We start from the raw sequence: 135,973 nt of genomic DNA on the forward strand, positions 1-135,973 counted from the left end.
AGCAAAAGAATTGGATGAGAGGGATGCAACGCATCACCACAAGTGAAGAGAGCTCCATCAATTCGTGGACCTCTGGAACAGACTCCAATCAGTAGTCCATCTCACCACCGAACCCGACCAGATTCAGTGCGTGGCGGTTCAAAACTGATGGCTGCGTCCCGTTCGGCATATAAGCTTTAGTTCCGGGGGTCCCATCCAGATTTCAATTGGGAAACAATCTGGTGGTGGAAAATAAATGTAAATTCTTCTTATGGTTCCTACAACGGAAATTGCTGACCGCAGACAGAATCTATCATTAAACGCGGAGGTCGAGCGAACCCGGTTTGCCAACTGCGCCGAGCGAGTTCGGAATGAAACCATGCCACCACACATGGCGGCAAACTACTATTCTCAATCGGTTTGGATGCACGTTGCGCACGTAACAGGGCAGCAAAATATCTTGGCGCGAAGCACTGATTGAAAGCATGGTAGTTAAGTCTGATGTCTGACTCAAAGGAGAGAAACTAGGGGTGCAAATGGGTGACCCTAAGATGCACCTCCGACCCTCTTTAATTCAAAATTTTATACTAGTTTTTTAAATTGAGATATAATTTTAGAGAATTAGTACAAAATTTTGAACTAGAGAGGGTTGGAGGGGCACCTAATGGTTACCAATTGGCACCCTAAGAAAAACCAAATAATTACTTACACCATCTGGATTCTCGAAGGAATCAGGGCCGTCTCCAGAAATTTGGAACCCCAATGCGAAATTCAAAATGGAGCCCTCAAATAAGGCACGGTAAAGGACCTCAAATTTAGTCTGGCTAATCTAAGAGCCAGGCCTTTAAAAGATTTGGACTCTTATCTTATATAATTTTTAGCTAAAAATATATAAGAGTCAAGTTAGATCGTGAATATAGCACTGATCGCTGGAGTGTTGGTGGCTGGCTGTCGGTGCTGGTCTTGATGATTGGCTAATGGCGATTTGCGGACTGCCGTCACTAGCCGGGAAGGACGGATGGTGGAAGAGACACATATGCTATAGTAGCAGATACTGCCGGATGAGGAACAGAAAATAAATAGTGTAAACATAGTATAAACCTTGATTGTTAAAATTTGGAGGCCCTCCATTTTTTGGGGCCCTGAGCGGTCGCTAGCTACTTCCATAGTTCCACCAGAGTTGCCATGTCGATCGACATTGAATATGGGCTAGGTCATGGTGCTGAAACCTTGAAGTCTAGGGATTGTCGGCTCGTGCACGGCCGCCGTGTCCTTGTTCAGCTCCAGGGGCCGGCGCCATGGCCTAGCTCCTTACCACAGGTAGGGGTTGCTACTCGCTAGCTACGTTGTGTGGTCGGTCCAAGGGGTCGATCCAGATGTGTAAGGACCGGGGGAGCGCGAGTACCTACTTTGGCGACGGCAGTAAGCCGTTTGATTTTTTTACTTAAAAAGTAGGATCACTGCCGGATCATATAAGAAAAATGCTATCGGATCGTATAAGAAGAAAGCAAGTTCTTACAATAGTTGTGATTACATAAAAAAACTAGCACACTCAAGATCTTAGAAGAAAGATACATAATATAAAAGAATAGGTAACCTCCCGGTCCTCGCACGCTTGCCGTCGAACCTCCATTCCTTCTTTGATCAATCCGAGAACTCTTGTAGGTGTTGGGAGACCCCTTGAAAAATGTGACGATTCCATTCATTCCACACATTCCAAGCCGTGTAAATTATTACTCCCGCCACTTGACCCCTCTCTCCTATGCACTTACAGCTTGCAGCAAAGAATTCCACCAAACCTCAACCTCAACACCTGGTACTGGAATGTTGATCAAGCCATCTATCCACGTGTGCCCTAGCCACCAAACTTCCTTGGCAAAACAGCAACGCAAGCATAAATGTGCCACCGTTTCCTGTTCATGGTCACACAAACAGCAAATCGGGTTACAGTCTACTCCCTTAACCTGTAAGATATCCATTGTTTGGATCTTCAACTGTACTAGCAGCCAAGCAAAAAAAAATGATGTTTGCCTTATGTCTTTGCCTTCCAAATCGCTTGACTGTTGAACATGCAGTAGCCCCCCTAGAAACTTTTTTTTTCGAAAACGCAGGAGAACTGCGCTTCATTGTATTAGAGAGAAAAAATAGTCCCCATACAAAGCTCATCTCTCATACGGGGACCAAATATGAGAGATGAGTTCAAAAGCACAAGACTAGCCTATGCAACAAATATGACCTGACCATGACCAAGACCTAGACATCTAGAGAGCACCAGCCAATCCCAGGCCTTGAAGCCTTTTAGCTCCGGCCAGGCACCACAGGTTATGCTCATCTTTGATTTCCCTCATGATGGAGGCGACCGAAGGGGTCATCCCTTCAAACACACAGGCATTCCTGTGTTTCTATAGCATCCATTCACCCAAAATTATTAGGGAATTTACTCCTTAATTTCTTGTATTCCTTCTTCACCTTTTTCATCATTTTGCGCCACCACTCAACGAAGCTGTGATCCCTCTGCCTAGGAATGCAATCACCAAGATTCAGAGGCGCCAGCAGATTAAACCAAACCTGTCTAGCCACCACACATGAGGCCAACAAGTGTTGTACTGTCTCATTTTCTTGATCACATAGAGGGCACTGATTGGGATGAGGCAGTCCTCTCTTTTCAAGACGATCAGCTGTCCAGCACCTATTGCGAATGGCCAACCAAAGAAAGACTTTACACTTATTTGGAGCCCAAGATTTCCAAGTTTTTTCCATGGCTCAAAGGTTATAGAACCCTGAAAATAAGCCCGATATGCAGACTTAGAGGAGTAACATCCCCCAGATTCCAATCTCCAAACATGTCGATCATCCATTTCATTCAACTCGAAGTCCTGGACACAATCCCATAGCTGCAAAAATTCCCTGATCACACTCCAAGTCAGACCGCCACGTATTTCAGTAACCCATTTGTTATTGGTCAAGGCATCTGCCACTGATTGTCTTTTACGAACTCTAGGAGGTATACAAGCAAAGACAGCTGGTGCCAGGTTCTCCACTGAACATCCATGCAGCCATTTGTATCCATTTCCTACCTCTGTATTAACTGCAATGGCAAACAATGCTAGAGAGTTTTTTTTAGGGGCCCTATACTGGAGTACAAGTTGTAGTATCTGAACTCACATGTAGACGCACACCCACACGCACCCACTCACACCACACGCAACACTCCCTACAAGTAAGCTAAGATCTAGTACAACCTATCATCTGCCTGCTCATGTGCAGAAGCACGGTCGGATGATGGCCACCTGAAAATTAGGGGAAAACCCCACATGAGGCACGCGGGTGGCGATCCCAGGGATCGAACCCACGCCCGACCGCTCGCGCACCTGGCGAGCGAGCCAACTGAGCTATGATCAGTCCTCAACAATGCTAGAGAGTTAGGATGGGAGGGAAGTTGCCCCCCCCCCCCCCCCCCCTAGGAACTGGATCTCGTATGCTGACATTTAAAGAGCTGCCATTTTCAAGCGATCTCATCGAGTGACTCTAAGAACTGGACCTCGTGCACCACCTCCCACAGCAAAACAAACTCTGCCATTTCTGTTGATGTGGACATCCGTCAAAGACCTAGGTTTGGGAAAGTCTTATTTTTTATCTCCTCTCTAACTAACACCTCCAAGCCAGCTTATATAGGTTCGGCGCCATGTCTCTCGGAGCATGTCCTCTCACCCAAGATGGATCCCAGAACTGAGCTTTTCTGCCATCTCCAATTGTGACTATAGTGCTGCACCTGAATAGTTGTCGATCAGTTTCAGAACAAGGGACATCAAAACCGACCCAATGCCTATCAAGGTCTACCCCATAAGTACTATAACCAACGAAGGTGTAGAGCCCTACTGAATCTCTCCAAATCGAGCACACCCAGACCCCCTCTAAATTTTGGACGTTTTACTTTCTCCAGGCTACTAGGCACTGACCAGTGACCACCTTTTGCTTTGATGTGTCATTCCAGAAAAAAAAATCTCGTTTGATTTTATCAATCTTTTTCAGTGCCATCTCTTAAGATAAAAAAAACTATTAGGTAGTAAACTGGTATTGAGGAAAGCACCGAATTAACCAACTTGAAATGCCCCGCTTTGTTGATGAAATTTCCTTTCCAAGCTGGTAAACGGTTTGCAACCTTGTTGATTATTGGCTTAATATCAACCCATCGCAATTGACGTGTCACGTGTGCGTAGAGGCAGACCCATGTATGAGCACGGAAACTCCTTCACCAAACACTCAAAGCCTTGCATCACTTTGTCCAACCTCTTGTTTAGTTTGCAAAATTCAAAATTCAAAAAAAAAAATTGCGACACCTGAATGGAAAATTTTATTTAGATAAAAACTAATTACACAGTTTACTTGTAAATTGTGAGACGAATCTAATGAACCTAATTAGGCCGTGATTGGATATTAAATTGCTACATTAAAACTACAGTGGCATGTGCTAATGATGGATTAACTAGCCTTAATAAATTCATCTCGTAGTTTACAGACGAGTTCTGTAATTAGTTTTGTAATTAGTCTATATTTAATACTTCAAATGTACAAAGACTCCCTTTCAAAAATTTTACAAGCCGCATCTAAACGAGGACCAAGTTGGCCAAGCTGATATTTTGACAACTTATCAGAAAAACATCACATTTACTTTGATTGATGTGGAGTACAGAGGCCTGCCAAACATGCCCAGAACACATTTACTTTGATTGATGTGGAGTCCAAAGGCCTGCCCAAACATGTCCAGAATATCAGCTGCAACCTGCACTTCCTCTTTGATTGGAATATTGGATTCAGGAAAAACAGCAGCATCGTCAGCATCGTCAGCACTCGGCCGCCCCCACCCCCACCCCCAACCAACGGTGGCTTAATGATGTAGCAAAAGCGTTTGACAGTGTGCGGTGGGAATTTCCAATGGAGGTGCTTGAGCAGTTTGGTTTTCAATCAAAATGGAGAGCTTGGATCTTGATTCTGCTGGCAACCGGCTCCACTGCAGTCATCTTGAATAGTTCTGAGGGTAATTATTCGGATATTTAGGGCGTGTTTAGTTCGTGATTTTTTTTGGGTTCGACTACTGTAGCACTTTCGTTTTTATTTGTTAATTAATGTCCAATCATAAACTAATTAGGCTTAAAAGATTTATTTCATCATTTACAGCTAAACTTATCACACCCGGTTTTAAGGACAAAACCGAGTGCATAACTATATGTATGCCAGGATCAAGTTTCATACATATAGAGACATCATAAGTGAATAATCAGTAACAGTATCACGAAAAAGAGAACTAAAACAAATAAAAGACTATCAGAGTTTACAGCTTATCATGGAAACGAAGGCTCCAAACTTCACAGGCAATCGACTGGGGGTTGTGCACGCCTAGAACTCAGCATCATCTTCAGAAAACTTCATACACCTTCTCCTTCTGAGCAGCAGTAAGCAAGGGTGAGTACACTTATGGTTGGTACTCAGCAAGGCCACAAGAAATAACCAGAATGTGATTTATATCCATCTTTAAGTTTATTAATCATGTGAGGGTCCAAGCCGCTCTTGACCGTGAGCACGGCTAACCGGTTAGTTTTAACTCTGCAGAGGTTGTACACTTTCACCACAATTCGCGTAAAAGTTCCGAAGAACTTTGAACCCAACCACGCATATGTGCTGATCAGGCACAATACCACACTTCCGAGGTGTGATTGCATAGGGACGCTACGAGGCCTTTACAAAGAATCCCTATATGTATGTGTTGGTCCCTGCCGTGCGGTCCCTCAGAAGACGCAGCTTCCTTCACCCGCTCCACAACACAAACTCATAACCACCAAGCGGAACAACCCCAACACAACATATAGTTCATCTAATTACTTAGCCAAGACCAGAGCCCATTAGTATTGTGGTTGTACTGTTTTCTTGGGTGGTTCTCCATGTTCCAATTAAATCATATCATCTTGTGAATAAAGCATAGATAGAAAGATGGTTAGGGTCACTTGCCTTTCTCCAACGAAAAGCTACTCTTACAGCTCTTCAGCTCTTGCTTGCATGGAAAACTTGACCTTCAAACTTCGAACATCGATACTTCTACTCGGAGCAATCAACGAGCAACCATACAAAGCAAACAAAAAGATACAACTAAGAACAATACACCAAACAAGATAAAAGCTTTGAAAGAACGCACTAAAGGATAGGGCTCGTTGCTATGGTTACGAGAGCGCAAGAAACGCGGAAAACGGAACTAAAACGGCGATTCTTCAGAATATACGGTGCTTCAGAGATCTAGTCGCGATTAACTAAAGAGTTAAGAGCTAGCGGAAAGATTTGCAAGACACAGAAAACTGTGCTCACAGAGGATAACAAGGTCACAAAGCTATCGCACACGTTGCAAGGATCACGTGAGCGCAAGAATCGATAAAAAATGGAGCTAAAACGAAGAAGATATGGCTAAAACAAGATTCTAGGGACTTGTTTGCAATAGATTTAAACTTTCAGGGGCTAACTCTAAAGAAACTAGGGACTAAAACGATATTTAACCTAAGATACAGGGGCTAGCTTGCAAAACAACACACTAAGGATGGCAGGTTCTATTTTGGAAAAGCTCAGGGTGTTTTCCGTAAAGATTTGGACTAAAACAGAAATAGTTTTGAACTGCGATGCACGGAGGGTTGATTTTGGAAAAACGGAGGGGTTTATTTGCAAAAATGACCACGGTTGAACAGTATTTGGTTTAGTTGACTCGGGTCATATTAGATCTGGGCCGCTGGATCTAAATCGGACGGCGGGAGTGGATTGGGGTGGGCTAGCGGCGGCGCAGAGCTAGAGCGGGCGGAGCGGAGCTCGCGGCGGCGCATGGCGGATGGCGGCGACGGCGAACAAGACCGAGCGGAGCAGAGCGAGAGAGAGGGAAGAAAAGACGGAGGAAGTTGCTCACCGGAGAAGAAGGAAATCGTCGGAGTCGAGGAAGAAGGCACGGGGTCGACGGCGAAATGGCGACGACTCACGAGAAGGAAGACACCACGACGAAGAGGACAACGAGCTGAGAACTGGGGTGGCGTCGGATTTCACCGGAGATGCACGGATGCGGAGGATGGTGGGATTCTGGGGAAAAGATTATTTTAGGGATTCCCAAACAAGGAGGCTCCCTACGGGTAGTCTATATTTTTGTGTGGAGTTGCCATGAGAGGTTGGTTTAATATATAGAGAGAAAAGTCTCGCCATCCCACATCAACTAGCAATGTGGTACTAAACCTCCCTCCCATGCTAATGGGCTTTACGTGCCTTTAGCCCGTTAGGGAACACATGAATGGGCCCTTGAGGTCCATTAGGGATTTATGCACTTTTGATAGACTTAGCCCATTTAAAATTTCGGAATTAATTATTTTCGAAATTAAAATAATTCTAGAAAAATCTAGAATTCATATTTAAAGTCCGAAAAATATTCCAAATGGCCCGAAAATTCTAGGAAAAATCCTAGAAATATATTGGGACCTAACGAACTCAAATAAAATATTTGGAGCTCATGAGAAGATTTGGAAGAGCCTCTAAAAATTAGAGTTTGCTCTAGGGAAAATGGGAAAAGAATCCAGAAAAATCCGGAAAATTCCCGGGAAGAATTTTTGATGATAGAACACGTTTTGAAAGGTTTTCACACTCAACAACACTATGCATGTGACATGAATGCATCACTAGAAGAACAACATCATTTAATTTGAAAAACAACCAATATTTATTTTCTTTTACACTAAATTCTCTGTGAAGAAAAATAAATGTTGAGAAAATTTTAAAATTTTGAGAAAATTGTTGTTTTATTTTTAATTTTAATCACATCCTGAAATTCAAAAATTTCAGGGTGTGACAGAACTACCCCCCTTAAAAGGAATCTCGTCCCGAGATTCACAAAGCTAGCAAGAGACAAAGGTTTAAGTGGGTAGCATCCAACACACATTAACTGTCTTCCTGGTCTTTCATCCTTACAATGTCTCCTCAAACATAATCCTGGATTCATGGTAACTCACAAATCACTTTATGGATACTCAGTCTAACTCCATTTGTAACTACCCATTCTTTTCTTGACTTCGTTGACCCATCTGTCGAAGAGGTTCCTTCGCACCTTGATAAAGTGATTTGAATAGAGCTTGATTGCTTCTTTCTGGCTTGAGTATATGGTATCACTTCTCAAGTCCACAAACACATCTCATAACATTCAAGTAAAGTGACGAAGATAAGCCAACCATATAGTTCAGATCTTTTCATACATCCTCAGGCAGCCACTGCGTTGTAGAAACATGATTTTCTTGGTTTAGTATCTTGGCGACTCGTGGTGGCATGAGAATTGGAGACTAACGACATTCTCATTTGGCAGAGATATCCTGATCATCCGTCTTGGCAAGGGGATCAACTGATGATGTCTGACCGAGTGTATGGCTATTGGAGCTTCGGTTCTTGGGTTGATCATCATTCTCCTTTTCACCAACTCTTGGTGGTCGCAACTTAAATAAATCAAGGTAGAGGGGGGAAAGACATGGGGGTAACAAAAAGGGAAAGAGAGCATTCTTGTCTTCAGTTTCTTTCATTTGTTGATCATTGTAGACTAGTGTTGCCATGAACTTCTTTCTTGACATCCTTTAAATGATTAGGTAGAAAGATAGAAGATAACAAGGAGGTGGGAGGTACATAAGTACCCATCTAGGCTACCGATGTTATTGTAGGTAGAAGACCCACAATACACCGACAATCATTACAAAGAAACGAAACAGACAAGGTCATAAAGACAACATCATCATGCAAACACTGAATTCCACCAGTCAACATAGTCAAAACGATGCTAAACGTTGTTAATAGAGTTAGAAGGGGTACTCCTAAACTTGATTATATCTTCCAGCTTCATCATGGATGACACGTGCCTCCTTCAACTTGCCCAGCGTTGGCTTCACCATCGTGATTGCAGTAGTAGTGATAGTGTCACCATGTGGCTCAAGCTTGATTCTTTGGTAGTGCTTTGAATTTTCCATCCAACATGAGCAGGAAGGTGAGCATGTGGTATTATTTCCAATTCAACTCGACTCCTTATGATGAACTAGCAGCTCTATTCTTAAGATGACTTGGATCTCAGATGACTTGGACAGGCATTAGTATACATGGCGCGGTTCATCTAAGTATTTTTGAATCAGAAGAGGTACTTTGGAATCAGAAATTAAAGGATGATTCCAGAGCGGTATTTATTTGGAAAGAAAGGTGAGGCACTAAGCACATTGTGAATAAAGTAAAGAAAAGATAGATCCAAAAAGGTAAGTAAAAAAAATTCAAGGAGCCCCTTTCACCAGCACATCAAAAATAGGTGAGCTGGATGAAATTGGAAAATCATACCTCAAGATGGAGGTATGATCAAAATCAAGAATTGATACAGGAAAATAAATAGACAAGGATTGAAGATCTAACATTTGCAAAATAATGACATGCAAATAAAAAGAGAGTCGGGTGAGGAAGGTGAGTTATCAATGCTGATTAAGGGAAGATAATAGTTAAGGAGAGAGAATATTCAATGGAGGGGGTCAAAGAACAAGTAGGAATAGATTTGATATTAAAAGAAACCTTAGAACACGGCCATTGCTATCTAGGCTTACGTCCTACAGTCGATACAGCTCTGATACCACTTCTGTCACACCCGGTTTTAAGGACAAAACCGAGTGCATAACTATATGTATGCCAGGATCAAGTTTCATACATATAGAGACATCATAAGTGAATAATCAGTAACAGTATCACGAAAAAGAGAACTAAAACAAATAAAAGACTATCAGAGTTTATAGCTTATCATGGAAACGAAGGCTCCAAACTTCACAGGCAATCGACTGGGGGTTGTGCACGCCTAGAACTCAGCATCATCTTCAGAAAACTTCATACACCTTCTGAGAACTCAGCATCATCTTCAGAAAACTTCATACACCGTAAGAAAAATAAATGTTGAGAAAATTTTAAAATTTTGAGAAAATTGTTGTTTTATTTTTAATTTTAATCACATCCTGAAATTCAAAAATTTCAGGGTGTGACAAAACTGTACAATTGGTTATTTTTTAAAACTATATTTAATGCTCCATGTATGTGTCTAAAATTTTGATGTGACGGGAAATCTTGAAAAAAATTTAAAACTAAACATGACCTTACTTGTTCAGAAAAAAACTGGGACGCGGCTAACTTACGGCCGGCCGTAAATTGGAACGGTGGTACGGCCGCCCTGTAGTGATGTGTGCATACATGTGACATGCAAAAAAGAGAAAGAAAAAAAAAGCATGCATGCACATAATTTCAAAATAGAAATGATCATAGTTTCAACATCAAGCATCAAAATCAAAATCCGATTGCACATGTGTGTTTTTTCAATAAAATCTTCAAAACAAGATCTCACACCACTATGTTTTAATGATATAATTTTTTGAGAGAAAATATTTTTTCACGCATTCTAATTTGCTTATGATGTTTGCAAAAATTGCTTATGGGTTTACATCATGTTGCTTTTACATGTCCGAGTTCAGTTAAGTGGATATTGGTGTTCATATTTTGAAGATAGAATATTTAGTGTCAATAGTGGATAGGGGTAAACAACTTTGTTAGGTAGGTGAATGTTTATTGCATGATCAATAATAGGCAGCTTTAGCAGATCTATTGAATATTTTGACTAATTGATTTTGGCATTTTTTCATTGTACATAAAACAATTTATGTGTTTTGAAAATTATCATCGAAATACATTCAAGTGGGGTCTTATTTTGAAGATCTCGAAAGAGATACAAGTGTGTAATCGGAATTTGTATTTAGTGGATGGTTTAAGAACTACAACTTTTTTAGTTTTAAAATTGCTTACGGGTGCTACTATCCCGGGGTGGTGAAAAGTCAACTTAGACTGTTCGTACAATAGCACAAACTTACGGCCATCCTTAATAAAGTCATTAAAAAAACTGTTCAGGTGACGGGACGTGTGTTCTGTTGCTTTGCTTGGGGAAGGAACCTCAGGCGGCGACGACCATGGATCCTGGATGGACAGCGGGAAGAGAGAGAAAATCAAGGCCACTGCACGCGGGCCGGGCCGGCGCAAGTGGCCATCATTTGGATCCCGTGGGCTGGTGGGACGGGCCGTGCGGCAAGCCCAAAAATGTGGGTGCCCGGTGGAGCGTTTCCTTGTGTGTGTCCGGTCTCTGGCCACCCGGGAGGCCGGGAAGCACGCACGCGTCGCTTTCCGCCCGCGTGCGTCAGCGCTGCCATGTGAAGATCGCGGTGGAGTGGAAGTGAACCGAACGTGCGAGGAACTACCCTTCCTTGGTGGATCGATGGGACACGCTAGCGTAGCATGCCCGGCTAGGCCTGCTAATGAATTGGGTTGAAATGAGTTTTATGGGGTGGGTTTTGAAATGGAGTGTGTTTGGATGATTTAAAATGGGTTGTATTAGTTAATGGGGTGGGTCGGGGCGGGTTCTATATAAATGCGGGTTGGGGCGGATTGGGATGGGTTGAAATGGATACTTTTTACAAAATAGTATAACTATATATAAATGTGGGTCCCACGTGAGAGCTGGACTCTGAAATTAAAACCACGTGTTTATATCAGAAAATTTTATCGAAATTGACAGAATTTTGTTGGAGATGACTCAGTACGACTGGCAGCTATTTTGTGCAAAACAGTGTGGCTAGAACTACCTGTGGGCCCCACATGAAGAGCCGGACCCTGGAATTAAAACCTCGCGTTCACACTATAAAATTTTATCGAAATTGACTGAAATTTGTTGGAGATGACTCAATACGACTAGCAGCTACTCTGTGCAAAGCAGCGTGGCTAGAACTACACGTGGGCTCCACATCAAGAGCCGGACCCTAAAATTAAAACCTCGCGTTCACACTATAAAATTTTATCGAAATTGACTGAAATTTGTTGGAGATGACTCAGTACGACTAGCAGCTACTCTGTGCAAAGCAGCGTGGCTAGAACTACACGTGGGCTCCACATCAAGAGCCGGACCCTAGAATTAAAATCTCGCGTTCACACTATAAAATTTTATCGAAATTGACTGAAATTTGTTGGAGATGACTCAGTATGACTGGCAGCTACTCTGTGCAAAAATAGCGTGGCTAGAACTATACGTGGGCTCCACATCAAGAGCCGGACCCTGGAATTAAAATCTCGCGTTCACACTATAAAATTTTATCGAAATTGACTGAAATTTTTAGAGATGAGTCAATATGACTGACAGATACTCTGTACAAAATAGTGTGGCTAGACATATATGTGGTTCCCATATTAAGTGTAGAACCACTAAATTCCTCTGCATAGTAGAACCCATAGGTTTTTATGAGTTATCCGCTTATAATGGGGCGAGTTGGTTAGAGTTGAGAAATTAACTAATTGGGTTGGGTGGGGTTAGGTATCTAAATATGTTAATTTTGGGTAGAATTGGGTATGATGCGGGTTCCAACCCATTAGCAGAGCTATGCCCGGCCGGCAGGTTTCGCCGCCCCTGCAATGCAAAATGCATCACGTGTCAATCAGCAGAGCGCGTGCATCACGCGCGCCATGAGGCCCGGCCCGCGCGCGGTTTTCCAATTTTTTTTTACCCGGGCAAAGCATCGACCGGGCCGTACCCGCCGGAGGTCATGTCGTGGCCTGGCACCGGCGTTGGGAAGCACGTGCCGGACGTACCCAACTACACGTACGTACAACCGTACGTCCGATCCTCGCCGGAGGCGGCGGCCTGTCCGGCCGTCAGCTGCCTCGGCACACTCCCAGTTTTATACGGAGGAGATGCTGCCACGCGCAATACCACAATCACGCCACCACCACCACCAATGCTAGCAAGCGAGGCCCACCAGGGTATCCGGTCGCCGAATCTCCGGGCAAACCGCGCCAACGCCCCGGCCGGGGGCGCGTCGCCGCCGCGAGTCGCGACGCGCGCGCGGCCGGTCGCTCCGGCTTGGCAGTCAGCGCGCGCGGGCGGCGAACCAACCGGCCAACCAGCGCCGTGGGGGCTGGGGTGGGGTCGTCGCGGCGGCTCTCCCACCGCATGCATGCGCGCGAGGGGCCGGGGGCGGTGGGCCAGGGTGAACAATAATGGTGTCGGGGTCGACGCCGACGGCCGGACGGATGGCGACCGGCATGGCCGCCACCGCGACGCCCGAACTGAAGCCGCGCGCTACGGATCGGACTGCTCTCCGGCCGCTGTCGGTCCACCACCACGCACGCACGCGGCGCCGCGAGATTTGTTCCGACCGACGCAGGGATACGGATGGACGACCTCCTGCGCACAACGCGCGCAGCGCCACGAGCTACGACGACGCACCATGTGCAGCGCGCGCGCGTTCTGTGTGGTCGCTAGCTAACGGTCTGGAACTCGGGAGAAGATCACACCGGAGCAGCTAGCTAGCCGTACGTAGTACGTGCATCGAGAGGTCATTTGCATCGCGGGGGCGAGCAGCTACCAGCACGTAAATATTAATTTGCACTTTTGCTAGTTTTAATGTACAGTTTCATAGCACAGTTATCTAATCTGGGAGCTAGATAAGTGTACCATATAAGTTTCATGGTGATGACATCCTATGAAACATCATCCTTTTCTCTGCTTATCATGGCCATGTTTGGTTGGAGGGTAGAAAAATTTTGATGAGAGAGAAATGAAACTTTGACCACTAATTAGTGGTATTAAATAAAGTCTAATTACAAAATTACCTCCACAACTGTGGTACTGTAGCAGTTGCTCTAGCTAATGAGGCATTTGACGTACGATTGGAGGATGATTGAGCGCGGTTACTGTAGCATCACTGTAGCCAATCATGATGAAACTTGGCTCATTAGATTCGTCTCGAAAAGTTACACTCATTCCTAAAAAGGTTTTGCAAATAAACTTCGTTTAGTACTTCATGCATGCATTCGTCTTTTTGTGCAAAAGTTTTCGTGGTTTTATCCAAACATGGCCCATGACAGTAAAATTAATAATATTTAATATCATAAAATTCTCCATAGAATTCTCATGGAAATCAAATGTGTGTTCGTCGTATTTACTACCACACGTGGATGGTGCTACTAATCAGTGCCTCTTGCCCATGCCAACGGGATGTAATAATAACACAACGCCAGAACGGCCTCTCACACCAACGTTTGAGCAGGTCAAGAACCCCTTGGTCGCGAACAAAATGCATATGACCTCTCACATCATCACAAAATACAAATTGAGCGAGTCCAAAACCGTCACGGTATATTCCACAGCCAATTTGACAAGTCACAAGGAACTGACCGGTGGAAGCAACACGACAAACATATACGTACAATTAACAGTCTTATCCAAATAGAGTAAAAGAAATCAAACTCCAAATTCTCTATGATCCACACCTTTACGTTAGCAAACATATTGAAAGCAATCAAACAAAAACAAAGAGTGATACTATCTCCCCGAATCGTATTAATAATATCGACAACTTATCCTAGAAACTTTCAAGTAATTTTAACCAGTTTAATGTTGAGTGATATAGACGGTGTTCGGCTGTCCTACAATCGGCTGCTTTTGGCTGGAGCCAGCAGCAGCCATGCAGTAGCCTGCCTGCCTGCTTACAACCAGCCACTGTAGCAGCCAGCAGCAGCCAATAGCCGAATTTAGACCATCCGAACGGAGCCATACTTAGGGATTGTTCGATATTGACTATCTCCTCAAGGATTTAAGTCCCAATTCCTTTTCATCCTCTTAAATCCGCGCTGAACCGGGCAAACCCTTGAGAGGATAAGGATTATGATTCAAATGATAGCCTTTTTCTGTTTAGGCGAAGGGATGACAGTGTCAGACATGTGACCACTTGGATCTAACAGTCTTAGAACTTGAAGAGCTAGCAGTCTTCAATTTGGAGACTTGACTCCAAAAATATTACTTTATCTGCAAAAAAGAGCAATGGTTAATGAGCAATGTGGATCTCGAAAGATACTAATGCCTCATGGGGGAGAAGAACATTACACAGGTCAAATAAGCCTATATAAAACACAAATAACTCTCACATCACTGTTAGCTAGAAAACAAAAAACAATCGATAATCTATGATACACAATATTCGACAAGGAGAGATCCGACAATCGAGATACACCACAAGGTGGTGAAAGCAACATAGCAAAACAATCAGTAATCGGCAGTCTTATACAATAATAGAGTCTTGAAAGATCAAACCCTGCTAGCTCCTCTTATCCACGGTGGTGGGGAGCGGCTGGTCGAAAGCATAGCTTCTAAAATACTTAACTATATAGTTCTTGGCATCCTACGGATGATCCTTTGTTTTGCGTATTGGTCATCAGTTTTAAACACAATATGATTTAAACTCCGGATGTGATTCTAATAATTACGGACTGATGCCTCTCTTTGGAGGAATTTGAAGCCGTAACTTTTTTCCATTACGTAAGCTCATCCTATCCACGTTTTCGCATTATCTAGGAAATTGACCGATCCACAACCTCTACACTAGCGAAATAAAACCAACTTTATACACAAACTAACTCTTATAAAAGAATTACACAAACATAAAAAATGATTATGCCTCCGATCCTCCAAATCATGGAGCAGTTTGCTCATGATCCGGAGCAGTTTCCTCATAAATAAATAAGGACCCAGCTATATTACGGCCGGCCGTAAAACCAGTCTTCCGTACGGCCGCTCTATTTTTGAAAAAAGTACAACTGTCGCTTTCCTACCTGGGCCCCGCCAGGCATCCACTAACTTGTGTGCCCTGTTTCTTCCCTGCACAATGAACCTGCCCGCAAGATAAATTAGCTGGATCCCTCATACCCGTTGCCGCCAGACTGAGAAAGAAGCTTAAAAACTGCTAAATTCCATCCGCCGACAACATCAACCAAAGAAAAAAATGCTCAAGCAGATGCGAAGGAAAACGAAAACAGGGCCATAAAATTGACTGTCTACACCAGGAGTAAGTACATCTTCACCACTTTCCAAAGAGAAAAATGCTTCTACAGATCTAGTTTTTGCGTTCATCTGCAGTGATTTTAGTTTTGCTCCCCAGTCCCCAGCAACTCCCCCTTTCCCCAAGAGAAATAGAATCTCAACCAGTACAATGTTGCAACAAATAGTTGTCATCTATCCAAAATAGAACTTGCTTGATCATGCACCCATACTACACCTACAAGCTGTTGGTCCCTCTCCACCCCCAAACACCCCACCAAAAGGTCCTTTGTATTGAAGCTGCAAAATGTAGTTGGGGGAAAAACAGCATGTTACTTTTGTGGATTCTAGTAGTAATGTCGTGAAAATTGCTTACACAAAGTACTCTGTTATGCCTTTATATGAATAAATTATTGCATGAAGAAATTGCACAAGACTAACTACACAAGGTAACTCCTCTCTAGCAGACAGTAAAAAGGTTCCATGTAGTGACAACCACATAAGAGAAAAAAGAGATGTAGTAAAAAATTGCAAGATTTCACTACTGAACTCCAACATAAGTGCATGAATATGCTGAGAAAAAATGTCAATTAATTTACTTGTTTTGCTTACTGCAAATCACTGGTTTACCAATTTAATTATACAATCCCCCCCATTTTGTGATCAAATGCTAGTCTTGAATGCATTTGTTGTTTGCTAGTTACATAGCACCTATTTGCCTGCTATAGTCCCCTAATTTGCTTGCTGAATAACATTGTTTTGCTTACTAAATTGTAGGTGAAAAAATAGAATCTGAAGGGTTATGTATTTAAATGAACTCCTACTAGAATTTAACTATGATTTTCTAGGAGTCAATGTAGGAACGTATGAAGCAAAACATTTATTCTACCCTCAAACAGCCCCTATCAAGATATGACTAGCTAGTACTGTAATCCATGCATGCAGTGGAGAACACATAATGCTAGAGCTAGATGTCATAATGCATTATGAACCAAAAAAGTGACTGTCATCTAAACATATTGAAAACAAGCCTTCACGCCTCCTCTGGAACCTAGAACTAAGCAAGACTTTGAATCAGTAGGCAGGTAATTAGAACATAAAAGATGCTATATTAGAACACAAAATACTAAACTAAATGTGACTATTTACTTAAAAATTGATAAGCATATCCAAAATGGCTAAACGTCGTAATATGAAAAAAATGCTAAAGTCAGAACACACACATGCCAAAACTGAGAATAAATAAATTGCTTGTTCATTTACTGAACAGAAATCTACCTGATCTAAAATTCATCCAAAGCTAAAAAAGTCATCTTTGAATTGCTTTTAGGGGTCTAGCCTATATGATCAATTGAGATCTGTAAAAATGACCTAGGAATTTTTGTCTAGATTGTATATTAGTTGAAAGTATTGAATCTAAAACACATTATATGCATCACATGCGATTCATGGAGAATCTAAAACACATTATGTGCACCATGATCTATATCAGATACTTGTTCAGTTCAGATTTTTCATCTCCAGTACTATGCAAAAATATGATGAGCATAGATAAGTGCTCGATTTGCAAAAAAGGTATGCTCAAGGGCATTTGAGAGGGTCGGGAGGGCTATGGATGAGAAAATGGATTAAATTGTTTGTGCACCTAATAGCCATGACGGGATTGGATATGCGCCAAAGAGCTGCAATCTGTTCAACAGCGCATCGCCATCCTAAGAGCTGCAATCTGACGGGATAGAGTTACTCACCAGCCTAAGAGCTGTAATTTGCAATAGTTGAAGGAAACTAGTTGCTAACTCATCGCCATCGTGCATCAAAAATGGATAGGGGAATTAGAAACGATGCAAAGTGGGCTGTGAGAGAAATAGAGAGAGAAATGGAATGAAATTACTTGCGCACGTCATGCACTTGAAAGATCTGCACCAGCCTCCTCGATCCTTCCTTCTTTCTAGCTGGATACCAGCAAAACAATGGTTTGATTATAGAACTTACAAGTGGAAATACAATGTGGCATGAGAGATAAAAACTGCTTAAAGACTTGCATTATTATGCCTAGTCGTTAACACATTATAGCTTGAATACATATATTGAGTTGCATATCTGAAAAATCAGAAGAATTGCCCAGATAAAATACACTGAGTTTGCCATATTCTTAACCATTATTATCTGGATAAATGCACTAAGTTGCCCACTGGAAAAATGCTGAAATGCTTCTAGTAATACTAGTGAGATGTCCATTTCACTTGGAGAAATATACACATAGAAATGCTAAATCATAACACAAAAAATGCTAAACTAAAATGAATAATTTGCATGTTCATTTAGCATAGGTTGCCTACATGATATCCAATAAATGATGATGTTGCCTGCATGGAAAATGCTAGGTATGGTTATTTGAATCGCATTGGTCAGGTTATCAGGCGAATCACAAAAATATACTAAAAAAGTCTTGTCTACACCCTAGAGGTATATACAATTAAAAAAGCAACTATGAGATTTCTGCACATGCAAAATATCCAAGCTATAGTATCCCTGCTACAGCCCCTCCCCAATAAAAATCACTATTTAGCTATCGTATCCAAACTGTCTCATCATGGCTATCATTTAGTTAAGCTATCATTCTGATGATGAAACGAGGGCATGTCTAAAAATAAACATACTAGCTCCCGTCCAATCACATACTATGTGATAAATACCAATGATAGGCAGCCAACGAAAAATAAATTATAAAACTATAAATTAAATATTGCCTAATCAAGTAAACTATTTTGTATGGTACAGAATCATATTATGGCCTAATCAGAAACAGTGAAGTATATTGTTTTGGATAATACAAAACCCTTTTTAATTATTTCCTGAACAAATTCATTTTTATTGCCAACATGAGAATCATATTTGGATCCGATTTGGCTGAACTTTGCATGCTTTTTCCTCTACTAGGGAGCCTTTTGCTAACTACAAAACTTTGCACACAACATCAAAGGATCAAAACAAAAAACACTCAAAATATACTCGGTAAAAAAAGTCACAACATATGAACCCAAACATTTTGTTAACCAGAAGAGCTAATATGGTTTAAAGAGCTATACACAGTATAACATTCTTCAACAGTACAAAGCTATTTCATCATCACTATCATTCAACCCAATATATCCTCCCCCCTCCCCAACCAACCATAGACAAAAATGTAAAAAAAAACCTAAGTGCAACAATCACAAAAAGCTTGCTAAATTAAGGAGGGGGGATCCAGTTGACTCACCTTTGCGCGCTCTTTCCTGTGCAGGGAGTCCTCCGCTTGTCAACAAACTACACACACCTGATTCTGAAGAAAAAAAAACTAAGTCAAAGGGGATTAGAACCCAAAATCCTGAGGATATCCAATCCCGGTAGATGAACCCAGGAACGACACCCATTTCCAACCCAAACCCTAGAATTGAGACCAAATCAAATTGGGGGAAATTAGAGAGAGATGAGGGAGGTATATACCTCGACGCTGATGTGTGAAAGAGCAGTGCCCCATCCTCCATGTACATGGGCGCATGGTGCGCCGGTACCCGCCGCTCCTGTTCACAGCCTCATTCGTGGGTCGTGACCCTACACCTCATCGTCGGCACAAATCCACCACGCTTGTATCTGCCGTCACGGCCGCGTCGCGCCGCTGCGGATAAGCCCCACGAGACCCGAGCACGAGCGCAACCAGAGCCGCACCTAGACGCCCGGCCATGGGAGCAGATCAAGGCCGGCAAGGGGCCAACGTGTAGAGGATGGAAGGTTGGGGAGGCGATGCGGGGAGCAGATTCGCTGCGCCACATGCCCGCGCCGCTGCTACCGCCACCAGGATGTGCCGCGGCATTAGAGAGAGAGGGCTGGTGCTGTGCGGGAAGCAAAATAAAGAACGAAGGTGAGGAGATAATGTTCCGTGGTGGAGAGAGGAGAGAGAGCCGATGGGGTGGGTGAAGGAAAATAGAGCAGGTGATACATAATGTTCCCCGGGTCACGCATGCGGATGGGTGCTGTACGATCGAACGAAATTACGGCGGTTTGTAGAGAAGTCATTACCAATAAATAAAAGGGGAAAAACGAATAAATAAAATACTAGTACACGCACGCTAAAAAAAATAGTGAGAGGCGGGGCCCAGTCGCCGTCCCCTACCCGGCGGACACACAAACACACACCGGTGCCTCGCCAATCGCCATCCATCTACCGGTATAAACCCGCTCGGCTCGACGCCGCAAGCTTCCCTCCCTCCATATCCCTCCCAGCAGGAGCTAGCTCCCCAAGTCGACAAGTCCCCCTCCCCCACCTAACGTTACGCCGGCCGGTCAGCCTCCAGTCCACGGCGCGCCCGCGAGCTCGACGTCTCGACGCTTCCACTTGCCGAGGGCCGGGGGCCGCAGAGCCTCAAGTTCACCGCGCGCGCGAGAGAGCGTTTTCGAACCTCGGCTCTTCCAGCCGCCGAGAGCCGCGGGCCCGGCCGGCGGCAGCTAACTCCGGCGTCGACGCCCGTTGGTACTACGGCGGCGGGCGGGCGCAACCGGAGGGGCGCGACGGCGGGCGGCGGTGGAATGCTGATGGGGAAGTACGAGATGGGGCGGAGGCTCGGGGAGGGCCACTTCGGCAAGGTGAAGCTGGCGCGGCACGCCGAGACGGGCCGCGCCTTCGCCATCAAGATCCTCGACCGCCAGCGCATCCTCGCCATGAAGATCGACGAGCAGGTGCGTGCGTGTCCATCTGATTCTGATCGATGGCGATCGATTTCCTCTTGCTCATCAAAGGTCGATTGTTCTGGTGCTGGGATGGACGGTGCAGATAAAGAGGGAGATCGCCACGCTGAAGCTGCTCAAGCACCCCAACGTCGTCCGGCTGTACGAGGTGAAGCTCCATCGCATCTTCCTCTGCCCTCTCCAAATCCTCCTCCATTTTCCTCTCTCTCTGAATTCATGTCCGTTTCTTGATTCCATGCTGTTTCCTTTCCTGCTGAGTTGACTAAAGAAATGTTCTTGGAGGAGGACGAAGGGGATGGGTAGTTTGGGCAATTGAATTGCGTTCGTGGCTGATGGCAAGCAAGCAGCTGCCGTGCTTTCTTAAAAAAAAAACAGCTGCCTTGCCGTTGAACTTGTACGAGTTGCGTGTGGACCTCGAGGCTGCGGCCAAATAGAAAAATCAGGCTGCAGCTCAGTCCTCCACTCTTCTTTGAATTTTCTGCCCAAAAAAAATAAGCAGAGAGCCTTCTTTGAATAAGTTTAGTCTCCATAGATTTAGAATTATAAAAACAGTGTTCCTTTCAGTTTCCTTTCCTTGACTTGGACATCCTTGCAAACAACGAAACAAATTGACGCGGGACGCCCGAAAGGACCTGCTGCCTAAGTACAAAATTTCCACCCACCTGACCCAATCACCAAACCAAAAGCCCTGTTCAGTTTTCTTCAATCCCCTTCGTTCCACCCCATTCCAACCGGTTTTAAAGAAAACCAAACAGAGCCTAAGCTCAACTGCCCAACACAGACTCCGCTCCTGTTGCATTCCAAGAATGGTTTCTGTCGTTTCCAAGAAAAAAAAGAATGGTTTCTGTCCTCGTGCTTCTTATTTTTATTTCATTTCAATAATCCATTTTATTTCCCCGGCTCTGTTTCCAGTTGGTGCGGCAGACTTATAGCCGTATAATAATTCAAGGAAAAGATCCCGCAACGAAACAAACCTCCGGGATGTCACGTCTCAGATCCTCCAAATCTGCTGACGATTGGGTGCTGTCGTAGAGTGTAGACAATGAGATCATCGTGTGAGGACTCTCAACACCACGGGGGTCACGTGAGATCCCAGCCGTCAGGCCTGATGATCCGATGGCGTCTGGAATGCGTCTGCTACTCCCAGCTAGGGTTGAAAACGGTCGGGATAAACCCCGTTCCGTTCCGTTCCGATTTCTACATTTTACCGATCCGTTTTCATATTTTCGGACAAATTCGAAATCAATACGAAATACGGGATGTCAAATTCGAAAACGGGACGGAAACGGTTTGACCTATATTCCGATCATTTTCGTATTTCTCGTATTTGATCGGGATATCCCGTTTTCACTAATTCGGGATATACCGTTTTTTCAGCTTAAGCCTAACCAGTTTCAAACCCAACCCCTTAGGCCTTGATGTCCCCGCCTCCCTCCCTCGCCCGCTGCCTCTCTCCGCCTCTCCCTCCACTTACCATCGCCAGCCGCCTCTCTGGCTCTTGTCCCCTGAGGCCTCGACTCCGGTGTCCAATCGTCCTCGGTCGTCGCCAGCCCCTCCTCCGGTTGTGAGTTGTGGTTGTGACTATGTACCGTCATTTGTCTATGTATTTTTATGTACTCATGTCGAGTTTGTTGGATGACTGGGCACGATCGTACGGGTCGGTGTTTCCGTTTTACCTTTCTGTAGACCGTTCGCTTTCGACACTTATCCGTTCGAATTGGTTCGTTTTCGATATACCGTGAGTCCGTATTCGTATTCGTGTTCGACTTGTTCGTTTTCGATATCGCTTTCGTATTAAAATGTAAAAGTGAAAACGGTAACGGGGTTATCCCGACCGATTCCGACCGTTTTCAACCCTACTCCCAGCACGCCACACCGATGAACGAGATAGCGACAGAGTTGTCTTGTCTTGGGGGTTGATGCTCTTTGCCTGGTTACCTCTACGAAATCCGGAAGCCACCGAGTGGATAAAATGGCTTTTCGCTTGTAGAGGTGGCGTGCACGGTCCCAATAATTGGATGCACTGCGTCATCCAGTACTCATCCTCTCTGCATTTCTTCAGGCAGCTTTCGGTCCTGCAAGGCAAAAGAAAGGCTGCACAGCATGAGCCCACTGTTCCACATATGCATCTTCAAGGATTGTGGTTCCCACATCGCTAGGAATTTCATTCAATAATTCATAGGTGAAGTGCAAATCAGAGTAGCAAACGAATGTGTTTGGTTCACTGACTGATTTCATGTGTGGGTGATGTCCACGTCAGGCTTTTGCTTCCTGCTAGAGAAATACGTATTAAAAAACGATGCCTACCGGCTTTGGTAATTGCCTGCAGACTAAGGTGGTAGTGACTTGGCGTATATTTTAGATAGACGAAGCCCCAAAAGCTATGTAGGTTAGAAAAGGCTGTTCTAAGCAAGTCCATTGTTATAACAAGGGGGAAAGGGTAGATAAGGGCATGCTTTATTGACAAGGGTTACACCGAGCAGTGGTCTACTGGTCTATGCTAAAAATGGCACATAGGCTAAAGTATAAAGTTGTGTGAGAATATCGAACTGATCCATTCGTTTCAGAAATGGACTTAACCTTTATTTAAGATTTTCTTGTGCAGGTTTCAGCAAGCAAAACAAAAATATACATGGTCCTTGAGTATGTAAATGGAGGAGAACTATTTGATAAAATCGTAAGGATTCTGCCCCTTAACTGTAAACTAGTTACGCCACATGCTTTGTGAACCCATGAAGTAAATTCTTCAATAGCAAAGGGTTTCTGATGTAGGAGTATATCGAACTCAATGTTTGATGCATGCAGGCATTGAAGGGTAAGCTGACAGAGAAGGAAGGGAGAAAACTATTCCAGCAGCTAATGGATGCCATAGGCTATTGCCACGAGAAGGGGGTCTACCATAGGGACCTGAAGGTAATCACTAGCCTAGCTTTTGAGACTGCACATTTTCTGGTACCATGCAATGATGGAAATGGTAAACAGATTACATCACTGATACCTTTCTTCTGAACCTTCTGCAGCCTGAGAATGTCCTTGTTGATGCAAAAGGAAACATAAAGGTTTCTGATTTCGGACTAAGTGCACTTCCGCAAAATCAACGGGTACAGCATTGTCTTGGACGTCAAATCAATCTGAATCATTTTGTTTGTGCCTAAAATGAAGGCTCTTTTTCCAGAAAGATGGTTTGTTGCATACTACATGTGGCAGCCCTAACTACGTAGCCCCTGAGGTAAGCATTAAGCATTCTTTGTTCTGGTATTGAGCCTCCTAGGATGCATGGTTCAATCATTACTATCTACTTCAGTTCTGCTTGGTGCACAAGGAAGAGGGAATCCCTAACATTGTATTTTTAGGTCCTTCTGAACAAAGGTTATGATGGCTCGATGTCTGACATATGGTCCTGTGGTGTGATTCTGTACGTAATGCTTACAGGGAATCTTCCATTTGATGACCAAAACATGGTTGTCCTTTACCAGAAGGTATAAAGGAAGGAATGAAGCATTACAGAAAAATGTTTGGTTAATTTCATTTGATGCAGCCATATCTCAGTGTGATATTTATTTGTTCTCAGATTCTGAAGGGGAATGCTCACATTCCAAAATGGCTCTCACAAGGTGCCCAAGATATACTGCGGAAAATTCTGGATCCTAACCCTATTACCCGCATAGACTTGGATGGAATAAGGGCACACAATTGGTTCAAGCAAGGTTATGCTCCTGCTGTGCCATTTAATGATGATGAAGATATCAGTATGTCTGAAGGCAGCCTAAATATGACTGAGGTAACCTATGTGAGCTGTACTTACATTTTATAATAGCATGGTTTTAGGCTTTTAGCAGAATGGTAAAGTCCTGAAATATGTCTGTATTTCATGAAGCATAATGGCATTCAAGGCAACATAGCAATCAACCAAATCAATGCTTTCCAGCTCATTGGGATGTCCTCCTGCCTTGATTTATCCGGATTTTTTGAGAAAGAGGTTAGTTCAAACATTTGTTTCAATTAATTATTTAGTGTGTTCTAATTTCCCCACATGTTATAGATACTTAATTTAAACTAAGTTCAAGACCAACATACGAAGCAAATTCTAAGTTGGAAGGGTCCCAATTGAGATGGTAAAATGCTAAAGAAATGCATGGAAAAAAAATAGCATTCAGGGACCAGAAATTGACAAAGCCTACCTTCCCTTAGTTGTCTACGTGTCTTTATTGGGCATTGATACTGTTAAACTCTAAAGATGTAGATGTTTTTCATTATTGTTATGACCTTCCACTAAAGTCAGGCATGTGGCTTGCACTGCAGGATGCTTCGGAAAGGAAAATCAGATTTGCATCAAATCATTCCCCGGCTTATTTATTTGAGAAGATTGAGAGCATTGTCAGAAAAATGGGGTTGCAAGTACATAAGAGCAATGGCAAGGTAAGTGAACTCCTATAGTGTCAAGTGTCAACGGACTTCCAGCTCTATGTGTTCAGAATCAGGATGCTGAAAATCGTATATCATGTCATGCAGCTAAAAGTGATCCAAGATTGCAAGGGACCAGCAAATTCCAGAGGGCTAGAATCATTATTAGTTTCTGCAGAGGTATTTATAGTACATAACAGATTCATAATTTAGATATAAATTAATGAAGATTTATAGTGTGTTCCTATTAGACATTTCTTGTTTCTTTTTTATGATATTTCTACTTGAACTTCCTATTCTGAACATTTTGGTATTACAATTCCAGGTGTTTGAGATAAATGAATCTCTTTATGTTGTCGAGCTAAAGAAGTCATCTGGAGACTGCTCCCTGTACAGAAAGGTATTGCTCCCTCCCTTGATGATTCTGTATTTGAAAGGCTTGGTTTTGTTCCTAGTCATTTCATTTTTAGCAAATATTTGATTTATGTCTGTCATCTTGTTTCAATGATGCAGTTGTGTGAGACGCTTTCAGAGGACTTGGGAATATGCAAAAGCCAGCAACTCCTAAAGCAAGATTCTATCAAACAAGAAATAGTTAGATATAATAGTAGCTTCTAACAAAGAGCCCCTTACTAACTAGGCTGTAGACAGAAACTAACGCAAACAACAACAAAAACAACAACATAGCCTTTTTTCCCATGCACCTATTACAATATACTGAATTTTAAACAGTATATTGTCCATGCACCTATTACAAATGTGCTCTCTTACGCCTTTTTTCATGAATCTAGCCTTAAGAGGCTTAGATTACGTCAAATTGGCAACTGACATGTATGGAACTCCTCCTAAGCAATAATATGATGTAAACAAGTAAACTATACATATATGAGTTTCAGAGTTACCTGGTCTCTATTTCTCTTACATATTGATAAATGAATGTAAGATTCTTTGATTCTGAAGCCCCTGACGATTTTCACGACTCAAGAAGGAGAGTATGATATGTTGTTCTTTGAATGAAATCCTTTCAGATGCGTGTTCAACTAAAGGAACAACTCTCAAGCTCATGAATATAAGATAAAAACCCCTTTGGTACAAGTTTGCAACTTCACCAGTAGTCCTTGCATGAGCATTGTCCTTCACTGAAATGGTGGAAACGGTTACGGTCTCTAATGATCAACTTGCGATTGTATACCAAGGAAATAAGCTTAATAGCTGAATGGCAGTCTTCACAAGTTCTAAGATTCTTTGTTATTCGGAGAGTTGACCTTGCAGGGGTGGTTAGCAGACCAAAAGCAATGGCCAGCTTCTCACTATGTTCAGCCAATGCACGCTCCTTAGATTGTTCATCAATGTCTTGCAACACTAAGCCTGTCATTGGTCTATATCCAGCTTGTCTCAAGCGATCCATCATCTCTTCCAATATTTCATAGATCTCCTTGGACCTTGGATGTGATCTATCGCCAGAAACAAACTCATGAATTGTGTTCTGCCACTCAATTGAGCTTCTTCCAGGAATTCTCTGAATGTTCTCCCTTCTAAGCATCATCCTCATCTCGGCAACACCTTCCCATGAATTTGCTTGTGCATATATGTTTGACAGTAAGACGTAGTGCCCATCGGCATGAGGATCCAATAGTCGCAGTTTAGCCATAGCTTCCTCTGCAACTTCTACATTCTTATAGATGCGACAAGCCCCAAGAAGTGCCCTCCATATTACTGCATCTGGCTCAAATGGCATGTCACTGATGAGCTGCCTTGCCTCCTCAATATGACCTGATCTCCCTAAAAGATCGACCATGCATCCATAGTGCTCAACTTTTGGTGCTACACCGTGCACTACACTCATTGAGCTGAAATACTTCTTGCCATCGCTCACGAGACCAAGATGAGTGCAGGCTATAAGAACTCCAATGAAGGTAATATCATTTGGTTGCAGTCCTTGGGATATCATCCTTGAGAACAAGCTGAGAGCATCATGTCCAAGCCCATGATTGGCCAACCCGATGATCATCGAGCTCCAAGTCACCACATCCTTTGCTGGCATTGAGTGGAACACTCTCAGTGAATTCTCGATGTCACCGCACTTGGCATACATGTCGATCAGAGCAGTTCCAAGCTTGACATCCACCTCGATCCCGTTGCTCTCCACAAACTGATGCACCTCTGCACCAACGGCCAGCGCCCCCATGTGGCCGCATGCCGAGAGCACGCTCACCATGGTGATGCCGTCTGGGGAGACATGGGCCGTGCGCATCTCTTGCCACAGCTCCAACACCTCCTTGGACCTCTGGGCTTTGGCGTATGCTGACATCATCGAGCTCCAGGAGAAGGCATCTCTGTTCTCCATCCCATCGAATATCTCCCTTGCCATGGAGACCTCCCCCTTCACCGCATACCCGTGGATCATCGTGTTCCATGAGACCAAGTCTCTGTCCCGCATTCCGTCGAACACCTTTCTCGCCTCCGCAACCTCACCGCGCGCAACGTAGGCCGCGAGCATGACGTTGGTGAGGAACACGTCCCGGCGTGGCGCCTCGTCGAACGCGGCGCGCGCGAGGTCCGCGCGACCCGCCTTGGCGTAGGCCTCTACGAGCGCAGTGCGCACGAAGAGGTCAGCAGCTGCGAAGCCGGACTTGAACGCGCACGCGTGGAGGGACGCGGAGCCGAGGCCGCAGCCAAGCGTGGCGGGCTCGGAGCCAGAGACTGCGGCGGTGGCCTGCAGCGCGAGTGAGAGGGAGAAGGAGTTGCCGAGCAAGCGAGGGGCCCGCGGGAGCAGCGAGCGGAGTAGGAGGAGGGCTTGCAGCGGGAGGCACGCGCGGAGGTAGCCGCGCATCGCGGTGGTGACGAGGAACGCGTCCGGGGACGCCGACTTGACGAGGTGCGCGTGCGCGGCCAGATGCTCCGGCCGCGCCGCCGCCGCTGCGCCGCGCCGTGCGAGCATCGCGCGAGAGAGCTGGCGTCGCGAGGCGTCGAGTTTGCTGCGGCGGCGCGCTTGCTGGCTTCCTGCTGCTCAGAGTTGCAGGAAGGATTCTGGCCGTCGGATCGGCTTACGAGATCTGACGGCTGCTGAGATGCCACCGAGGCGTCCGGGGGGCAGCGAAGCACGTCGAGAGGATCTCGCCGCCCGATTCGTGCTCGTGCGCGACTCGCGAGCCTTCTCCACCGACCTGACACCTACCGGGCAGCGCCTCGCCGCCGCCGCCGCCGCCGCCGCAGGAGACGGGGTCGGCGCGGCACGATGAGGAGCAGCGAGGCCATGGAGCTCCTGGGCTTCCCTCCCTACTCCCGGCCGTCCCCTTCCGAGGTCCGCCCTTGATTCCCATGTGTCTCGCTGAGTCGCTTTTACCCCGCAAACGCGATTTAGCCTGGACTGCTCCAGGTTTCCCTAGTCGTTGCTCCGCAGCGCCAATTTCTGAGCTAATTCTGGTCAAAACGGGTAAAGGTTGAGGAGATTTTGCCTGTACGCTTCCGAATTTTTTTTCTATACACTCTTCGTCCTTCTGATGCAGGTAAAGGCTGCGTATAGAAGAATGGTCATGGAGTCTCATCCCGATCGTGTCCCAACGCATCTGAAATCTCAGGCCGAGTCAAAATTCAAGGAGGTAAGGTAAAGTTTTAGCAGAGTTTTATATCCCATGTATGTTTGTCAATTTTGCTTGTTATCGCTCATGTGGAATCCGTGTAAAGAGACTGAAATTGTTAGCTTCTTTCTCATCTGCACTTAAATTTTGGGCATTATATAGCGAGCATGGATATCAATCAACTTCTTTAAACTGACCAACACAAGGCATTTCTGATCAGAGATGAGAAGTAATCCGATAATCCACGTTCCGCATAGATATTAATTGTTAGGCTTTACTCCAATTCCTGGCTTTGCTTTTTCCTCCCCTTTAATTACAAAAATTCTGCTTCTACTTTGCAGATAGCCGAAGCATATTCTTGTCTGAAGGATGGTACGTTCTTACTCAGTTCATCACTACTTGCTTCGAAAAAACTGCTAGAAGCAGTAAGGTGCTTACTGTGGTATGACTGATGAGTTGTATCTCAATTCCCATCCAGCTTTTGCAGGAAGAAGATCAGGGAGTAGGATGGAAGGTAAACTTGATTGCATGATGAAAATTACCCACACATCTATAGCTAATGTGTAATCATACCCTGAGCAGCAAAGCTAATGAGATATATCATTGACGCAGTACATGTTATGCGGTCTGGTGTCCCAACTGGATGCGGAAGATCAAATAAAGCATTGGTTAAAGCCCCATTTATACTTATAATGTTTGCAGCAGTTTCTTTTGGTGCCTTTAGCGCCTCAAGGTAACCCACACTTATTCTTTTCCATTTTGTTATTATTTAACACTATTTTTTTACCTAATTGATGAAATCATTCTGGATGTATGAAGAGCATATCAACGGCAAAAGGAACTCTGTTCCTCTCAGAATCCCTTTCTGCCATAGAGGACGACCATTGTACTGTGTCCATATTCATAGGCGAGAAGAGTTTCATGTTATATTGTACAGATGTAAAACAACCCACCCTGAATAAAAGCACAGTTTGGTGATTTGTGACTTTGTTGTTCCAGAGCTGTAAAATCATATGGTGTTGGTTTTTAAATTTCTGTCTGGCTTTGCAGTTTCTTGTTGCGACCTTCAATGATCGACCTTTGTTTTGGAATAGCTTCATGTGCAAGCTTTCTTTATGCTTAAGCTTAACTATGGGGTATCATGGCAGCTAGACACTATGTTTGTACAGTATATACCCATACACTATTGTTGCTACCTGCAATGATCAAAGGAACGGTCAAAATGTGCCTTTAATAAAAAGCTGCTTTCAAAATTCAGACGATGGAAGGTTTTCACTAGTATCAAAATTATGATTCGCTCTGCTACAATTCATGTTGCCGTTGGATACCCTTACCCATTCTCCAAATCCACACCCGGTGAAACGGGTAGGGTATGGACACAAAATAATACACCCATTTATAGAAGGGTAGGATATGGGTATCCCCGTCAAAGAAAGGGTACGGGCAGGGTATCCCCGTCTCTACCCGTTGCTCCGTCTTCTTCAACGTTAGTCATCAGTTGGTGGCTCGTGTGCAAGAGCTTACCTGTCTCCATCGCCTCTTCCGCGCTCGTCCAATCCCACTGCGTCGCTCGCCGTGTGCACACCTGTGCAAGCAGGCAAGATCCATGCGGAGCTCAGGCAAAGCTAGGATACCTCTGCAGACATCATCATACTGCAACGGGAAATCCTAGGCTCGAGTGGATGGGATAAGGATGAGAAGCAATGGCAATAAGCACGAGAGCATGCAGATGGCAAGAGACACGAGAGCACTGAACCATTGACGAGGGAGGATTTTATAAAGAGGAACCATTGATGAGTTCACGGGTGCTCAGCGCCAATGGGTACTGATCCGTCATTCGGAGCTCTCGATGCTGCCGGCCGGCCGGAGCAGGTCGTACTTGGCAGGAAGAATGAAGAGCATCTCGATGCTCAGCGCCAATAAATGCGGCTCAGCATGAAGAGCATGGCCGCCATGGTGCCCTGCAGATACGATCGCCATGGCCACACCGTCCACTGCCGCTCGCGGCTGGCCCCCGTGGTGCCCTGCAGATACGATCGCCATGGCCACACGCCCACTGCGAGCACGCCGCGTCCGCGTCCGGCGGACGGAGCGGCGGCGGGCACTACTGCGCCGCCGGCGAGTTGGTGAAGTGCGGCGCCTCGTGCTCACGATACATCAGATGCTGGAGGCTTTAATTCATGAAAGTATATTGATGTGTTGCTGGAGGCTTTAAATTTTATCCAATTAATTATCCGTTATCCAATGAGTATGAATAATTGGATGTGGATAAATTTGGAGAGGGTATAAAATGGGTAATTAAATTCTGGATAAAGGTGTGGATAAGCGCAAGATTGCCCATACCCTCCCCAACGGCAACGCGAGCTACAATACAAGTGTATGGGATATATGAACCCAAACCTGTTAATTGCATATGCTATATTGAAGCACAGGCATAGCAACAAAATGCAGTGATGACACCATTTCTCAGAAACATAGTGATTCTGCGTTGCAGGGAGTTATTTATTGCAAAAAAGGATCATATGTGCAACAGCAGTAATATCTCCAGTAACATCGTGATCAAAGCATTACAAAAATGAGCAACCATTACACCCAAGCAACATGGCAACCAAAGCGCTGAGCAGAATCAGCAACCAGAATGAGATTTACAAGTAACACCACAGTTTTGTGAACTGTCAGCATTACAATATAGATTCCACCCAAGGTTGGAAGAAGCGAACAAAAGATGCTGAAAGGCACTCACATTTACTCCAAACCTTTCCCCAACAAAGGAAGCCACCGATAGGTATACTTCCAGCAAATAGCATGAGTGTCTTGAATGCAGTTTGTTTGCATTTCAAACTCCGCTACCATGCAGCAAAAGTAGAAATCCAGATAGGATCAATCATCCAAAGCCATCCGGATTCACTCAACTTCACATGATCCATCTATCCATGTTCGTTGCAGTGAGTATATGCAGAAAAGGGGGGCTTCAATATGATAATTCAAGACTTCATTGAGTAGCTTCATAGCAGCAGCAATGAATGTACTATGGAATATTTCCTTGAAATCAACTCAGATTTTGAGGATGCCTTCTAAACCATCTAGGTACAAAGAGAGCACATTATAACCACCAGCATCAGGCACCGATGTACTGCCTGAACAAAAGGTGATAGTCCTTCCGAACCGCTTTATAGTCGATTGCAGAATCATCTTACCACAGCAACTATCACCCATAAGACTACCTGCAACCAGGCTAACTGACAAGTTCTTTTAACAGGCCAGATGTTGTATTGACAGACTGACTCCCTCTAAGACATAACAAGTCTTAAAACTACTTACTATTTCAATCCTGCCAAGATATGTGTAGAACTACTTAATATCCCTAAACCTGGCAAAATGCAGATGTAACTTAGCTTCTGCAGACACAGTTTGCACCAACCACCAGAACCTCAAAGTGCTCATTTGATGAGCAGACAAATGTACCGATGCTATGCTTTCCCACTAGCATCTGTAGTAGCATCAGCCACTATTATGTTAAAGGACAGTGGCTGCCACCCTGAAGAATGGGGCACAAACCACTTTTTTGTATTGATAATGATATTCAGAACCTGAAGAATTTCAGCAAGGGCAAGATGTTTCAGGCATGTTTTCTTCAACATAGTAGCAGCTTGATACCTACAAGAAAACAAATATTACAATAGTAAACCACGCTCTCAAGGAATGTATCGAAAACTCGACACATATTTCTGGGTAATGGAGGCTCACCTAGATTGAGAATTCTTTATCCCAGAATAGCCATGGGCAGAAGATATGAAAGTATGAACATCATCTAGAGTTTCTTTTGGGTATTTTGCATTATCATCCATTATATTGACACATTTCCAGAGATTTTCATTCTTCCCCAGAAAGAATGGCATTTTCCCTAACTTTTTCATGACAACAGCTTGATGCTGCGTAGCAACCTGAAGAGCTTTCTTGACATCAAAATTTGGTAGATTAGTATCCCCGTAATGTATACAATCTGCTATATTTTGTTCTGTTGGGGCAATCTTCTCAGTCTTCAATACTTCCAAAGCACCTAATATATATCTAACAAGACCTTGAGGGTCCGAAGATGGCTGTGGACATCCTGGATTAGCTCCCCAATATCCAGTATTTTGCATGTTGCTAGGAATGTTAGGCTGAGTTGGAGGTCTGTAACTATAATCATTGTAACCAGGCTGAACCATATGTGGGGCACCAGGATTGGTTGGATGGTAATTGACATTCAAACCTTGGTTATTATGAATTCCTCTAGGGTATTCAGAAATATTCATCTGACTCATATCAGGATAATTGATTGGTGGTCCATAAGGTGGGCCGCCTGGCCAGGATTGCAATGGTGCAGTAGGAATACCATTATGCCCAACTGGTGCTGGACATGAGTTGCTTCTATGTGAATTTGAGCCAGATCCACCATGAGAACGATGATTCACTGGATTTTGCGGTCTTGGTTGCTGAGAGGATTGAGGTTTCTGATGCTTTGGATGACCATGGCTATTAACATCAGAAGTGCCATTTTTAGACGAAGACTCGGTTGACACACCAGGCTTCTTGCCATGATAAAAGTCATGAGGAGCACTCTTTTGATGAGAAAGAGCAGATTTTACAGGCTTTTTGGACAGGGAAGACGGTTGAATTTTTGGTGTATTCAGCTGATCCGCCTGTGTCCCATCTTGCAAATCAGAACTCGGTAATGATGATGGCATGTGAGATTGATTTGGCTGGCTAGCAGTGCTTCCTTTAGAACTATCAGATACTCCACCGACTGAGTTTTCCTCAGTCCTTGTTGGTTTAGATACATTGTCTGACTGTTTTTTCCGAGGTTGCCTCACTTTATATTGTTTTTCTCCCTTTCCGTTACCACCTTTTTGCTGATCAAACGGAATGCTATTTGGCACTTGTGTACTGTTGTGTGGGGTTGCATCTGAAGAATCTGAAAGCATGTTCTTCAATGCATCAGAATGATCCACACTACCATTTGCTATGCTACTTATGTATGGTGACTCTGTCAATGGTGGTTCCCCATCCACAAGGCTTTTCCATAGCCAAACATGTTTTGCAGCAGCAGTAAGTGCTTGAGACACATTTGGAGGTTGTGCTAGTAGAATATTGTACCGTCTCATTACTAGCTTATGAAGGGCATTCGAGAAGTCCCGGTCACCTGATACTAGCAAATAATTTGCTGGTGGAGGGTTGTCAATAGCCCAGATTAACATGTCAACTAAGATCTTCTTATCACTTGCATCTTTAATGCCTGCCATTTGTTACAAGAAAACAAAAAAATAATAATTAGACAACATTCAGTCATCACATAAATAAACAGAGAACCATATGCAAGCTATGTTAAAATTAAACTTGGAAACAGATGGCAAGAATGAAATACTTACAGATAGGAATGATAATTAAAACAGTACTTTTCATTACTCATTCATAAAGAAAGTAGCTTTCACAATAGATATAAGACTAAAAAATCGCATCACTGACAGATAGCGCACATGCTTGTAACTGTAATCAACATTTGTTCAATACTATACTAGTCCTAAGAAAATCTGGATAATAAAACAAATACACTATGAGTAAATAAAGTGAGCCAAAGCCAAAAAAAAACATGATAATTAGAAAATTCAAAACATAGCCCGTGTAAATACACTCAATAGTCAGGTCAACGAACAATAGCAAACAAACACAGCAGAGTCCACGATTGCACCAGTCATCATAAAACCTAAATCAAATCACTTTCCCAACCCAGACCCGGCAACCCCACCATTCCCAGCATAATCCACGAGTCAAGAAAATTAGATACCATCAGATAAAAACATCTCCGATAAGGAAACTTCCAAACCCTAAGCTTCCACAGTTATCCTCAAGTATCACACCAGATCCATCAAACAGACGCAGACCAAAGTGTCGAGAGTGAGTAGACCAGCAACCAGGCTGTCCAGTTCAGATGCAATCGGAACGGCTCAATCCGCATGCATTGGCCAGGGGTCAGCGGATCAACTCGCGACGAGAAGTTAGGGAACAATTGGGGGTGGTTGCCTAGTTGGGGGGTACGGGACGGCGGGGGGGGGGGGGGGGGGGGGGTCCGTACCTGCGGGGACGTGGTTGAGGGCGATGCCGGTGCTGGAGAGGGCGTGCTGGACGTGGTTTGGGACGCAGTTGGTGTCTCCGTAGGCGGAGATGGTGATGGGGCCGGTGTAGCCGGCGGCGGCGAGGGCGGAACTCATGTTCTGGGCGATGAGGTGGGGGTCGCAGCCGCGGGGGACATGGCAGTTCTCGATGTCCCACCACACCGATGTCTTCACCGCTGCGTACTCCCCCATAATCGCCGCCGCCGCCCGCCCCGGCTTCGCCGGCAGAGAGGGGGGTTGGTGGGGAGGGGGGGGGGGGGGGGGGGATTATGGTTTGCGACGGCGGCGGCGGCGGCGTCGAGGTGGCCCTGAAGGAAGGTATTGCGCTTCTCTGTTAAAAAAACGTAACAAATTTGCTGCCAAATGGAGAAGTTGCTTGTTATATGGGCACGTTAGTTTCCTCGTTTTTACATCCAAACTAAATTTATTTAAGCTTTGTGATAGGTTCCCTAACGGAAGGTTTTGTATACTAAATATCATCCTCATATCCTCAAGTTAGATGACAATTTCATTCAATTTTACCTCCCTTACAATGGTTTCAAGGCTAAATTTGTATTTCTAAATTTCTTAGGAAAGATATTTCATGGGGACTACTGTCCACTTATTAGATATAGATAAAAAATATTTATCAGTTGACGAATCTTTTTCTGAATGCCATATAATGTTTAATATAGTTCAACTCATGTAAAAAACACTAACTTAGTATCTAAATGAGGCTTACAAAAAAATATTATGGTAACACATCCGCATCCATTAAAGCAATAAATTACTGTAAAAAATGTAGCAGGAAATGTCCTTCAACGAACAAAGGCTTTGTTAAATGAGATCTACACACATCTCATTTTCATATGCAAACCTTCTCGATTTATCAATCGATGGAAGATGTTGAGGTACAGTCATGGATTTGCAAGTGGATGACTTTCCATTTAGGCAGGAACAAGTTGCGACATCTGGGGACAAGCAAAGCAAAACAAAGCCAATGCCGCCGCGTCAAAAGGCAAAACCGGTTGCGACATCTCGCTGGTTTGGTTTGCTTCGCTCGTGGTCATGGGGCTGCCATCTGCTTTCCGCGGCTGCTGGTACTGTGCCATTCCCTGCAGCTTCGATCTTCTGCAGCCTGCAAACCTCACACGGGTGGAGAACAGAATCTTCTATTTCATCCAGTGCCAGCACGTGCACATCACGTGGTTGGGACCCATTGCTCAGTGACTGACGGAACTCATCTTCTTTCCCCTTTTTTTTCCTTTTTTGTTTTGGAGATTGGTATCTGTGTCCCTTTGCCGTAATTGATTGAACAGACGGGGCAACCTTCGAGCTTAAACAAACTAAGGATCATGCTCGGTTTCAAGCTTTTCGTCTTCGTAGTTTAACAGGCAGTTGTCGAGTTCAGATGTTCAATCATCATGCAAAGAGGCGTGAGCCGGTGACACTCCGCATTTGCTTTGCTATCTGGGGAACCGAACTTTGTTCCTCCAGGCACAGGACTGATAACATTACACAGACAGCGCCGGTGCAGCAGACAGAGCATAATCTGGTGACGCAAATGTCACTGAAGTTGGTTGAGACTGAGACATCCCTGCCTACATCAGTGCGGTGCTTCTCCATCACGGGGACTTGAGCTGGGCTCAATGTAAAGACTGATCACTCGCTGCATTGCATCAGAGCAGAGCTTGATCTGTCCAGGTGGATGGTACCACACCTTGTAGAGACCTCCATGTGTCCTTGCTTGTTGATGACACTAGTACAACTTAAAATATTGCACACTGCTGAATGCAGACTCTGTACAACACGGGATGCAGGTGATGAGATTAGCTTCTACTGAGAATAAACTGCACTTTGCGATTATCAGTAACGCTCCAAGAGCCCATTTGTAATGATAATTTCTGAGAGGATGAGAGATTATAATCATACTATTTTTCTGAAACCAGGACGAGGGATCATAGGAAGTAGGAGTGCTTGTGCTCGCAATGCAGCAGAGCTAAAAGATGAAATTGAGGGGGCTAGAAGATACGGAGCAGCAACCAACTATAGCTATAGGTGGCTGGTCCATTAGAACAATATTTGCAGACCAGCACTGGATTCTATTACAAGAAGAAGGGCAGCCTAATTACAGGAAGATGGTCGTGTCAGGACATCAAATCAAGTCATCAAGGCAGGGGCTCCTCTGAATCTCCCAGACGTGACAAGTGGAGGTAAGCGTCGGTACCTACAACAACAATACCGCAGTTATATATTTGATCGACCCTCTAGTGGTTTATAATATCCGAGACTAAAAAAAATGTAGCTCATGAACTGCAGCTAAACATGGTTAATTCGTACTGAGAATATCAGTGGACCGAGTGGAGTATGAACATACCATATCCTTCCATAGAAATAATTTGCAAGTCGCCACCAAAATACCGAGCATAAAGGCGGCTGATTGGGAGCCCGAAACCATATCCGGCCATAGTTGCTCCTTCATTAGGTCCATCTAGATCAGGTGGATTTTTTGCAGTGCTATACAGATGTGTGAAAATTTTTGGGAGGCCACTTCTTGGTATCCCACCACCTTCATCACTAACCTGCATTAGCAAAGCATTCGAACTTAAACACCACATTGTGCACCCCCATATTTAGTTTTTCCATTTACAGTAATATGCCACCTTGATCCACAAACAAGATTAAGGAAACATCTGTCAAATAAAAGAGAATTATATCTAGCACTTGACTTTCTAATTGTATAAGTTACAGTTAACTTGATTGATACAATATTGCACTTTCCATCAAATTTCAGCGACAAATGTCAATCTAATTTCCATCAAATTGCTTAACTCTACAATTTTATGTCAGGTTAATTGTTAGGAATTGGATTCCTACCAAGGCGTGGGCGCAGGTTGTAGGCGTGGGAAGGAGGAGGATGATGCGCGCCTGACGGCTTCTGGGCGCCGTGGTCGCGCAAGGGGGAGGAGGCATGTGGGATTGAGAGGATTGTGGAGGAAGAAGTGACGGCTGCCGACGTGCTACAGTACCCGCTGTGCTACAGTACCGTGCGGGTACCGTCCACGAGATGGCTGCGAGGGCGAGAGAGCGGCGGCTAGGGTTGGGGGGCGCTGGGAACGCCGGCCGCGAGGCTTCGCCCACGGCCGGCAAGAGAGAAGGGATTTCCTTCTAATCTCTTGCTTGATTAGATTGATGCATCTCATCTCCTTATATAGAGAGGTTTACTTGACCCCTAAGCAAGCGACTAATTAACCCTAATGGGCTAGGGCCCAATAGGCCCTTGACTCCTTTAACACTACACCCCACCTGGACATGCAGCTCGTCCTCGAGCTGCAACCTAACGATGACGCTAACAATGACTCCACTAGACACAAACCGAAAACCTAAGAACAAGCCTTTTACATCTCGGCTTATTTTAAATAAACTGCAATTTTTTATTTTTGACTCTTGAAGATACGGCGGACACCCTCCTTGTGCTGGATCTGCACGTAAGTAGCCGCCTGGATCCCATGGAGACCATCGGAACGAGAGGGGAGGACAGGTATCGCCACCGGAAATTAGTCGCAACAGCGACCAGCGGAGACGTCCTCGTGGCGGCCGGTGACGGAACGTGATGGCGCTAGGCGATGTGCCTCCGCCGATGACAAGGAGGAAAGCGCCTCCCTTATCGCTGCTGTAGAATTGGAGTTCGCTACCTAGCGCGCGCTTGAAGACAACGGCGAGTTGGCGCGAGCGCTGGTTGCCTTCCGACGGGACAAGGTCGCGCCCCTATTTGCCGAGGTCGCGCCCCCAATTGCCGAGGTCGATCGCTGTCAAATCCGCCTCTTGCATCTCCAAGCGCATCTTCTGCAGCCGACGCCACGCTAGGAGGCCGCGTGCTGCAGCCTGCAGCCGCACCGCTGCAAACACATGGCAGGCATCCTCCCACGCAAACGCCTTCTTCTTCCCGAGCTGTGGCAAGGCTACTGCTGCAGGGACGACTGGATGCCAGCAGCACGCTGCAACCGGCAGCGGCGGCGCCGCTGCCTGGGTGCCATCTACGCCCCCGTAGAAGATGCCCTCGCCGTGCTGCTGTGGAGGCACGGGGCTTGGGGCGGTGAACGATGGGAAGGCGGCCGCAAACCTTGACTCCAACAAGGTCAGGCAGGCCTCCATGCGCGCCTCCATGTCGCCCATGCTGCTGAGCAGCTTGGTCATCAGGGCGGCCAGACCCTCCATGGTTGGCGGCGGCGGCGGTGGCTCAGACTTGTCGTCGACTGGCATATCTGATACCAGATTGTTAGGAATTGGATCCCTACCAAGGCGTGGGCGCAGGTTGTAGGCGTGGGAAGGAGGAGGACGGAGGATGATGCGCGCCCGACGGCTTCTGGGCGCCGTGGTCGCGCAAGGGGGAGGAGGCAGGTGGGATTGAGAGGATTGTGGAGGAAGAAGTGACGGCTGCCGACGCGCTATTGTACCCGCGGTGCTACAATACCCGCGGGTACTGTCCGCGAGATGGCTGCGAGGGCGAGAGAGCGACGGCTAGGGTTGGGGGCGCTGGGAACGCCGGTCGCGGGGCTTCGCCCACGGCCGGCAAGAGAGAAGGGATTTCCTTCTAATCTCTTGCTTGATTAGATTGATACATCTCCTCTCCTTATATAGAGAGATTTACTTGACCCCTAAGCAAGCGACTAATTAACCCTAATGGGCTAAGGCCCAATAGGCCCTTGACTCCTCTAACATTAATTAATATAGTACTGCAGAAAAATATTGTTAAGTTTACAAATTTTCCAGACTGCAGCTTTCATCAGTAAAATAGTTGTACCAACAGTTCATGATAGCTGGTGTACTGATGTCAGATTACTACCTTGATAGTAACATCCTCTTCTCCATCAGCAACTATAATTCTAACTGGGGGAACATCTTCATCAGAATTCATATATCGTTCTTGCACTGCACGAAGCGAGTTCTTCACCAATTCAAATAACATCAGATATAGGTGTGATGCGACATATCTGTATTCAATGAAGTCAAAGAGTAAGCTAGCATTTCATTTTATTTACTGTATTTTAAATAAAATTAGAACAAACAATCTATGTGAGCTATAACTGTAAGATGCATGACCAGAAACAATCTATACAGACGTCTTCAACAAAGAACAAGTCCAAAAAGGTAACTCATGAGAGATTATAAGACTTACGGAAATGTAAAATTTGGATCACCATAAATGTTAATATCAGGAGCTGATCCGTATGTCCTTAAACAAATAGCACGGGCATCTTCGCTAGCAGCTTGAGCCACCTGTATGGGGGACAATCTTGTATTAATGAGGCCTATGACACCAGGCTCTGGTTCAGGATCATGCAAAGCCACATGCTGCCCTGAAATTAAGCAAGGACGAATAACTCAGGCCACGTATCTAATAATAAGTTAATAACAGACATATCATTTGACTAGGACCTACACGTGAGGCCAATAATATGCAAAATTGAGTTTAGTAACAAATAAACCAGGCTGAAAAGTGTGCTCTGCTTGATAGATTTGCAGTGAACTTTTTTTTACTAGTCTCCTTTTGGGGGAAAGGTAGTATTACTGTTACTGTTAGGCGTATAACAGAAGAGAATATTTAGCATACAATGTCCAAGAAGTAAACTGGAAAAGAACAAAGTTGCCAGTAGATTTTAGCCTTCAGAAAGTAAGCTCCTGGCAAAACAGTTTCAGTTGCAAACCTATCAGCATGCGGATGCCAATCCTTGACAAGTAGAATCGATCAAGGAACTCGTGGATCTCGTCGAATCCAAAGGGAACCTTCCTTGTGCGGCACAGTTGGTTTTTCAGCTGCTGCACTCCCAAAGCCATTGTTGGAACCACATTATTGTGCCGCACCTTGACCATTTTAATCATCTGTGTGAAAGCAAGCTCGTCGTTGTGATTCCTCACTTCTGGGAAGTATCTGATGTCGCGGAACGAGTCCAAGTACCAATCCCTCACCTTAAGAAAGAAAAATGGTTGAAAGACCAAACATCAGTGCTACTCCTGCATCAGATGGTCAATTCGGCAAGAATAATCATTTGGTTAAAGAAATATCTCAATAAAACATGCATTCTTTGCTGACTTCAGATATTATAGTATTAAATCAATTTGTGGACCTCTGAGAGGTCCAGAATGAGCGCTCCTTGCGCTCCCGTCGCCCTCCCCCTTCCTCCCCGGCGCCGATGCCGTCCAGGCGGCGGCCTCCCACCTCCCTGCTACCCCCACATCACCTCTTCGTCTCCACCAATCCTTCCAACCCCTGCCTCCGTCTCTCCATGCTTTGTGCCTTTAGGAGCTACGGTTCCGCTGCCTCGGCGATGGCCGCGCTCCAACCGGCGCACCGTCAAGGGCAAGAGACCGCTGTGGCATCAGGCCCCTGCTCTGGCGCGTCCTCCTTCCGACAGCCCCGATGTCACGACCACGCCTACAAGCGCACCGGTCGAGGAGAACGACAACAACCATGCTCGTCCTCCTCTCCTGCTTCGCGTTCACCCAGGTGTGTCCTTCTGTGATCTCGTCTTGCTTCACTTCCATGAACTGGTTGTTCCTGCGGGCAAGGGGACTCCTGCGACGCCGGAAGCCACCTTCTGGATGAAGCCGGAACTGGGTTCCGTCATCCCGTCTAAGGTTCAGGTGGGGAATGCCCTAAACTTTCGTTTCTCTCGGCCACCTCATCGCTTTGAGGTCCGGAACTACGAACACGGCTATTTCTCTGCCATTGCTTCTAGTAAGAACCTCGCCTCCTTCATTGTCTCGCGTGGGCGATGCAAAGTTGGGGGGGTCTCCCTGCTCCTCTTCCCTTCTTTGCAATCCGCCATGGCCGGTGATTCTCCCAGCCTCCGTCGGCGGGAACGTGACGTCACCACGGCATTTCAAAAACCGGAAATCCCGGAACGGGCCGTGCCCTCCCAGGCTGCCTCCTCTCTTGGGCCCTCTGCGCTCGGCCCACTCGAAGCCCCCACTGTTGCTAGCGGTATTCACTGCCTCCCCAACCTCCTGTTAGAGACACCTCTGTCCGCCATTGATGTTGCGCCATATCTCTAGGATCTCTGCGCAGGCGGATCCTTCCCTGGTGCTCCTATCCGGACTTTCTGCGCCTCCGAAGTGCATTCACCCCGCAGGGATGAACCATCACCTCGCACGCCGAACGGAGGTCCTGCATCAGGCGCGCCGAACGGGTGTCACACCTCTCAGGTGGCCATCATCGCCTCGCCGCCCGTCGCTGGCTTTACTCAGCAGTCGCATCCGTGTGCGGCGCGCCCATACCTTCAGGCGTTGCTCACTCCCGCCCCCCGCGCCTATAAGAACGGCGGATGGCACCAAGCTTTGACGTGCCCGTTCCTTTCCAGCTCTCCACAACCAGTGCTTCAGGTGTCTTGCAACTGATCACCACGTCGAGGCGTACAGAGACCCGGTCCGGTGCCGCCAGTGCCTCCGCTACGGCCACCGAAGCGCGTCGTGCACGATGGCGGGACCATCCGTGTTCTGGGCGCGGGTCGCTCAGCGTGCGACGTTCTCATCCAGCGAGGACTCCGCGTCGCCACCTCGCCCAAGGGCCCCAGCGCCTCCCGGTGCGTTCCCGGCTGGGGACGCGGCGGTCTGGCGATCCCCGACCATCGATCAGCGAGGCTGGGGGACTGGGCCACTCCCTCCTTCACCAGCTACCTGCTCCAGGTCCCGTTCCCCTGCTACTGCCTGGGAGCAACACCGCCCTCATTCCGTCAGGTTTGCCGGTGTCACACCTCCTTCTGCCGCCTCAGCCGTTCACCATCCCCAACCCCGCCGCGCTTGGCGTGCCGCCACTCCTTTCCTCCCCACTCATGCTGCCTCACCTGCTGGCACTGATGTCGCCGACGGGGACGACTACGCCGAGGTCCACATGCCCCCTGTGGACATGGAACCAACTCAGCGCCTCGCCTACGCCTTCGTCGACCCTGAATGCGCTGACCCAAGGCTCTACATCCGCACTGCCTTGGAGCAACGCGACGGCGACCCTCCCGTCCGCTTGGCTCCATCCTCCCACGGGGCCATGATGGTGATGTTGTGTCACCCCTTCTTTCGGGAGGAGACGCTGCGCCGCGGGCCGCTCCACTTCGACGGGCGTGTTCTACACTTGGTCCGCCATGAGGAGGCCAACTTCAAGTTCGTCTGCCGGTACCGCCGCTTGGCGGTCCTCGCGGCGACTACCTACCCTCCGGAGCACTGGACCAAGGTGCGCATCACTCGGGCGTTCGAGGCCTTCGGGCATGTGTGCGCCGTCGACAAGGAGTGCCTGAAGAAGGTGGGTGACCGGCCCCCGGACCACGACTACGGTGCGGACATCGCTGACTACTCGGCGGTGCGCGTGCTTGTCCTCCTCGACAACACCAGGGTCGTCAAGCCGCTCCTGGTGCTGCGGAACCTTGGTGGCGGCCTCGGGGCGATCGCCAAGGTGCGCGTCGTCAAGTTCTGGGACCACCCTGACGGGGCCCCTCTCCCCACCGACCGCGACTTCTCCGACTGGGGGGGACGACGACGCTGCTGGCAACACCCCGCCGCCTCCACGCGAGCACTTCGACCCGCTGGGACGGGCGGCTTCGACGTCGCGCGGCCGCTCCGGGCTTTGTCATGCTGGTAACGCCGGGGGTCCTACCCAGCGGCCGGGCTCTTGCCGGGGGTTGGGTGCTCTGTTGTACCCATCTGTTCCTCTATGGTCGTTTGCTGCTGGTGCCATGTCGGCTCTTGGCCGCGCTCTCTCCCTTGCTGCTGTTCCGCAGGTGGTTGTACGTGACTTGCCGACCCCGGTTCGTCCTGTGACGCCGCCTACGGTCTCTCCTGATGTCGTGGAGCTTCACCGCTCACCCTCGGCCTTGCCCTTCTACGTCGCCGCAGCATCCGGCTCGCCGCCAAGGAGGATCCCTTCTACGTCGACGCCACCGCCAAGGCCCCGCGCGTCAAGGCTGCTCAGCTCGACCTTGCACATGCCTCTGCTCGCATGAAGGATGCCATCGCCAGCTCCGGGGTGCTGCACCGCCCTGCCCCGGCCAAGATCTCACTGAGCAAGCTGCGCTGCCTGGGCCGTGCTTGCGGCCTGCCGGACCTTCCTGACTCCGACGGTGATGAGGCCACTGTGGCCTGCTGTCCTGCTCGTCCTTGTACGCGTGTTGTGTCTGTCCTACTAGAGGACGTCTGTGTGCGCCACCTGGACCTGTTCTTCAGGTTTGCGTCGCTCCTCCCCCTTCTACGGAGCTGTGTTGCCTGGCCTGATGCCTTGCTCGGCCGGCGGTGTTGTTGGCCTGCATGGCCGGTTGTTGTGTTCTGTCTGCATCTTAGGCGCTCTGGGTCTGATGCTTTGCTCGACCCTTGTTGTTGTTGGGGTCCCGGCCGTGTGGCTGCCGGTGTAACTTGTGTGCCACCCTATGTGTGTAACGTGCAAATGTTATGTGTTGTTTCGTACTCCGGTGTTCCCTGTGTTCTGCATGAGTAAAACCTTGACGTTCTTCTCTTGGAACGTGCGTGGCTTGGGCCAGACTTGCCGTTGTGGCGATGTGCTCACGGAATTGCTCTCTGCTCGCCCGTCTATTGTCGCTCTTCAGGAAACCAAGCTGCAATCCCTGAATACTGTAAAGCGGAGCTCCTTCCTTCCATCTCGGCTCTCGAGCTGTGTCACTAGGGACTCTTCAGGGGCTGATGGTGGGATTCTGACTACGTGGGATGCCTCACTTTGTGACATGGTCGATGTCTCTGCTCTCCCCTTCTCCCTAGCTTCCAGCTTCACGCTGCGGGCTGATGATACTCGTTTTACACTTACTATAGTCTATGCGCCCACGGACAGGGCTGACAAGCCGCTGTTCTTCAGTGTGCTTGCTTCCATTGCGGACTCCACTACTGGAGCTTGGATGCTTATTGGCGATTTCAATCTCACTCGCTGCCCGGAGGACAAGAACACGGCTGGCTTTAACTCTTCTGAAGCTAATGACTTCAATGATCTCATCAACGCTCTTGGGCTCATTGAGATCCCCTTGACTGACCGGGCATAAACTTGGACGAGCAGACGTGAGGACCCGACCTTGGTGCGGCTTGATCGTTGCTTCATCAACCTGGATTGGGACTTGGTTTTTCCCAACACCTCTTTACGCTCGCTTACGCGCTACGCCTCTGATCATGTGCCCCTCCTCGCCACGGCCGACACGCGCGTTCCACGCAGCGCCTGTTTCCGTTTTGAGAACTCTTGGCTGCACCATCGTGCCCTCCCTCCTCTGGTCCTCTCTGCACTTAGTGAGCATGCTGCCGGGCCGATCGCGAAGAGCTTCGTTCGCCGGCTCAAACACTGCCGGAGGTTGTGCCGAAGCTAGTCCCGGCGTCTCTCACCAATTGATGTTAGGGAAAACGACACAAAAATCCTGATCACTGCTCTTGATCTGCTTGAGGAGCAGCGCGCGCTGCACCGCTCGGAAGCTGCTCTCCGGAGTCGTGCCATCCAAGGCTGCAAGACATCCATGCAGAGAAACTTGCCTTCTGGCGCCAACGCTTCCATCTTCGTCTGGCCCTCGAATGGGATGAAAACTCCCATTTTTTCCACGCCGCAACTTCGGGTCACCGCCGTCAGAACGCCATTGCCTGCTTGGAACATGATGGTGTTCCCTCCTATGCACACGACGCCAAGAGCACCATCCTCTATAATTTTTATCTAGATCTCCTTGGCCGTGCGCGGGAACCTACTTGGCTTTTTGACCTGCAAAACCTTTACTCTCACCACACCATCTCCTCGATGACTCTCTCTGAACCATTTTCACTTTCGGAGATCACTCATGCACTATTTTCCATGGACGTTCATGCCAGCCCAGGTCCTGATGGCTTCGGTCCCTCCTTTTACCGGCACTTTTGGCCGTCCCTTAAGCACGACATGACTCAGTTATTCTGTGCTTTCTATGATGGGTCGCTGGATTTGGATGGCCTCAACCGCGCGCACCTTGTTCTGCTTCCCAAGAAAGATGGCGTACGCACTGCGGATGGGTTCCGTCCAATTTCTTTGCAGAATTGTCCCATGAAACTTTTCTCCAAGGTGATGGTCAACCGGCTAAAACCCCACATTGCTGCCTTGGTGGATCCTGATCAAACCGGTTTTGTGCATGGGAGGAGCATCGCAGAAAATTTTGTGTATGCTGCTGATCTTCTGAGTTGCTGCCACAAACGTAAGGTTCCTACGGTTGTTCTAAAGCTTGATTTCAAGAAGGCTTTTGACTCCGTCGAATGGTCTAGTCTTGATGCCATCCTTCGGGTCCGTGGCTTCGATTCTCGTTGGCGCTCCTGGATTTCCAACATCGTCACCAGTGGCAAAACTGCGGTTATGCTAAACGGTGTGCCGGGGAGGTGGATCACTTGCCGTCGTGGCCTGCGCCAAGGCGACCCTCTCTCGCCCTTTCTATTCATAATTGTGGCAGACGTGCTGCAGCGCCTCATCAGACAAGCTGCGCACAACGGCGAGCTGCGACACCCGGTGGACGACTCCTTCCCTTGCCCGGTTCTACAGTATGCGGATGACACACTAATTCTAACCAAGGGAGACGTTCATTCCATGCAGGTGCTTAAGAAAATCTTGGACAATTTCTCCTTGGCCACTGGACTTGATATCAACTTTCATAAATCTACCTTTGTCCCTCTGAATGTAGACACCCACACTGCTGCGGCGATGGCTGATGTGTTGGGTTGCTCCCTGTCTTCCTTTCCACAGACCTATCTTGGGCTGCCATTGTCACCTCACAAACTGCGTGTCTCGGACTACCAACTGCTGCTCACATCCTTTGATCGCTACTTAGCTGGCTGGAAAGCGCGCCTACTTAGTTCTGGTGGCCGTTTGGTTCTAGTTAACGCGGTCCTTGGAAGCCTTCCTATTTACTACATGTCCTCGATCCTGCTCCCCAAGACTGTTCGAGATATGTTAGATGCCAAGCGGCGTGCCTTCTTCTGGACAGGAGAGGAAAAGTGCAGTGGAGCTAGCTGTTTGGTGTCCTGGGACCGTGTGTGCTTGAGTCGTGCGGCAGGCGGTCTTGGTGTCAAGAACTTAGAGGATGCAAACCACTGCTTGTTGATGAAATTTGTCCACAAGCTCCACAGTCCTGCAACCTTACCTTGGCAACGCTGGTTTCACTCCCATTCTGGCCCCAGGCTCCTAACAACTTCGGTTTGCCGTTCTGCCACTCTACAGAACCCTGACGTGACTCTAGGTGACGGCGCCTCAGTTTCCTTCTGGCATGACAGATGGTTGCTGGACTCAACTTTGGTGGATCGGTTCCCTGCCCTCCACTCCCACTCCACTGATGACATGGTTACCGTTCCCACTCCACTGATGACATGGTTACCGTTCGTGCAGTGATCACTGATGGGCTTCTGCCTTATCTGCGTCCTCGGCTCACCCGGACGGCTGCGGCTGAACATGATGTCCTGGCCAGCCACCTCTCCCATATCACCCTGACCGCTTCTCATGATGTTAGGTTGCTTGCTACCATGAACATGCAACCCTTCACTTCTAGGGGTGCTTACCATTTGCTCCATGATTCTCTGATCCCTTCTGATGTGGTGCGCATTTGGAGTACTCGTCTCCCTGCCAAGGTCAAGTTCTTTGCTTGGCTTTTGTATCATGGCCGGCTCAATACTCGTGCACATCTTTTCCACAGGAATATAAAGACCCATGATGAATCAAAATGTGAGTACTGCGTAGACACCCTAGAAACAGACGTGCACATCTTCGTTGAGTGCCCTCGGGCCCAAGCAGTCTGGTCTCGGCTTCGCTTCGTGGTGCATGAGTCCACCTTGAGACGCCCCTGGGATGTCACCCTCCCTTCTTTGCTGCCTGGCGCTGTCAAGGATGATGTTATTATTCTCATCTTCTGGCACATCTGGAAAGCTCGAAACGCCAAGATTTTCGACCATCGGGACTCCTCCCCTGCTGAAGTTCTTCGCCACATCTCTGCTGATATTGATGCCTGGAGTTGTAGATATAGAAAGCTGGCCGTGGAGCTCCATGCTTGGCACGAATGGATTGTCACTTGCTAGACACCTCTCCCTACTCTTCCTGCTCTCCTCATGTATTCTGTTTGCTCCGGATGCCGAGTACTACTTGTAACCGGACTCACAAGTTTCCAATGAAATAGTAGGTGGGGATCCCCCGATGTATTTCAAAAAAAGATATTATAGTATTGACGAGGAAAGGTAAAGGCGATGCAGAGCAGAACCCCACTCAGGCCAAAAAAAAAAAGTAAGCAAGAATCTCCCAAAAATTGCTTTTAAAAATGAGAGGAAGAATCTCCCACATTTAAAGATTCCTTCTTATCCAACAATACGAGCTGATAGTCGTCCAACAAATGCATCTATAATCTCGTATGAACAAGGAATCAGAGCTTAAATCTTCGAGTGGCAAACCAAAATGAGATATGAGAGTGCTTGTTGGGCCACGAGTGGAATAGAAAGAAACAGACCTACAAAAATAAGAAAAGGAAGCAGCATCTACCCATAAGGGAACCACGTTTCAGAATAATTTCGGAATCATAATCCTGCTAAGAATCCCCAATATCCTTAAGTGACTTCAGTTACTTGTGAACTAAACCGAAAGCCAACCACAGTGAAAGAAAGATGTTAGTCTGAAAAAAAAAATCCATCCATGAACAGAGGTACACCAAGCCTGTCAAATCACCCATAGGCTGATGGGCAACAAGGACAAACAATCTGGACAACGAAATGGCCACCCACTCAAACACCGAGTAAAAATTAGCTAAATTAATTCGGAGAGACAGAGACGGAGACAGGGAGAGGCGTGGGATGCATCGACGGACCTTGAGGATGGCGGGCTTGTTGGAGAGCCCGAAGGGCAGCGAGTCGAGCTCGAGTGCGCGGCGCGCGATGCGGATGGGGAGCTCCTTTTGCAGGAACTGCGCGGAGAGGAGCAGGTTGCGCTGGGTGGGGTTGGAGCCGAACTCCATCATGTAGCGCAGGCTGACCCCCGTCGGCTTCATGCTCCCCCACCGCACCACCTCCTCCGCCACCGCCCGCGCCACCGGCTCCGACGCCATGACGCCCCCGACCTCGCCGCCAACTTAATCAGCCAGTAACCGCCCAATCACCGGTGGGATTAGCGGAGGCAAGCGGGACGAGCAAGGACACGGGAGCCAGCCAAATGGGCGGAGCAGCTTATAAAGGCGGGCCAGAGAGCGGGTGGCGGAAGGGATCTCTGCTGGGCCCGCTTGTCAGTGGGCCGGCGTGGCCCGTATCTCGTGTGCTGGCCCAGGTGTCAGACCGTGTAACGGTTTGTGTGGCCGGTAACCGAATCGATCAGGGAGGGAATCGAATCTGAGCAAGGCTTAGCGCAGCTGGCCCAATCGCGAGCCAAGACACATGGGCTTATCCACGAGGATTTGGGAATTTAGAACCCAATGTGAACCAGGCCACCACAATCAACAGGTGAGTGAGTATCAAGTGCTTTTCATCGAACAATCTCTGAGATTTTCACCAATTCTCTTCTGCAAAATTGTCCTCGTGTTGAAACTTTAATGTCCAGGGCTCTAGGTAGAACAGAATACTGGGTGTGATTAATCTGCTTCTAACAGGGCTTTGCATACCCATTTTGCTAAAGATCGAATAATCCGTTAAGAAACGAGCGGCACATTAGTGCTAATCGGGGCATTATTTGGGATGATCAGACCTTAGAGGATTCAGTCATTGGCGTCAATGTCACCGGCGACCATGACTTCTCGGAGGAATTTCTGGTACAGGGCCACTAGCAAGTTTTTTTTTTTAAGAAGAAAGGCTGATTCATTTGAAACAACTAGTGGACAATATCCATGGTTGGATCGGCACCACAAGTCATCCCCACACATACAACAATCATAGAAATTCTCACTTAACACGTTAGAGTTTTCTGCAGTTTTGTAAGTTTTTTTTTTTGAGGATTTTGAACCTCCTCAATATTCTCCCAGGAGTCCATGGTTGAGTTGTAAGGTCGCAATTGCTGGAATCTACGAGAAAAGAAAAACGATTCCAAAGTTGTAGGTAACGATAGGGGCTGCGAAGCGAGTTCTAACCATGCATAGTGCACCTTAGCAAGTCCACATGTTTATCCGTGGAGCTCCAATTGTACCGCACAATAGAAGAAAAACCATATGTTCCATATGACTTGGGTCTTCTTCATTGCCGTTGAAATGGACAGCACAGTGCACCATGCTTTTGACTAAAAGAAATCTCTAAATGCTATGATGAGAGTAAATCAGTTGAATAGTTTTGCAAGTTATTAGAACTCCGTAGAACCATTCTTCTATAAGCAAACTCAGACTCCATGATCAGTTTACATGAGGTGAAGGAATGGAAGGTAACTCTGATCGAGGAGCCTACACGGCTCCTCATCGATGAGGTTAGAGCTTTCACCATGATGTGATTTTTTTGGTAATTACTTCAAGTGGATTATTTTAATCCTCAATCTTATCCGAAGAATCCGTGATTAAACTCATAAAGGAAGACCACAATGACTACAATCTTTGAGAAAGGGGAAATGGTGACTCGAAAGTAGTATCTAAGGCCACGGTCCATGGAGAGAGTTCCAACCATTGAGCAAAATTGGCAGGACCACATGTTCCGTGTGGTTTTGGTGAGCTCCAGCCATACTGCACCATACGTACGTTCGATTGCTGAAACATCACACTTGAGTTCACTTTGCTATCATTGAATTAAGTAGGCATAATAATTTGCCATATTGTTGGTTGTAATAATTAATAAAAAAAGAATACAACCTCCCCAAGTTACGCGTAATAGAACCAGAGCGCTCAACCGGAGATCTTTTTCCTGGTTTCGAATCCCGGTGAGTCCACACACTCGGATCCCATCGAATCCCAGTAGCAATTGGGATAAGGAGGAATTAAAAGCTGACCACGAAAGAAATGAGTGCCGAGTAGCACAGCACGGTGGAAAACATCACCTTCCTTTCCTACACGATGAAATGTGTATGAAGCAGCAGCCATTACGGAAGGAAGGAGAGCCGCAGCCATCAGACAACGAAGGCCCTGAAGCAATGCAAGCCCCGCCATCATATCGAATCCATGGCTAAGAGCAAAACCCATGGCCTCCAGTAGCTGTCAGGGTTTTTCCATCCAGGCCGCCCCAGCCATTGCTTCGGCCGGAATTATTGGGCGGGCCCAGCGTTGACGTGGAGGCCCAAGGGACACATCTCCCGGTCCAGTTGGTACGAGCCGCGGGGGCCCACCTGTCGTGCGCTCGCACAGTGGCCGCAAACGGCGGATCGGCGTCCGTGGTTCCCGATGCGTGTGAGTGACTCCCGTCGATGCTCCTGTCGCCGAGCTGAGCTGATTGGTCTGTTTGGCTCCAGGACTTTTTCTAAAAGTCCCTATCACATCAAAAGGAATCTTACTATTTTATATTATTAAATAAAATCTGTTTATAAATGTTTTTTGACAGCTGAGTGCTTTTTCGCGAGACGAATCTAATGAGCCTAATTAATCGATGATTGGCTACAGTGATGCTACATTAACCATTCGCTAATCATAGATTAAGATACATCATTAGATTCGTCTCGCAGTTTAGCCCCAGAGTTCTGCAGTTAGTTTTATAATTAATATTTATTTAATACTTCTAAATACTAAAAAGTCTAAACACCCCCTTATGCGAGCTGATCACTGATCAGTCATCACTCATCAGTGGTTGGTCTTGGTCCTATCCTGCGGCGGCGGGTATCTAATTGCGGAACATGATGATGATCATCCAGCTAAACACGCTGTGACTGTCATGAGCTGAGGTGTCTGTTTTTTTTTTTGCAGCAACAAAAAATACAAAGAAACAAAGATGCAGGGTCAGTAGTACAGTTTGCGTGCGCTGGACGCTTGGATGGAGCAGGGAGAAGGGCGACAGCAGCAGCAGGCGTGCCCCAATGCCAAAAGGATCGACCGGTCACTGTTACCAGCCACTCAGATCGACCGGCAGCTAGGCGCCACGAGGAGGGCCACATGTACACCGTGCTTTCGGCTCGGCCGGAACAACTAGTTCAGGCTTTGCACTGGATGAATATTCTTCTGTCAGGTGGATGCGTAGGGCACACGCACACAGCACAGTTACTGATAAGTTACTTGTCCCTGAGACACGGTGGATGGATAAAGCTAGCTATATAATGGGTGATTAATGATGGAGCTCTGTTTGTTTGTTTGAGCTAGCTTTTTAATACTTTTGCACTATTTAGTTCTAAAAACCAGAAGCTAAGGGTGCGTTTGGTTACATGTATCTCTCGTATCCAGGCTCAACAGATACGGCTTTGTGTTGTTTGGTTTCATGAACCAGTGCTCGGCCCAGGCTCTACCGATGCAGTCGTACAGCTCGAGCCAGGCCCGCAAGGTACGTGGAAATCGAGCATTACTCATGAGCCAGGCCCGGCCGATGCAAGATAAGATGCAAGCGTGGAGACTGAAAGGAAAAAGGCACAGAAACAAAGCAAATCAAAGCAACCAAACACCTTCGATGGACCTGGATGTTCAGATGCATGCAACCAATCAGGCTGGTGTTGCATGCAACTGGCCTGGCTTGCCCCGGCCAGGCTCTTTGGAGCAAACCAGGCTGGGGGTGTACACCATCCAATCAGGCCCTAAATAACACATGATGAGGTGCTTTTGTAGGGCACATAATCTATCTTAAAGATCCGAGAAACTAATGATCCAAAAATATAGAAACTGAAACAAACAGTCTTTGTATGTGTCCTAGATTTCAGTTGCTTGTCTCCCCCCCCCCCCCTGGCTTCTGCTGGCGCTGGCCTTCCAGTTGCACGAGCTCGCCGTGTGCTTTTTGTCGATTACTCCCTCCGTTCTTTTTTATACGACACCGTTGATTTTTTTCTTCAACTTTGACTAACATTATTTAATTAATTAGTTAGTTAAATGAAGTGAAATGAGTATCTATTTAGAACGGAGGGAGTACTTGACTCGGTAGATCAAATCAAAGCCTCCGACCCCGTCAAGGAAGAGCACCAAGAGCCTGCCTGCACTGCAGTACCACAAACATGAAATTCGTGACGTGGACTGTGGAGCATTTTCCCACACATGTTGAGAGCATCGATAGTTGGGCCGCTTCTCACTGATCTGACTGAGGCCGAGATGACCCCAATACAAATGGACCGAGATTGGATTGATTCACGACAAGGCATTCTGGTGGGTCTCTGCCGCAGTTAGAGACGACATCACGGCAGCCCACTAGGCCGGAGCGGGTGTGTCGAAACGCCGGTTTTTGACCTCCCTCCCTCCTCCCTTGTGAAGAAGGGAGGAGTGTGGGCCCATGATAGCGCTTGCCACCTTAGCCATAGCATTGCTCCTCTCTCGCATTGCTTTGTGGCAAAGAAATCAATCCTTTAGCCTTCAGGGATCCGGTTATTCGGCAGAAAAGAAACATTTATCGTGTTCGCTTGCAGGTACACTCATCAAATTCTTTTTTGTGACGAATAGGGCCCGAATTCTCTCTTGTCCTATCCCCAAAAATACAAGTGAAGTACACGGGGTCGCAACTCCGCAACACAGCTCATGCGCGTCGGATCACAGCTGGGCCCGGGCCCAGCTCACCACCCAACGGCTCGCACCAAACCCACCCCCCTCCCAGTCCCAGGCTCCGTCCTACCTCCCGACGCCAACCGCCGCCCTCCACCGGAATGCCGGGCTGACCGACGGCTGACGAGCCCGACCAGACCACGAGGAGGCGCCGCACGCCGCCGCTGCTCTTCTGCTCTGGGGGTTGGACCCCCCCCCCCCCCCCCCGAGGCGGAGCGCGGAGCCATGGCGAGCGACGTGCCCATGAGCCCCGAGCTCGAGCAGGTGGACGGCCAGATCCAGGACATCTTCCGCGCCCTCCAGTGAGTCAGATCTCCCCGCTGCAAGGCGCTTCCGGGAGATCTATTCATAGCGCGCGCGATTTCATCGCGCCGCATCGCAGAAGCCCCCGGCTCGCCCTGTTCATCGTCTTCCTCGAGCAGGGGAGGGGAGAGCGCCCGCCGGCGGGGGTTGCGAGCTAGGGGAAGGGGAGGGGTGGCCGGGGAGGGGTGGTAGGTGGGCGGAGCGGCCGCCGGCGAGGTCGCCGGCGGCCGGGGTGGTGGAGGGCGGTGGCGGCCTTATCATTTCGGGTTGTTGGGGGGCGGGGCGGCTCCATGGCCGCCGGCAATAGAGGAGGGGTCGGGGGCGGCGGCGGCCAGGCGGTGGCGGCGGATCGACCGGCGGAGGGCGCGGCGGCGCGGTAGCGCCGCCGGCCGGGCGGGGCCGGATAACCGGTGGGCGGGGCCGGCGGTGGGGGCGAGGAGAAGGCGGCGGCGCGCGGCGGCGAGCTCGGTTAGGGAAGGCGGCGGCGGAGGGCGGCGGCGGAGGCGCCGAGGGCGGCACCGGAGCCTGGGAGGCGGAGGAAGGCGGGGGAGCGGGGGGCGGAGCGTAGCTGCGACAGCTCGGCGCGAGCTCGCGCGAGCGAGGAATAGACGCCCCCAGGCGCTTCTCTCCCTGTCAATTCGGTTACTCCTGGATGCTTCAAGCTGCCGTCGGCTCGAACAAAGTGGAGTGAGCTCAGGAGGGCTTGCCCGCCACTTTGCGGCGGCGGCGGCGGATTTTGGCAGCAATTGCAGCCAGCTGCTTTGCAGTTACCCCTCGTGTGCTAACTCCGCGTGCTGCTGCTTGCTGCAGAAATGGGTTCCAGAAGATGGATAAGATCAAGGACTCCAACAGGCAGTCCAAGCAGCTGGAAGATCTCACGGGCAAGATGAGGGAGTGCAAGCGGTGAGTCTGGCCAAACTCCACCCTGTGTTCCGTCGATGCAACACCACTGCGTAAACTGAACAATCTGTTTACCTTTTCCATCTATGAGCCCTTTGTAACTTGTGGCAACTTGAATGAGCGAATTGCCAAATTTAGAATCAAGTCACGCGGATATCTTAAGCTCTGTAAGCATGCCCTGTTCTTCTGCAGCTTAATCAAGGAATTTGATCGCATACACAAAGATGAGGAGAAAAAGAACCCACCTGATGTCAACAAGCAGCTAAATGACAAGAAGCAGTTCATGGTTGGTACTGTAGTCACTTCTTCGCTAGTGTATCTTATGTAGTTTTCCTGCACAAGCATAATTTTCGTTCTTGCTTGTTATAACAGATCAAAGAGTTGAATTCCTATGTCACCTTGAGGAAAACGTAAGTGCATTCAATTCTCTCTCTTATGTTGGGATGTTTCAAATGCTTAAACTCCATGCCCCATTTGCATATTTGCAGCTGCAGTGATGTTTTGCTCCGTCACAGTTCAATTGGTTCTAAAATGTATCCACTGCAACTCTTTTTGGTCTTGCAGGTACCAAAGTAGCCTTGGTAATAAGAGGATTGAGTTATTCGATACTGGTAACGATCAAGTGGCTGAGGACACACCAGCTCAAATGGCATCAGGTGGTCATCATTAATTTTTAATATTACTAGTAAAATCTCTTGAAACATTATATGTGTTGACCTTCTCTTTAATGTGCCTGGATGATTTTACAGAAATGTCAAATCAAGAGCTCATTAGCGCTGGAAGGAAACAAATGGACCAAACTGACCAAGCTATTGAGCGTTCAAAAATGGTATGCAACTAACATACTCCTTTTCCTTTCCTTTTTTTTTAAATCAACAAGCAGAATCTCTGCTATTGCACCGAGTAGAAAGACGCCATAATCCACATACTCAGGTATCCTTTAAAAGCAGAAGAAAGAGAACAATGCATTTCTTCAGCTCTTCCATAATGAATTCCACAGGAACCTAAGGACCTTTTTCTTGTAGGTTGTAGCACAAACTGTTGAAGTTGGAGCTCAGACTGCTGCAAGTCTGGCACAGCAAGTAAGTTTTCTAGACTAGTAGAATGGTGTGTTTTCATTCCAATCATGGGCATTGTAGCCTGCTTGTTTTCCACATTTTTTTTCCATTAAGCTTTCTGCTAACCCCTACTTTGACACACTGAACATTTTTCACTTTGATATGCTACTGAATTTGTTAGAGTATATTAGGCAACTCCGGATATGGTTAGTTTAGGATTGATTGTAATCCCGGGATAACATTCTTTATCTCTAGGAGAGGCTACTTGCCCTCCAAGCCATGTACTCTATATATACCGCCCAAGGGACTCAATGCAATACATCGACCACATTCTATGTTGCCCGGATACGCGGATACGGATACGGATACCGGTACGCGATACGGGGATACTCCGATACGCTATTTTTCCAAAAACAAGGATACGGGGATACGCCAATATATATAAAAAATAAAAATAAATAAAAGATTCAGGAACTAGAATGTGAGAAAATAGAAGTTCCAGGGACTATAATGCGTCATAAACTCATATATTCATATGTTCTATAATTATTAGAAAAGGAAAGGGGCAAAGGAAAAAAGAACCAACCTTATCTTACATGTTCGTCTGTTCCACGAATGGATGTCGGTCGTCTTCTTCCCCAACCTCCAGCACTCTCTCTCTCTCTTTCTCTGTGTAGCGGCCAACTCCGGCGGCCGCGGCTCCTCCTCTCCCTCTCCGGAGGCCGCGGCTCATCCTCTCCCTCTCTAGCGGCCGCGTGGGCCGCGCGAGCCGTGCGAGGCTGCTGCGGGCCTGCGGCTGCGCGAGTGGGGATGAGAGGGTGGCACAGCTGAACAGAGGACCTTTATACGAAGCGATTGAGTGGTGTTGTTAGGATTTGAAGGTATCGGACAGGTATCCACAGGTATCTCACGTAGTATCCTGATTTATTTTTATTATTTGAAAATACCTAAATAGTCCGATACTTACGGGATACGTATCTGGGAGTATCCGTGGAGTACGGGTATCCGATACGGTATCCGATACTGGTACGTGAGTTTTGCGAAGTATCCGCGTATCATAGACCACATTATACGCATCCTACTTTCCTACATGGTATCACGAGTTAGGGTTTCGACCTAGGCTCCCGCTTCCGCTGCCATCGCGCCGCCCCCGAGGAGATCGATCTTCACTGGGGGCAGCGCCCACGTAGGATGCCCGGCGGATCCCTCTGATCCGTCGTGCCTGTCGTCGTCAAGCAGCAGAGGAACTCACCTCCGATGGTCGCTCGGATCTCGTCGGGCAGGCTCCACCGTCCCCGTCGCCCCCCTCCCGCGCGCATCTGGCCCAGCGCTGCCCCTCTCCTCCTGCACCGCCACCACAATTGCCTCGGGCGCGGTCGCACAACAGCAGATGAAGCATGTGGCGGTGCTGTGCTGCCGCGCCACCGGGGGGCATGAGGTCGAGCCACGTCGTCGCGCCGTCTTCATATGTCCGCCGCTCACGACGAGATCCACCGCTGGACGGGTCTCTGCGGGGATTCCTCGCCACACTCGTCCACCACGCCCTCGCGCCGCTCCACCGTCATCGCCGGTAGGTTGCAGCGCCGTGGGGGCCTCCGCCCTCCCCTCACCGGCCCTGTGCTCGGCGCCGTCGCCGAACAGAGGCGCCGCTCGGATTGCACCTGCAGGCTCCTTCTCTCTCCGCCCATCGGATTGGGTCTCTGCAGGCTCCTCTCTCCGCCCTTTTTTTCCGTGCACGTGGCTCACCACGCTTGGGAAGAGATTAGGAAGGGGAGGGAAACAGTATGTGCACCCAAGATTGTACCTGCGGTCCTCTGTTGCTGTTCATTTTTTTCCTGATCAGAGATCGGGTTTGCGTCGCCCTGTCGTTCGTCGCCGCTTCATCGTCGACACCCCCGAAGGACGAGGTTGTCGCTGAGCCCTTCCAGGCTGCAGCGACGACGTTCGTGATCAAGCCACCCTACCGGTGTCGTCGCCTTTTCAGGCGGTGGCGCCACTCGCCGCCGGTCTTCGTCAAGCAGGCGCTCGATCCGCCTCCGCACCTCCAGCCGTTCTCGCGCGGACATCGCCGCCAATGTTCCTGAAGGAAGACGTCGTCGCCACCCCTGATCTGAGCGCGACACTTGCTGCAACCTGCGCCGTCGCCACCCTGTCCTGAGCGTGACCTAAGTCGCAAACCGCGCCGTCTACCATCGTCATCCGCCGCACTGTCCTGCTGCTGTCTTCGGCAAGAAGCTGCTGAGTTTGTGTACTCGAGCACCTCGACGACGCTTCGACCCGCGCCCCCTCCACGGCTTCGACCACGTCCACCTCGACTTTGGCTACTACGGCACTAAAGGGCTATCATCTGCATGAGTCTCCAGTCCAAACTTTCGCACCGGCGTTCCGACTGCAGGGGGATACGTCTCCATTGTTCTCCAGTCTGACCGTTCGTGTTGCTACCGCTACGACTGCGGGGAGGGGGGGATGTTAGAGTATCTTAGGCAACTCCGGATATGGTTAGTTTAGGATTGATTGTAATCCCGGGATAATCTTCCTTATCTCTAGGAGAGGCTACTTGCCCTCCAAGCCATGTACTCTATATATACCGCCTAAGACGCTCAAGGCAATACATCGACCAAATTATACGCATCCTACTTTCCTACAGAATTGTTCTGGGCTATATGAACTCTCTTTTTTTACCTCCCTTTTTCCTCATCTGTGCTCATTTTAGACATCGATTTTGTTATGTTTTATGCTTTATTAACCTGGAATGATATCGCTTCTCTATCCTCCTGAAAGAGTCAGTCTTGAACAGTTTTTTGGGTAAATTTTAAAGAGGTGATTTGTGATACTCATTGCCAGTCTATCCTGCCAAAACCTGAAGGGCTTTAATTTCATGCTCAATAACCATCTTGTGCTACAAACCACAGTAATTTTAATGCAAGTTTGGCTCTCTCATCTGTTTGAGATAGGCACTCCTTTCTATGATCTTTTTACCATACAGCTTCAGTGAACGCTTAAAACATTGTGTTCCGTTTCTCCATTTCAAGTATGCTCATAAGACTTCTTTAGAACAAAGAGTTACATGCCTTGTACTTCCATTTTCCTCCAAGAAAGTGGTTTCAGTCAATATCCACACTTTCCAGCACAAACATTTCATTAATGAAGTGGGACGATAATACCATCATTAGATCCTTCTATATTGTAGCTTGCGTCGATGTGGATATGTTTGTAAAGGTAGAGCAGATTTTCCATTTACTTAGAATCTGATTTCTTGATGTGTTACCTGTATGACCTGTGTTTTTCAGGGCTCGCTTCAATAATTTTTAGTTTCCGGTCTAAATTTATTATCTCCTTGCTGTCTAATTCTACAGACAGAACAAATGAAGAGAATCGGCAATGAGCTTGACTCTGTTCACTTCTCCCTGAAGAAAGCTAGTCAAATGGTGAAAGAGATTGGTCGCCAGGTACTCTTTTCTGTCAGCGTGTAAGTGCATCGTTTGATATGTGAAGGGACAGTACCTGGACTGATAAAATCTGTCATTTCAGGTTGCAACTGACAAGTGCATTATGGCGTTCTTGTTTCTGATTGTTTGTGGTGTTATTGCAATAATTGTTGTTAAGGTATGTTATTTTCTTTGCAAGGTAGCATTTGATGCTTGTTTTTTGCTCTATCTAAACAGTGTTAGTTGTGCTTGGTGTTAAGGTGAGAAACTGAACCTTCATATATAAAGGGCAGTTAGAAGGCAGTACCTCTAGTAGTGCAATTCCATGTGGCCGAGTCAGTTCTAAATTATATCGTTGTGGCATCTAAGCTAACTTTCCCCATAATCCATGAAAAATTTCAGAATACCTCATCTTTTTGTTATTAATGTTAAAAAGTTTCCATTCATTAAATTTTGGGGAAGAAAGGTGGGGCAAGTTACATCTTTAGAAGCAGACGATTGCTGATTAACTCAAAACTAATCTAATGATGACCGAGAATGGTTTGAAATCTGAATGGTGATGCAACTGCCCCCCCCCCCTCTCCTGCAAACAAGCTAGCTCTTACTGCACCCAACCATACTGATTTGTCTTTATTTTGATATCCTGCTCATCTCTTTTCTGTTAACCATTTAGGCCCTTGCCGTTCTACTCCATTCTCCATAAGGTTTTCTACACTGTACAATCAATAACCAGGCCTGCCTTTCTCGCAGATTGTCAACCCGCACAACAAGAGCATCAGAGACATCCCGGGGCTGGCACCTCCTGCTATGAACAGGAAGCTGCTCTCCATCGACCCTTTCGGAGGACTCTGAACGTTGGATGGTTGCCCGTGTAGGGCAGGGGCAGCACGGTGCTCTTGTGACCCACTCGTCCACATAACACGATGTCACCATTCTTTTTTGCTTGTAAATTGTCTCGTTTGGTGTTTACATCGATCCATTCTTTCCCTATTGGTGAGTAGTAGCTCTGTGTTCCTGGTTTTCTGGTTGCCTGTGTATACGCGCGGTAGTGATGTGAGATTGTGAATGTAAGGTTTCAGGTTTGTCATGTTTCTTTGTTGCGACTGTGTGGTTTGTGAGCTTGATTGAAGGTCTCTGAGGTCTCTGTTTGCTACTCGTCTGCACTGCTTCTGCCCGGGAAAGATCCGAATTGCTTGTTAATGAATGAACATGCTCCAGAAAGACCCGAATCTGGCCACGAGGACCACCAACGTGATAAATTACATACACTCAAGTTACAAAAGGCGCCGGGGCAACAGCCAAGCAAGCTCTCTTGCATGCCCAGGGCTGACGAACCTGCGTTCTTCTGGATCACACGCACCGACGCACGTCGGGTGATTAGTGGTTGCACAAGGTTATAAATTTAAAACCTAACCCCACAGCTATTCTATCTGCCAGTTCACAGATCCGACTCCAGCTACTGCATTGGAAAGAGCTGTGCGTCCTCCTCCAATAGTAGATCACTGAAGAAGGGATCGGCGAGACAATCTCTAGCGGACTCGCACGATGCCAGGCGTTTCTTGAAAGAGCGAAGCTCCCGGTCCACTTTGGCACCAAGCGCCTAGTATAAAGTGTTCACAAAGGTTACATACAGATGCAGGTGGATTCGTAGCGTCGGCCACAGGTAAATTAGTAACTAGTGGAAAGTGAAGGGGAAAGATAAACTCACAAGGGATTTCATCTTATGCAGCACCATATCTACAAGGTAAATTAACCACACCACGTTGGTCTTTGGGAAGCTGCAATACAAGAAGTAGAGAATCAGTAACAGTTTAGCGATCATGTTTTGCAGATGGAAAATAGTTCCTGAGGCATTTCAAAATTCTTGTTCTGAGTAATTATTTTTACCAGTCTATTTATCAAGCTTGGGGAAATCTTACTTAATGTTCATGCACAATTAGCATTTTTTCATGTCACAGATTATAGTGGAAACCCAACTTGGCATGTGCAACAGAAGAGGACTGTTGAGTTACCTGCCCTCCCAGTGTTCCTGGGTAATTTCTTTCATCCTTCGATACGTTTCTGCCTGCACACACAAGATCCATATAGATTATGAAAGCACACAATGTTTTATCATACTACTCTTGGGAAGATCAGCAGCAAACCTGCTTATCTCCTTTTTTCCCTTGAAATAATGCAGGATCCGCAGACAGGTCTAGAAAGAGAATGGCAGTCCCTGGAGAATAACATTGTGAAGAACCATGAGGTCAAGGAACATAAGAGAGGCAAAATGTTACAGTGATGTACAATTTTTTTTTCAAATGACTGGTAATCACTTATGCACTAGGAAAAACTGACTTTCAAAAGGTCATTGATGCTGATTGTGTGAGGTGCAAACTTCAATAGATGTCTCATGAATCTACCTCATTGGCTCTTACCATATTATCTGAGTGCTCCCCAACTCCCTTCGCCGATTCAACTTATGAAGATGACCAAAAGTGCAGCAGAATAAGAACGAAAGTGATAGCTATCATTGAATAAACATATATTGTCTTGTCATGTTCTACAAAGCATTCTCATTTCTTCTCCATTCACCATGAAGGCCCAGAAGTTAACACACTTGTGAAGCTGGCTTATGATTGCATGGATAGGACGGGTGTGCACCCAGCAGCCCAGCCCACCAGAGCTTTAGTCCTAGATTTTGCACTGGTGCCCACGGTAAATTTCTAGCGTGTAGACACTAGACAACCCACAATTCCAGGTAATATCTGTGTTGTGTTTGTGGAGTGTCTACCTAGTGTTCTGTAAATGAAATTATATACTTAGATAATTCAGAAGGTCGTCACATCCAGGTTTAAGGGATTTCTATGATCCAATTATGGCCCCAAGTATTTGTAATTCCCTTATATCAGTTGCAGTAATTATTCATTTGAATTTCATGTGGGAACAAAAGTACTATAATTGTCAAAAAGATAAAATTAAGCACCAATATCAGAGAAAGGTTAAATAATTGTAGGATTATTGTTCTGTTTCAACATCACAGAGTGATGAAATTCAATGAAAAAAAATAAAAATAAATTATAAACTTTAGTCTGTTAATAAGCACAAAAAAATTCTGAACTAAAATTCAAAGGGGCACCTGTATTGATCCGAGAAAGAGTGAAGTCAATTATGGAGACATTCAGACCAAAAGTTCTTGCATTAATCCTCTTCCCTTGAAGAGCAAAGGTCATTGTATGATTTGTGTCTGGAGTTTCATCTTGAGCCAAAAGAATGTTACCCCTGCCAAGCCAAACACAGTGTGGTGGTAAGTAAAATATGAGAACCCTTGGTAGCGTTCTCATTAGAAATTTTCATAGCAGGTCACACGATCCGCTCCTTATATCTCCACTACCTAGAATTGGCACCAGTTCAGGCATGACTATAGTTTCTACCTACCTGCTCTATCAAGCACCACACAAACTCGTACAACTCTAATGACAAAAAAACAGTTTTGGCATTTCAAAATAGCATGGTACTGTGGAAATTAATGCATTTTCTCAATTTTATCATAAATCGAAGCTTTTTTTCATTATATATATGGAGCGACATTGGCTCTGAGAATCAAAGTTAAAGAGATGAATCAACCAAAGCTGGGGTGAGAGGACAAACCAGTGCAAATCTCGATGTTCAAATTCACAAGCACTTTCAGCTACTGCTAACGAAGCAGTTACCTACATCAACAGAAAGAAATATTAGTTATGCTTAAAAACTTTGTAGTTCGGCTCACAGATATACTCTTAGGCAATGCATGGTGCATACCTGAACCAGTAAACTGCGAGCCTCATTGTAATCAACCAGAGCAAAGCTTTCTAGATCAGTGCCACCATCAGCTAGCACAAATACTATGTAGCACTGAAACAAAATTTGCTTATGTAAGAAGTAGATAATTTATAGGCACCATACGTTTCTGATGTTCCACCACACTTACATAATGATATTTTGTTTCTCTGAAATGAGAACTTACCTGCTCACTTGTAAAATCCTTTGGATGATCATTTTCTGATCCACGTTTGGCATCATAGTCTTCCCAAGCACTAATCAGACAAGGGTCGTATGGTCCACGACAAACCCGAAAGCTGCAAGAAATAAATACTTAAGAGGCACTCAAAACAAGGGTATTTACTGTTGTGCACTACCTGTGTACAGACAAGGTCAAAACTATTGGTAACCATGCCAGGCTTTAATCATTTACCACAATTTCTAGATAATGGTGTTGCAAAAGTTTGAAAGCATACGTGTTCTTCAGATAAGCTACAAGCCTACAATTACAGTTAAGTTTTATCTAAGTATTTTCCCATTGCAAAGAGTATGAAAGGCACATACTCTTTTGTTTCAATGAAGCCATTGCACAAATCCTGTTTCTCATCATCACCCCGGTTCGATCTTAGATTATTAAGTGTTAGAGAAAGCAACACTTCCTCAAGTATTTCTTCTGACCTCTACAAAACAGCACCACATCGTGAGTACCAGAAAAATACAGACTGAAGAACACCAATTAATGAAATAAACCTTCTGGGTTTCTCCATTGACTATTAAGTCACCGTCAAAAGGAACCACTTTGCAAACAGTCCTTCCAGCCCTGTAGGCCTCCCCGTATGTTCCTTCACCTAACTTCTTGACGCTTCCTATCTCGCTATTTTCATGAACGACTTCATTAAAACAGCGAACCACAAAACCATACAGAAAATGGAACAATATTTATGTTAAAGGGTTGAAAACCTACCAATAAGCAGAGAACACTTCTGCCAGTGTAACTGGTTCAGACTGCCTGCAAACCATGAGGAGCTGCTCAAAAGCAGTCAGAGCTTCACCACTCCATGGAATGCTGGCTTCAGCAGTCTTCTCCTTAATGTTCATCTTACCAAATGATGAAACGATGTTGGTTTCTTCTGGAATACTCTTTAAACTGATATCAGTGTATTCTAGAGGGATTGCCCTTCCTCTGGTGTGTGTCCCTGACCCTGTATCTTTTTCAGGGGTTCTAAATAAACTACTAGATGTACTATTGTTACTAAGGACTGATGGTATGATCGGCGTCTCCATGACATCTAACAATTGCTCGATAGATACATGACTTGCAATCTTGGAAATTTTCCACCTCTCCAATATTGCAGGCAGATCATGATCAATGTGATTCTGCTCCATTACTCTGGTCCATGAGGCCTTGGGAGAAGGACTTTCTTCCATGAGCTCAAATGCATCAACTTCTTCAAAATATGCCTTCTCCTTCCTCAAGTCCGGAGGGCCACTTGGAGTTTTCTTCTGTAAACAGTGTTGGCAAGCTTAACAAGTAAAGTGCTACATTGTTAAATATGCCTATAGCAATATTAGACTCACCACTCGGTTGCACGGTTTGGGTGGTCGTTTTGGTGCTCTGCAGGGTTTCTGTTGATGTTGAAGATTTGCACCAGGAGCAACATATATACTTTCTCTTCCTCTGTCAAGTTTCACCAAAACATCATTAGAAGCTAAAACTTACTTGAGAGTCATATAATAACTGATACGTCAAAAATCTCCACATATGATAGGAATAAGCTAAAACACAGAAAGTATATTAGATTCTAGTACCAAAATGAAAGGGCATATCAACTTCCAGATACAAGATAATTGCTTTCCATTTTTTTATATAATACAACTAGCTATATGTCTTGAGCATAAATTTATCATGTTTTTGCAATAGGTCTCCAAACTTACTGGTTTCTTCCATTTCAATCCTCAATTACTTGAATTTGTGTTAGAGAGGTCCATGACCTTGCTGAGTTAATGCTGCTTAGGGTTTGTGAACATGCTAAAATAATGCCGCTAAACCTCATTCATTAGCTACATACTGAAATGGCATTACATGAACCTAATTATTCCAAAATTTGAATCCAAAAGCTTAGCTGCTTATGGAATAAATAAAGGTCCAAAGCATCGATAAAAACCTAAAGATCATAAATATGGGTGAATTGGCTGGCAGCCTAGCACACCATACGTGGTGAGGTAGCCAACCCGGGATTGATTTCTACCTTCTACAAAATTATCAGGAGGGATGTCTCCTCGTGTTTGTGAGGATCCAGGTTCCAACGTTACCCTAGAGCCTGGCGAAATACCTTAACTATACCAGTTTAATAAGGGCTAATCGAGTCCACCACTCCACCTCAGTACCCTATAGCAATTACAATGATTGTAGAGTGTCCTCTTGGAAATTTCTCCAAAAGAAGATAATGAAGTGTGTTACTATAAGTTAATGAATAAAATCTCTGAATACAAGCAATCCACTATGAGATAAAGCCAAATATGAGAGGTAGGACCTAACAAGGAGAGGCTTCAAATCTCCCACGGTTTTACTCAAAGTGGATTAATTTGGAGATCAAATCCTCTGCCTCCCAATCTTCTGTGACTCTTGCTCTTCCCCGAAAGATTAACCAACCTACCCAGGTTCGAGTTTGGGAGCCCTTATAAAAATGGTTTTACAAAAAAAACGCCAAATGATATCACGAACAGACATGTATCAACTAAAATGGAGCCAAAATGGTGAAACTAGCTGCCCGTTCCATGATTTTTGCGACTGAAGAAATCGAAGGTATGCCCACCTGATGGAAAGCGACCGGTCCCAGCTGGTCCTCTTCCTCGGCACGAAGCTCGGCCTTTGCTGGCCGCCGAAGCTACCCGTCCTGCGCGAACCGAAAAATGCATCACCGAATTGCACCGGAGGCAATCGCAAACGCACAAAACCTAGAACCAAACCGCCGAACGATCGGCAGCGGCCAGCGGCCCTTACACATCCATGTTCCTCCGGTGGGACGACTGCTCGACCTGGCGACGCCCGTACACGACGGCGATGTGGGGCGGCCGGAGCCCGCCGCTGGCCACGATCTCCGACCACGTGTCACCTGCACGAGGAGAGGGGCGAGCAGGTTAGTGGGCGGCGCTATATCTCCGAGGGGTCGGCGCGGCCAGGGAGTAGGGCGCGGCGTGCTCGTACCTTCTCGGGACGCCATGGGGTTCGGCAGGAGAGAGAGAGAGAGAGAGAGAGAGAGAGAGAGAGAGAGAGAGAGAGAGAGAGAGAGAGAGAGAGAGAGAGAGCGTCGGATTGGGGTGGAGGGAGGGGATGGGAGGAGTCGACGCGGTGAAGATTTGAATGAAGTCTGGACAGTGAGTGTGAATTCGAATTCGGCGGCCGCCCGTTAGGGAGGACGCCGAGGAGGGGAAGACGAGCAGGACGACTGGACATGTATGCCATTAAAAAAAAAGTTCATCGCATCGTGTATGCTATTAAAAATTAAAAAGTTGAGTGAGTTATTTGTGCCATCACGCGAATATTTTTGACATGTATGCCATTCCATTCATATTTCATTCATATTTTGTTAAAACTTAACAGAGTTAGAGCTCTTACCAGTGGGACCCACTAATACAAATGACCCTTATGCCCTGTCGGGTTGCTTCCTGTCCGCCGCCGTGCCCTCCCACCGAGTCGTGCCGCCGCCGCCAGGGAGCATGCCGCCGCCGCCAAGGAGTCGTGCGCCGCCGCCGCCAGGGAGCGCCGGCGCCGCGAGGGCGCGCCCGGGAGCGCCGGTGCCGCGAGGGCCCGCCGCCGCCGCCGGAGCGCCCCGCCGCGCGGGCCGCCAGGGAGCGCTGGCCCCGCGAGTGCGCCCCGCCGGCGCCGCGAGGGCGCGCTAGGGAGCGCCGGCGCCGAGAGGGCCCGCCGCCGCCGCCGGAGCGCCCCGCCAGGGAGCGCCGGCGCCGCGAGGGCCCGCCGCCGCCGCCGGAGCGCCCTGCCGCGCGGGCCGCCAGGGAGCGCCGGCGCAGCGAGGGCGCGCCGCCGCCGCCAGTGCGCCCCGCCGCCGCCAGGATGCCAGCGCTGCGGCGCGGTGCGGTCGGGGCCCGCGCGGCGAGCCAGGCGCGCCATCAGCGCGAGCGGGGTGCCCCTGTCCCCATCGCCGGAGACGGAGACGGCGAGCGCGAGCGCGAGGAGCGCCCACGCGAAGACGTCGTTGACCGCAGCGGCAGCCATGGCAGTCTCGCCGAGCGGCGCGAAGAGGAGGCCGAGCTCCTGAGGATGCTGGCGAGCACGGGCAGCACCGTCACCGAGAGCGCGGCGCCGACGAACACGAGCGGGAGGAACGCGGCGGGCCGAGGCCGGGACGGCGAGCCTCAGCAGCGGCGCGACCGGTGCGGCGAGGAACGGCGGCACGATGCCCGTTGCGGTGACCGCCACGCCGCGCGACGGTGTCCAGCGCCGCGGCGCTCTACGCCGGGAAGATGGCACGGCGGAAGGCGAAAGACAAATGGGAATTATGGTCATTTTGCATCTCCCTTAGTCTCCGTTAAGTCTCCATCCATCAAAAGTGGCATATATGTCAAAAGAAGTTCGCGCGATGGCACAGACTACCCGCTCAACTTTCCAATGGCATACACGGCGCGACGAACTTTCTTAATGACATACATGTCAAAAGACTCACAGGACGAATGGACGATGGGCAGGCGGTGGGGAAGGTCTCGCGGGCTCGGGGGAATTGGGCTGGGCCGGGTCCACAAGGGGTTCTGCCGGCCAAGTAGTGCGCGTCTGTTTTTTTCTTTTTGACACTCCATCGTCAAGAAGAAGGAAAATTATACAGCATGGCTGGAAGAGAAATCAGGACAGTCGGATGTGCGTGCATATAAAAAGGGATGGTCAGCTATATGGCAGCTGAAAGTTCCTTCAAAGATCAGACTGTTCCTCTGGAGACTAGCAAGATAGTCCATACCAACCGGTGATGGTCTCCATCGCCGGCACATGGCACAACAAGCAGCATGTTTGATCTGTGGTGCAGAGGACTCGTGGAAGCATTCTCTTCTAGAGTGTAATATGGCCAAATGTGTTTGGGCGCTGTCAAACTAAGAGATGGTGGAACATATTTGGAACATTCAGGATCAGAACCCAGGGATTTGGCTAGCTGAAATTATCTCCTCGCTGCCGAGGGAGGAACTCAAAAGGACAGTAGTAACTTTGAGGGCAATTTGGCATGCGAAATGCAAGGCAATCTATGAGAAGGTCTTTCAGAGTCCATTATCAACGAACATCTTTGTGGAGAGATACATGACCGATCTAGCACTGTCGGAAGCTCGCCCAGAGGAGGTGAAGAAAATACCTATTAGATCACTGCGGTGGATTTCCCCTCCACATGGTGTGGCTAAGATTAATGTTGATGCTGCTGTATCGAAAAACTCAAGGATAGCTTCGGTTGCAGCAGTAGCTAGGGATGAGGCTGGCCTTTTCCTGGAAGCATCGGCTGTGGTATCACAGGGAATCACCGATCCAGAGACCATGGAAGTGTTGACACTCAGGGAGGGACTAGCACTTGCACATGATTTAGTTCTGCACCGGGTCAGGTTGGCAAGTGACTGCACAAATGCAGTGCGAAGCATTGAACAAATCACTCGGGGAGTGTATGGCCAGATCATCAAAGAAATCAAGGAAGATGCAGTGGCTTTCCACGAGATGGAGTTCGTCCATGAAAGAAGAGAAGCAAACCATGATGCCCATGTGTTGGCGAGAAGCTCGCTATGTAGCTCTATCGATCGGCAAGTTTGGTTCTTTGATCCGCCAGATGGCGTTTGTAACTCCTATTCGATGACTTTATATAAGTGTCGAGCCTAAAAAAAACTCCATCGTCATAATTAACAGGAGCTTTGTGACGCATTGTGATTTGCGTCTCGAAGAGTCTGCATGATTCGAGAACCCGCACATCCATCCATTTCTAGAGTTCTGAACATTCCTGTTGTTGATGACCAGTAAGCTGAAATTTAGCAAAGGTTCAGAACTTCAGAGCCCTGTGATAGCCATCCGGCTTCAACTGGAGCCGTAACCCTAGGTCACAATTGTACAAGTGAGAAACGATCTAGGTGAGATCGTGTCATTTTGAGCCGGTTCATGTAGTAGGGGCATGCAATGGCAACTCTACACACAAGCAGCAACGCGTACATTGCATTATCAAATTTACAGGCGTGATGTACACGTGTAAGGTTTCTTCTAGTCAATGCCATTTGGACCTTACAGCTCTCAAAACAATCTGTACAGTCCCAGCAAGCGAGGCCGCGCCGCTGCCAATCTGCAAACACAAGCAGTGTCCGACGGCTAAGTGGCTAATGCACCAGCAATCCTTCAGCGATGTCGGCCGTGATGCGTCCTCGAGCTTCTGGTCGCGTGGCTGCGAGAGTGTTCGTGCCTCGCGTGGGAGAGGAGCATGTCCGACTTGGCTAGCCTCCTGCTGAACTCGCTGCTGCCATGATGCTGGTTATCACCCTGCAGAAAATGTTTCGGTAATCAGGACGCATAATTAACCGCCAAATGGTCAGCATTTCTGGTGAAGGTGTCTCACCATTCGTGGATTTGTATCTTGGTTCGATCCGAGTAGCAGTTCCATGGTCTCGTCCATTTCCATGATCTTCTGTTGAAGGTTATCTTTCTCCATCTACAAGAAGGCACAAGTACAGATTAGCATTAGTCAGTCTGGGAAGGCTTAACAGAGCAATATGTTGTCCACGTTTCAATCTCAAAATTTCCGATTCCCATATAACTAGCAGGTCAGTAGCAGAACGATATCGGGAAGGAAGTTCTTGAATGCAGACCTGCAACATGTCTATCTGTGCTTCCAACATTTGCTCCCGCTGCTCAAGCTGTTCAACTAGCAGTTGAGTCTCCAATAGATCTGTCTTCCTTTGGTCCATGTCATCAAGCAAGCTTGAAGCAAAAAAAAAAAAAATCCAGCATGATCACTTTATTTAGTAATTTCAGCTAAAAGCAAAAAGAATCAGATGAACAATTCAGGAGTAGAAGTTTCACCTGTCCCTTTCCATAATGAGATGACCAAGTTCTTCTTTGAGCACCTCGAGTTCTGCATCCTGCAGAGGTAAAACAGATGAAAAATGAGGAATGCCATCTCACTGTATGATGCAACTTAGTAAAACATAGATTTGTTAGTGGCCTACCTTTGCCTTTGATTGTTCAACTTGTTGCTGAGATGCTATTAACAACTTCTGCAGCTCTTCTTGGTCAAGCAAATTCTAGACATGTGAACAACAAATCTCACTAAGCAAACTGCTTAACAATAACACCTAATATCTAACAGCCTGGAGAAACTTCTGCCACTTACAGCATAGTTTGTCATGTCTAGTTTGACGCCAAGTAGTTCCCTTATAATATCATGCGTCATGGTATCCACAGCGGCCAGTCTCGATGTCAGCAAGCATATCTATGCTCAAGAAGGAAAACATATTAGCATAAGTGTTAGACGGGAATAATTCCTCTATTCATCCAACCCTAGATGGGTGGGTATATATAGATCCAATACATGGGCCTCTAGATGGGCCTCTATACACATGGGCTCAATATACTCCAACACCCCCCCGCAGTCTGAACTACCGGCGCAGCGGTGTTCAAGACTGGACAACAAGAAAGCTAACACCCCCCCGCAGTCTGAACAACCGACGCAGCGGTGTTCAAGACTGGACAAGATGAGAGTACAAGTGGAGCACAAAAGGACTAATACCCCCCGCAGCCACAACTAGCCACCGGCTACGTTGAGGCTGGATCGAAACTCCGAGAAGGTCGACGAGGGCAGCCCCTTCGTGAAGATGTCAGCAAACTGAGAGGTAGTCGGGACATGGAGTACCCGAACATCGCCGATGGCGACTCTGTCGCGCACGAAGTGTAGGTCGATCTCCACGTGCTTCGTCCGCTGATGCTGGACGGGGTTGGTGGAGAGATACACGGCGCTGACGTTGTCGCAGTAGACGAGCGTGCTCTTGGCGAGCGGGCTGTGGAGCTCCGCCAAGAGCTGTCGCAACCAGGACGCCTCCGACACGCCGTTAGCGACAGCCCGGTACTCCGCCTCGGCACTAGAGTGGGAGACAACCGGCTGCCGCTTGGACGACCAGGAGACCAGGTTGCCGCCCAGGAAGACGGCGTAGCCAGAGGTGGAGCGACGAGTGTCCGGGCAGCCAGCCCAGTCAGCGTCGGTGTAGACCACCAGCTCAGCAGAGGACGAGCGGTGAAGTACCAGGCCGAGGTCCACAGTGCCACGGACGTACCGGAGGAGACGCTTCAGCGCAGCAAGGTGTGACTCCCGGGGATCATGCATGTGGAGACAGACCTGCTGAACAGCGTAGGTGAGGTCCGGCCTGGTGAAAGTGAGGTACTGCAAAGCGCCGGCCAGACTCCGGTAGGCTGTAGGGTCAGCCACCGGATCACCCAGATCAGCAGACAGTTTCGCCTGAGTGTCGACTGGAGTGGAGCAGGGCTTGCAATCAGTCATCCCAGCCCGCTCCAGAATATCGAGGGCGTACTGCCGCTGGTGCAGAAGGAGACCAGACGGGCGAGGCTCAACAGTGACGCCCAAGAAGTGGTGGAGCTGACCAAGATCCTTCATAGCGAACTCCTGCTGCAGAGAGGAGATGACACTCTGAAGCAACTGCTGACTGGAAGCTGTGAGCACAATATCATCGACATATAGCAGCAGATATGCCGTCTCATCCCCACGGCGGTAGATGAAGAGAGACGTGTCAGACTTGGCCTCGGTGAACCCCAGTGTCAGCAAGAACGTGGCGAACCGAGAGTACCAAGCCCGTGGAGCCTGCTTCAGTCCATAGAGAGACTTGTTGAGCCGGCAGACCATATCCGGACGACTCGAGTCCACAAATCCCGCAGGCTGAGAGCAGTAAACAGTCTCTGACAAGGTGCCATGAAGAAATGCATTCTTCACGTCCAGCTGATGCACAGGCCAAGTGCGCGAGAGCGCAAGTGAGAGGACCGTACGCACCGTAGCGGGCTTCACAACCGGGCTGAAAGTCTCATCATAATCCACACCAGGCCGCTGAGTGAACCCCCGGAGAACCCAGCGAGCCTTGTAACGCTCCAGTGTGCCGTCAGCCCGACGCTTATGCGTCCAGATCCACTTGCCAGTCACCACATTGCAACCAGACGGACGCGGCACGAGGTCCCACGTCTGGTTGGCAAGAAGAGCCGCGTACTCCTCTTCCATCGCGCGACGCCAGTGAGGATCCGCCAAGGCATCGCGGACAGAGGAGGGTACCGGAGAGACCCGCAGCTCTCCCTCGGTGGCGGAGAGAGTCGCGGCCTGGGACGCCATCCGCCGAGTCACCATGGGATGGATATGCCGAGGATCCCGATGGAGGACCGGGGGGTGGTACACCTCCGCCACCGCTTCTCACAAGCTAGACGGGAATAATTCCTCTATTCATCCAACCCTAGATGGGTGGGTATATATAGATCCAATACATGGGCCTCTAGATGGGCCTCTATACACATGGGCTCAATATACTCCAACAATAAGCTTTAGGGATGTTGTTAATATTAGACATTGAGTTTTTCTGATATTGTGATTTACAATTGACCATGAAGAGATGGAGCATGGTCACTAGTATATTTTTTCTGAGAGGATCATTGAAGAAATGAGAAGTTCTCAAATTATTATCACATGCACAATATTTTGTAGTAATGTTCACATCATTAAGGCTTAAGCCTTTTTTAAGCAATGGTTTCAACCAACTAGCTTGCATGGTGACATAGATATGAAATTCAGACCAGTAAGCATAGTAAACCTCATTATAACCTTACACAACAGAAACAATGCGACAATTTGAGACGATACATTCCAATTTTAAAAATACATCACGACTGACCAGTGCTAAATAGTTCAATCCAAACTGCTCTCAATAGCAAAGGAACAAATTTACCTCTTTCTGTTTACCACTAACCAACCCTTCGAGTTCTTCAATACGTTGGCGTGCCACTGAGATTTCCTGATCCTTCTCAGAGTTCATTTGTTGAATAATGCTAGATATGCACCGGAAAGGCGAACCAGATCCTCTTGCTCTCCCCAAAGGCTTTTCAATTTTGGCATGGACAGTCTCAGAATTAGATTCATGTGGACCAAACTTCTGTCTAGAAACCATTTGCTCCAACTCATGATACTGTACAAAAAGAACTATTAGCATATCTGCAGTAACGAATAGTTATAAAATAGTATAGCAGTGTTCCATACCTTCTCCTGATACAACAAAGATTGTGCTTCTGAATGCAGGACCAACTCAGCAATATGCTCTTTGTATTGCCTAATCTGTATAAATGGAATGTAGGTATTGGTAGATTATTTAAGAGGAGACAGGGTTCAAAAACTGAAATAGTTGTGCATAAGTTCGGCATGCACCTCATCATCTTTACGTTTTGCTTCCATCATGAAACCTTCTATCTTCTTTCTAACATCTTGATGTGCAAGAATCTCAGCTTGCAATCTCCTATGTTGAAAAAGGAATCAAGTGAAACAAGCTCACAGAGAGATCTTATGCGGGCCTCACTACAAAAAAACAGTTGAATAGAATTCTTACTTTTCTAGACGACATTTCCCTTGACAAAATTCCTCAGCAGCATTACATTTTGATGCTTTTTCTACAGCAAGCATGTCATCAACAGCTTGTAATTGGTCTTCAGACTGTTTATGTAGTTGATAGTTCCTTACTTCCTCTTTAAGGTTGCATACCTTTAGTGAAAACAAGAATGTGTTATAGCTAATACTGTGCAAAAAAGTATACGAGTCAATGATTCTCCTTGTTCGCACACTAATCCATGCATGGTTACATCAGACAAGCTCTTAAGTCTAATGGAAAATAGAAACTTTGTGCTTCTAGTGTTGCTTGATTCGAATCAATGTGATATATGAATTACAATCCTATTTAGCAACCATGTATAATGTATTTCATTGTGACATGTTGTCTGATAATAAGAGAAAGCACCGAAGGAAAAAGAGAATAAAGAGCCTACCTCTTCCTCGAGTACAGTTATAGTTCCTTCAAGCTCCTCAACAGATCGTTCAAGAATCTTAACCTCCTCCTCTTTCTCTTCAGCATAGATTTTACTAGTCTCTGCAGTCTACAAAAGCATGACAAGCGAACCCATTTTCAATTAAATTCAGAGTTATGGGTGGGGCAAAAACCAAATAGAGAACACTTACTTGACGAGCTTCAATAGCAGCAGCTTCATTTTCCTCAGATAAAGCCATTGCCATCTCAAGCTTGTTCCTTAACGTAAGTATCTCTGCCTGGAGATTTTCCTTATCACTACTCATTATTTTAATGCTATTATTTAATTCTTCAATATCTGACATCAACTGCCCCACTTCGGAACAATTTAGCAGAAGTATTTGGCTCTCCAATCCCTCTATGATACCATCTTTGTCTTCCAACAGCACTTTTATTTCACTACTCTTCACAATTTCCTCGTCCAACATCACTCTCAGATCTTTGTTCTCCTTCAATAGTGCTGATGATAAACTTTGAGATTGCTCTAACTCTGATCTTAAAATTGCGAGTTCAGCACCATTTTCAGCCAGTTCTTCATCAAGTGCCTTTTGCTTTTCCAACATGTTTTCCATTGCATTAGTTTTCATATCTACTTCTCTCTGAATGTTTATAAGCGCAGTAGATATTTCATCAGCTTTATCTTTCATATCTTTCGCGTTTGAGGTATACTCTTGAAGTAGTTTTAGGTCAAAAGACAATCCCTCTGCAATATTACTCTTCCTGTCAAACTCTCTTCTGAGCGATGCATAATCTGTGCTATAATCAGATCGAGAAAAGTCAGGTTTACTGCTACCACATTGACAGTGCGACTCTACCGGTTGACATGCAGACCCACAAGCATTTGCATTGAGGTGCCAGAACTGCTTTGTATATATGCCTTTTTCTTCTATAAGTGATACCATGTCAACTATATATGACCTTGACTCACTGATACATCTCTTTAATTCTTGGCCAAAAGTAATAATCTCCGAGCAAAGAGCAAAGAGTTCTCCTGCAGAGAACCTTTGCATTTGTTGAAACGACCCCCTTATTATAGCAGCAAGCTTTGCCATCTCTACTACAAAATCATTTATCTGTTGATGCAATTTGTCATACTTCTGTGATGCACAAGAACTTGATGCTTCAAGTTCCTTCAACTCACTGATCAAAGAAGTTTTCTCAGACAATAACAGTTCCACCGCTTGCCTGCAATTATCTCTTTCAAGTTTCAATTCTTCATTGACCTTCAACAGAGCTGAAAGCACAAGTTCAGCCTCTTCCGTAGTTTCTTGAGACGCCTCAAAATTTGAAAATAAAGTGAGAACCTTATTTGACTTGTCTTCAACAAGATGTATCACACTGTCAAGCTTTGACTGCAAGTTTAACACAATGACATTCCACATTATCGATCAGATTTTCATGACCCAGAAAGAAAACATTAGCTGTGGTGTACGAAGAAAGCTGTAACTTTTCTGTGCATATAGAATTTCAAGCAAACACAATTTCTGTTACATATTTTAGTTGGTGATGCTGATGTCATCGCCCTTTTAAAACTATATGTTTACAGATGTTATGGGAGATAAAGCATTTTGTTCATCTGTAGAAGCATATTGATTATACAAATTGTTTTTTGAAGCAAGATTATACAAATTGCTATGTTTAATGAGAAACAATGCATTCTGAAAGGTTAAAGTGCATGCTGTGGTGACAATGAGGGCAGGTAGGAACTTGGATAATGGATTCAGTCAGTTTAATGAGAAACAATGCATTCTGAAAGGTTAAAGTCAATAATTGCTTGTTTTCACCAGGTTAGTTTGTCTTTGCAAATAATATCTTCGACCATTCACACAACACAACAGATGCATACTTCCAAACATTGTATGTGGCTGTTGATTAGCTTGGAGCTTACTTGATAATCTGGATCAGCTTGACTGACTGTTGGTCGATTTTGATCATCAGGATGTTCCTCAATCATGTCAACTGAACTATCAGGCAATATTGGGTCATCACAAGAATGTCCTGCTAATGTTTCTGCAGAGAGACATTTTTGTGCTTCAAAATTGTTCTTTAGTTCTTGTATTATACAATCCTTTTGGTGTGATAAACCTACTAGCTTCAGTTCTTCCTTAGAGCTTTCTTCATTATCCAACCGCTGAGCTTCAGTAATTGCAAGAGTTGCACCTCTTAAAATGTGCAACTTTTCCTTCACTTCCCTGCCAATTTTCTGTGCAGCCTGTAGTTCAATTTGAAGTTTGAAGATCATCTTTTCCTTATCAATGCTAACCTTCATAGCCTTCTCCACATGTTCACTTACAGAACTATTACTGTGAGGAAATGAGCTAATCATATTATCAATATTCTGATATGCATCATCTAGTGATCTACATCCATCTGTTAAGAAGCTTGTTAGATCAAAAATAGCAGCCTCCCAATCTTCAGACAGAGAAGCAATTTCTACATCTTTTGCAACAATAATCTCTGAAAGCCTGCTACTTTCTTCAGACATAATGACTAGCTTCTCTTTGAGCTCTTGATTTGTTCTTTTAAGGTGCTCCAACTCATCCTGTGATTGATGATTCGCTGAGTTCACTATTTCATTCTCTTGACACAATAAAGTCTCGCCATGTAAATGTATACCCATCTCTGGAGCTTTTTCATAGACATGATGTTTGTCGTCTTTCTCTAGAAAATTCACCTCATTTAGAACAGTATTTCTTTCAAGTACATTATGCGAAGATGCCATAGCAAAGTTGAAGCATGGAGACAATACACCATCATACTCTGACACTGTTGTTGGATCCCTGAAATCACATGTTTCTGGATCATGCAAATGAGAAGGTGACTCCAGATCTTCGCTATCAATTTCATAAGGTAACTCAAGTTGAAATGATTCTGAAATATTAGTCATGGTCCCTGTGTTCATGAACTGCTTGTTAACATCATTTGATGATAAATTTGAAAAATTCTGTCGAGGATCCTGTTATGAATTCAAAAAAACAGAAAAATGTAAGCCATGTGTAGACCTATGGTTATGAGTTATATACAAGAAAAGAGTAAATATCCCACATTTTGCATCGGATTAATGCTTGTGGCCACAACATTATCCTTTGCCTCAGGAGCAACCTGAAAATATGATGAAAGAATATGAGCATCCAAGCGGTGATTAATTGGAGGTTGTGAAGATGCATACTTACTTGATTTGTGCAAGGCTTCTGGTATTGTATCAGTTCACAGCTAAGCTTATTTACTTCACTGCGATCCACACGAATGGTCAATTGATTATTAGATTGTTTAGTCCCAGAAACAAGTAGACATAAGGTATGTAACAGTTAACATAAGAAGTAGTTCATGATAATAAAAAAAACTATATATGTGTAAATATACATCAAGATGTAGGATTAGATGTAAAAGTACTCACCGAGCTAACAGAACATTGTTTTCTAAGCATGCATCCAGTTCCTTCCTGCAGTTATCAAGCTCCTTGATGATCTCATCACCCTAAAGCCATCGCATCCAATTAGAAAAATAAACTTAGGCTGTTCCTCTTATGTGTTGAGGCAAACTAAGCTAACTTTCAAGTTATCCTACTTTCCCTTACATGTTATAATATCATTATATTGCTTGATAAAGTTTTAGGCTAAGCTTCTGGCTTCCTTAGCAACAGAGAACAGGAACCACGTCGATGCAAATAAGTAATGAACCAAAACCAACAAGAACGCACCTGAGTTTCTACATTTTTTGGAGCTGTTGTGTATTTCTGCTCAAGAATATGAAGGAACTACAGAAGGAGAAGTATCAGAATAGCATGTAAGATTTGAAAGAAAATGAAAGAAAAACTCTGGAAGGTTGAATATACATGATTGCGCAAGAGAGATATCTCTGTCAATAACATCTCTCTTTCCCCTTGCTTGTAGAAGTTTTGAAACCTGTATGTCAGTAAAGTAGAATAAGCTGCAACCGGTTTATTCGACAAATGCACAAAAGATCCCAAGTTACTATGTAAAATTTGTTGTCTGCAACAAAAAACACTAGGAATTCAAAACTTTACTAGTGAAACATTACATTGTAAGTTCCTCAATCAATCTCTTGTTTTCCAAAGCAAAGTGAGTCAATTGAGGATTCTCAATGATTTGTGCTTGCAACAGCTGAACTTCCTGGGACAATGCAGCATTTTCATCCATTGAGTGTAATTTTTGTTTTTCACCATGTAGTTCAAGGCTCCGCCTCAAGAGTTGTGCATCAGATTCCATCAGGTTGACCTTTCAAAACAGATAGTATCAGTATGAAAAGGCATACACTAGTCTTCCATATAAGAAGAAAGGTAGTATCAGTATGAAAACAGATAGTTCTCTTCTTTGATGCAGTTGAGATATCTTCAATAGAATGTTAGTATTACCAAACGGTTCAAATGATGTATTTCCGCTTCCAGTTTCCCAATCTTGGTCTCTGCTGATTTCTCTCTCCTGAGGCTCCCAACCAGGACATCTTCTAGATGACTAACCTGTTATTAAATGTATGAGTAGTTAGTTATATGTGTTACTATATATATAGTTATCATAATTTACCAAAAGGGCAAATCATGCACTGTGACCTTTTGCTTTAGGATATTCAGATCACAGTCTGGTTGATCATCTATTCCACACAAAGTTTTGAATTCATTTGCAAAGTCTGAATCAAGCAGCTGCAAGCCAGGTGATCCAGGACAACTTTGTTGCTTCTTCAAGCATGTCAGTTGATCCTGTTAGGATGAAGTCATGCATTATACAAAGAATCACCTCTAATTTGATAAAGGAGTTTTGCATAAACAATCTTTACCTTTAATTCCTCTATCTGCCTTTGTAAAGCCATAATATCTCCAGAAGCGTCTTCATTTACTTTTGCCTAGAATAAGTAGATGAATCCCCAATTAAGTCAACAAGGAAAAGTTCCCATATATTGAAAATTTGATATACTTGAATAGGTACATTATTTTGAATCAGCTTTGCACGTTGAGCAAACTTCAAGGTACTCAATGTCTCACTGGAAGAACTGCAATAGAGTAATTCATAGATTGGTCAAAGCGTGAAACACATTGTTAACAATACTAAATAGCAAAAATAAAAACAGGGAAGATGGATACCAAATAGATGGGCTGACATTTGCAACAATTGTTGTTTTAGAGTTCCCTCCCAAGGAATCCTGGCAAAATATGATAGTGAGCTAGAGGAAGCAAGTGTGTGCGCGCGGGGGGGGGGGGGGGGGGGGGGGGGGGGCTGCTCTTATTCTGTATTTTAACCTGGAGGAGAAATGTAAGCCTGGAATCTCTATAGGGAACATGACGATTTTTCCCATTTGCAACATCCACTAGATTCATGATAACAAGCCTGAAATAGGATATTGATGGATTATAATTGTGACATGCTGATATAATAACAAAGGTTTACAGAAATTATGAACTTCCAGGCATATGCTATTTTCTAAAAATGTAAAAAATATATTATTCACGAGTAGTCTTCATCTGGTCATGAAATAGGGCAGTTTCATGACATTTTCATGAAATAAAAAAAAGTACAGTTAACATACTAGTATTACAATATAAGCATGAAGTTTGCCTTGCTAAATACAGCATGCTCGCAGCTGGATATAACGTGCAGGTCCAAAAAGTATGATCAACACCAAAAAGTATGTAGAACATTGTCAGAGAACAAAAGGTTACCCAAGGGTTGATAATGATCTATTAATGTTTGCAGCTTCTTTCAAGCGTTCTCCTTCAGCACCTGAGCTTTTCTGCCTAGTTTGAACACAGTCAATAGTGTGAAACAAGAAAAGTTTGCTACACTATCATGTGACTCACCTCTCAGAACCAGCAAGATCAACCAAATTCAACCTCCCAAAACGGAGGTGTGTCATTGAATCACTTTCCCAACGGCTCTCAATTACACATGTAAAGACACTATGAGAGCGGCTGCTCTCGCTATTCATATTTGTTGCAGCCATTTTCCTGTTTGCAACCCCCTAGAAAAATATTTTAGGAACTTCATTGAAGTAAGCTATCAATTAACAATTACAACACCTAGATATTCAGATCCAAAAGATGGACAATAAAGAAGTAAACATTCTATCACCTGTAGCAATAGCAACATAACATCTTTAACAGAAGACACATAACATTCCATAAGATTTTCAACATATACGCCTTTCTTCATATCTTCACGGATCTACAGAGAAAAATAGATGTCAGATTTCATATTCAGTCCATACAAGACAAAGCAATTCCCACTCGTAATTAGCTCACCTGAAGATTGGTTGATGATGGTTCAAGTAGATCGGTTATCTGTTCATTGTAAATCTCCAGAAAAGAGCACTTGCAGATATATTTAAGCTTTTCTTCTCTCTGGCGCTCTTCTTCCTTAAAAAATGTTACATTTAAGTTTATTAATCAACAATAATTCAGTAAACTATTCACCTGGCATACAGACGCCTTACTTCATTTATCCGTGCAAACAGATATTCAAAGATGCGAGGTGTCAAGCCAGCATCCTTGCTAAGCTCACTGCCCAACTTGGCAAGTTCTCCCATCATTGTGTAAGTTTTTCCACTTCCCGTCTATAAAAACACAGTTATCAAACCACATATATTTCAGATGAATTCTTCTGCAAGCACATAATAGTGCAATTTTGCCTTACCTGACCATAGGCAAACAAACAGCCATTGTATCCAGACATGCAGTTCTCCACCATTGGCAGACCCACAACTCTGAATAGTTTTTCCTAAATGTTGTTGACAAAAAACATTGTTTAGGCTAAAGGGACACTGATCCAGAAAGGAATAGAAAACAGTGCTAGCACACTAGACACCTGTGATATTGTTTCACATGCAACATGATCAAAGGTGAACAATGTTTCAGGAGGTCCTGTCCAGCTCAATGTCTTTGAGCTATCCTGCAGCAAGCATCTTTTGTGACCATGAGAGGCATTCTCAGAATCACTAATTGGTCTTATCCGTATCAACACCTGTAGAAACCACATCAAAAGTCTAAGCATTCACTGTATTAGCTTCAGAAACCGAGTGTTTGGTATGTTTATCCAGTTGGCCAAATATTTAATCACAATTGGCGTGATGCAACCTCCCTGTAAATGGAATGTTAGAACTCAACGAGCATGACTCGGCATTACATGATGGTTAGATATGATTATATGATGTTTGCAATTTTCCAGTTAAGCCAATACAAGGATTACTAGATCGTCGTTTGGACCATTAATCCATTATTATATTATTAGGCATTTAGGGGGCACGATTGCCAATCTAGTTGACACAGGATGATTATGTACTTTCTGTATTGCTTCTACTGGAAAACATCACGGAGGGCAAAGGATCAAGCAATAGACACCCAGACCTGCACATTGCGATCCTTCCAGAACGCGGGATCCTCGTCGAGCTCGAAGTGCGGCACCTCCAGTGGCACCTCCGGCGCCACGACATCCCTGAGATCGAACACCCTCCTCGCCGTCTCAATCGACGAGGTCCGGTCCCTGGCCCCAGTGCCCGCCGCGCAGGCCCTGGGCGTGCCGGCCAACGACTTCGGTGTCACCGGCGCGGACCGCGGGTTCCGCCCGGGATCCGCGATGGCCGCGAGCGGCGACCTCGGGGGCAGCGAGAAATGCGGGACTGAGGCGGCGGGGTGTGCCAACGCGGAGGAAGAGGAGGGCGCGGCGGCGAGGTCGTCGTTCTCGTTGGACTCCACCGCCGCTGCGGAGGCGCGGCGGGGGCGCGAGGCGGAGGCGCGCCGGCCGCCGGCGCTGGCGCCGGGCGCGGCCATGGCGGAGGCGGGCGGGGCAGTGATGCGGCGGAATGAGGTGGCGAGAGAGTGAGTGGGGAGCGGGGCGGTCGGCGGCGGCGACCAGTAATTGCCGATGGAGTCTGCCTGGTCTTCGGGCCCTCCTCCGCTCCAATTCAAATTTGAGCTGCGAGTGCGTGCCAGGAGCTGGATCTGAAGAAGGCTTCCGGGCTTCCGGCTCGACCGTTGATACAGTTGCTGACAGATGGTTATCGGGAAAGCCATTGGCTTAGCTTCGTTCATTAATCGTGATCTCCACTTTTGGTTGTTAGACGGTGAAGATTAGTGTTCTTTCCATCCGCTCTCTATAACACTTCCATAGCACTCTCTTCTAGTACCATATTAGCAATTTTAATTCTTATGACACTCTTATAACATTCTCATTAAAATTGACCTTTAGAAGTATCGTAGAATTATCATGAGCATTAAACATCATACCATATCAGAATTTGCTAATACGGCAAAGTCATTTACAACGAGAGAGGAGGTGGAGTTTCATAGAACGAGAGAGGAATGTCATCACCATTTGAAACAACATTGTATGATGACACTCCCTACTAAAACTCGGCTAAAATAATAGTCAGATTTTGTCACTTGCATTTGCACAGGAGTATATTTTTTGTGAATTGACTCATTATTATGCCCTCCAGAATGTGCTAGTGATGCTTAAAATAATTGGATCATATAAAGAGAAAATAAGCATCAAGCTAAAATTGGTGCAGTGTGTGAAAAAAACCCAGCACCGGTGCTATCTATGAACATGGTCCCACATGCAATAAAATATTAACATCCTCTCTCTATTCCTTGCGCGAGAATAAATTCTCTGTTCTTCCTTTACCAGTCCTCATGAGCAAAAAGATAGAAGAATTATAATTTACTGATCAAGCAAGAATGCATCGCTCCAGAGTTTTCAAGCATCACTTGGAATTGGCATCTCCTCTTATACTCTTACCGTGTGGGCCTTAGAAGCTTGTTGGCCGTGCCTAGTTCTGGATCGACATCATGGCCGGGCCCAGAATTGGCCATGCCTGTCAGATGCATGCACACCAGTACACCACCCATGCGAAGCTTATCTTTTGCACGAATTTGACCGAAATCGGAATCGTCCCACGATGAGCCTGCGTTCACATCTGCAAGACTGCACGATCAGCAAGATCATCTCGCCTCAGGGTCTCACCGACGCCAAAAAGTTTCTTGGCGTAACGTGGGATGGTCAGTCCAACAGATGATGAGCAAGCACACAGCGTGATTACTTGGCAACCAAGCTCAAACGATGTAGGATTATCCTTGTGTCCTTGACGGCTTGACCCAAAACTCGAATCTGCCAACCAGGCCTGTTGCTCGCCTGCGTTCACACACACCTCCTGTGCAAAGGCAATGCCGTGAACTTTCCTCCCCTTTCGCGTCAGGTACACACTCCGCTGTCTGCTCGCGGAGTCCCAAGTTTAGAGCATCGATGGCTTTGACTTTACACGTCCTCCCACTTAGAGGCAACACGTTCTCTAACCACGTCAGCTTCGTGCTAGAAGCTAAAATTAACCTCCCTGCCACTAAACTCCACATTGTAGTGACGTGGCCGGTGGCCCCTAGCTCTGTCACGAGCTGCTCAGAGGATACGCTCTACCCGCAGGCGTGATCGGGTGATCGGCGGATCGTGCACGGCTACGTGATCCACAGATTCCGTTTGCCACACGCTCGTTCACACCCGCCACATCACACTCATCACTGCAGTGCCCCGACAACCACTCCAACAGAGTCAGCCACGTTCTAAGCAGATAACGAGACTGTTTGGCTGGTAGAATAAATAGTATTGTGCAAGAAAAAATAAATCGACACTGTTGACTTAACTCCGCCCGGCCCCACCACTAACCTACAAATACTGGCCACACAACGGTACTTCACTCCCAGCTCAGCTCACGGCTCGCGCGCCATCAGTCGTGTTGTGTCGTGTCCATCACACAAGCCAAACCTTTCCAGTCACTTCCCGAACCCCGATGGAGCCCACGGGCACGATCCTCTTCGCCTCCGTCGGCGTCTCCGGCTTCGGCTTCGACGTCTTCTCCGTCGCCGTGCCGGCCCCCTCGGACGATGGTGCCCCCGACGCGTCGGAGCTCGACGAGCGGCGCCACACGGACGGCGTGTCCGTCAACTTCAACGCCCAGTTCGCGGACGACGCCGGCGACGCGGTCGCGTTCGTCTCCGAGCGGACTGGCGCCGCGGGCCTGTTCCTGTCCCGGCCGGGGTCCAAGCGCCCCGAGCCGCTCCCGGTGGCCGAGGGCAGCCTGTTCCACGACCGCCCCACGGTGCGCGGCGGCCGGGTGTACTTCGTCTCCGCGCACGAGAAGCTGGACCGGCCGTTCCGGAGCTGGGCGGCGGTGTACGCGGCGGGGCTGGGCGGCGAGGGCGAGGCGGTGGAGCGGGTCACGCCGCGGGACGTCGTGGACATGAGCCCCGCCGTGTCGGCGTCCGGCGACCTCGTCGCCGTCGCGTCGTACGGGGACCGGCCCTGGGCGTTCGACTTCCGGGTCCTGGAGACGGAGGTCGCCGTGTTCCGCGCGGCCGAACCGGCGCGCCGCGTCGTCGTCGCGGAGCGGGGCGGGTGGCCGACCTGGCACGGGGAGCGCACGCTCTTCTTCCACCGCGTCGCCGACGACGGGTGGTGGAGCGTGTTCCGGGTGGACGTCTCGCCGGAGACCCTCGAGCCCACCGGCGCCGGCGAGCGCCGCGTGACGCCGCCGGGGCTGCACTGCTTCACCCCCGCGGCGGTCGGCCGCGGCGGGGGCCGCTGGATCGCGGTCGCGACGCGGCGGAAGGACCGCGCGCAGCGGCACATCGAGCTGTTCGACCTCGAGACGGAGCGCTTCTCCCCGCTCACCGAGCTCCTCAACCCGGAGCTCCACCACTACAACCCCTTCTTCTCGCCGTCGGGCGGGCGCCTCGGGTACCACCGGTTCCGCGGTGCCGGCGCGCCGGGCGACTCGGTTGTCCCCTACCTGCAGCCGGTGCGGAGCCCCGTGAGCTCCCTCCGGATGCTCCGCGTGAACGGCACGTTCCCGTCCTTCTCGCCCGACGCGTCGCACATCGCCGTGAACGGCGACTTCTTCGCGACGCCGGGCGTCATGGTCCTCCGGTCCGACGGCACCAGGCGGTGGACGATCAGCAGGGAGCCCGGGCTGTTCTACACCACGTGGAGCCCGACCGAGCGCGGGGTTGTGTTCACCTCGGCGGGCCCCATCTTCGAGACCCCGAAGGCGTCTGTCCGGATCGCGCGGGTGGAGTTCGACCCGAGCGAGCTCACCGACGACCGCAAGGAGGTGGGCGCGACGGTGAGGGCGCTCACCCGGCCCGAGGCCGGGAACGACGCGTTCCCGGCGGTGTCCCCCTGCGGGCGGTGGCTGGTGTTCCGGTCCGGGCGCACGGGGCACAAGAACCTGTACGTGATCGGCACGGCGCGCGGCGAGGAGGAGGGGGAGGGCGTGCGGCGGCTGACGGAGGGCGAGTGGATCGACACGATGCCGAGCTGGTCCCCCGACGGGAGGCTGATCGCGTTCTCGTCGAACCGGCACGACCCGGCGAACCCGGCGGTGTTCAGCATCTACCTGGTGCGGCCCGACGGGTCCGGGCTCCGGCGCGTGTACGTGGCCGGGCCCGAGGGCAGCGCGGAGGCGGACCAGGAGCGGATCAACCACGTGTGCTTCAGCCCGGACTCGCGGTGGCTGCTGTTCACGGCGAACCTCGGCGGCGTGATGGCGGAGCCCATCTCGGGGCCCAACCAGTTCCAGCCGTACGGGGACCTGTACGCGTGCCGGCTCGACGGGTCGGGGCTCCTGCGCCTCACCTGCAACGCCTACGAGAACGGGACGCCGGCGTGGGGGCCCGCGAGCGCCGGGCTCGGGCTCGGGCTCGGGGTGGAGGCGCTGTCGCTGGGCGCGCCCGCCGGGGAGGACCCGATGGGCCAGTTCGACGAGCCGCTGTGGCTCACCTGCGACGTATGACGTATGAGCGAGGACTACCTGATGATGAACGACGACTGTGATGGCGCTCGCTTTTTCCGTGCGTGCGTGACTTATGAACTAATAAGCTGGGTTGAAGCAATAATGATGTTGTTGGGGACGCTTTTGTTTCGTTGCTGAATGAATAAAAATGGTTTGCTTGCGTGGACTCCATTGTGCACCGTCGCTGCTTGTCAAGTAAAGTTATGTGTCACAGTGTCGGTTAGAGTACGGAGGGCTTCTTTCGTTATCTGTAACATCAAAAGAGGACAAAAGTAATGGTGTTTTGTTGCGAGGTGGCTCGGGCTGCTTTGCACACTACACTTGCACAAAAGAAATGGAGTAGCTTGCGGCCTTTTTTTTCATTTTTATATTTTAAAAAATAAAATTTCAAAAATATATGGCCGTTCCAAAAAAATTTAAAAATACCCCCGTCGCCCATGGGGAGGACGACAGGCCCCCTGTCGCCCAGGCAGGGGGCGACAGGCCTGTTTTGTAAAAAAACATTTTACAAATAGGTCCCCCAACGGTCGTGGCGCGGGCTCGGCGGCGGGAGGGAAGGGGGGCGGTCGCCCCCCCTCGGGCGACAGGGTCCGCGCGTCGGGGGGGTCGCCCCCCCAACAGGCGACAGGGGGGGCCTGTCGCCCCCCTCGGGCGACAGGGTCCCCCCTCTATATAAGCCCCCCACCCCTATTCCCTCCTCATTTGAGTCCAAAAATTCCACCAAAAATTTAGAAAAAAAGATAGGAACTTCCACCAAAAATCTTGAAAAAAGAGAGGGGTGAGGAAAAGGGAAGCGGCGAAGCCCTGCCGGATTACGCACTTGTGATCAGCAGGTAAATATATTTGAATCCATTGATATTGTATAGCAATTTAATATAATTAATGCTATAGTTGAACAATTTAAGTACGAGTTCGAGGATAGAATTAATTTTTGGATAGTGAAATATAGAATTATAAATTTATAATGACAGTACCTTATTGATATTACAGCATAATGCAATGGCTGCCTCCAATTCTGGAGGATTTTCATGGACCGAAGAAAAATCTAGTATAATACTTGATATCATGACACATCTTTTAATCAGTAAGAAGTTTGGTCCATTAGCGGATGGTACGATAGAGATGGTGTTGTCCAAAATAGTAGAATTTAAAAATTTCACAATGTTTCGAGGTATTACAACGGAAGATGTAAAGTGACACTTGCTAGAACGTCGGAATATATACATGAGAGTATGTGAACTAGCGAATCGTCCTAATGTCATTGGATTCTTAAAAAGTTCTTGTAAGATATGGATGCGGCCAGAGGTGTATGAGATGCACATTAAGATAACTCTCATTTAGTTCTAATTCCATCCGTCATTTGGAATCTATATTTATAAAATAGTAAAATTGTTGTTGAATTATATGCTAGGATTACCCCGAGGACACGGAGTTGATTAACAAATCGATACCAAATTTTCGTAAATTGGTATGTATTTTCGGTGGACTTATGCCGCAAACTAGGCGAAGGAGGTAGAGAAGATCTTCGGGTGATAGTACTTGGCCTCCGCAAGAACAGATGACCGGAGGTTCGTCAAGTCATGCTGCAACACCTCAAGCACCAAGTTGTGTTAACTGGGATGACGACATATCCCAGTTAATTTGGTTCTACTATAGCACTAATTAAATTTAATTACTCTACAATATCAATGGAAAAATACATAAGTTAAATATAATTACCTGCAGATCACAAGTGCGCAATCCGGCAGGGTTTCGCCGCTTCCCTTCTCCTCACCCCTCTCTTTTTTTTCTCTGGATTTTTGGTGGAATTTTTGTGCTCAAATGAGGAGGAAAAATGTGTGGGGGGGGGCTTATATAGGGGGGCGCGGACCCTGTCGCCCGTTGGGGGGCGATCGGCCCCGCCGCCGAGCCCCGCGCCGCGGCCGTTGGGGACCTGTTTGTAATTTTTTTTATGGGCGACAGGCCCCCTGTCGCCCTCCCCATCGGCGACAGGGGATATTTTTGAAATTTCTTGGAACTGTCATATATTTTTGAAATTTTAATTTTTTTTTAAATATAAAAATGAAAAAAAGACGTAGCTTGCTATCTAGCGCATGTCCATGTCGCTTTGCACAACTGGGCCGGAAAACTCGTTTCCTTAAGGGCCGGTAAACTAGTTGAGCCCATTCTCTTGGACGAAATACAGCACGGCCCACTTCAGAACAAACCAAATGCTGCTGCAGCTCGTCACGGCCTCACGGGATCACTGGTTCTGAATTCTGATGTCTCCGGCGGCAGGTCAAACGCACTGCACGCAGGAGCCCGAGGCAGCTGCCACGAGGCCGGCTACGCGGCGCCCATGCACCGCGCCGGGGTGCCACTTCTCCACGCAGTCCGTCACCGACCTCGGCATCAGCTCGGCTACATATGCTGCGCTCGGTGCCTTCTCCCACCATTGCCAGCAGTGCTCTGATCTCGTGTAGCACCAACTATCTAGCAGCTAGTCAGTAGTTGTAGTTTGCAGTAACCGCGTAGGTCGACGCAGGCCACCATGCCGGGGCTCACCATCGGCGACACCATCCCCAACCTGGAGCTGGACTCCACCCAGGGCCGGATCCGCATCCACGACTTCGTCGGCGACGGCTACGCCATCATCTTCTCCCACCCCGGTACACACGCGCTCCCTGCCTCGGCTAGCTAGTTGACTGATGTCCTCCTCTGTGCTTGCGAAACAATATAATCCTCATCACGTACGGCATCTCGATCGATCGATCGATCTGCAGCCGACTTCACGCCGGTGTGCACGACGGAGATGGCGGCGATGGCGGGGTACGCCCAGGAGTTCGAGAAGCGCGGCGTGAAGCTGCTGGGCATCTCCTGCGACGACGTGGCGTCCCACAAGGAGTGGATCAAGGACATCGAGGCCTTCATGCCGGGGGCGAAGCTGACGTACCCGATCATGGCGGACCCGGACCGGCGGGCCATCAAGGAGCTCAACATGGTGGACCCGGACGAGAAGGACGCGCGCGGGGTGAGCCTGCCCTCCCGCACGCTCCACATCGTGGGGCCCGACAAGGCGGTGAAGCTGAGCTTCCTGTACCCGGCGTGCACGGGGCGGAACATGGACGAGGTGCTCCGCGCCGTCGACTCGCTGCTGACGGCCGCCACGCACAAGGGGAAGGTGGCCACCCCGGCCAACTGGAAGCCCGGCGACCGCGCCGTCATCGGGCCCAGCGTCTCCGACGAGGAGGCCAGGAAGCTGTTCCCGGACGGCTTCGAGACCGCCGACCTGCCCTCCAAGAAGGGCTACCTCCGCTTCACCAAGGTCTAGCCGATCGTCTAGACGACCCGTCGCCGGCGGCGTGGCGTGTCTTTTGTGTGTGTGATCCGCCGGTGGTGCCTCATGATGAGGCTACTGGTGTTTGTGTGATGGCTGGCTCTGTGTGTATGTATGCATGCATGAGTGCCGTGATGCCACCGCCGAGCAGCGGTGGTGTCAGTAGTAAGGAGTAACTGTACCTGGATGGACTTTGGCTGAAATGCAACGTGTCGTGCCTGTGTACACATCCACTCTATTTATGAGTCTCCAGCCCAACAATATTTTTTTCTCACACCGCTCCAGCACCAGCTTTCAATCACCAGTCAGCCAATAATATTTTTCTCTTATACCACTCCAACTACAAGCTCCAGCCCAGCGAACAGAGTGATCTACGATAATATTCGTGGCGGGGGAGGCGCCCGCCCGGCCGGGGCATGTGTCGTCCGTGCGATTTTCATCGGTTGGCTCGCGGCGCCCGCCCAATCGATGCCGCCGTGCGTCCTCCTCTCGCCGCCTACTCCATTTCCCGCTCGATGCGTGGCCGCGATCTTAATCTACTAGCGTACTCCATTTCCCGCTCGACGCGTGGCTGCGATCTTAATTTACTAGCTGGGCTCCCGACTATCGGTAATTTTTTTCAGCTACGCTAAGGATTGCAGGTTCGCTGAGGATTGGTTTCCCGTTGGACTATGACGCCTTGCCGGATCATAAGCTTAATTATCTGCTTTTTGCTACGGTAGCAGCTTTGTGCTACGACTTATCTGTGTCAGTCGTGGTCTCGTGGGTGAAAAAAATCTGGTGAGGGTGAAATAAAAAATCACGAAAAGGAAATCTTTCATACATGGAGGGTGAAAAAAATCACGGAAAGGAAGTGAAATCAAGTCTATTTACAAAATTTTTCACAGATAGGAAGATATGAATCTAACGAGTCTAATTAATCTATGATTAGAATAATGCTACAGTAATCATACTCTAATTATCCTCTAATTATGCAGTTAAAGACCTTATTAGCTACAATAGTGTATGTGGTTTTGTAACTAGACTTCATTTAATATCTCTAATTAGTGGTTCAAGTTGCGAAAACTTTTCGTGAAATTTTTTGGCTCCCATCCAAACAAACTCCTCGACTGTCTGTTCACTGCTGCTGATTCTTTCTTTCCCATCGCTTTCTTTCTCTGAGATTTGGTCCTATCCTTGTTCCTCTGCTTGTTCCTGCGCCATCTTGTTTCAGTTTCCCTATGGCTGTGCCGTCTTATTTCGGTTAGTTCTGCTGCTTCTTTTGCTTTCGTTTTGTCGCTTGTTGTTTCCTTTTGGTTCTTTCCTTTCCCTTCCATTGCTCTGGCGTGTTGATGCGCTTCTGCCTTACGATTTCACGAAAAGATATTGGTTGTCTAATAGTGAAACTTCTATTTCTCATGGACGGGAAAAGCCAGCTTCACTTTATTGAGAAGAAAACAAGTTTGCAAACCAGCAACTATCTTTTGCTGCAATGTTTTATGCATTGACTTAAATCATCGCATAAGATTTGGCTGCTAATTGCCAAACCTAGGGTGTGCGTATGTATGGCTCAATGATTTTGTTTTGTCTCTCCAAGAAATATGTTCATTCTTCATTTATATTTTATAAAAAAAGGAGCAAGACGCAGTGAGTGCAGTTAATGCTGAAATAGACATGATTGGATGGAACAAAATCAAACTTGACAGTTATTAGTGGCATATAATCCAATCTAGCTTATCATTAAACTGGATTATCTCAAGTGTAGGCAATTTAAACCGAAGGCATATAATCCAAAGTAGAACAAAGATGTACGGGGATGAAAGCGGTCGGGAACGGTCGGGAAAATAGCCTAACCATTTTCGTTTTCATATTTTTATTCGGAAACGGAAACGGAAACGGAAACGGGAAAGCTCGGTCGGAAAAACGAATTCGGTTATGCGGGATATCGGAAACGGTACAATTCGATCGGAAACACTTTGATAGCGGTCGGGAATCGATATAAAAAACGGGAACACCGACACATATATAACCACTCTAAATGTTCAACTCAATGCAATAGATACAACTGTGCATATTACATGGGCAAATAATACTTTAAGTTTATATATGGCAATATTCAAGTAACAACTCGTGCATAAGCACACTCCACACTAGGTATATATTTCTTAGTACATGAGTACTGCTTGACATGACATTTCATTTAGCGTATACTGAAAAATAAACAGAAACCCCAAAAAAAAAACTCCGGCAAATTTGTAGGCCACCATGCACATGTTTACAGGTAGGCAAGAGACAAGCACAAATTGCTTGGATAGCAGCTAAGCAGGCCTTGGGCCGCATGCATGCACGTGCAAGCGCAGCGGTGCAGGCCTGCAATATGGCAATGGCAGCAACACCCACCAGTTGGCCATTAGTCCCACCTCGTCTATCCTAACAATCATGCATGCGCTGGTAAGCTATAAAGGAGGAGGAGGTTGAGATGGATTTACATTCGCTTGCTAAACGGGAGCACCTCGGGAATTCCCGAGAGAAAAACGGGATCCGAAGAAACGGTCAGGAAATGTTCGCTCCTGATTCCGTTCCCGTTCCCGTGGCCTTGTAACCGTTTCCGACCGGATTCCTGTTTTTTCCTGGCTAAAACGGAAACGGTCAGGAAATTTCGGAAACGGTGTCGGTCGGGACGGGATTTTCCCGTCCCGTTTTCATCCCAATCATTTTTTTTGCTTTCCAACTTCCATCCAAGAGCATGTGGTGGGTTATTGGGAACCTTTTTTTTTTTAAAAAAGATGTATAATTGTAGAGAGCTTTTGCTACATTAGCCAACTGAAAGCAAAACATCAACTTTCAAAAAAAAAGAGCAAAACATCACCAACCATCAGTTTGTTATGCATGCATCCCTTGACTAATTTTCTTAAATTGTTATTATGGACATCGTGATACAATGAACCATGTCCCATGCTTCCTATGACAAACTTTTTGTTTCACTAATTTTCTGCTAAATTTAATTAGTTTAATGTAGAGTGTGTTGTCTACTACTATTGACACAGGTACACAGCCTGCATCTGCATATGTAAAATATTGCTACCATATCAAAATATTGCTACCATAGTATCATCTAAGCAAACTTGCATCTGCGTATGTAAAATATTGCTATTATGTCGAAATCACTTCAAACTTGCCTGCTCGAGCGCATGGGCGCGCAGCCAATCACTAGTCTGTATTACGCGTTCGCCGGCAGTAACCGTGTGCGTCCGGTGGAGCCCATTCCAGCGGTTCGCTCGTGCGCTGCCCCTTCGTCGCACGCACGGGACATAAGAGGCGACCGCGCTCTCTTCTTGGGGAGTTGGGAACGCCTATAATATAAAAACGTCATTAGCAATAGTGATTTCAGTATAAAGTAGTTATCACTCATTAGGTGTACGAAAATTTTCATGTGTCGTAGAGGGTCGTAAACTTGTTGAAATTTATTACCTTGTATATCCTTTAATTTTTCAGTAAATTAAAGTCTTCTCTTTTAAGTGACCTGCCGGCTCTTACTGACAAAAAAAAAGCTAACAAGTGAGGCCGGGATTGCTAGTGGAGATGGAGCCATTTGCCCGAAAAAAGAAATACTCCCTCCGTTTTCTTTTGATATTCCAAAACTCAAATATTCATAAACGATAATTCTACTTGCTATTGATAAAGACCATGGCAATAAATAGCACTGAGGAGTTTCTAGCAAATACATTGGATGACTAGAAAAAACCTTGTGCTACTTTAATTAGATGATAAGTAAGGTTGCTTTTCCTTGATTATTGTGTCGAGCCAATTCCCTATATGTCATTGGGAAATGTAACTGATCTCTTATGTGCTATTGAAAATTAGCACATCCCCTATATACCATTCTTTATAATTTTCTATCACATATATGCCACTACGGTCACATTTCAGTAACCGAGCTGTTAAAGAGTAGAGAGAAGACAATTCTACTCCTGGTTGGAAGAAAATATAATTGCCGCAGCCATCCCTTCCATGCCAAGTGGAGAACAATATATACGACGATCAAACAAAATGCTAGCTGAACATTATATATCCAAATTTATTATCAGGACAACATAATAGCCGATTGACCAAACAAAACAACATAATATTTTTTTAATAGCCAAACAAACATATAGAGAGATATCAAATATATAAAATTCATTGCAAGCTGCCAGTGTTGTTCATACAACTAGTTTTTGATGTCCAAAATATGCAACATTGCAACTAACCAGTGTTGTCCACACATGCTAAAAGCACCGGCAACCTCACTAGGTTCAAGCAAAATAACATTACAAAACTAGGCTTCGCAAATACCAAGCAAAACATAAGACATCAAGTTACAGCCCATACATACTGAATGGCATCAACTAGACATTCAGATCTGGCAGTGAAAGCTTTCTTTTGCTTCTAGTATGTGAGGCAGGGCTATGCTTGTGGGGGTTGTCTTGCTTCTAGTACCCACTAGAGCTTCTCTTATAAGCTTAGATACTATCTAAATCTAAATCCCGACGAACAAATAATCAGGTGGTTAAGCAAAAAAGGTGGTTTCGAGTTTTTCTTTGCGCTTCAAGTGCATAAACATACCTACATCAAGTTAAGTGTAATCTTGTCCAAATTAACATTGAACACAGTGAGAAGTAGGCACCTGAACCATGTACAGCTTTGGAAAACTGCAAACTATTTACAGCTCTGGGGAGCCCAGCCGATCCGGCTCCACCGGCGGCGGCGGCGGAGCGTAGATCTGGCAGCCAAGAAAGCCACCGGAGACGTCGCAGCTGCCGCGGCGAGCACTGCTGGTTCGAATTTTGAATCGGTGCCTCTTCTCCAAGCCACTCTCGCGATCTCTCTCTTCCTCACCAATTTACATTGCAAGGTGCTGTAGAAGCTTGGAGCTGATCTGCCCCCCTCTTCCGATTGAGGTCCGTCTCCTTTCTCGATCTCTCTCCTTCCTATTGATCTCTTTCCTCTTCCTCACTCCGCGATCCGGGCATTTCGAAGCCCCTCCTCTTCGATCTGAGGTCCGTCTCTGCCTCTCTCCTCTTCCTCAGCCCGTGATCCGGGCATTTTGAAGCCCCTCCTCTTCGATTTGAGGTCCATCTCTCGATCTCTCCTTGATCTCTCTCCTCTTCCTCACCCTGCGATCCAGCAGCCCCTCGTCTTCGCTTTGAGGTCCGTCTCTGATCTCGGTTCTCTCCTCTTCCTCACCCCGTCTCTACTCTCGCGATCTCCTCTTCCTCACCCCTCTGCTTCTCTTATCAACCAAAGTAAACAAGGAAAAAGGGGAGCGGAATGATTGGACTAGTGTGGATATAGAAGCATTCCAGCATCATGTTAAGCCTTGCAGTAAGTATAGCACTACAACTTTTGATCCACTTATTGTATTATTTATTACTAACCATTTTTTCATTTTGACTTGCTAGAATGCTGGTTTGATATTCATGAACTTTATTGTTATGGCAACATCACCAACACGAATAAGCAGATTGTGAATCGTATGCTCAGCCCAAGGACTCCCACTCCATGTCCTTTCCCCTTCTGCCATTGTAATAAGTTTCCCACTTGTCTTGGAACAAATGCAACCTATGGTTTCTTTTCGTTTAATAAATTTTTGTGGTTCCATTTAGTATTTAAAATAGCAGGCAAAGGCATTTAGCGGTTGGTGTTTGTAGAGGGTAATAAAGACTATAGTGGAATATAGCCTAGCTAACTCATTTAGCAGTTCCGTAAATACCATGAGTTGAGAAATCGGCGCCCCTATCACTTTCACCTAGACACTAATACGAGAGACCAACTCTATATGGGAAATCAACTCTTTATTCACTATAACTTAGTACAACACAATACTCTTGCACTCTTTATATCGCTACCTACCATGACAATACTACACTACATGGCAATCTTGCCATCTTCTACTTGAGACCTCCTATGCCATGGTATGGCAAGAGGGAGAGGGGAGCACCCCTATTTATAGAACTCTATGGTTCATATGGATTTGCCATGTGTCCATCTTCTACACAATGTTTTACAAAATATTTAACTTTAGAATTTTTCCCATGCTTATCTAATCATACAAATATCTAATTTCTAGAGTATTCCATATTTCACCATGAAACATGGTAGCCATGGTTCATGCATGCTCTCTAATCTTCTAGAAACTTCTCACAATTATGCATTTCTATTTCAATATCATACATAAATCTATGAGTAATTTTGCATATAAATATGAAATCAAGAAAATTTCATTGACTGAAGTACGTCTTGCGCTTCATTTCTCTCATTACATCGTTGATGAAATACTAAGGTTTGTAAATGATGAAGTTCATTACTAAACTAATAATAAATAAAGATTAATTATATAATTTAGCTTGCTAAATAATCCATAATTTAGTGGCTATAGTTGGATATAGCCGGCTATTAGCGGATTTAGTCATTTAGAGCTAAGAGATGGATATTCTAATTTTCTCCTCTCTCAAAGGCTATAGCAGGCTATAGCAGTGGCTGTAGCCGGCTATTTAGGGCGTGTTTGGTACAGCTCCAAGCAGCTCCGGATCCTAAAAAACAGCTCCACTCCAAATTTTTCTAGTCAAACGCCTCAGCTCCACGAACTCCAGATCCGTAAAAAATATGAATCTAGCTCCCAACTCCACCAATTCCAGGGAGCACCTCAAGGGGTGCTCTACAAACTCTAATTTTGTGGAGTTGGTGGAAATTACCCACCTTTGCCATCCGTTACACATACCCCTTCGCCTTCTTCTTTTTTCCGTCGTCTCCCAGCCGCGGCGCCTCCTCTTCCCGCGACACCTCCTCTTCCGCCTCCTCTTCCGATCTCCTTCCCTGGGCGCCGGCGCCGCCGATCATCACGGCGTCCGGGTGACCGGAGATCCGCCGGGATGTCGAACTCGGTTCCTCCTCCACCGCCTCCTCCGTTTTCCTCCTCCAATCAACCCAGAAGAAACCCTAGGGTAGGCCTTCGTCCTCCATCTGCAGGCGGTGGCGTGGCTGGCCATGATGTCCTTGGGGCGGCCGACGTTGGGGGCGTGGGCGCGGCTGGCAGTGTGCAGGGCGTGGGTGCGGCCGGCCTTCACGGCCCGGGCATGGCCGGCGGCCACAAGGGCCTGGGCGCGAACAGCCTTCATGGCCTGGGCGTGGACGCCAGCCAGCAAGGTCTGGGCGCGGCCGGCGGGCAGCACGGCCCGGGCGACATGGCGGGAACTGGTGCGGCATCGGCATCCGGTGGTAGCAGACGTGGCAACAAAAAATCAAGGGATGATGAGGTATATTTTTCTTCTATCTAGAATTTCATACATGTGTTGTCTTAGCAAATTTCAACAATGTTATGGAGAATCATGGATAGGGTGATCAAATGGCTTGGAATGATGAGCATACCGCACTTGTTTGCAAGTTGTTCGCTGAACAAGTTAGAAAAGGAAATAGGCCAAACACTCATTTGAATAATGTGGGCTATACCGAGGTGAATGAAAGGTTTTTTCAGTGTACCGGTATTATGTTGAAAAAATCTCAACTTAAGAACAAATGGGACAAGTTGAAGGCTGATTTAGGTGCTTGGAGAAAATTGATGAGGAAACAAACCGGAACCGGTTGGAATTGGGACAAGGGAACTATCAACATGGATGCCGAGTGGTGGAAAAAAACAAAAAATGTGAGCACTTCTCATGCATCTAATATTTTTCTTTATGGATACTTTTCGGGATGAAATTGCCACAGCACTCGCTCTTGGGTGGAACTAGATTGTAATGGATTAGTGAAATATTTCTTAGCATTTGAACAATTGATGTGTGTTAAAAGAGTGTGATGATCACAGTTGTTACATAATCAAATGTATGGCATGTCAATTTGTTATTTGAAAAAAAAAATTCCACCTTGCGCCATGCACATTTCTGTTTTAGGCGCAGCAAGGGAGAAAAGGACAGCAAACAAAAAAAACAAGGGCAAAGAAGGAAAATCCCATCAAAACCTCTGTTTCCGGAGCTGGAGTTGTTACTTTTGCCAAACACATTTCTGCAGCTCCAGAATAAGAGCTCAGCTCCGCGGTAGAGCTGCTCTGTGGTGGAGCAGCAGCTCCAGAGCTGGTTTGGCAGAGTTGGAGCTCTGCCAAACAGGCCCTTAGAACTTTGGTTCCATTTGCTGGAGCTGGTTCCATGCACTGCACTCTGGGAGGCCCTTGGACAGAGGCAGCCAAATTGGCGCTGAGTTACGAGGACACCAGCCCAGATGGCCAGGAGGTTAATTCCACTTTTTCTCTCAACCTGCGAATCATTATCGTGACCTGGCTACATATGCCAAGGTTGCTTAACTCTCTTGTTATTGATAATCAATGTGATAGGTCTGTCTCTCAATAGATGTACGACTGATTTTATTTCGGTCTTAGGTTGTCATAGACTGATAAGCTACCCCAGATAAACAATGTTCTCGTTTGTTCATGTTTTCTTTCATTATTGGACATCTTCATGACATAATCAACTATTATTTTTTTACAAACTTAGAGCAGCTGTACCTTGGCAGTTTTCCAAAGCTGTAAATAGTTTCCAGAGCTGTAAATAGTTTGCAGTTTTCCAGAGCTGTACATGTTTCAGGTGCCTACTTCTCACTGTGTTCAATGTTAATTTGGACAAGATCACACTTAGCTTGATGTAGGTATGTTTATGTGCACCGGAAATGCAAAGAAAAACTTGAAACCACCTTTTTTGCTTAACCACCTGATTATTTGTTCATCAGGATTTAGATTTAGATAGTATCTAAGTTTATAAGAGAAGCTCTAGTGGGTACTATAAGCAAGACAACCCCCCACAAGCATATCCCTGCCTCACATACTAGAAGCACTGCCACATCTGAATGTCTAGTTGATGCCATTCGTTATGTATGGGCTGCAACTTGATGTCTTATGTTTGCTTGGTATTTGCAAAGCCTAGTTCTGTAATGTTATTTTGCTTGAACCTAGTGAGGTTGCTGGTGCTTTTAGCATGTGTGGACAATACTGGTTAGTTGCAATGTTTCATATTTTGGACATCAAAAACTAGTTGTATGAACAATACTGGCAGCTTGCAATGAATTTTATATATTTGATATCTCTCTATATGTTTGTTTGGCTGTTAAAAAAAATATTATGTTGTTTACATTGCACGGAGCAGCCATCCCACGCCAGGTTCGAATTTTGAATCGGTGCCTCTTCTCCAAGCCGCTGTCGCGATCTCTCTCTTCCTCACCAATTTAGGGGTGCTGCAGAAGCTTGGAGCTGTTCTGCCCCTCCTCTTCCGATTGAGGTCCGTCTCCTTTCTCTCGATCTCTCTCTTTCTTCTCGATCTCTTTCCTCTTCCTCACCCCATGATCCGTGCATTTCGAAGCCCCTCTTCTTAGATCTGAGGTCCGTCTCTGCTCTCATCTCTCTCCTCTTCCTCACCCCGTGATCCGGGCATTTTGAAGCCCCTCCTCTTCGATTTGAGGTCCGTCTCTCGATCTCTCTCCTTCCTCTCCATCTCTCTCCTCTTCCTCACCCCGCGATCCAGCAGCCCCTCGTCTTCGCTCTGAGGTCTGTGACCCCGTCTCTGCTCTCGCGATCTCCTCTTCCTCACCCCTCTAGTCCATTCAGGTACATGTGGCATGAAAGAAATAAAAGTAGACCTGGAATACTATAAGTGCATTAGTTAAATCTATAGTAACTATGATAAATCTGCATGTATCTTCACCGAGGAAAATCAATCAGATAATTTATCTAATGAGAGCAGTACTGGAAAGGAAGGACAGAAGCAAGGAAAAGTGTACATCTAATGGCAGCTAACTTACCAACATCCGAAGATGTGTATCAATCAACCAGATAATTAATCTACCGAGAGAAGCACTGGTAAGGCTGAACAAAAGCAGGAAAACGTAGATCTAATGGCAGATAAATTACCAATACCTGAGAATGGAGTAACGGTGATAGCAGCGGAGGTGAAGACCAAAGCGAGCACCAATGAAGCACTGCATAAACCAAAGAGAAGGAGGAGGTCTGAGAAGGGAATGAGAACCCAGCATCCCTTACGCGGCGGTACTGGTCGGCCGGGGTAGGTGCGACCGCTTCTAAGATAGTCATATGAATGATGAACAAAAATATTTTTAATATCAGCAAAGTGCCAGCTATTCAATACTGAAATATGCCCTACTATACTTTAATTGCCACATGTCTTATTATACATCAAACCAATACTTAGCTATTTGCAAATGTAAAAAATTGTACCTCGGACCAGGTAAAGGTGATAATAAAAGATTAAAAGGGTACAAAAGCATATCCCAAAGCGTAGCACTTTTACCAAGAGGTGGAACATGAATATCTTCATCTGAATTTTTTACGCTCCTGAACAGGGAATAAGCATCACCACACAAGAAGGGATAAAATCAAATAATATAATAACAATTAACATTAGTGAGGGAGAGAAGAAACATATAAATATGATATCAATAAGTCAATAAGAATATATAAATGTATGCAAAACAATATAGTATTTGAAAAGTATTCAATAAGAAATAGAATTGAAAAGAAATTAAAAAATTAGCCATTCAATTGTAAAACAATATTCTAGGTTTCATGGTCAAAAGTACTAATAACAATTGGGCATAACCTCTTGGCAGTTATTACCATATTGGCGATTCCTTGACCTATTATACCACAGGAAAATCCAACCGAGCCAATACAAGACACCCTGCAATTTAAACAGTTTTGTCTTAAAGTCAGCCCAAACAACATGGTAGTTAAATATATTAAAAAAATGACAATGACAGTGGCCAAGCAGTAAGAACTAAACATCAACTACATCTCTGAGTTGAGGATGACCTTCCCATGTAAGGTTGATTACCTTGTAGAAGTACGTTCCAACTCTTTGCTGAACAATGTGCAGCGTGACCTTTCAGCTTCAAAAACACTACTACAATTTTTATTTTCAGAGGCGTGCATTTTTTATTTTCAGAGGCGTTTTTTGGAAAAGCCTCAGAGCTATAGTCAGGGTAAATACAACATTTTCAGAGGCGTTTTTGTGCCTCTGTTAATCAAATAAAAATAAAAAAAATAGTAGAGCCCGCCGAGCCCATCTAGGCCCGCCGAGCCCATCTAGGCGCCGCGGTCGCCGGCCGCCCGCCGCGCCACCACCGCCGCCGGCCGCCCGCGCGCGGCCGCCGCCCCCGGCCCGTGCGCCGGAGCACCGGATCCCGACGCGCCGCTCGGCCGGGGCCGCTGTCGCCGCCTGCTGAGCGCAGTCGCCACCTCTGGCCCGCGCGCCGGCCGCCCCGGAGCCCGTGCGCCGCCAGGCCGCGCCGGCCGGTCGAGGAAGTGGTGCGTCGTCCGGTCGAGGAAGTGGCGCGCCGCCGCGGTCGAGGAGGGGGCAGGGGGTGGACCTAGAGCCCATGCGCCGCCCAGCCGCGCCGTCCGGTCGAGGAGGAGGGGCGCCACCCGGCCGCGCCGTCCGGTCGAGGTGGCGCGCCGCCGCGGTCGAGAAAGGGGCGGGGGCGGATCTGGAGCCCTTACGCCGCCTGGCCGCATCGTCTGGTCGAGAGGAGGAGGGGCGCCGGCATGGGAGAGTGAGGGTTGGCCGGCCGCCGCGCGTGGGGAGAGATTGGGAGGGGAGGAGAGAAATGAAACCCTAAGTTGCTAAATGCGCGCGCGCGCGCACACACACATATATATATATGCCTCTGTTAATAGGGGTATTAACAGAGGCGGTCATATTAAAGTTGAACGCCTCTGTTAATCGATTTTCTGAGGCGGATTTAGTAACCGCCTCAGTTAATAGGAAATGACCGCCTCTGTTAATGATGGGTATTAATAGAGGCGTTCAGCTAATATGAACGCCTCAGAGGCCATTTTTAAGTGCCTCACAAAATCCAAAATTGTAGTAGTGAAAGACAGCAGTCTTAGAATCATAGTGTCATACAGGAATGAATGTTTGAAGTCACAAATTGTGGTGTGAAGGTAGCATGGGAAAGTGATTAACTTTTAGTGGAAGCCAATCCTGGGACATGTTCAGTTGTTATCTCTCTATAAACAATTTCTCCATTGTAATGATTGTTGGTTATTTTAAGATTGTAAACAATCTGGAGGAACAAAACTACTTTGAGGCATGCTTTTTCATATGCTGTAGTAACATATAATATGCAGGCTCCTAGAAAAAAAGTTCGTGGCGCGGCCCGAGGAACTCCAACTCCAATTCGGCACCACATAGGACTGTGGAGTCGTCTGCAATCATTGTGATAACAGATGCGTATTGCCGTATTGTAAACGGCATACAGAAGCCGCAGCATGGAGTAGTGCAATTAGAGGTCTGTTTATGAACATGATATGTTTGTAAGGATGGCACGTTTTCCAGCTCTGCTTCCTGGGACTGTTGTACAAAAGAGTATAAAAAAGACAAGGAAAATAAAAGCAGAGGAAAAGTGAATAAAAAAATACATCAAAATGGAAAGGTTAGAGAGGCAAGTTAATTAAATTAATAGAAGGTGGCTTACCACCACTGCAAGTCATGGATTAATGGGTACGATCTGAGCAAAAGGGAAGAAAAAAAAGGGAATCTAATCCTGAGTTTGTACAGAAGTTGCAATTTAAAGGGCACAAGCAAGAGTTTAGTATTATACGTGTCATGTTGGTTCTCGCAACTAAGAAAATAGCTTTCAGTATATAAATATGAGACAATGTGCCAATTGTTATTGCCAATCCACTAAACATATATATAGACACCATGCTTGACATATGGTTACATATATAGCCATATGTCTGCTTTATCTTGACTTAAAAAGTACCGTAAACACAGCCTACCGAAAATACTCAGCAAGATGGCACGAAAATTAGCGCACCAATTTGGCACTACAGAAACGAAGAACACAATAGGAAATGTTAGAAAGCAGGAAGAAGTGCGGTAGTGTATTACCAGGAATGATAAGGTCGATCCAGAAGAGCTGAACAACTCGAGTGTGATTGGCTTGGAACTAGGCTGAGTTGATTGGCTTGGTGCAGCAAGAGATGGACAAGCAATAGATGTGGTGCAAGGGATATCAAGCCCCACTGAAATTTCTGTATGGGAGCACTCAGGGATAGGAACATCCGTAGGATCGGTGTATGTAATGGTCATACACACCATCTTACTATCAACATGTTTGCTAAACATTTCAAGCAATTTCTGGTCTGTTCTCACTTCTGAACAATTTTTGACATCATGGTAATAGAAAACATGCACTACTTCCTGGTATCCTTGAGGATACTAATCCACAATTTCTCCAACAATGTCCTTGAAATTGCATAGATCAGAATCCACGACTTTGCTGAATCTATAGCATAAATTTTCCTTCCTACACTTTCTAGGATTGGCTTTCAGATGGATATCTAGTAGGAAACTTGTCTTAGGACCCATCATGTTAACGAAGAACCATCAAAACTAATTGTTTCTGGTTCCAATCAGACAATTAGGGGATGAAAACAAGAAAGTAAGTGAAGAACTCACCCTTCAGGAAACCAATCCGAGCTATTTCCTTGCGTCCCCATCCTAACCGTGCCCGGCAGCGGGGCGCGTGGCCCCCTCGCCCGACTCGGCACTCAGCGCAAGGTGCGCGGACCCGCAGCGGGGCGCGCACGTCGCACAGGGCCGCAATAGGGAAGACCGGTAGCGCCGCGCCGCCCCTCGCCGGTGGGCACGCATGCCGCACGGGGCCGCAGCAGGAGCAGCAGGTAGCGCCGCGCCGCCCCTCGCCGGTGGGCGCGCACGCCGCAGGGGGCCCGATTTCGCATGGGGGAGGCAAGCTCTGGAACCAGGCGCTGGAGGGAGGCAGGATGCAGGAGGCGCTGGAGGGCTGCGGGTGGGGGGAGGCGCAGTAGGGCGGTGGGAAGGGGGGAGGCGCAGCAGAGCTTAAGATGGCAATGGGTACGAATTACCCGCGTACCTACGGGTACCAAACCCGGCGGGCGCAGATTCGGGCACCTAGTTAAATCCGCGGGTACGGATGCGGGCATAGATCTAAACCCAACGGGTATTTCTTAACGGATAGCAAAATGGCTTACCCGAACCTGTATACCTGTGTACCCGCTTTAGCTAACTGACATATGGGGTCATAGCCATCAAATATATACCAGCAGTGCACGATCCTGCGAAGTCCGAAACCCTAGTCCCCAGTCCACACCACAACACAGCCGCCGCACCTGCCCTGCCCCTACTTCGCTCGCCCATCGCCCTGATCCAGCAGCCGGCCGGCCGTCACCACGCCGTCCCCGGCTCCCCGCCCGTCGCCGCACCATCCCCGGCTCCTCGCCCGTCGCCGCGCCGTCCCCAGCTCCCAGCCCGTCGCCGCCCATCCGTCGCCGGCTCGCCACGCCATCCCCACCTGTTGTCGTCCTCGTCGCTGTGAATCCGCCCTCTGTCGAGCTAGCCTCCGTCGATCTGGTGTCGGTCGTCGTCCGCGTCGTGTCGATCCGCCCTCTGTCGAGCCAGCCATCGTTGATCTGGTAAGTAACACGCAGGCTGGCAGGGACGGCCATGTCAGACCCGGGGCAGCGGGACTGCTTATAGGCATAGAATATTCTAGAGTAAGGGATAGCTCACGGATGTACCTTACTTCTCTTGTAACTACCCGAATAGGCGTAGAAATAGCTGTAGTACAAAGGAAACTACCCGACTATGTTGTAGTAGGACTCCAACTGTACTCAGCTAGGATTTTCCATGTAACCCTGTCCCCCCGGATATATAAGGGCGGGCAGGGAGCCCCTCCAAACGATCAACACCTAAGGCAATACAAATAACCATACAGGACGTAGGGTATTACGCAAACTCGCGGCCCGAACCTATCTAAATCTTTGTGTTTCTTGTACCATCGAGTTCCAGAGCAGTCGATCCCTACCTACAAACCTTACTGCTAAGGGTATCCCTGAGCAGGCTTGGCGGTAAACACCGACAGCTGGCACGCTAGGTAGGGGATTCGGTGAGTTCATCGGCGAATTCGATAGCCGGATCAAGCGACGCCAACAATGTGCTAGAGGGCACAACTCTCGTTTTTGGTTCTTGGGCATGCACGGCTAATGGATCGAGCGGCTTCTCCAGCCACCTCGTCACGCCTAACTCGCCTAAACCGAAAACCACCACCCAACTCGCCGACATCTGCAAGACCGCGGATCTCGATGAAAAAGGAGTTCTACTTGAACTCGGTTCGGATAACGCAGAAAACGTGTCGACTCCAACTCGAGCACTCGAGATAGCCGAGTCCAATACAAATTCTGATACCAAAAAAACTCACTTTTCCGAAACCCTCGGAAAATACTTGACTCACCTCAAGACGATCAAACGCCCCAAGATCATCAACAACTCAAGACTACTTGATGGAGTAGATCGAGTTTCACGATCAATAGAGGGCTGCATCAAACTTGCAGAATCTGCCATTGGCTCATCTACATCACAGTAGAACCTAGAAGTATTGAACCCACCACAGAAATGGTCGGGTGATATACTCTCAGGGGTCGATCGAGTGGATCTCAAGCTCGCCAACTGCATTAAGATAGCTGAAGGCACTCTGCAAAATTTGAAGCAGAAATCGGGAGGAGGAATCTGCGGGGGATCTGGTGAGACAAACCCCCGGCTTGTTCGGATGGGACCGTCTATCTCCAGGATACCTCAGAACCCTTCACCGAAACCTGCTCACATTCGGACTCTTGAACCAGCCGAGTCCCAGTTCGATCAGGATTTTGATCAATTCATGAATAGACTCGACAACTTCGAACCATTCGACGATCTCGAAGACTGGTCAGATAACGTCGACTTGTTCATGAAGGCCATGGCGAACCCACCACAGCATGCTGATGCCCTCTGGGAACTAGCCAAAATCAAAAAGGGAAAAAGCTAAAGCTCCATAACAATCCAGTGAGTCGATTTTTGACAAACTCTGAATCAAGGAGCCTGAAGGGCTGACTCCCACTCAATCATGGCTACACTGGATGAACGAGAATGCCCTCCGTGTAGAGATGGGCATCCCGCTTCTCGCTCACCCAAAGCACACATACTCTAAAATCGGTGGACTAACCGGTTCCGAATTCGAGTACTCTTCTAACGCGGAGGAAGAGCTGGATGACATAATCCAGTACAACAAAAAAGTCGAATCCAACTCGACTAAGAAGCCCAAGTCTGATCAGGACTCCATCCCAAACTTGGTCATATATGCAACGCCTCAAGGACGGACAGTGCGCCTAAGGAAAACACAAGATCCCAACACCTCTGGCTCGCAGCCATCGGATCTGCTCTTTCAGCAAAGCACTCCATTAGATCCGTCCTCAAGCAAACAAGACCAAGAATTTCAAGATCTTTGCCGTGAAATCCTCATGGTTCGCATCTCCGAAGTCCAGGAACCTGAGGGTGATCCCACATAGCGTCTCAACCTCGATGACTACAATTTTGATGATTTCGACGAGTACCTTTCCGATAATATGGAAACTACTCCTCCCACAATCACAGAAGCCCAAGCTACTATCAAGCAAGATCCGCCTGCACCTCCTCCAGTAGTGACAGTCACTGTGCAATTGGAAGAACAACACCCAGCAGAAGATCTTTACGAGCGTCGTCGCCTGCTTAACCAGAAGAGGGCATTCAGGCGCCAGGGCCTCGCCAGCAGCCAGCAAGAACAGCAAGGCGACAACTACGACTACTCCAATTGTGATCTCTGCAACGTGATCAATGCTGGTTGTGACGCGCACAATGTCATCATCTCAAGGAGAAAGGAGCGCGAGGAAATAGAGGCTTACAGCCCTTCTTCCAACTACCGCATCCCACCAAAGACTTCTGCATATTTCAAGAAGTACAAGCCAGTAAGCACCCGTCCTCAGGGTAAACCGCGCACCCCACATCATGGGGAAACATCTCTTGGTGGAGCCAGGATCAACAAGACCCTACTACGCAAGTGCTTCATCCACCCGAAGAGCTCTCACACGATCTTCGAGTGCGACTCACTTCGCAAGGCTCTTGGGGCACCCCTCCTAATTGAGACTCTACCTAAAATCTAGTTGACCACTGTATCGACTAGTTTTATCCTTGAATAATTATTCAATCATGTAAACCATTGCTCACGTCTAACGGGTAAGGGGTAGGTCTTAAGAGTCAGAGTCTGTCATTTTACAATCACTGTAATTTCGACAAGTCCAAAATAAAAGTTGATTTCCTCCGCAAATCGACTACTTGGCTCTCGCTCATATGGTAAGTACCTCATCTCAAACATTGCCCGAAAAGCTGCATTGGAGCAGCAATTGAGTAGCTCTCACGGTTTACCTTGGGTGATTTTACGATATTTTTGTCTTGAATAACCCGACGGGGTTCATCCTAACAGACCTGTCCTAAGAATCACTCATCCCCGGTTGAGGACACCTTACTCGCCTCGCTCGAGTAAGTTTTGGATATCCTTTCGGTATTTTCGTCTTGAATAACCCGACGGAGTTCATACCTAACAAACTTGCCTTAAGGATTACTCCAGTCCTTGGTTAAGGGCACCCTACTCGCTAGCTCGAGTAGGTTTTGGATACTCTTTCGGCATTTTCGTCTTGGATGACATGACAGGGTTCATACCTAACAGACTTGCCCTAAGAGTTACTCCAGTCCTTGGTTAGGACACCCTACTCGCTCGCTCGAGTAGGTTTTCGATACTCTTTCGGCATTTTCGTCTTGGATAACCCGACGGAGTTCATACCTAACAGACTTGCCCTAAGAGTTACTCCAGTCCTTGGTTAGGACACCCTACTCGCTCACTCGAGTAGGTTTTGGATACTCTTTCGGCATTTTCGTCTTGGATAACCCGACGGGGTTCATACCTAATAGACTTGCCCTAAGAGTTACTCCAGTCCTTGGTTAGGACACCCTACTCGCTCGCTCTAGTAGGTTTTGGATACTCTTTCAGCATTTTCATCTTGGATAACCCGACGGGGTTCATACCTAACAGACTTGCCCTAAGAGTTACTCCAGTCCTTGGTTAGGACACCCTACTCGCTCGCTCGAGTAGGTTTTGGATATCCTTTCGACATTTTCGTCTTTGATAACCCGACGGGGTTCATACCTAACAGACTTGTCTTAAAGATTACTCCAGTCCTTGATTAAGGACACCCTACTCACTCTCTTTCGACATTTTCATCTTGGATAACTCGACGGGGTTCATACCTAACAGACTTGTCTTAAGAGTTACTCCAATCCTCAGGTATGACACTTTAGTCGCCTTGCTCTAGTAAGTTTGGATATTCCTAAAATATTTACGTCTTGGTTAACTCGACGGGGTTCATCCTAACATTTCTATTTTAGAAATCAATCCAGTCCTGGTATAGGACATACTACTCGATAAATCGAGTAGTTTGGGATATTTCCATAAAAAGTTGTATACTACCTGGATGACCAAGCAAAGTCTATCCTAACTGGTCAACCACAAAAAAATCCCTCAGGGAGCACGTATAAGTTCTTGATACTCTAAAATAATTTGTCACAAGTCTCCTACTTGCTTAGACTACCAAGGGAGCTTCAGCTACGGAATCTTTTCACCTCGAGTACTTGTCGGGTGCTACTCATTTGCTCGAGGTACATAAACAGTTCCGTTTTCCCTTGGTACTCTGAGCAGTTGTCGAGAGCCTCCTGTTCACCTATCTATCAAGGAACATCTTAAGCTCCTAAATACTCGATAAGAGTTTGTCGGTACCCTGTAGCAGGGATACCCACTCCTACTGCAGCAAGGCAGGACTTGCATAGTCATCCGTGACTAACGCCATAAAGGGCGGAGCTGCCGGCCCCACGGGCCAGGCTCCTACCCCACCGGGCCAACGGCCCCGGACCCGCCCCCAGCTCTGGGACGGGTCCGGTGACGCCACATGTCCCAAGAGGAGGGGAAGCTCCGAACCAACAGCAGGGGGCCCGGACCCCCCATAGGGGTCCGGGACCTCCCCGCGACTGTCCGGACCTCCCATGTGCGTAGAGACAACATACCGCCGGGGTGGTCCGGAGCCACCATGTGTCCCGCAGACGCGGGTGCGGGCGCGAGTCTTCCGCTGGGAGACTCGCCCACCCACCGCATTCAATGCGGGTGGATGAGGCGTGCTTTGCCAGCAGAGCACGTGGGGCAGCCTTTGTCAGGCCTCACTGTAGACCGCGTCTTACCGAGGACACAGTGCAGCCACCTGCGCCGCACCCTCGCAGAGCCGTCTGTCGCATTAATTAGATACGACGGCACGGCACTTTTCCATCATGCCGCCTACGCCGCAAGCTACACGGCCCGTTCAGCTACGTGGCAGGCGACGCCGCTAGCTACGCCTAGCGCCGTTCCGACAAGACAGCGCCTGGACATGCTGAACGGGGGACTCCAGAAGCAGGCAAGGATATCCAGGAGAGAGATCTCCTTGCCTGCGACGCCATAATGTATGGACAATACATTATCTTATACTACATCGTTTGGGGCCCACCTGTCGGGGACCCAACGGTCATGTATGCGCCTCCCTTGAGATATAAAAGGGAGGCGCTCGCTGTACACAACAAGCCCTCCAGAGCGCACTCAGACACACGCTGGACTTGGCTCCAACTCCTCAGTCTTGAGCAATACAGCACACAGTGGACGTAGGGTATTACGCTCCGGCGGCCCGAACCACTCTAAACCTGCTGTGTTCATCGTGTTCTTGCGCAAGATCGAACTAGGACTAGCTAACCCCCGAGTACTCACCCTCTGGGCTTAGGCGGGTGCCTTCCGCCACCCGGCTGTGGTTTGCCACACCACGACAGAGTTCTTCCCCCGATTGGACAACAAAGTCCATATGAGCTTCGCTCTAACAAAGCATTTCCTTTGAAAAGGAAATCTGCTTTAAGCTACGGCTTTTTGACATTCTTGTAGTGCTTTTCCCACTTGGTTAATCCTGCGGGATTCAATCCTAACCGGTCAGCACTAGAGTTCTGATTCAGAACCATACAAACTCGATCCTATTCGAGAATACTTTGCCCCCTAAGGCACCCATGGATACAATTCTTCATATCTACTATCAAGACTGAGTAGGCGCGATGCTGCCAAAACTCAGGATTTTCGAGTACAACTACTCGACACATCAAAGGATTCCACAATCCTAACACAGAACAAATACTTAAACATTACACAAATATTCAACATTTGTTCAAAAAGTACTTGTGGCCACACGCCAAATAAATATTACATTCAAAGTTCAAGCGGACTCGGGCTTGCTTAGATACTCCACTATCTGGTCTGCTACCACGGAGGTCTCTCGCAAGTATTGACTGAACTGATCATCAGTACAATCAGACCTCGTGCCCTTCCCGAGTGCATCAAGAGGAGTAGTTGTCCAGTAAGATTTCACCAACCCGAGTATATGACCCACGTACTGACGGGTGGTTGTGGAGACGTATCTTTCAAAGGCTTCGGGCACTTTACGAAGTTTCCCTGCCAACGAGAGCGGTTCGTTTTTGTTCTCTTCCGGGATCTCCATAACCTCGGCTACTTCTTGGGCAGCATCCCTGACCTCTCGCAGCGTGACAAGCTCTTGTTGCATCGAGTCTCGGGACTCTGACAGCTCTTTTAGCTATTTCATGGCTCCCACCATTTCCCGGTCAGAAATCTCCTTGATCTTCTTGAGCTTTTCAATTTCATCTGCATTTCGGTACATAAGAATCTTTAGATCTAGTACCAAGCTTTCCTCAATCTTTGAAGATTGTGCACAAACTGTGTACTCGATTAAAAGAAAAACTTATAAACACCAAGCAGATTAATCTAGTCGACTGCATCATGTATGCTAAAGACTAACTTTTTTTGGCTTGGGAGAGCTGCTTAAGCTTCCCCTGGAGAGCAGCCTTCTCGGACGAGAGCGTCTTCACTCACTCTTTTAGAGCATTCAGCTCTGTATCATCCTGGGCTGGACTACCCTCCTGCCCCAGTACTTCCTGCCAAGGAATAAAAGCAAAAAGATCAGTATGCACTACTCGATCTATACTAAAGTACTCGAAAGTATTCGACCACTTACCCCCAACAGCTTGAACGCAAGCTTTAGCTTCTCTTGTGGCAAAACACTCCCCGATGGAATCTGGGAAGTACTCGCCTGCACATCAGAAGTCGCCTTCTCCGGCGCATCTTCAATCCTCCCCACAGTATCCCCAAGACTTTGGGAATCTAGAGGAAAAAATTGCTACTTAATCAAATTAAGTGCAAAGAAAAGCACTTTTTCAAGTACAAGGCATTACAAGTTTACCCGCAGGGGTTTCTTCAGGCAGCTTCTTGTCGCCTCCCTCAGGAAGCTTCTCGCCATCGTCCTTCTCCGGGAGCTTGTCGCTCCCACCGTCCTTCGGGAGCTTCTCATCGCACCTCTCGGTATCAAGCAACGGAGAATCCCGAAGCATGGAATCCACCATGTCTTCAGTCTCACAGGCACTCATCTCTGGAGTACCCGGGGGCTTCTCCACTGCTGATTTAGGGGTTGAGTCATCCTCAGTTTCCCCACTCGCCCCCAGGAGCGTGTCACTGAAAAAAAACGAGTCAACTACTCGATATCGAATGGAAGAAGCAGACAGGGATAGATAGAATTTGGTAGGCTAAAGACTTTCTTTCAAAGCTAAAGCTTGCCTAGCTTGCTAACCATCTGCCATAACATTCTGTGTGGTGAGAGGCGTCAGTGGCACACGAAGTACCAATCCCAAATGAAATTGCGAGCGGCGAACTAGCTGATCTGTAAAATCAAATCCTTCCCATACTTGAATTCTGTCCGGTATGGCACATCCCTTTAATTTTGCTTCACAGCCTAAAATCTGGTTTCGTTTGTAGAGAAAAAAATGCAGTTGCTACAACCATATGATAGATCTACTTATTTTTTATAGAAAAGGCAAATCCTACAATTACAAGTTTTAAGAAACTTATGTGGGAGCTCTTTTCAGAGCAAGCGCCTTGACGCCAAATTTTCGGGCAGGCCTCGTAATCACAGGCTGATTACCCGCATCGCCGGCTTTATCTACATTAGAACTACTCATCGGAAGAGTAGTCCTAGTCCCCTTTGACAGGTCCACTGTGGTGGAAGGGACGGTCTGTCCCACCACAGCATCATCACCAGATGCTGCTGTCCGTGGCATTTTAGTCGCCGGACTTGAACAAAGAAAAAAGTTCAAAACAAAACCAGCAAGTCGAAGACAAAAGTACTCGATTGCAATCAACTAGCCACTTACCTGTTGCTAGTAGTCTGGGAGGAGCTGCGATGCTTCCTCGCCACCGACTGAGCACTCTTGGAATGCCCGGTCGGAGTATCTGTACTCGGAGTAGGGCTTAGCTCCCTGTCACTCCTCTCCTTAACCGCCTCCTCATCTGCAAAACCAAGGTTGGACATCAGCACTGTTTGTATGAAAAATTCATATGAGCATACGAGAACTTGGTTGACAGAATGAAAAGCGCATGGAAAAATAAAAGGTCGAATAAATTCCTGGCGGTGAAGGACTACTCTTAAAGCGCTCCACGTCCTCCTAACAGAAAGCAAATTCTATTAGAATTACACTAAGGTAAAGTACTCGATTACTATACATTGACTACTCTTATCAAGTACCTCTTTTGGAGGACTCGCAGCTGAAAACGTATCAGGAACAACATGAACTTTCTTTACGTCCCTGAGTATTCGCTGTAATCGACTAAACACTTCCTCATCCGAGATCTCTTCCTTTGAGTACCTTGATGAGTCGGTTGTTCCATGATACTGGAAACTAAGCATTTCACGAGCCTGCAGCGGCTGGATTCTTCTCTTCATCCAGTTAAACATGACTGCCTCCCCAGTCACATTCTTTTGCCTAAGGTTGGCAATGCGCGCGAGTAGCTCAGGAATTTGGCTTTCGTCGACTGATTTCTTATTCCACTCAGGCCACTGAATCGGAGGGCTTGGAGTAATCGATGGGACACTTTCCCACTGGTTCTCTACATAAAACCACCTAGGTTTGCAGTCGATTACTTTATTGCTAAGCTTATAGGGGATGTAAACTTTGTCTTTCCCCTGTCTAAGCTAAAGGTCCACACCGCCAACTACATCTAAAACGTAGGAATTCGATTGCTGTTTCAAATGGAAAAGGAACCAAAAGAGTTCGAAATGAGGCTCGATGCCCAGAAAAGCTTCGCACAAATGTACGAAGATTGAAATGTGAATAAAGGAATTGGGAGTCAAGTGATGGAGCTGGATCCTGTAATAATGAGGAGCCCGGAAAAGAAAAACGAAAAAGAAAACCCCAATCCCCATCCCAGATAAGGTGCAAAAGCAACAATTTTCCCTGTATTTTCATACGGATGATCCTTACCCAAGGCAGGACGCCATTGGATAACAGATCTGGGAACCAAAAGACCAGCCGAAACTAAGGTTTCTAGGTCAGATTCGGAGCACTTACTTGTGTTCCATCCTTCTTCATGGGTTAGCTCTGCAGCCACACCCTTCCCCTTGCTTGATTTCTTGGGAGCCATTCGGAAATCTACTGGGCGCTTCACGTGCATACACTGGCTAAACCTTAGGCGGATTAAGAAGCAAGGAGGAGCAAGAACTTTAGATCTGGGGGCTCGGAGGCAAGAACAGATCTAAGCAGTAAAAAGTGAATGGCGTCTGATGGGGTAAAACCTAAGTTACTGTTTCATTTTATAATGGCGGTGGCAACATGATAAAACACTCCAAAGGCCAACAGTCCGTTGCAAATCGCGAAAAAAGCAGGATTTTTTGAGAAATTTCTTTTTTCTAAGATTACATTCTAGAAAAAGAAAACACTCACATCCATAGTCAACTACTCGACTCATCTTTTCTCGACTGGGATTATATTCCAGAACAAGAAAAAGTATTCGACACAGTACAACTACTCGATATTACAATTCGAGTACCTTTTTCCTAACTAACTTTACAACGACTCGGGTCTGCACGCATGGCCCGAGGCCGTGACAAAATACAAACTTGTTATTCCCATCAAGGGAATAATGATACTCGTATTCTGGGAAAAAAATTTCAAGAGTTTGGAGGCAGATTACAGTAATCCCCTCGCAAGTCCTCTTGTAGCATCTTTTGGAGAAATTTTTCCTTCTCCCTGAATACGTTGTGACAAGATTAAGTCTCCTTACCAGAGATATTGGTTCCTGGGCACCCAGAAACAGGCAACCCCAAGGATGTGACCCAACAAGACTCAACCAGTCCACAGAGAACCTGCCTCATTGGAATATGCAAGGACATGATATCCAGAATAGATCCAATGAGAGCATGGGAGTGGTAGGATGAGATAGCAGGGACTTCTCTTGTCACTCGCAAGTTCTCTTCTAGCATCTCTTGCTGGAAAGGACTACATAAACTTCAGGAGGATGAGAGAAAGAACACCAAAAATAAGCCATGGCTTCTACACATTGGTGCTTTTGGCAAAGGCCTCTCTCCCACCTTTTATAGCCACAAGGGATTTTACTAGAGGACAACCCGTGACGCTACGGTTACAGTATTCACGGATGCATTCAAAGGACGCAATAATGCAGATTCTCCATACAGTAACATCCCACGTGAGCACACAATAAAGAGCCGAACATCTCAGGTTTTATTTCTGAAGTTATTTCGGGTGCAATCAGTGTGGCGTATACAATTGTATCATTTTTCTGGGATTTTTTACCCGAAAAAAAGGTCTTTTCGGATACCAGATCTGATGAATCCTGCAAATATTCTGAAGAATAAAATCTGATGCCACGTCTTAAATCCTTAATTCCGAATCTTGGCTTGGGGGCTACCCGCAGTATAAGGGATTTTGATTTAAGGCTCGGAGGCTGTGAGATATGTGCATCAGAGATTTATTTTTCAATTTTTTTGGAAAATAATGAATGAAAAGACTGAAGTGACCCTCAGCCTGATTCTGCGATTCAACCTAAGGCTCGGGGGCTACTCCATATGGAGCGCGAATACTTTGCGCACCATATATGATCAAGATTTCGGGGCTTGAGCACCTCACAGCCTCGGAGCAACCGAAAGTACTTGGAGGACTACTCGACATATCTGAAGGAAGGTCTAGAAGCAACCGGAATGATGTTCTGACTACTTGAAGTACTCAAAGATGCTCGGCCAAGTACTCGACGCCTGCAGGACTCGGCTACGAAGAGCTCGGGGGCTTGTCAGACCCGGGGCAGTGGGACTGCTTATAGGCATAAAATGTTCTAGAGTAAGGGATAGCTCATGAATGTATCTTACCTTTCTTGTAACTACCCGAATAGACGTAGAACTAGTTGTAGTACAAAGAAAACTACCCGACTATGTTGTAGTAGGACTCCAACTGTACTCAGCTAGGATTTTCAATATAATCCTGTCCCCCCGGATATGTAAGGGCGGGCAGGGACCCCCTCCAAACGATCAACACCTAAGGCAATACAAACAACCACACAGGACGTAGGGTATTACGCAAACTCGTGGCCCGAACCTGTCTATATCTTTGTGTTCCTTATACCATCGAGTTCCAGAGCAGTCGATCCCTACCTACAAACCTTACTGCTAAGGGTATCCCTGAGCAGGCTTGGCGGTAAACACCGACAGGCCATTCTCGCACGAGTTTGCTGTTGAACAATGTTTTGTCGTGCTGTGTGATGAACCATTCAATATTGTTAGATGTGGTCTGGGAGATGTATGTGTGTATTTCTTAATCCTATGTCACTGAACTATGAACCATTCAATATTGTTTGATGTCTGAACTATGTATTGTATGATGTCAGTTTCTTGAGGTTGGCGGGTAGGCGGGCATGCCCCCAGGTAATCCATGCCCGTGGGTAGCGGGCGCGGGCATGAGTTGGTGCCCGTGGCAGGTCGCGGGCACGGGTGCGGGTAGAGGATTTTCCTCGCGGGTGCGGGTTTGTGAGATCAGTATCCGCGGGTATAAAATCCGTTGCCATCTATAAGCAGAGCTCGATCTAGGGTTTGGGGATGGGTCGCGGGAGGGATAGGGTGCCGGCCCGATTGGGACCTTTTTTAAACGATGCTGCTGCTTCTTGACTCGGGTAAAAACGTCTCAGTAAGCAAAGTTTGACGCCGTTAACCTTAGATTTTGATGGTAGTGGCACATAGGGGATGAAAAATTATATAAGATGTCATAGAGGGGATGTGCTAATTTTCAATGGCATATAAGGGACCGGTTACATTTCCCAATGGTATACAAGGAATTTGCTCGATTGTGTTAAAGTGAAATAGGATTATCAATAGAGAGTGGAGGGAGCAGGAGCTAAAAAAATTCGGGCAGCACGGCTCAGAAAGCCAATCGTCGATTGGAACATGCTGAGGTACGGTGCATCACAGCTCAAAAGTAGTTGACATTCTTTGGTCATTTGTTCATAGGTTACGTTAATCTAGATCGATGACACAACAGACGCTAGCTAGATCGGAGTAGATACATGGACGCATGTATGGATACACGTACGCGCCGACAGCAACAATAATTTTGACGGGAAACCGACCGCCAACAATATTGACAATTTTGTACTGCAAGCCGCAGTCTGGTGAACGGAAAGACATCCTGAAGATCTGAACAAAAGCTCGCCCGATAGCTGCATCTAAATATCTAATAATAAATTTAATCAAATTGTAGATAATAATAAGGTTACAGCTGCATTTATATATGTATCAAAATTATCATCTGCGACACTCACTAGCTGTCTATTTGCAGCTGGAAACATTGTACCTTATTCGACGAGTCAATTGTGTACTCTCGCGCGCAGAACCACCAGCGTCACCGTGCTTAATATGCCTTTAATTTAATTAATCGGGGCAACATTAGCAGCAGGTCAACTCTGCCGCGGCGCGTTGCTTGAGTTGCCGCCATGTCCCGCATTGACTTGCACCGCGACGCACGGCGACGTGCGCTCCAAAACATTCTGATCACAGCAGTCAGCGGCGCCTTCTTCCTCGCCGTGCCGGGCTATAAATGGACATGCATCACCAGCAACTCGTCTTCATCCCCAGCAGTCCCTGCCTCTCTAGCTCTGTCTCTCGAGTGGATTAACACTCGAGCACACACAAGACACTCTTGGCAGAGTGCACGAAGCTAAGCAGCGATGGCCGCTAAGCTCGCCGTCTTCACCGTACTCGCGCTGCTCGGCTCCGTGTCGTGCCAAGCGGGCTACGGCGGCTATGGCTATGGCGGCGGCAATCCCACTCCTCCGACACCCACTTATCCTCCGGCACCCAGCCCACCCACACCCACCGGACCAAGCCCTCCTCCTACCGCTGGCCTGAGGGTCGGATACTACGACGACAAGTGCCCCGGAGCCGAAGGCATCGTCAGGGAGGCCGTGCGCGGCGCCAACGACGGCATCAAAGCTGGGCTCGTCCGCCTCTTCTTCCACGACTGCTTCGTCCGGGTAAGTTCATCACGGCCCGCTTCATGTACGGCGGCGTTTTGCATTGCATCATAGCGCTTCTCCAACTGACAACACGCGACATGCATCGCGACGTCTAGGGGTGCGACGCCTCCGTTCTGCTCCAGCCGACGGACGCCAACCCGCAGCCGGAGATGCTGGGCATCCCGAACCTGAGCCTGCGCGGATTCGGGGTCATCGACGCGGCGAAGACCACGCTCGAGGCGACGTGCCCGGGCGTCGTGTCCTGCGCCGACATCGTCGCCTTTGCCGGCCGCGACGCCAGCTACTTCCTCAGCGGCTACGCGATCAACTTCACCATGCCCGCGGGCCGCTACGACGGCACCGTGTCCCTCGCCAACGAGACCCTGCCCAACCTGCCCCCGCCCTTCGCCGACGTCCCGCGCCTCAAGGCCATGTTCGCCGCCAAGGGGCTCGACGCCGTCGACATGGTCGCGCTCTCCGGCGCGCACAGCATCGGCCGCTCCCACTGCTCGTCCTTCTCCGACCGCCTCCCGCCCAGCAACACCTCGGACATGGACCCGGCGTTCGCCGCCGAGCTCCAGGCTAACTGCACGTCGCCGACCGGCGCAGACAACACGGTGGCGCAGGACTACAAGACCCCCGACCAGCTGGACAGCCAGTACTACATGAACGTGATCAACCACAAGGTGCTCTTCAAATCCGACGCCGCGCTCCTCAAGTCGAACGAGACGATTCCACTGGTGTACGCAGCCGCCCTCTCTCCGAAGCTGTGGAAGTACAAGTTCGGGCAGGCCATGGTGAAGATGGGCGGCGTCGAGGTCAAGACCGCCGCCAATGGGGAGATCAGGAAGATGTGCGGCTTCGTCAACAAGCCATACTAGTCCGGCTGATGGTCAGAACTATAAACCCGTGAGATGACCGAGGGTTCGAACTTGACGTACGTGTGAGATCGAGAGAACACTACGCGTCTAATGTTGCTTCACTGTGATATTTCCTTTTTTTTCATTATTTCCATTTCAGTTCTGTTATTCTCTACCATTTCCCCACCAATGTTGCTTCATTATTTTGTTGAATTTATATGCTGCAAATTTGATTGTACTACCACTTGAGATTCCAGAAAGTAATGGAACGATAGTATTGATATTTACTAATTCAGAAGTTCAGAGCTCATATGTGTCACTAGCATGTCTTGACTCGTGAGCTTACTACCTGTATTTTCAAATTATTAATTTGTTATCAGTACAGGCTAACAAAAAAATTTCTGCCTGTGTTTATACTTGCATGCCATGAGCTCAGCTCAAATAGTTAATTGGCATCTAGGTGGCGCCAAGTTCCCGATATGTACTCACAAAAAAAATGGTGATCCAACAAAGAAGGGATTTCAAGGCATGTTCTTAGGCCCAACAGGTGATGTTTTTGGGATGAGAAGTTTTCCTACCCATCATATGAGCCCATGGAAACATGGGCCTACGGCCTACCAGACTCTTTTTGTCTAAAAAAACTCTACCGGGAGTGTGAAACGGATCCCACCGTTGCCCAGTAGAGAAACCCTGACTCATGCTCGAGAGAGCCAAGCCTCGCGGCGAGCACAGTGAGATTTTTTTACCCCAACAGGGGGAATTCACTACTAGTAGAAAAACCCCACGAACCTTGGCCCATGCCTAAGAGGACCAAGTCTCACGGCGAGCACAGCGAGGGGTTTTTTTTTTACCCCAACATGGGGCTGCCCGACCTTTCCGCCTAAAAAGGGTTTGAGAAATAGAGGTCCATTTTGTAAAAAAATTAGATTTCCTTACATCCTACATAGTCTGGTTTTGTAATAATGGCATTCACGTCTCTGCTTATCATACATTTACACTACTCCAGCACCCTCTATCACCGCCGGTTGAAAATAGTCATCACCACCGATTTGGGGAGGTGTTGGATTTAATTCGATGGTGACGAAGAAAGCCATCACCAACTGTTCCAGACCCGGCGGTGATAGTACAAACCATCACCACCGGTTCTAGAACCGGCGGTGTTGCCCCGTCACAAATAAAAAAATTGAAAAAAATATGCTCCTCTTGGTGCTTCGTGCGCCGCTGCCGCTGCTCTGATGCAGCGCCACCGCTCCACCGCGCGCTCGCCCTCCGCGCGCCGCCGGGTAGCGGATTGATTGGAGCAAAGGTCATGCCTGCACACAAAATTCAGTAAACCAGAACTCTTTTGTCCATAGCCAAATCCAAATCGAGAGATCCTGACCTGAATTCCGAATCAGAACCGGACAAGGAAGCAATTCAGGGGAGGAACGGAGGGAGACGCAAGTGCCAGTAGCAGCCCGCGCGGCAGCCGCCATAGCTCCACTTGCCGTAGCCCCGCCCGCAGTAGCGGCCCTCGCTGCTGGAGAGGGTGAGGGGAGCAGCGCCCCCGCTCGCCGGCAGCTGCGCGCCCAAGTTGCTGCCGCACGCCCCCGCAGCCCACGCCGCCGCAGCCGCAACTCGCACTGCCGAGCCCACGCCGCCGCTGCCGCTGCGCGCGCCTCCATTGCTGCGCGCGCCGACGGGGACGGGAAGGAGAAGGGGGGCAGGGGGTCGGAGATGGGGATGACAGGAGAAGAAGGTTCTGGGGGGCATCAGTGGGGAAATAGGACGCATGAAAAAATCTAAGGAGAGGAGTGGGAGAGGAAGAGGGGGTGGGAGAGGGAGAAAATAGATGGGGAAGGCATCACCGTCGGGTTGTAACACGATAAGGTCCAATTAGAATCGGCGGTGATAGTCTACCACCGCCGGTTCAAATCAAACCGGCGGTGATAAAGTGTTTGCGATGATGAATTCTGTAGTAGTGTTAGAGCGAATGAAGATGATGCCTCGATGGAACGAGTATAATGTTTTGACTGACTAACTATATTCGGCAACGCATTCAGGCTGATGAGGAACAGTCTCGCCAAACGCTCCGTCATGCTGATCTTTAGTTGTTTTGTACAGGCGCTACCACCTCGTCATACTACTCACCGATAGTATAGTCTGCTTTATTTTAGCCTGACCGATGCAGACACATGGAGTAGCTGTCAGGATATGATTCCAAGATCTGACTATAACACCGCAGAAACAATAATTAACCTATAATACTATTATTACAGCACAAGAGAGCAACAAAAAGAATGAATCAGAATTAGGTGACAAAAAAATAGATAAAACAACAGGGTCAGAGAATTTGATCAGTAGTAGTAGGCACGCGCACGACCGGCCGGCCGATCACGGCCTGCTGTTGACGACGCGGCACGCCCTCCTGATCTCACCGGTGGCGGCCGTCTTGACCTCGATGCCGCCCATCTTCACCATGGCCTCCGCGTACTTCTGCTGCCACAGCCACGGATACATCGCGTAGACGCGCACCAGGTAGCTCGTCATGTCGTCCTTCTTCGAGGTGAGCGCGGCGTCCGACGTGAAGAGGACCTTGCGGTCGAGCACGTTCTGGTAGTACTGGTTGTCCAGCTCGTCGGGGGTCTCCTGGTCCTGCACCACCGTGTTGTCGGCGCCGCCTGCCGACGAGCAGTTAGCCCGCAGCTCGGCGGCGAACGCCGGGTCCATGTCGGAGGTGGTTGAGCCGGGCGGGAGATCGAGGCGGTCGCGGCGGAAGGAGGAGCAGTGCGAGCGCCCGATGCTGTGCGCGCCGGAGAGCGTCACCATGTCGAAGGCGTCGAGGCCCTTGTCGGCGAACATCTCCTCGAGCTGCTGGAGGCCGGCGAACGGCGGCGGCAGGTTCGGCAGGGTCTCGCTGGCGAGGGACACGTTCCCGTCGTAGCGGCCGGCGGGCATGGCGAAGTAGTCGACGCCGCCGCCGCTGAGGAAGTAGGACGCGTCGCGGGCGGCGAAGGCCACGACATCCGCGCACGAGACCGTGCCGGGGCATTCCGCCTCCAGCTCCGCCTTGGCCGCGTCGATCACCTCGTAGCCGCGCATGCTCGGGAAGTTGGGTATGCCAAAAAAGAAAAAAAAGATGAGAGCTACTCTAATCTCCAGGCCATAAATCACTCAGACATTTAGCTAATGCCAAAGCGCCAGGCACGGGCTTCCTCCTTAATTTTTGCAAGCAACGTTAGGACTGAGGACTCTTTGTGTCGGAAGATTCTTCCATTCCTCTCATTCCAAATTTCCCAAGAAATGAGCAACAAAAGCGATCGCATCGTCTTAGGTGACAGTTCAGTCGAAGCACTTGCCACCTTCCACCATTGGGATGTGCTATCGCAGGTATCCCATGAAGCCATATTTGCGGTTGCCGTAGGTACACTGGCCCCAATCTCGGTCCAAAGACGTCTGGTGTAATGACATTGCGCAAATAAATGCAGAGCTGATTCGTCCGTATGTCTACATAGCGGACACTTCTTCTGGTTCGGCCACCCCCTCCGTTCAAGCCGATCTGCAGTCCACAACCGGTTCTGGTAGGCTAGCCAAGCGAATATCTTACATTTTGGTGGCGCCCACGCTTTCCATATCAACTGATCCAGATTCATGTCCATGGCACCCAAAAATTGAGCCATGTACGCTGATTTGGCGGAGTATTCTCCGTTTGCACTTAGCTTCCACACAATTTGATCCGGCACCCCCGGACGTAACTCAACAGATTGCAGCCGTGTCCAAAGGTTGACAAACTCCACAAAATGCTGCTGAGAGGCGAGCAATGGAATCCTGATGTGCCACACCCAAGAGTTATCCTGAATCGTAGCTCTAACTGATAAGCTCTTTTTTTTACTAGAGGCAAACAAGTTAGGAGCCAAGTCTTTTGGTGCTTGGCCTTCCAGCCACGCTGACTGCTAGAGATGGGCCTTACTTCCATCCCCAATAGTGATTGTGGTGGACGCATTAAACAATTATCGGTCAATTTCGTCGCATGGGATTTCCGTTCCTACCCAGGGCTTGTTGTCACTCTTCCAATAGTGCCAAAGCCAGCGAATTCGTAGTTCCCGCGCAAACTTCCTGAGGTCAAGGATCCCAAGCCCTCCTAGCTTAGTCGGCCTATTGCATCTACGCCAATTGACCTTACATTTGCCTCCTGAAATCCTTTCAAGGCCAGCCCAAAGGAATCTTCTGCGCCTTGAGTCGATTTCCTCGAACACCTCATCAGAAGCCCTGAGCGCAGTTAGGAAATAGATTGGTTGAGAGGAGAGCACTGCCTTGACTAGCGTGTTACATCCCGCAATGCTTAGCAGGCGCCCTTGCCAGGAGCTCAATCTCCCAGCCACCTTGTCGATGAGTGGTTGGAAATCAACTCGTCGTAGCCTGTGAATGGTCAGCGGCAGCCCAAGGTACTTGAAGGGGAATGCAACCCGTTTTGCAGGAAAAGTTGCCAGTACCCTCTCGAGGTCAACTCCCGCACAGCGAATTGTTGCAACTGTGCACTTCTCAACATTTGTGACCATTCCTGTTGCCAAGCCGAAGCGGTGGAGAATGTCTTTTAGCGTCCCGACATCAGTTTCTGTCGGTGCAACAAATACCGCAGCATCATCAGCATATAGGGAGATCCGAAGGCGCGCATGTCGTCCGCGAAGTTTGGAAAGACGACCATTCTCCGTGGCTTTCCTGAGCACATTTACCAAAGGATCAATTGCTATCGCAAAAAGCATCGGCGAGAGAGGATCGCCCTGTCTCAATCCCCTCCCATGCTGAATTGGCGGCCCCGGCACTCCATTGACTATCACTCTAGAGGACGAAGAGGCCCAAACGGACAACAACCAGTCACACGATTTCTGCGGAAAACCTTGGCGGCGCATTAGATCCAGTAGGTAATCCCAACGCACAGTGTCAAAAGCCTTGGCAATGTCAAGCTTGAAAAGCAAAGCTGGTATATTAGAGCGATGGAAGCCCCTTGCAATGTTTCTCACGTACATGAAGTTATCATGTATTGCCCTCGACTTGATGAAGGCACTTTGATTGGTTGACACTATCGCATTCATGTAAGGTTGTAGTCGGGCAGCCAACAATTTTGATATGAGCTTCGCGATGCCGTGAATCAAGCTTATCGGGTAGTAATCTCCAATAGATTCAGCCCCTTCTTTCTTGGGTATCAAGACTACATTGGCTGAGTTCAGTAGCGCTAGGCTATTTGTGCGATGATTGTAGAAGCGTTGCACTACACACAAAAAATCCCCCTTAATGATCGGCCAACAACTTTAAAAGAAGGCTCCTGTGAATCCATCCGGCCCCGGTGCCTTGTCAGAAGGCATGTGTTTGACTATTTTGTGGAGCTCCTCTTCCGTGAAAGGTTCCACAAGTGACGCCAAATCATGGTGTTGGAAGTTCAGCTCTGGCCAGTTGAGATCCACCCGCCGCAACGGTGGAGTGCTCATGATACTCTAGAAGTGCTCCTCGGCTACTTCCATCTTAGTTTGTGAAACATTCCCCCGCCAAAGTTTGTGGATAAATTTTTTTCTTCTACGCGAGTTGACCTTGAGATGAAAATATTTAGTATTCGCATCGCCCAGTTTGATGTTCGTTATTCTGGAGGCCTGCCGCTTGCGAGCTCTTTCAAGGACCGAAAGGCCAAGCACTCTCTGCTTTAGCTTTTTGCGGAGCTCGAGTTCATCAGGTGTCAAAACTCTATTTTCTGGTGCTTTGTCCAACTGTAGAATTACATCCAGGGCCATATGCGGCTGCAGTTTCGTTTCAGAGAGCAAGTTCCTACTCCACTCTTTAAGCCTGGAGGCAGTTGTTTGTAGCTTAAAATTGAGGCGATGTAGGGGCACTGTATGCGGGTTTTCTTGAATGGAAGCATCGCAACCCTGAACCGCCACACATCACAGCGCCATCATTAGTGGTTACTAGCAATGCTTAACAAGACAAGGAATGGCTAGCTTGATCGAGGTACGTCGAGGTCTTACACGGACAAAGCAGTCGTGGAAGAAGAGGCGAATAAGCCTGGCTTTCATGCCGGCATCGAAGCTACTCACGTGCTTCCTCACGATTGCCTCCACGTCCACGTGAGGCCCACATCTGTTGTCGTAGTATCCGACCTCGAGCTTCTTCTTCTTTCCTGCATCATCTGAGTTGGGTGGAGGAGGAGGTGAAGGCAGAGGTGGTGGTGGGCTTGGGCTCGGCGGAGGATAAGTAGGTGGCTGTGGAGATGTAGTTGGTGGTGGGCTCGAACTCGTCGGAGGATAGGTGGGTGGCTTTAGGATTCTAGGTGGTGGTGGTGGTAGGCTCGGACTCGTAGGTGGCTGACTCGTCGGAGGATCGATGGATGGTTGTGGGATCACATTCACAGGTGGTGGTGAACTTGGACTCATCGAAGGATAGGTGGGTGGCTGTGGAGACACAAATGGTGGCGGGCTCAGATTCGTCGGCGGGTACGCTGGTGGTTGTGGCTGTGGCGCTGGGGATGGGTTCACTACGGGAGTCCGGCTGTTCGTCGTGTGCCAAAAACACATGGCAAATGCTTTTTTCACACGGCAAACTGCACACGGTAAACAGGTATCGATAAAAAAGATCTTTTGCCGTGTGCCATTTATTGGGCACACGACAAATAGTTTGCCGAGTGCTAAAAAGCACTCGGCAAAGAAGTTTTCAGAAAATCGATTTAAAAAATAGAAAACAAAAAGATTTAATTCAGGGAGGACCCCATCTGCCAGCCACACACCGGTTCCATCTAAATTGCAAGTTGTAACATTTTTCGCACACCACGCAGCCGGCAAGATTCAAACTCACGACCTCTCCCTCACGTGTAACATTCTCTACCACTACACCACACAGTCACTTGTGTCTATACTCCATTTTTTCCCCCACATATTATACTAAACCGAGAGTATATTATTTGTTTGAGGACCTAAACGAATTCAAATTAAAAAATTGTCAACTACAAAGTTTCATAATTTTTCGAGATCTATAACTTTTATTTTGGTAGTTTTTCTATCTGAGGTCATTTACAAAATATTGTTTGTTTGTCGTGTGCCTTGATCTGGCACACGGCAAACACTTGTTTTGCCGTGTGTCCTTGATCTGGCACACGGCAAAGCATTCGAAACACTTTATTTTAACTTCAATTTTTGTACCATTCAATTTGTTCTAATATTTTATATTTGTATAACTTTGTCACAATTTTTACCTTGGCAAAGTGACTCAACAATTCGTATTTGATGATTCTATGAGAAAAAATATATAATCTAATGTGTTTCAAGCTCAAATTCAAATTAATTATTTAATTGCAAAAATAAAATAAAATTATTAAATGTCTTCGAAAAATAACTAAAATTTTACGTGATGTAATTTAAATTGTATATTGGTAATAGAAAAAAATTTGAAGTCAAATCCAAATTCGATCGTAACTTTTACTCCAAACCTTACTGCATCCTTCTCAACTCTCTTATTCTTCTTCGCAGATATTTTTATTTGTAAGCATCGTACATGATAAAATTTTGAAATCCACTCAAATTTTTACCATAGCCTCCACACATGATATCATGAGATATTGCCAAATCTCATAATTTTTAGACTTCATTTGCTTTTTTTAAAATTTTAAAATCATTCGGACACACGTTCATGGTCGTATTTTCTGCACAAGATGTTCGAAATTTCTTTTCATTTAATAGGTAAGGCCTCAAACTAGGTTAAATAACATGAGTATCATTTTTCACTCATTTTATTCTATTATTTGAATCACTTGCGGCTCAAATTTGACTTGATTCGAAAATTACTTGAAATACAATTAATTAGTTAAATATAACAAATAAGTACAAAAATGTATCAAATTTTAACATGGAGTGCCACATGTTGTATGTGAAGAGTAGAAACAGTTTCAAAGTGAGAAGACAAAAAAAAATTTACTGCTTTGCCGTGTGAAAAAAAAACACACGGCAAACCATGACTTTGCCGTGTGTCACAAAAAACACACACGGCAAAGTATTTCTTTGCCGTGTGTTTTGGTTTTGCTGTGTGTTTTCTTGAGCACACTCGGTAAAAATCATGTTTGCCGTGTGTCCGTGAATTTGCACACGGCAAACTATGGTGCACACGGCAAAATCAAAGTTTCCGGTAGTGGTTACCACCTCTGTAGCCGGCTTGGCATGACACGGAGCCGAGCAACGCGAGCACGGTGATGAGGACAGCGAGCGTAGCGGCCATCATCCTTCTTGCTTGTTGCTTTGACTCGCTGGCTAGAGAGAGAACGAAGAGCCGGGGTAGTAGCTAGGTGGAGCCCGTCTTATAGCCCCGGCCCGGCTCGGAGTGGAGTGGGTTGTTTTCTGGAGCGTGCACGTTGTGAGCCGTGCGAGTCAACCCATAGAGAACATGGCTAGTAGGTGAGTGAGATCTACTCGGACGGGACGGTTGACTTCTTGCTGCTAGTTTATTAGGCATTGCTTATATACATGATAACATGTACATGCAGACATGCTCGGCCAACGCATGCATCAAGTATTTGGTACTTACACTGACAGGTTGTGTGTCAAGGCCACTTTGGAATCCAAATTAAAGTGCACGGTCAGAAATACGGGTTCGTTATGGAATTTCGATTGGTTTAGCACAATAATACACATGAATGAAACTAAACTGAATGGAGGTTGGATCCAGCTAGCTGATCTATATTCTTCCGCATCATCCCGTTCGAAAGCAGAAAAAAGGACAAAAAAAGAGGAAAAAATTTCAGTTAATTTGGACCGCAATGGAGTCCCCTGAGGTCCTGCGGTCCATCAGAAAATATGGTGCAGCAGGCCGACAGACACAGCAACTGCGGTCCATCAGAAAAACACTCAGTGGGCCTGAAAAGAAAATATGGGCCGGAGCTACAGCCTACTGTTCCGATTCGAAAGGATCCATGCCAACATGGACTGCTGCTGCTTTCAGAAATGAACGGCCGCCACGGAAACGAAAGCAATTGTACATGGACTGCTAGGTGTGGTTGGATAACTGTTGGCAATCACTCTTGCAGTCAAAATTAGCAGTGGTTTCTTCTCATTGCTTGGACCGGTACAGACTCCTTTCCCATTGTTTTTTTTTTGAAGTAAACCATTGTTTTTTTTTAAAAAAAAGCACCCCGTTCCCATCGTTGGGGACAACAGGAGCTTACTTTAGCGAGTTTGCCTTTCACCTAGCAGCAGCCACCAGCTAGAGTGAGAAATTCCTGATCCAGCTAAAGCCAGCAATATGGGGAGGATCTAGCAGGATTATATTAATTATTATTTATGAGGAGCATCATATCGTCCCAACCACCAACCGAATGGTAGCTAGTTGTAAATCGAGCACTTCTTCCTGATCTCGGCGTCCGCGCCGGGGCGGGTCTTCACCTCGATGTTGCCCATCTTCACCATCGCCGCGGCGAACTCCATCTCCCACCTGCTCCCCACATCGGCGGCGTAGGTACCCACCAGCGCCGCCGTTTCCGTGGCGTTGAGCGCGGCGTCCGAGTCCAGCAGCACGGAACCGTCCTTCACGTTCTGGAAGTACTGGCTGTCCAGGGCGTAGGGAGTCTTGTAGTCTAGGTCCACCGTGGCGTTACCGCCGCCGCCGCCGCACCTCTGGCTCAGCTCTCCGGCGAGGGTGGCGTTCATGCCGGGACGGCCGGTGGAGACGAACATGCAGCGGGCGTGGCCGATGGTGTGCGCGCCGGAGAGAGTGACCATGTCCTTGGTGTCGAGGCCCTTGGCGGCGAATCTGGTCTTGAGCGTCTCGAGGTCGGAGAAGGGCCCCGGCAGGAAGTTGGTGGTCTCGGAGGCGAGGGACACGCGCCCGTCGAGGCGGCCGGCGGGCATGGTGAAGTTGACCCTGCCGTTGCTGAGGAAGGAGGACGCGTCGCGGGCGGCGAAGGCGACGATGTCCGCGCACGACACGACGTTGGGGCAGGCCGCCTCGAGCGCCGCCTTGGCCCTGTCGATCACGCCGAAGCCGCGAAGGCTCTCTCTGTTGGGTGGGCCCAACATCTCTGACGGGTCGCTGGAGCCGCTCGAGTTCACGAGGAGAACGGAAGCATCACACCCCTGAAGAATAGTAATGTATATTTATGAGCATAGTTTTTTGGGTATATTTTGGCTAGAAATTCATCAAAACACAGGTACATTTTGTAAATAATCAAACTTGTGGTATATATGCTGGAAGAGAAAATTTGTACCCGAACGAAACAGTCGTGGAAGAAGAGACGAATGAGCCCTGCGCCGATGCCGGGTTCTTTGCGGACGGCGTCTCTCACGACCTGCCTCACAATGTCTTCCGCGTTGGGGCACGAGGTGTAGTAGCCGACCCTGAGACCTGCCCCTGAGGGTGCAGGAATTGGTCCCTTGTAAATTTTAGGGCTCGGCATCAGGCCTCCGGGACAGCCCAGGCGACCCAGGACTGATGAGACCGGACGAAGCCAACCACCCAGGCAAAGGATGCCGCCGGAGCCCTGGCACTCCACGGACCCGAGGAACGCAAGCAAGGTGACGATGCTCATCAGCAGGGCGCCAAGCTTAGCAGCCATCTTAATTTGCTCGCTCGGTCTGCTAGAACTAGCTAGCTACAAGCTGTTGGTTTCTTGCTTGCGCCAATGTAAACTGTGTGTGCTCTCCTCCACGGGCTAGCTACGTGTCCAATTTATAGCTAGCTCCCGGCCGGGGTGCTGTCCAGTGTCGTCCAAGGCTTAATTGCTGGACACAGTGCACGATCGCACGTTGCGATGGAGAGAGGACGCGAATTTCATCGAAGTCGGCGTAGGGACCGCCGCAGCTGACCAAATCCAATCTAGGAAGTTTGACTGGCTCCGGAGGATTCTGATTTGACGGTGGAATTCTTTTTTAGTTTTAGTACATTTTTGTGCTGCAAAACTATTTCTAGAATATAGGAAGTTTTTCTAAGAAATTAAACGACACTGTCTTACGATGCCCTACGACGCCCGACGAAACTTTCCACGTGGATGGGCTGTAAATTACGAGACGAATTTAATAAGCCTATTTAATTTATGATTTACAACAGTGATGCTACAGTAACTATCTGCTAATCATATATTAATTATTCTCTAATTACCCTTATTAGATTCATCTTGCGATTTCTAGACGAGATCCGTAATTAGTTTTATTATTAGTCTACATTTACCACTCCTAAATGGTGAGCAAAAAAAATTTGCCAAATTTTTTCACCAACTAAACACCCCTAAAGATTTTTTTGTCAGTTGGAGGGAAGAAGATCCGTTTCGTGGGACAAGAGAGGACGATTGTTTTCTAAAAGCTTTGCCTTGGGTTTCCTCGGTACGGCCAGGATGCGATGGAGCTAACGAAATTGGTGCATGTAAAGGTACAGGCTTAATAACATGTTAGTGCAACTTGCCAAATTTATAGAAAAATAAATTTAACTCCATATTGCATGAAACTAATTAACACACTTTGCTAGATTTGTATCATATTGCTACGTGTGCCTGTTAAATATATGTTATCCCAACAAATAATTGTCATAGTGATAACCGTGTGTTTACCTTGTTAAGTATATAACTAATTCTCTGCTGGCACATAAATTGTGAAGCTAATTTTGCTAGCTAGCTTTCTTTTTACATGCTTTCTTTTCACACACGCGCGCGCGCGTATTGCTTGGAGTTCGTTGTTGCGTAGCTGTAATTTTACTGAATATATATATATATCAATTTAATTATACACACATATATTGTTCTGGAAAATTGATAACTTCTTTATTTTTAAGGGGCAAATTAACAACGTTACACACACCTAGCAAAGTGTGTTCCACGCCAATTGCGAAGTGGAGTTCCATTTATTTCTTTTCTAAATGCCACAAGTTGTTGATCTCTTGTGCACTAGCTAAGCTAGCATGTTAGTACAACATGTTCCATATATATTCTAAACAGACGAAATGCAACATGTTCCATTTTCTAAAAATACTACTTTTGTTAGGCAGACAGACGAAATCGATGGCATTCGGGCAACTTGGCTAGCTAGCTCTAAACACTAAACAGGTTAGAGGATGGAAGGGCATGGCTGGAGATGCACATGTGCACTGCAAGTCTTGGTCTTGCCGTGTGTCAGAGCTCTACTGCCTGTCTGCCTCACGTAGTCGTATCTTGCCTTCTGCATGCACAGGACCACAGGTGACGATGGTGCTACCTACCACTAGTACAGTACAGTCTTTACTCTTGGAGATGCAATGCTCAGAGCTTATTCCCATCTTTTTTTTTTCAAGAGAATACCAAGTCTCCGATCGACCATCTTTCGGCCTCGATCGTGCTGTCACTGTGGGCCTTCCGGATCACCCGCGGGCTTGGCCTTGATGCCGCACCCGCAGGAGCTGATGAGGTACCTCCGCGTGAAGCTCCCTGGTACTGCAGCTAGGGTTGAAAACGGTCGGGGTAAATCCCGTTCTGTTCCGCTTCGATTTCTATATTTTACCGGCTCGTTTTTCGTATTTTCATATTTTCGGACAAATTCGAAATCAATACGAAATACGGGATGTCAAATTCGAAAACGGGTCAAAAATGGTTTGCTCTGTATCCCGATCATTTCCGTATATCCCGTATTTGATCGGAATATCCCGTTTTCACAAATTCAGAATATCCTGTTTTTTTACAGCCCAATTCCGCGTCCCTTGAGGCCTTGACGGCCTAGCCCAAATCGATCTAGGGTAAACGACCTGCTCACCCTAGTACCCCACGCCCCCCCCCCCCCGCCTCCCTCTAGCCTCCAGTCCCTGTCCCTTGCGAGCCGCCTCTCGGGCGCCGCCAGGCCACCAGCCAGGCCGCCGGCCCCTCCTCCGAACCTCCCTGAGACGGCCCCTCCTCCGATCCTCCCTGCGATGGCCGCCGGCCCCGCCCCCCTTGTCTCCCACTCGCCATTGCCCGCACGAAGCCTTGCCCTGCGCCGAGCGGAGGCTCGCCGTGGGCGCCGTGGGAGCCTCCTTCGGTTGCCCACACTACGGACGGCGGCGCGGTCGCGAGTTTTTTTTTTTTTTTGAGTGGGCGCGGTCGCGAGTTTGTGACTTGCAAGAGAGAAGTTGGGCTGGACGGCCCAAATTGGTTATAACCTTTATGGCTCATATGCAGTTGAGGGTCAGTCAAGTCCAGCTAGGCGCAAGTCCAATCCTGCCAAGCCCAGTCCGAGTTTGAGCGGGTTGCGTGTGTTGCTGCCGTGAGTTTAAGTCCGAAAAGAACTTTCAATGTTTACAAATACTTGTGCTATTATTATTTATCTAGTGTTTTCGTGTATGCATGTCAAGTTTGTCGGATGATTGGATACGATACGATCATAGTGGGTCGGTGTTTCCGTTTTGTCTTTTCGTAGACCGTTCGCTTTCGACACATTTCCGTTTGAATTGGTTCGTTTTCGAAATACCGTGAGTCCGTATTCGTATTCGTGTTCGACTTGTTCGTTTTTGATATCGTTTTCGTATTAAAATGTAAAAGTGAAAATGGTAAAGAGATTATCCCCACCAATTCCGACTGTTTTCAACCCTAACTGCAGCGGGGCTAGAGAAGTTGGTGCTAGTCAAGCCACTCTTTACTCTCTTAGTAAAGGAAGAGCATTTTTTTTGCTTGTTCCAGAAATAAATAAGCATTCTGCCCGTTCAAATCAGGGTGAAATTAAACTAACAAATAATTAGCGGGGTGATATTTAGAAATTCCGTACGCGTGCCGGTTTCATTCTCGTGTCGACGTGTTCAAGAGCTGAGCGGCCCATCGATGCTCTGACCGAAGGAAAAAGCCCATTTTGCTGGCTCTCTCTTGGTGGGTTGGGTGTGGGTGGTGAAACAAGTCGCTTCTTTTCTTTGGTCCAGAAGAAGAGCCCATTTCCCTATTTGAAGGCCCGACACCACCGAGCTTTCAGCAGATGGAGAACTAACGGTGCGTGTTTATTTGAAGGCCCGACACCCAGCTTCAGTATCTTCAACATTAGAAGCACTTTTCTTTTAGTACCAGCGCTGGAAGGATATTTGATTAACTAGGGAGGCAGCCCGTGCATTTGCGCGGCTAGTATTGATATTAGAAATATATCTTGCACTTTTACATCTAATTATTGTTCGTAAATTTATTTTTTTTCTCAATGTCGTCATCTTTTTTATTGCATAGTGTGCCAAATTGTTAAAAAGAATTGAAATTTAGCTTTGCTAGCATAATAATTTTGCTTGCTATGACTCTACTATCATTATCTATATTTATTAATCTCCTCTAAATAATGATATGACAGCAATCATTTTATTTATCTTTAGTTTTTATTATGATGAAAATATATAAAATTTTATTTATAATATAATTAAATTCTTAATATTAATTAAATTATATAAAAAATATATAACTGAAAGCAAGATGTCATTTCTCCAAAGGCCAATATAGGATGCTATTATAAATCGCATCCGCACTTGACACTCATCAAGGCGGTGTGCGGCGGTAGTTCTAGGCCAATACCACTCTGAGTAGTAGTGTGTGTTAGCCTTGAGATATGTAAGCGTGCGTTTATTTGTGTTTGGCCTTGAGCCCGGCTTAAACCCCGAGGGGGAGAATAATGGCGTACCTCCTCCCTAATCCAACTTCTCCTTCATCTATTTCGAATCCACCTAGTTATCCCTGTCATCCCTGATATTGGATTCCTATCGATCACGGGACAGGACAACTTGGTGTTGTCTATCCACGGTTCAGCATAGGCTTCCTGTCTAATTGGAGTGAAAGCGAGATCACATTTTTTGTCGAGCTTGCCAGTCTACACGATGTGTGCACACCCATTTCCACCACAACATGCTTCCCTTGGAGGGACGTGTGTTTCTCCGCATTGGCGCGCTCTCTTCGGCCTTCTCCCATCAAACTCAAATGGACTTGTTTAGGAACCCGAGAGAGAGAGAGTATTACTTTTTTTTATTGTATGTCTGTTTGAATTTCCAAGCAAATTCTAGGTCATCTTTTTTCCATAATTTTGTTCCCACCTAAAATCCTTTTCTCCTCTTAATTCAAATTCTCTTCTTGTTTTATCCATTCCCTTTGGTACTCTTTAATAATACGTCCCTACCTATGAGTTTATCCTAAATGAAAATAATAGTATTTATAATATAAAATGAGTATCATTATGTATAATATATGAGATAGCCTCGATGAACACAGGATAAACATAATATGTATATATAGCAAACACTATATTATTACCTTAAAAGTTTCTTCAAATAGTTTTCGATGTGAAGCTGTTGTTGATGATGACGTCAATATCCAACCTCAACTATTAATTTCTTGTCAATGCATAATTTTGGCAAAATATTTAACCTTCACTGAGAAATTATAGAGCTCAAAATCTCAAATGGGTTCTCCAACAACTGCAACATTGAAAAACTTCTTTCAGCCGATGCCATAGTCACAAATATTGGGATAACAATCCACTTCTTCCACATGCTGAAAATATCCATAGCTGACATTGTTTCGTCTGGCAAAATCAACTGGGTAACACTTTGCTTGGAAATAAGACCTTCAACCGCCTGTTGCAATATATCAACGGGTAATATTGATCAGCAATCTATCATTTACATGGATTTATTAACATGTGGTTTTGATCATCATTTATCAATATCATCTAGACACAGTTCGTCCCCGTCAATACCTTATACTTGTGTAATCTCCCTTGTGCAGTTGAGCCCATGCCTTGCCGTCATTATTGGTGCTGGCATGCTGCAAACAAACTGACGTCGTGGCACAGCCGAGAGCCGGCGGCAGGCCTTGAGTGTTGCCACCATGCCGAGCCCCCGCTCACGCTGAGCAGTTCGGAGGCTCGGATTTTGCCGACGGCGGCTGCCCGCCCAAATTATAATCTACCTCAGCTATGCCCTAATGGTTGTTGCCTAATCGCTAGTTGCATGTAGGCTGACCAATCATCAGGGGTGGACGGGCATGGAGTCATATGGCGCCGCAGGTACCTTCTTGCTTAGGTCTGGGTGTTGGATATAATTTTTTTTCATTATTAAACTTAATATCAATGGTGTGTAATTTATAGATTGATATATGGGTATTTTGGACTAATATTATTGTAATGGTAGTGTTGGGTAATTTTAGTTTCTCTTATTTTCTCCGATTAACGTGAGAATTTTTAGGCCTTGAGAGCGAACGTGGAGACTCTGTTTCTTGGCCAAATAATAAGATAATAGATAGGTGGCTACTACGTTAGCTTCCCGGAGTTCTTGAGGGTGATGGTTTGCTCCTCTTAAGCCTGAGCTGGCTGCCTGGTACAACTTCCGCAGCTGCAAATTTGATATGATGCGATCCGCACGGATAATGGCAACCGCGTCTCTCTGCATGACCCATGGGAACCCGGCCTTGGAAGCTCTTCCTGCTGTTATGATCTGCTTGCTTTGCATCACGATTCATGATTACCTAGTGTTTGACATGGTAAAGTAATCATTTATCATGTTTGATGTTTTGTTATATCTCCTGGAGTCCTGGTCAATTCAAATACATGACATGATCTATCTCGTTATATCTAATACATAGAATTTTCTATTTTGATCCATTCAAATATACAGTATCTCCTGGAGTTCTGGTGAACTCAAACATGTACATAATCTATCTCGCTATATCTAATGAATAGGATATTCTATCATGACTCCGTTAAAATATACATGATAATCTATGTTGCCATCATATCACAAATCAATCTCAATCATACCCATATAAAACAGTGGTTGTTATTTTTTTTCAAATTTCTATAATTAACATGGTAATTTCTAGACCTTGAGCAATCATGGAGACTCCTTTTGTTGGCCAAATAACAAGATCTTGCTTGATTAAGTTTCACTACTATTCTTCATATAAATATTTTTATTTGCCTTCTAGTCTAATTGAATAATTATTTATTATTTAATTTTTTAATTAATAGTATATGTTTCTAATTTGTACATAGATGAATGATATTTTAGATTAATTTTGTAAGATATTTTACATTAATATTTATCATAATGGTAGTGGGTAATTTCTATTTATTCGATTAATGTGAGTAATTTATAAGCTCTGAGAGTGAAGATGGAGATCATTTGCACAACTATTTTCATATTGTTGCTTGCCCTCCACTAAACTATCATTCTCGCGATGTCTTTGGACCTGTAGGCCAACATGTCGCGCTTGGTGTAATGGTGTGTGCAATATAGTTTGAGTCCATGACCCACCAACATGGTGTTGCTCCTTTGATGCCGATGAACTCAGCGCTCAGACTTTAGAAGTATGCTCATCTCCATGGCAGCAGATTCTCGATCTGTTAATGCTCCTTAAGTCCATTTGAGACAATAGGTGCATTTACATATACAGCAGTGCTGCGGTCGAAGGTCGAGACTTTTGAGGCCGTGCTTCTACTGCACGTCTATGTGCTTGGTATTTAGATGATGAACTCATGATTCTTGCTGAGGTTGGAGAGTCATCGTCATCACAATGGATGCCCATGGCTGCGGCTTTAATTTCATTGCTGCTGCTCATCATCCTCCGGCGTCGCCTCATGAATCGACATATTCCTCTTTGACATGGATGGGCGTTGGAGCTCTCATGGCATTCCCTTTGGGATTTTTTTTCTCTCTTTTAAGACGCTACAACACTAAATATATCACATAATTCTATTTCTTATCTTTTCCTCTCTATTTGGTATTCATAACTCGTAGCATATACCAAAGTTGTTATGTTTTGGATTTAAGTATTTATTAAATGGTAATGGTGTGTTATATTTATTTATGTGTAAGGGTAGCTCGTAGCGTACCAAAGCAATCATGTCTCCATTTGCAGAGCCCTCCAAGCTAGTCACTTCACTAATCAGTGTCTTCTTCCCTTCAGAGCACACGCAACACATAGGATTGAGCTCCAATGCAGAAGCCCATGGAGAAACGGATCAGAAGATGCGGGAACTTGCTCGCCGTCGTAGCGCTGGCCCTGGTGGTGTCAGCAATGCTGCCTCCATCCGGCGAGGCGAAGCTGTCCCCGGACTACTACCGGTCGACGTGCCCGGACGTCGAGGCGATCGTGCGGGCGGTGGTGGCCAAGAAGGTCAAGGAGACCTTCGTCACGGTCCCGGCCACGCTCAGGCTCTTCTTCCACGACTGCTTCGTCGAGGTGAGCCACATCCATCTGTGCCTGCAGCTGCTTGTTCGTGCAATCAACCGAAAGGATCCTTCAGAAACCGAACCTGATTCTTGTCAAAATCTTGCGTTTTAAATGTTTGGATTTAATTATTTATCTAATGCCAAAGATGGGTTATATTTATTTATATTTAAGGGTATTTTGGATTAATATTTAACATAATGGCAATGGTGGGTAATTTTAATTTTTTTTCTCTGATTAACGTGGGATTTTCTAGCTTTTGAAAGCGAACGTGGAGGTTCCGTTTGTTGGCCAAATAATAAGATAATAGATTCCCCGCAACAAGTGAACCAAATATTTGAACTAGCTATGTTTCGACTGAGTTTTGAGCTTCTTCTATTATTAGCTTGGCCCCCTCTCTTCTGGATCCATTTTCCCACTGACTTGCCTAGCTTGCAGTACTTTTGGTCGTCCCCAAAGTAAACTCATGCTAAGAGTTACGCGTTGAACTTTTGCCTCATTATAATTTTTATATAGGGACCAAAATGAACCACCAAGACGAATAAAGTTTATTTCCATGTCGTTAACCAATGAATCGAAATACCCGGCAGCAAAATTAAATAAGCCACAAGGTAAAGTTTTGGAGAAGCTAGCTAGCAAGCCAAAGTAGATTAAAGCAAGTCAGCTTACAGCAAAAAGAATTACATGA

At 47.1% G+C, this 135,973-nt stretch overlaps 17 protein-coding genes and 3 long non-coding RNA genes across 32 annotated transcripts in view; 9 read left to right on the forward strand and 11 right to left on the reverse strand.

The window, feature by feature from the left end:
• Positions 1 to 15,879: 15,879 nt before the first annotated feature.
• LOC120661961 lies at positions 15,880 to 20,126 on the reverse strand. Of its 3 annotated transcripts, XR_005670151.1 has the most exons (5): positions 19,388 to 20,126; positions 19,161 to 19,223; positions 17,793 to 17,853; positions 17,547 to 17,660; positions 15,880 to 16,201 (listed from the first exon to the last, which is right to left on the reverse strand). It is a non-coding gene; the product is annotated as an uncharacterized LOC120661961 (long non-coding RNA). The 3 variants fall into 3 exon arrangements; XR_005670150.1 differs by having other exon boundaries at positions 17,547 to 17,853; XR_005670149.1 differs by lacking the exon at positions 15,880 to 16,201 and having other exon boundaries at positions 16,210 to 17,853.
• A 21-nt stretch (positions 20,127 to 20,147) lies between these two features.
• LOC120661958 (CBL-interacting protein kinase 21-like) lies at positions 20,148 to 25,942 on the forward strand. Of its 2 annotated transcripts, XM_039940992.1 has the most exons (14): positions 20,148 to 20,617; positions 20,712 to 20,774; positions 23,232 to 23,303; positions 23,432 to 23,539; positions 23,647 to 23,727; positions 23,802 to 23,855; positions 23,980 to 24,105; positions 24,198 to 24,407; positions 24,504 to 24,605; positions 24,929 to 25,045; positions 25,139 to 25,210; positions 25,356 to 25,430; positions 25,544 to 25,693; positions 25,740 to 25,942. In XM_039940992.1, exons 1-13 carry the CDS (start codon positions 20,468 to 20,470, stop codon positions 25,646 to 25,648), a joined length of 1,335 nt encoding a protein of 444 aa, XP_039796926.1. In that variant the 5' UTR covers positions 20,148 to 20,467; the 3' UTR covers positions 25,649 to 25,693; positions 25,740 to 25,942. The 2 variants fall into 2 exon arrangements, with proteins under 2 accessions (XP_039796926.1, XP_039796927.1); XM_039940993.1 differs by lacking the exon at positions 23,232 to 23,303 and having other exon boundaries at positions 20,159 to 20,617.
• On the reverse strand, positions 22,382 to 28,067 carry LOC120661957 (pentatricopeptide repeat-containing protein At5g48910-like). Its single transcript, XM_039940991.1, has 2 exons — positions 25,933 to 28,067; positions 22,382 to 22,701 (listed from the first exon to the last, which is right to left on the reverse strand). The coding sequence occupies exon 1, from the start codon at positions 27,969 to 27,971 to the stop codon at positions 26,136 to 26,138; it is 1,836 nt and encodes a 611-aa protein (XP_039796925.1). The 5' UTR covers positions 27,972 to 28,067; the 3' UTR covers positions 22,382 to 22,701; positions 25,933 to 26,135.
• Positions 28,068 to 28,157: 90 nt separating this feature from the next.
• Positions 28,158 to 29,660, forward strand: LOC120661960 (chaperone protein DnaJ-like). The gene is made up of 6 exons (XM_039940994.1): positions 28,158 to 28,334; positions 28,540 to 28,632; positions 28,953 to 28,983; positions 29,090 to 29,125; positions 29,224 to 29,344; positions 29,431 to 29,660. The coding sequence occupies exons 1-6, from the start codon at positions 28,269 to 28,271 to the stop codon at positions 29,483 to 29,485; spliced, it is 402 nt and encodes a 133-aa protein (XP_039796928.1). The 5' UTR covers positions 28,158 to 28,268; the 3' UTR covers positions 29,486 to 29,660.
• Positions 29,661 to 31,086: 1,426 nt separating this feature from the next.
• On the reverse strand, positions 31,087 to 36,028 carry LOC120661962. The gene is made up of 3 exons (XM_039940995.1): positions 34,727 to 36,028; positions 32,359 to 33,889; positions 31,087 to 32,268 (listed from the first exon to the last, which is right to left on the reverse strand). The coding sequence occupies exons 1-3, from the start codon at positions 34,956 to 34,958 to the stop codon at positions 32,082 to 32,084; spliced, it is 1,950 nt and encodes a 649-aa protein (XP_039796929.1). The 5' UTR covers positions 34,959 to 36,028; the 3' UTR covers positions 31,087 to 32,081.
• A 557-nt stretch (positions 36,029 to 36,585) lies between these two features.
• LOC120661963 (pyruvate dehydrogenase (acetyl-transferring) kinase, mitochondrial-like) lies at positions 36,586 to 48,907 on the reverse strand. Its single transcript, XM_039940997.1, has 6 exons — positions 48,569 to 48,907; positions 40,454 to 40,715; positions 39,925 to 40,105; positions 39,592 to 39,739; positions 37,123 to 37,327; positions 36,586 to 36,972 (listed from the first exon to the last, which is right to left on the reverse strand). Exons 1-6 carry the CDS (start codon positions 48,803 to 48,805, stop codon positions 36,914 to 36,916), a joined length of 1,092 nt encoding a protein of 363 aa, XP_039796931.1. The 5' UTR covers positions 48,806 to 48,907; the 3' UTR covers positions 36,586 to 36,913.
• Positions 48,908 to 53,294: 4,387 nt separating this feature from the next.
• LOC120661965 (novel plant SNARE 12-like) lies at positions 53,295 to 60,167 on the forward strand. Its single transcript, XM_039941000.1, has 10 exons — positions 53,295 to 53,622; positions 54,434 to 54,526; positions 54,716 to 54,809; positions 54,896 to 54,933; positions 55,088 to 55,179; positions 55,273 to 55,352; positions 55,549 to 55,605; positions 58,938 to 59,030; positions 59,113 to 59,187; positions 59,760 to 60,167. The coding sequence occupies exons 1-10, from the start codon at positions 53,297 to 53,299 to the stop codon at positions 59,859 to 59,861; spliced, it is 1,050 nt and encodes a 349-aa protein (XP_039796934.1). The 5' UTR covers positions 53,295 to 53,296; the 3' UTR covers positions 59,862 to 60,167.
• Positions 60,168 to 60,198: 31 nt separating this feature from the next.
• LOC120661964 (serine/threonine-protein kinase haspin homolog) lies at positions 60,199 to 66,258 on the reverse strand. Of its 3 annotated transcripts, XR_005670152.1 has the most exons (16): positions 65,998 to 66,258; positions 65,794 to 65,905; positions 65,606 to 65,686; positions 64,368 to 64,467; positions 63,754 to 64,292; positions 63,540 to 63,663; positions 63,354 to 63,469; positions 62,995 to 63,106; positions 62,790 to 62,882; positions 62,640 to 62,701; positions 62,128 to 62,270; positions 61,427 to 61,467; positions 61,154 to 61,224; positions 61,022 to 61,074; positions 60,718 to 60,787; positions 60,199 to 60,609 (listed from the first exon to the last, which is right to left on the reverse strand). XR_005670152.1 is itself a non-coding variant. In XM_039940998.1 (15 exons), exons 1-15 carry the CDS (start codon positions 66,011 to 66,013, stop codon positions 60,466 to 60,468), a joined length of 1,836 nt encoding a protein of 611 aa, XP_039796932.1. In that variant the 5' UTR covers positions 66,014 to 66,256; the 3' UTR covers positions 60,199 to 60,465. The 3 variants fall into 3 exon arrangements, 2 of the variants coding, with proteins under 2 accessions (XP_039796932.1, XP_039796933.1); XM_039940998.1 differs by lacking the exon at positions 61,427 to 61,467 and having other exon boundaries at positions 65,998 to 66,256; XM_039940999.1 differs by lacking the exons at positions 60,199 to 60,609; positions 60,718 to 60,787; positions 61,022 to 61,074; positions 61,154 to 61,224 and having other exon boundaries at positions 61,349 to 61,467.
• On the forward strand, positions 60,603 to 61,410 carry LOC120661966. Its single transcript, XR_005670153.1, has 2 exons — positions 60,603 to 61,042; positions 61,189 to 61,410. It is a non-coding gene; the product is annotated as an uncharacterized LOC120661966 (long non-coding RNA).
• Positions 66,259 to 68,928: 2,670 nt separating the features above from the next.
• Positions 68,929 to 81,751, reverse strand: LOC120661967 (kinesin-like protein KIN-12E). Its single transcript, XM_039941001.1, has 33 exons — positions 81,226 to 81,751; positions 80,687 to 80,842; positions 80,516 to 80,599; positions 80,316 to 80,435; positions 80,125 to 80,238; positions 79,955 to 80,047; positions 79,684 to 79,844; positions 79,546 to 79,620; positions 79,126 to 79,213; positions 78,970 to 79,028; positions 78,815 to 78,878; positions 78,666 to 78,731; positions 78,442 to 78,588; positions 78,247 to 78,351; positions 77,913 to 78,109; positions 77,707 to 77,776; positions 77,572 to 77,628; positions 77,269 to 77,348; positions 77,045 to 77,102; positions 76,917 to 76,973; positions 75,760 to 76,827; positions 74,024 to 75,223; positions 73,834 to 73,941; positions 73,401 to 73,552; positions 73,223 to 73,310; positions 73,058 to 73,132; positions 72,750 to 72,986; positions 70,148 to 70,246; positions 69,984 to 70,058; positions 69,838 to 69,896; positions 69,624 to 69,735; positions 69,374 to 69,466; positions 68,929 to 69,297 (listed from the first exon to the last, which is right to left on the reverse strand). Exons 1-33 carry the CDS (start codon positions 81,646 to 81,648, stop codon positions 69,157 to 69,159), a joined length of 5,781 nt encoding a protein of 1,926 aa, XP_039796935.1. The 5' UTR covers positions 81,649 to 81,751; the 3' UTR covers positions 68,929 to 69,156.
• Positions 81,752 to 83,561: 1,810 nt separating this feature from the next.
• On the forward strand, positions 83,562 to 85,839 carry LOC120661968 (tol-Pal system protein TolB-like). Its single transcript, XM_039941002.1, has one exon. It carries the CDS (start codon positions 83,661 to 83,663, stop codon positions 85,659 to 85,661), a length of 2,001 nt encoding a protein of 666 aa, XP_039796936.1. The 5' UTR covers positions 83,562 to 83,660; the 3' UTR covers positions 85,662 to 85,839.
• Positions 85,840 to 87,927: 2,088 nt separating this feature from the next.
• On the forward strand, positions 87,928 to 89,202 carry LOC120661970 (1-Cys peroxiredoxin PER1-like). Its single transcript, XM_039941003.1, has 2 exons — positions 87,928 to 88,309; positions 88,424 to 89,202. Exons 1-2 carry the CDS (start codon positions 88,192 to 88,194, stop codon positions 88,969 to 88,971), a joined length of 666 nt encoding a protein of 221 aa, XP_039796937.1. The 5' UTR covers positions 87,928 to 88,191; the 3' UTR covers positions 88,972 to 89,202.
• Positions 89,203 to 96,005: 6,803 nt separating this feature from the next.
• Positions 96,006 to 96,691, forward strand: LOC120662946 (L10-interacting MYB domain-containing protein-like). Its single transcript, XM_039941989.1, has 2 exons — positions 96,006 to 96,251; positions 96,332 to 96,691. Exons 1-2 carry the CDS (start codon positions 96,072 to 96,074, stop codon positions 96,689 to 96,691), a joined length of 540 nt encoding a protein of 179 aa, XP_039797923.1. The 5' UTR covers positions 96,006 to 96,071.
• Positions 96,692 to 98,295: 1,604 nt separating this feature from the next.
• Positions 98,296 to 102,883, reverse strand: LOC120661971. 8 transcript variants are annotated; one of them, XR_005670158.1, is made up of 5 exons: positions 102,459 to 102,883; positions 99,611 to 99,674; positions 99,285 to 99,328; positions 98,894 to 98,955; positions 98,296 to 98,616 (listed from the first exon to the last, which is right to left on the reverse strand). XR_005670158.1 is itself a non-coding variant. In XM_039941004.1 (4 exons), the coding sequence occupies exons 1-4, from the start codon at positions 102,497 to 102,499 to the stop codon at positions 98,349 to 98,351; spliced, it is 435 nt and encodes a 144-aa protein (XP_039796938.1). In that variant the 5' UTR covers positions 102,500 to 102,883; the 3' UTR covers positions 98,296 to 98,348. The 8 variants fall into 8 exon arrangements, 1 of the variants encoding a protein (XP_039796938.1); XR_005670159.1 differs by having other exon boundaries at positions 98,296 to 98,624; XR_005670160.1 differs by lacking the exon at positions 99,285 to 99,328 and having other exon boundaries at positions 98,296 to 98,624.
• Positions 102,884 to 115,932: 13,049 nt separating this feature from the next.
• Positions 115,933 to 117,459, forward strand: LOC120659017 (peroxidase 2-like). The gene is made up of 2 exons (XM_039937099.1): positions 115,933 to 116,319; positions 116,418 to 117,459. The coding sequence occupies exons 1-2, from the start codon at positions 116,014 to 116,016 to the stop codon at positions 117,180 to 117,182; spliced, it is 1,071 nt and encodes a 356-aa protein (XP_039793033.1). The 5' UTR covers positions 115,933 to 116,013; the 3' UTR covers positions 117,183 to 117,459.
• A 646-nt stretch (positions 117,460 to 118,105) lies between these two features.
• LOC120659018 lies at positions 118,106 to 118,936 on the reverse strand. The gene is made up of 2 exons (XR_005668907.1): positions 118,543 to 118,936; positions 118,106 to 118,474 (listed from the first exon to the last, which is right to left on the reverse strand). It is a non-coding gene; the product is annotated as an uncharacterized LOC120659018 (long non-coding RNA).
• A 598-nt stretch (positions 118,937 to 119,534) lies between these two features.
• Positions 119,535 to 125,396, reverse strand: LOC120662948 (peroxidase 2-like). The gene is made up of 5 exons (XM_039941990.1): positions 125,315 to 125,396; positions 123,158 to 123,729; positions 123,023 to 123,058; positions 121,973 to 121,979; positions 119,535 to 120,286 (listed from the first exon to the last, which is right to left on the reverse strand). The coding sequence occupies exons 1-5, from the start codon at positions 125,394 to 125,396 to the stop codon at positions 119,535 to 119,537; spliced, it is 1,449 nt and encodes a 482-aa protein (XP_039797924.1).
• Positions 125,397 to 126,291: 895 nt separating this feature from the next.
• On the reverse strand, positions 126,292 to 127,803 carry LOC120661972 (peroxidase 2-like). Its single transcript, XM_039941006.1, has 2 exons — positions 127,375 to 127,803; positions 126,292 to 127,243 (listed from the first exon to the last, which is right to left on the reverse strand). Exons 1-2 carry the CDS (start codon positions 127,720 to 127,722, stop codon positions 126,494 to 126,496), a joined length of 1,098 nt encoding a protein of 365 aa, XP_039796940.1. The 5' UTR covers positions 127,723 to 127,803; the 3' UTR covers positions 126,292 to 126,493.
• A 7,248-nt stretch (positions 127,804 to 135,051) lies between these two features.
• On the forward strand, positions 135,052 to 135,399 carry LOC120662949 (peroxidase 73-like). The gene has a single exon (XM_039941991.1). It carries the CDS (start codon positions 135,052 to 135,054, stop codon positions 135,397 to 135,399), a length of 348 nt encoding a protein of 115 aa, XP_039797925.1.
• Positions 135,400 to 135,810: 411 nt separating this feature from the next.
• The window catches only part of LOC120659019 (peroxidase 2-like), a 1,562-nt gene continuing 1,399 nt past the window's right edge, over positions 135,811 to 135,973 (reverse strand). Inside the window, exon 1 of the mRNA XM_039937100.1 lies at positions 135,811 to 135,973. This exon is cut by the window's right edge and continues 1,399 nt beyond it. The gene's annotated coding sequence lies outside the window, so the exon portion shown is untranslated.

Source organism: Panicum virgatum, chromosome 2N, assembly GCF_016808335.1.
Source record: "Panicum virgatum strain AP13 chromosome 2N, P.virgatum_v5, whole genome shotgun sequence".
Lineage (NCBI taxonomy): Eukaryota > Viridiplantae > Streptophyta > Magnoliopsida > Poales > Poaceae > Panicum > Panicum virgatum.

What these genes read in the sequence shown, in the direction of transcription:
- LOC120661958 (XM_039940992.1), top strand. Translation starts at nt 20,468, where the DNA reads ATGCTGATGGGGAAGTACGAGATGGGGCGGAGGCTCGGGGAGGGCCAC. An exon ending in GCAGCCTAAATATGACTGAG is followed by an intron (nt 24,408 to 24,503) that starts GTAACCTATGTG and finishes TATTTCATGAAG; the next exon opens with CATAATGGCATTCAAGGCAA. An exon ending in ACTGCTCCCTGTACAGAAAG is followed by an intron (nt 25,431 to 25,543) that starts GTATTGCTCCCT and finishes TCAATGATGCAG; the next exon opens with TTGTGTGAGACGCTTTCAGA.
- LOC120661957 (XM_039940991.1), bottom strand. Translation starts at nt 27,971, where the DNA reads ATGCTCGCACGGCGCGGCGCAGCGGCGGCGGCGCGGCCGGAGCATCTG.
- LOC120661960 (XM_039940994.1), top strand. Translation starts at nt 28,269, where the DNA reads ATGAGGAGCAGCGAGGCCATGGAGCTCCTGGGCTTCCCTCCCTACTCC. An exon ending in ATCAGGGAGTAGGATGGAAG is followed by an intron (nt 29,126 to 29,223) that starts GTAAACTTGATT and finishes TCATTGACGCAG; the next exon opens with TACATGTTATGCGGTCTGGT. An exon ending in GGTGCCTTTAGCGCCTCAAG is followed by an intron (nt 29,345 to 29,430) that starts GTAACCCACACT and finishes GGATGTATGAAG; the next exon opens with AGCATATCAACGGCAAAAGG.
- LOC120661962 (XM_039940995.1), bottom strand. Translation starts at nt 34,958, where the DNA reads ATGGGGGAGTACGCAGCGGTGAAGACATCGGTGTGGTGGGACATCGAG. An exon ending in CCTCAACCACGTCCCCGCAG is followed by an intron (nt 33,890 to 34,726) that starts GTACGGACCCCC and finishes AACAAATGGCAG; the next exon opens with GCATTAAAGATGCAAGTGAT. An exon ending in ATAAAGAATTCTCAATCTAG is followed by an intron (nt 32,269 to 32,358) that starts GTGAGCCTCCAT and finishes GTTTTCTTGTAG; the next exon opens with GTATCAAGCTGCTACTATGT.
- LOC120661963 (XM_039940997.1), bottom strand. Translation starts at nt 48,805, where the DNA reads ATGGCGTCGGAGCCGGTGGCGCGGGCGGTGGCGGAGGAGGTGGTGCGG. An exon ending in ACAAGCCCGCCATCCTCAAG is followed by an intron (nt 40,716 to 48,568) that starts GTCCGTCGATGC and finishes TTCTTTCTTAAG; the next exon opens with GTGAGGGATTGGTACTTGGA. An exon ending in TATTTCTATGGAAGGATATG is followed by an intron (nt 36,973 to 37,122) that starts GTATGTTCATAC and finishes TTGTTGTTGTAG; the next exon opens with GTACCGACGCTTACCTCCAC.
- LOC120661965 (XM_039941000.1), top strand. Translation starts at nt 53,297, where the DNA reads ATGCGCGTCGGATCACAGCTGGGCCCGGGCCCAGCTCACCACCCAACG. An exon ending in AAGATGAGGGAGTGCAAGCG is followed by an intron (nt 54,527 to 54,715) that starts GTGAGTCTGGCC and finishes GTTCTTCTGCAG; the next exon opens with CTTAATCAAGGAATTTGATC. An exon ending in CTGCAAGTCTGGCACAGCAA is followed by an intron (nt 55,606 to 58,937) that starts GTAAGTTTTCTA and finishes CTAATTCTACAG; the next exon opens with ACAGAACAAATGAAGAGAAT.
- LOC120661964 (XM_039940998.1), bottom strand. An exon ending in GACCGGTCGCTTTCCATCAG is followed by an intron (nt 64,468 to 65,605) that starts GTGGGCATACCT and finishes GAAACTTGACAG; the next exon opens with AGGAAGAGAAAGTATATATG. An exon ending in CCAAACCGTGCAACCGAGTG is followed by an intron (nt 64,293 to 64,367) that starts GTGAGTCTAATA and finishes CACTGTTTACAG; the next exon opens with AAGAAAACTCCAAGTGGCCC.
- LOC120661967 (XM_039941001.1), bottom strand. Translation starts at nt 81,648, where the DNA reads ATGGCCGCGCCCGGCGCCAGCGCCGGCGGCCGGCGCGCCTCCGCCTCG. An exon ending in TTATGTTGCTATTGCTACAG is followed by an intron (nt 79,845 to 79,954) that starts GTGATAGAATGT and finishes ATATTTTTCTAG; the next exon opens with GGGGTTGCAAACAGGAAAAT. An exon ending in TAACTGTACTCGAGGAAGAG is followed by an intron (nt 73,553 to 73,833) that starts GTAGGCTCTTTA and finishes TTTTCACTAAAG; the next exon opens with GTATGCAACCTTAAAGAGGA.
- LOC120661968 (XM_039941002.1), top strand. Translation starts at nt 83,661, where the DNA reads ATGGAGCCCACGGGCACGATCCTCTTCGCCTCCGTCGGCGTCTCCGGC.
- LOC120661970 (XM_039941003.1), top strand. Translation starts at nt 88,192, where the DNA reads ATGCCGGGGCTCACCATCGGCGACACCATCCCCAACCTGGAGCTGGAC. An exon ending in CATCATCTTCTCCCACCCCG is followed by an intron (nt 88,310 to 88,423) that starts GTACACACGCGC and finishes ATCGATCTGCAG; the next exon opens with CCGACTTCACGCCGGTGTGC.
- LOC120662946 (XM_039941989.1), top strand. Translation starts at nt 96,072, where the DNA reads ATGGCCGGCGGCCACAAGGGCCTGGGCGCGAACAGCCTTCATGGCCTG. An exon ending in AAAAATCAAGGGATGATGAG is followed by an intron (nt 96,252 to 96,331) that starts GTATATTTTTCT and finishes AATCATGGATAG; the next exon opens with GGTGATCAAATGGCTTGGAA.
- LOC120661971 (XM_039941004.1), bottom strand. Translation starts at nt 102,499, where the DNA reads ATGGGGACGCAAGGAAATAGCTCGGATTGGTTTCCTGAAGG. An exon ending in TCGGATTGGTTTCCTGAAGG is followed by an intron (nt 99,675 to 102,458) that starts GTGAGTTCTTCA and finishes TTTAAATTGCAG; the next exon opens with GGTGTCTTGTATTGGCTCGG. An exon ending in CACCGTTACTCCATTCTCAG is followed by an intron (nt 98,617 to 98,893) that starts GTATTGGTAATT and finishes ATAGTATTCCAG; the next exon opens with GTCTACTTTTATTTCTTTCA.
- LOC120659017 (XM_039937099.1), top strand. Translation starts at nt 116,014, where the DNA reads ATGGCCGCTAAGCTCGCCGTCTTCACCGTACTCGCGCTGCTCGGCTCC. An exon ending in TCCACGACTGCTTCGTCCGG is followed by an intron (nt 116,320 to 116,417) that starts GTAAGTTCATCA and finishes CGCGACGTCTAG; the next exon opens with GGGTGCGACGCCTCCGTTCT.
- LOC120662948 (XM_039941990.1), bottom strand. Translation starts at nt 125,396, where the DNA reads ATGATGGCCGCTACGCTCGCTGTCCTCATCACCGTGCTCGCGTTGCTC. An exon ending in CCAAGCCGGCTACAGAGGTG is followed by an intron (nt 123,730 to 125,314) that starts GTAACCACTACC and finishes TACCGTGTGCAG; the next exon opens with TTTGCCGTGTGAAAAAAGCA. An exon ending in TCCACGACTGCTTTGTCCGT is followed by an intron (nt 123,059 to 123,157) that starts GTAAGACCTCGA and finishes GTGGCGGTTCAG; the next exon opens with GGTTGCGATGCTTCCATTCA.
- LOC120661972 (XM_039941006.1), bottom strand. Translation starts at nt 127,722, where the DNA reads ATGGCTGCTAAGCTTGGCGCCCTGCTGATGAGCATCGTCACCTTGCTT. An exon ending in TCCACGACTGTTTCGTTCGG is followed by an intron (nt 127,244 to 127,374) that starts GTACAAATTTTC and finishes ACTATTCTTCAG; the next exon opens with GGGTGTGATGCTTCCGTTCT.
- LOC120662949 (XM_039941991.1), top strand. Translation starts at nt 135,052, where the DNA reads ATGCAGAAGCCCATGGAGAAACGGATCAGAAGATGCGGGAACTTGCTC.